The sequence below is a fragment of the Thermobia domestica genome, chromosome 10 (genome assembly GCF_964235325.1).
Source record: "Thermobia domestica chromosome 10, izTheDome1.hap1.1, whole genome shotgun sequence".
NCBI classification, from domain to species: Eukaryota; Metazoa; Arthropoda; class Insecta; order Zygentoma; family Lepismatidae; genus Thermobia; species Thermobia domestica.
In genome coordinates this window covers 16,740,502-16,884,680 of record NC_137463.1, presented here as the reverse complement: position 1 = coordinate 16,884,680, position 144,179 = coordinate 16,740,502, and the positions used below count along the sequence as shown (strand labels likewise).

The following is a 144,179-nucleotide window of genomic DNA, read 5'->3' as shown; positions in this document are numbered from 1 at the left end:
CAGTATTGTACCGCACAAACCAGCGACAAAAAGCGTTTTAAAGTCTTTGATATCTGAATAAGGAGAAGAATCAAGAAAATATATTGGTTAAAAATATAATGAGAAACCATTGATAAAGCGAGGAAGAAAATCCACTGGACCTATGGAAAATGATATACACAGTACTAGTTGTTCCAACATACAGACAAAAGTGAAAGACGTCTTGAAATTAAAAAAAAAAAAAAAATCGGCAAGAGGTACTATAAAGGGGAGAATTATTTCGATTATGTTTTCAAAATCTCGCACCGTTTGCAAGATTTGAGCCTACTTTCAGTTGGAGTTTTCAATTCATGTATGATCAGTGTTTTCTTTCTTCTTCCATGCAGTATGTAATAAGCAAATACATTACCTACACAATTAATTATAATGTCAGCGATATATGATGTTCATTGAGCAAAACACTCCAAACAATAAAGATTAGTCTTAGGCTGTAGAAATTGTTATCCTTCATTTCTCATTATCATTTGGCCCTGAAACAAGCGCCTGAGAGATATACTACCCCATATACAACTGCATGGTGTTGGAATGTATAACTCGTAGGATACGTTGTTTTTAAAAGTTCAACACTTCCGGCATACCCCTAACGGCCATGCTTTTTAAAAAATATATTCAATTAGAACTGGACAATCTACACAAAATTTCGAATCGATCAGTGAAAACGGCATCTACCTAGAGCCTATGGTTCCCGGTATACTCACTGTCGAAAGGATTGACCAAAAACATATAGACATAGCATTTTAATATACAGGGTGGTCCATAAGTCTTAGTACAGTGGATTATTTTGGAAACAAACATGATTAAAGTAAATCTGACTAGTGGAGGACGGACTTGGGTAAAGGAGCTACCGATTGATGCATGCGTGGTGAATGGTGCCTATCCTGATGGCCGCCATCTTGGATCCAGGTTATTTTTTTCAAATAGGAAGGTAGGCATGTACCACATCAATTAACAGTTTTTTTTTTTCAGGCGAATGCAGTCTTGTAAGCAGAAATGCGTTATCATATCCCGTTCCAAAGTTATGATGCCCAAAAGTTGACGGTTTTCTGTTTCCTTGCAGGGAGAGCGACATGGCCCTAACGCTACAAGAAAGACGTGACGCTCCAAATTTGACAGGTTTTCTTTTCGTTGCAGGTAGAGCGAGATGGCACTAACGAAGCAGGAAAGAATTGTGGTCATCCTAATGTCTGGGAAAGAAGCAGTCGTGTGATTGCCCAGGAATTCAAAGCGCGCCACCCCGAAAGACCTGCAATAAGCCACAACACCATTAGCTACCTCATTAGGAAATTCAGTGTAACTGGTAATGTTGCCGACAGACCACAATCAGGTCCCCCACGAACCGCGACAGATGAGCAGACATCCACAATGGTGCTTGCTGCGAGTGTGAAAAGTCCGAAGCGCAGCACAAGACAACTATTAGCGATAACAGGCGTACCACGTGCTTCCGTGATGAGGATTCTTCATACGAACAAGTGGCATCACTTCAAGCTGCAGCTTGTCCACAACCTTTCAGAGGATGATCCAGACCTGCACATGGAATTCGCCATGATCGAGATCTGCATTTCCCAGCCAGCGTTCTCTTCAAAGACGAGGTAAACTTATTTGGATGGGGAAGTGAACCGCCAAAACATGCGATGTTGGTCGGATGCAAACCCACATCCCTAACAGCACAATTACATAGCAGACATATGCCTATCATGTTCCCTCAGGTACATGGGAATATCTCAAGTATGTGCCTTATGTACCTCTGAGAGAGAAATCAAATGGATGGCAAGTGATAGTCACAATCTATCTTCGCCCCTAGGCACATGCCTGACATGTACCTGGGTAACGTGCCTAGTATGTTCCCCATGCTGTAAGCGTCAATGAACCACAAAATTACTCCCCCAAAATATGTTAAATCGCCTATATACGTAATGTGTTTACATTAAGGTGAGTCCAAAAAACACTTTAAACAAGTAAAAAAAATGTATCCCATGTGGGCGCGAACCACCAATCTTTGGATTACTAGCCGCGTGCTCTTCTGACTTGGCCACGGAGGTGATGAAGAGAATGTCGCTTGTAGAGGGATAAGTTATTGAGGTCTTTTGCATTCGGCTAATCAGAGTGTTCCTTTAACCGCATATATTCGACAATAACTGTTTGGGATCTGATAAAATCTGCTCGCCATATAATTTTATAACAAAATGACGAGTGTATATTTACTTTCTTCCATATTCACTTTCAAATGATCGGCGACAGTTGCTATCTAATAAAGTTGATGCGTTTGTTCCTTCTAATACACAATTGCTTAGAAAAAGAAACAACAAATGAATCAAATGTGGGAGATGAATTTAGAACACCTAAATGGCGCATGCCTAGCACATCTTGTGCTGTTAGGGTATCTGAAACAGTATGTACCTAAAGTACGTACCTAGAACATGACAGATATATGTCCCAAGTGACGATACAAAAACAAATGACTGTTAGAGTGCGAAACTGAACCAGGTATATAAATGCTATATTTGTGGCACATAGTTGCAAATATCAATTAGGTGTAACAAGTACCTAAAACTGTGGGTAGCTGAAGTACATACTTAGTACATGAATATCATATGTGCCAAGTGTCGGGTACCTAAAAGGTAGCTAGGACACCTAAATGGCACATACCTAGCACATCTTGTGCTGTTAGAGATGCGATGAATCCCTGCAAGCGGGTTACACCTGCTCAAATCATGGTGTGGTTTGGCATATGGAACACATCGATCATAGGACCCTTATTCATTCCTGGTACTCTAAATGGTGTCCGATATCTGCACATGTTACAGGAGTTGGTGTTTCCGTTGCTTCTCTGCCCTGATGCCACCTTGCCGCGATATTTTCAGCAAGATGGTGCCCCACCGCACTATGCACTGCCTGTGTGCGAATGCTTCGATCTGCATTTTCCTGGACGTTGAATCGGTCGCTGAGACCCTGTGGAGTGGCCAACCCGGTCGCCGGACCTCACTTCCTTGGATTTTTTTTATGGGACACTTAAAACACCTAGTGTATTAGGAGAAGGTTCGGGATGTTGCACACCTACAGGGACATATTCAGAACGCCTGTGATAGCATCACCCCCGCTGTGTTGTTATGGGTTTAGGAGAACTGGATTAAGAGACTCCGATTGTGTGTTGCAATGGACGGGCAACATGTGGAACACATTATGTAGGTGGGACTTTGGGCCGTCATAACTTTGGAACGGGACATGATAACGCATTTCTGCTTACAAGACTGCATTCCCCTGCAAAAAAAAAAAAAAAAAAAAAGTGTTAATTGATGTGTGACATGCTTACCTTCCCATTTGAAAAAAAAAAAAAAAACCTGGATCCAAGACGGCGGCCATCTTGATGGCCGCCTTTCACCAAAGCATACATCAATCGATAGCTCCTTTATCCAAGTCCGCCCTCCGCTGGCCAGATTTGCTTTAATCATGTTTGTTTCCAAAATAATCCACTGTACTAAGACTAATGGACCACCCTGTATAGTTATTATTATTATTATTATTATTATTATTATTATTATTATTATTATTATTATTATTATTATTTATCATGCATCCATGAACACAATGAAAGTGGTTGTAGTATCCATAAAACCATATCTGTACCAAGTATTAAAGGTCTGCATGGATCCGGAATTTTTAGCCCAGGCCCGGCCCGTGAATTTATAATGTGAGGCCCCACCCGAGTCCGAAATATGTTTTAGCATTTAGGCCCGAGCCCCATCCGAGCTCTTGTGATAGTCAAATGAGCCCGAAATAAATCCGAATTATATAAACTTAATAATTAATACAAAATTGTATTTTCATTTACAGCAATTAGAGGCTAAATTTTGCAGTTGTGCTTTAGAAGTTCTCCTGAAAGAATGGTCTAATAAATATCGTTATACAGTATATATACAAAGTTAGTCCCGAAGAGGCCTGTTGAAATATGGTTGTATATTTAAAAATTTACGGCCCGAGCCCAAAATGATATATGCTTTGTATTCCCAAGCCCAGCCCGGCAAGTATATGCAATTAAGTTATTAGATGGTTAAATATGTGGTTATACTCAAATTTAAATGTAGTTACAGCCTTGTCCTATTTTGAAATAATTAAATTCAAACAACACAGTCTCTAATTTGATTTGAGTTTAATTTTAGTTCAGCGTCATTTTCAACAGCAAGTTTATATGAGACGTGGACCTACTGTTTAACGTAAGATCCAAACCACATGAGCTCCCGCCGGGAATTGAACCCGAGTCCCCCACAGCAAAGGCGCTTACACTAATAGCTTAGCCATAAGGGAGTTCTGTACAGTCTTTAAGTTTGCAATTAATTTGTGACATTACTAAATTAAAACAATAAAGGATTTTAGTTGCAAATAAATCATCACATTTTAAAATAATTAAATTAGAACATTAAAGGAGTTTAGTTGCAATTAAATCATGACATTTTAAAATAATTAAATTAGAACAATAAAGGAGTTTAGTTGCAATTAAATCATCACATTTTAAAATAATTAAATTGAAACAATAAAAGTTTTTAGTTGCAATTAAATCATCACATTTTAAAATAATTAAATTGAAACAATAAAAGTTTTTAGTTGCAATTAAATCATCACATTTTAAAATAATTAAATTGAAACAATAAAAGTTTTTATTGCAATCAAATCGACACATTTTAAGATAATTAAATTGAAACAATAAAAGTTTTTAGTTACAATTAAATCATCACATTTTAAAATAATTAAATTGAAACAATAAAGGTTTTTTAGTTGCAATTAAATCGTTACATATAATTCTAAAATGATCCGCTAGCGCAGATAGTGGCATCTATTAGCATAACTATTTATTAATTAGGATTAGCGTGACACACAAACTGAGACGTTTGCCGTTTATTATTAGGAATTACATATATAAAGAAATTTCCTTATAAGGAATATAAGGAAGGAAAACAAGGAAAGAGGAGAGGATTCCAATTCATAAATATAGTCTTTCCACGATGTTCTTCACCCTTTATTTCCTTAGCTTTCAGAAGCAACTCAATAACGAACAATAGAGATTTTGTATACAGCGGCTCAGTGGTAGAGCTCTTACCTCTGGCCAAGTAAGTTTGCGGTGGACAACATCGTGTCCATGGGTTTTCTTGAGGTACTCCCGTTTCCTCCCATATTCTCATTCCACCAATTCTTGCTACGTCATTCACTTGCCCTAATCGTCGTCTCCTTTAGCATAACGGGCACATTCGTTGAAGGTTAAACTGAAAAACATTCATTTTATTTTTCAATAGCAAGTTTTCAAGGCTCTGTGGCAATTGTTTTTCATGAATTTCGCGTCTTTTCTCCCGAAAGAACTGGTCTTCCTAAGTTGACACAAATCAATAGTGTGAATAAAGTAAAGGCATATTTTCTAGTACAAAATACGCACTAATTGTTACAGCATTTAAATCTTGTACTACTATTTAGGATTAGAGTTCAGGTGAGAAGTTAAACTACTGCAACAACACGTAAATAAGTAAATTGTGGATATAAACCACTATCTACGTGCGTAAAATTTTTATTAAACATTTCCAGTTGCGACGTCTCAAATTGCTAACACCGTTGCCAGATCTGAAAAGTAAAAAGGCGAGGAAGTAGCGGATTTGAATTATTTGTAGCCCAATCATAAGAATGACTTACTTTTTGCAACTATACATTTTTACTAATATTCTTATTGATTAAATGGAAACACTTAAAGTTGGAAATACGTCACATGCCAGGGTTGGCAAATGTCTGGCGGCGACTGCAGCTCCGGGCTATTGGTGGTTCTGCGTTAGGGCAAACTCTGTCAGTATACGATAGTGAAAAGGGTAAACCTTTCTGATTTACAAAGGAAATACAAACCTTACTTAAGTCTGTTTTGTAGACTCTGAGATTACCCTTTACAAAGTTTACAGTGCACTTTTTCACTGTTATTCCTAAGTTCTTTAGTTTATTTGATAAATTCTTTACTTGCGAGTCATGAATTTTGGTAGCTTTAGTTGTACTTTCCTCATTATGTTAATATGAATAATGCAGAGTCATAATTAAATTTGCAATGTTCTCGTTCACTCAGCTCCGTTCAACAATTAGGCCTAAGCATAGGCGTCGACTTGAAGAAAATATTGGGGGGGGGGGCAAACAATGAAATTCATCATATTCAGCAGTTTTCTATCAATTGTTTGATGAAGGCCCCCTTCCCCCTCCCAGATCTTGGTCCGCTGCTCCACTTCATCCGCTCTGCTGCGAAATTTACGACCTAAGTCAAATTTGCCTAAAACAAATTCAAGTTCAAAATTTGGGAACTTCAGTGCAACTTTGCGCACCACATTGATCTTCACTTGTCCTATCAGTGCTGCCAAAGTGTTGGTTGAAGCTTCAGTGCTCTATTAAACACCATTTTGAAAACGCCGTCTTCTATTGAATAAGAAAATTGTTCCTAATATTGAATTAAAGGCACGACGAAGTTTATGACAGAAATTCTTGCTCCACTTTGTTAATTGTTCCTTGACTGGATTATATTGAAGGGGCGAGGACCCCATCTTTAAATATGGGGGGCCAAAAGTGTCCTGTCCCCCAAAATCGGCGTCTATGAGTCTATGCATTAACTGAAACAGTAACATATTCAGTGACGCTACAACAGCGCGAACTCAACAAAAGTCTAGTGTTTCAGATCTGAAGATTAAAATGTCCTAAAATAAGAATTGAATTAGTATTGAACATATTAGTTTTAGTAAAACTGTTTTTCATTGCGAATAAAATATTCAACAAACAAAACTTGTATTGTACTATATAATACCAACACTGTTTTGGGATTTAAAGTATGAAAAGAAAAAGTAGCGAATACTTAAGAGTTATAACCCTCAGTTAATAAAAAGTAGCCCAAAACGTAGAATGTCGCCCAATTTGAAATTTTGATAGCGAGAAGACTTATCGCCTAATCCACTACTTGTAGCAAAATCTGGCAACACTGATTGTTAGTGTACATACTAGTTTATCTCGCAGGGCTGCACACTAGAGTACAGTATACAAAAAAAAAAAAAAAAGTGTCATTGGAAATTTTGATCTGATAAATTTAGAAACAAAACACTCAATAATTGTGTCTAAAAGAAATGCTATTGAACGAAATGAAGTATTTCTATTGATATAATGTGTAAGATATCAAGTAATGCTAACTGATGCATTTCTTTGTAGTATATAAAAAATTGTGCACTACGAAAAAGTACAAATCATATACCGTCACTTGACGTATTTGTTATTGTCACGATTAAATGGATTACCACATACATTTAAAATATTGTCAGTTCACTTTTAAATGATTTTAGAGCGAGCGACAACTGGAATTTAAGTTTGCTTTGTGTTATGCATTTACCATATCAAGTTTTGAACAGAGAAGTTCGTGATACCACATTAAAGTAATGTTACCGTCTTGGAGTTGTTGAAGTTGCATTTTGAACTTAATTTTTGTGCTTTCAAATGGAATGGAGTACTCCGTTATTTGTTCGGCGAATGATCCACTTCCTTCCTTGGAAGCCTCATCTCATACAGCGCTAAGGTTCCGCATCAACAAAAAGCGGGGGGAGAACACAGGAGAAACGTTATATAGACTCTCAACCAAAGTCATGCCTCAAATCCTTCCCGAGACTGATTCAATCCTCCTCCTCCTCCTGTTCCAACCCCCTACTCCATCCTTTGCAGTCTTGTTTTACCTGCTTTTCATAATATCACAACAAACTATAAACAAGGTGGGAGGAATCGGTAGCTGACAGATTATATGAGTCGATAAACTTGTGATTTGTACGACAGTCTGACGCAAGATTCCACACTCTCAAGTTGGTGACATTCGACATCTGTGTACGATTTATGCACAGTAAGTAACATATATAGGCTAGTATTACCAGACATTAATATGTAGGATAATGGAGTATCTTTGATATTGGTTTCCTGTCTAGTTTAAATTTTTCATCCTTCGTTTGATTTTTCTTAAAGAAATAAATACTATCACACATTAATATGTAAGGTATAGATAATGAAGTATCTTTGGCATTATTTTCCTCACTAGTTTTGAATTTCTATCCTCCAATTGATTTTCCTTTTTTTAAAATAATCAATCGCAAATACAGTATATAACGTACTCTATCAATAAAACATATCCGATATTGGCCCAACTTGGCACGATGGTAGAACTTAAACGAGTTTAATAGGCTATGGACTGCAGGCCTTTGGTTCTTGAATTATGATTTTTTTTTTTTAATTTTCGAAAAAAAAATCTCTAGTTTGTATTTAAAACAAAAATACATGGGCGAAATCTGTTGTCGAAAATTAGTTTGAGACAAGGGTATACGCAAGGGATGGGTCCTGGAAGTCCAGACCCCTTCTCAAATCCCGACTTTTCTGTAAATTTAGCCTAATTTTAGAGAAACAATGAGTAAATTTAATAGTATATTGCACTAATTGTCCCGTTTTCCAAAATGGAGTATTACTTCCTATTACACATTTTAATATAATTTATCCTCATATTGAATTTGAAGCCCCCGTCGAGATGCGTTGGATTCCCCCGAAATACATTTCTGCGTACGTAACTGGTTTCAGACATAGAAAGTATCTGATGAGACATGCTGTAAATACAATGTAAACTTACGAAGATTCACTTAAAAAAAAAAAAAAAATGAAGAACAAATTCCTTCCGTAACAGGGAGACTTACTGATTTTAATTATTGAAAAGAAAATTATTTTTTAAAAGGAACTTGGTTTACCAAAACTCATTTATATATTTACTCTGACCGTTCGTTGTCTCGGAAACAAACAAACGAACAAACAAAACTCAAGAACTATTTGATAGATTACCATCAATTTTTGGCATGATGTTGTACAGGATCAAAAGTTACGAGAAGAATTTATTGATGAAGGTACAAATAAACCATTTTCGATTTTAACGTTGATCACTATAGACTATTATGTCATTCTAAACCAGAAACGGTAATAGATAGCGAGAAACGATTTCCTGCAGTCGATTAAGCGTTCCAAGAACACATTTTATCTCCATCCTTAACTCTCTATCAAAACCAAGAGTTATGGAAATCCACTACAACTTTGATCTACATAGAGCAAAGACAATAAGAGATGGTGAGAACCGCTTTCTCAAAAATCGCTTTGATGTTCTTAAAAATAGGTACATCTTCGCTCTTAGCCCTTTGTTGAAACAGAAAGTAGCAGAAATCAAGTACTTCCTGTTTTAACCTATAAAATAAAAACGGTAATAGATAACGAGAAACAGTTTTCTTTAATCAGTTACGCGTCCCGATGATATATTCTATCTCTCTTTAATCTCTCGACTTTAAAAAAATCTACTACCACTTCCGGTTTCAATGTAAATTTGAAAAAAAATATCACGCTATACAATCCAACGCTTGACACTCCTACTTTCAAAATAAACAAATTTCTCTACTGACAAACTAGTAGTATCTACCCTCTCCCTCCTCTAGTAATACGCACTTCAAGTATCTTCCCTGCTCTTCCCACCACATGCGTTTGTTTACTTATTTATTGTAAATTATTCAATAATAACAAATAACAGATGATTTTGGAAAATGCGCCAGTCAATGCAAAATACACGCATTGTTTCTTTTAAGACCCTTCATCTTACACAAAAAAAGTGAATGTCCGAGAATTACACACTTAGATTTCTGACTTATGAGAAAAGATATGAAAACAATTACAGCGGACACTTTTTAATTCGAAAGGGGCTGCGGTGGCTCAGTGGAGAGCGTTCACCTCTAGTGCATGGGGTCCTTATTTCGATCCCAGCCCGCGCCAAGTGAACTCTGTGCTGGACAAACACCGAGTTCGCATCTCCCGTATCCTTCCACTTTCTTCACTCCACCATTTCATTCATTTGTCATCATCATCGTCTCTTTTAGCCCATCCGGCATAACCATGGGACGTACAACTGAAAGATTTCATTTCATTTATTTCACTATCTTTTTAATTCGAAGTCCAAGGGGACACAACAAGTATTCGAATTCTAACTTTGACATATCTTAAACTAGAAATACAAATCACTAAATAAATATTAAATAGACATTGCTTTCTTCACTGATTTGTGTTTCTAGTTTAAGGTATTTGTGATAGCAAAGATAGTATGAATGAACCAATTAGTTATTTGACAGATGCAAAAGCATTCCTTTTAAATACCTAAAATGAAGAAATAATAATAATAATAATAATAATAATAATAATAATAATAATAATAATAATAATAATAATAATAATAATAATAATAATAATAATAATAATAATAATATACACAGTAGAGTTTACGTGATCCAATTTCGCAAACACAAAGCAACATTTACTCGCACACACCATGAAAAACTAATTTAACTTACAGTCAGTTAACAGAAAAATCTACATACACGAATAACAACCTGTCATCCGTTCTTACCCAAATAATTTCGTTATCTTCGTTTACGTTGACGGCCACCAAACTCTTCAATTTCAATTATTGCGTGAAATAGGCAATTAATATTTGATTGATATTCAGTATTGCTTCTTAAATTTATAACACACATGTATAATAAAATATTGTGGTCCCAGTTCGATTAAAATTACTTTAGTAATCACCAAAACTTATCACGATAATTATTTTAATAAATTAAACTATTTTTGTTACTTTTAAACTTTGTTTTTCCTTAATACTTATTCATTTTACAGAAATTAAAAATACACTTCAATCACTTATATGGCTTCCTCACTAGTTATGCCCCTTATATGGCATAACTAGTGATGCCAACCTGAAACATTATGAAATCCCATGTCGAGAGGCAAAAAGTCCCATTTTACGTATGAATTTCCCACGTTATACTAATTAAAAGTATTCTATAATATTAAAAATTAAATTTCTCTGTTAGTCACTTTTTATAATATCTAAATGAACTTCTCGAAAAATCCCATATACTGCTTTTTATCCCTTTCCAAGAAAATAAGGTCAAAAACACAACGATCTAGGATTTTCCCCACAAGTTGGCATCACTGATTATAACCAGTGTTCGTAGGTTGGTTTAAGAAAATTTCCCTTGACTGGCACAAATTTTTCCCTATTCGAATCAAATTTTCCCTTGTTTGTTGAGTGTCCAATTTCTATGACAGGAGTTATGTGATACAATTAATGTATTAAATAGTTATATTAAAGGAAGTCCCAACCACCTTTGTTTTGCTTCTATTTTTTCGTTACTTTTCATTCACCTTTTTGCTTCTATTTTTTCGTTACTTTTCATTCACTTTTTTTTTTTTAACAAACGTATACACACAAATACACCCAGCCAACAAAATAAAATGAAATGAAATCTTTCAGTTTAAAGTCCTACGATTATGCTTTTAGGCTAAGGGAGATGATGATTAAGGCTAAGGGAGACGATGATTTAGGCTAAGGGAGATGATGATGGAAGAATAAGAAAGTGAGAGGAAACGGGAGTACCTACAGAAAATCAACGGACATGATGTTGTTTACCACAAGCTTGCTTGGCTGGGGATCGAACTAGAGATCCCCATGCACCAGAAGTAAGCGCTCTACTACTGAGCCACCATGCCCCTCCCCAAATCCAGCCAATGATGGGTGGAAAGTATGCTACTTTCAGCACACACAAATTGTTATTGTGTTTGTATTGGTTCATTTCTGAAGAACAAGAAATGATATAAGCATTGCTATTGGTCAATCAGTCAGCCAGAGAATTTCCGTGGATTTTTCATGTTTTATCGAAAAATTTCCTTTTTCCCTTTTTGCTAAATTTACCTATGAAATTTCTCTAGATTAGGTAAATTTCCCTGAAACTATGAACAGTGATTATATCTTTAACAGCATAAATAAAACAAATTTAAACAAATCTGGCCACAAGATTTGTTATCATAAGGTACCGGACTATTGTCCTTGTCCTATAACTAAATATACCTAAGTACATAAACGTTACCGTTGCAAATTTTCAAACCTTTCGGAAACTTCAGATGAGTTTAGTACTCGCTCTTTCTTTCCTTCACCATTTCTCTCTTTTTCATCTTTATCATCATCACATGGATTAAGTATTGTGTTACTCTTCTCTACGGCTGCTTTTGATGCTTAATTTTAAACTTAAGATTTTTATGAAGTTCTCTAGTTTTATGCTTTGATTTTCGAGTAATTTACTAAATGGCAAAAATAAAATAAAATAAATGTGATTTTCTCGAAACGTTTATTACAATTTTGTTTATATTTCATTGGTCAATATTTCATTATCAACATTATATTATGACATAAATTCAGAAGGGGTAGTTCACTTTTGAGGATGAGTGTTTTCGGACGAGTTTCTCTAAAATGATTCAAACTATTTGTTCACATTCCATAAACAAATATTTCATTAATAATCTCACAATATGGCATAACTCGATTGTCCTAAGAAAACCTACAAATGGTAATTTACGTTCGGGAGTGAATTCTCTTTACACGACGATTTCCGAAAGCATCTTTCGATGTTATTTGTATTTCACAAACAAATTTTTCAATAATAACTACAGTATAACATGATTTGATTTAAGAAATTGGAGCAAGAAAATTTAGTGCGCTGGCTTCTACCTCTTATTTGTTTATTATATTGCTAACTTATGTTTGGTGTATTGTTTTGTGATCTTATCCTATTAAGTAAAAAGTTAGGGTGCAGTTACATACAAAGGGACAAAAACAACTTCTCTTACATTTAACGCAGATGTTTCAAAGTAAGTTCTTTACTATTTAGTTTTTTCTTCTAAATTTTAATTTGAGAGCAAAGATTACGCTATAAGTGTACATACAATGACGAAGTTCGTTTTTCTCATTTTCCCTTACCCTAAAATAAATAAATAAAAATTGTCCGTTAAATGGGAGAGACATTATTGTGTTTAATAGTTGTAACTCTAATCAATCCGTATAAGTATTGTAATCAATTATTTTGAAACGATTATGCGTTGTATATAAATCTATAAAACATTTGCACTACTGAAAAGTTCGAATCTGGAGCATAAGCGTCCTCAGCAGGAAACAAGAGAACAGTGGCGGATCTAGAAGATAAAAATGGAGGCTCATCCAGAACCCAGACTATGATAGATATGAGTTTTTCAAAAATATACAAATCATAATTAAAATTATTTTTGTCACTCAAAAAAATGGGAGGCTATCCCCCCGGGCCCGGGCTAGATCCGCCACTGCAAGAGAGGACAATTACCCTTTCCTTGATTTTCAAAAGAGGTTTTGTTCTTCAAAATACATGTCAGAACATATTAGATTTGCATACTCAACCACTACAGTATTTAATATGTAAGTTGTGGAAATTGCGTCAACAAATTGTTTTACACGAAGGTACTACGTGTATCAAGGTGTGTATATATTCTGGACTTCTCTTGTGTATCCGGTATATTGTCCTGCCTCGGAAAGAGATCCTACGACCATTTCTGGTCTTTAGTTTTCAGTTTTTATTGTTCTACTGTAGGCAATCTGCTTTCACATATCCACGTGATTTAGCAGAAACAGCTTTCTAACTTACTACATATAGACCATACAGTATTCAGATTGTGTGATATAGGCCACACAGTATTCACATATTGTGTGTTATGTCTATAACTTTAGCTTAAATATATGTATTTAATTAGAATCGAATCTCAGATATATCCATATACTGTGTATTTTGTAAATCTATTTTAATTTCTTCATTTGACACTAGTACGGGAGACGAGAGTAATGAACATCAAGGAATATCTTATGAAGGTAATCAAGAAAGTTCTGTCGCTTTTTCACCCACCACTTTCGAACATCGATATGTCACCTAAGACGTACCTAGAAGATCAAAAATAGTCCCAATCAGCATCGACGACCTTCTGTCAATGTTCTGGAAGGCCACGGATTCCATACCGGTAGAACTTAGTGAGTCGTGAAGCAAAGAAAGTATCAAATGCATTTTTCACCTTTACTGGGGATTTGAACTGGCGTCCTCTAAGGTGATTGTCCAAGGAATGGAAGAGGTGATAATCGGACGGTGTAATGTCCTGGATGTATGGCGCATGCAATAGTGTTTCCCATCCAAGGAGTAGAATGGTGTTCCGGGTCATCCTAGCCAGCGTTGTCCTGTAACAGGAGGACCCCTTTGCGATTCAGAAGTAATGGCTCCAGAGTTTTGAGTTTTTCTTGAACACGGCTCAACTGCTGACAGTACCCAGTTGCATTAATGCTCTGACCATCTGGTAATAGTTCCCGATGCACGATGCCGCGAGCAGTCCACCAAACACACAGGAGGACCTTCAAGTGCAGTGCTGGTTTCGGCTGTTTTGGAACCGCTTCATGGGATGCTAACCAATAATGACGGCGCCGTGGAGCTTCGTACAGGACTCACTTCTCAACACATGTCAACACCCTGTCCAGAAATGGCTCCTTTCTCAGACGAGACATGAAAGAAACACAGGTGTCTGCTCGCGTTGCCTTCTGGCCCGGAGTCAAATCATGTGGAAACCATCGACCCATTTTGTGGTCTTTTCGCAGTTGATGGAGGTGCTGCCGAATGGTTTCTCAACTCTCACTGAATTGTAGTCCCAGTTCCACACATGTCTGGCCACTGTTCGCCTCAATTGCTGCCTAAAGATCTTCATTTTGTACATGTGTTGGTCTTCCGGCACGTGGTGCCTCGTCGAGTGTTTCGTCACCTTCCTTAAACTTGTTAAACCACCACTGCACTGTCCGCGTTAGTCACTACAATCTCACCAAAGGTCTGGCATATCTTCCGCCCCACTGCAACGGCGTTTGATCCCAGTTTGAACTCGTACAGCACACACGCCCTTATGACGTTCTGTGGAGGTCCCATGTTCATCTGTCCTTACGTAAGTTCACGGTGTAACTGAACTGCCACAACCAGGTAGTATGTTGGATATACCCACACCGACAACTGACCTTTGCCTTATCTCCATTCGCATTCAATTCATTGTGTGAGGGCCCATTGAACACAGACCTCCACAAAAAGCGACAGGACTTACTTGGTTGGTTACCTTTATATATCAAGCGAAAGTAGCTTTTTAAGGAATGTAATATCGAGTATCGCATACTGTACTAGGAGCCTTCTTTTCTCTCGTATTATACACGTAACATACGATTGAGACTTACCGAAAGGTAGCTTAAAAAAAAATCCTGAATCTTGGGAAAATTGGAATCACTAATAATCAAGTAACAATAACATGATGAATAAAGATAAAACAAATAGGTCCTATTTAACTACAGCGAGCATCAGTCACCATTCATTAATAAAACGAGGTTGTTTAATTGTAAGAATGTCCTAGAAATTCTATAGTTTGCGTTATATAAAATGGAATTTTATAACTTTTCCAGTTCTTTCTAACAAGTGTTTATTATTATTATTATTATTATTATTATTATTATTATTATTATTATTATTATTATTATTATTATTATTATTATTATTATTATTATTATTATTATTAATGTTTTTCGATATTTCGATGTTTCGATGTATCGATCGTTTCGATATTGATTTTCGATATCCAAATCTGGATATCGCATAGCCATAAGCGTTGGGCGATCTATGTTTCACATTTCTTTTTGTACGGCTTAACTTTGATCTGTATCTTTTTCCCCTCAAACATAAACAAATATTACAATTCTCTCTTTTATAATAATGCTTATACATCAATACCAAACATAAGCATTATAAGTCTGATATATAACACTTTTTTTTTTTTTTTTTTTTTTTTTTTTTTTTTAGGAATTCAACCGAAACAAATAATACTCCATACTTGTCCCATCCGCTGTTTTATCATACATGGCTAGTCTAATATCCACAGACATGAAATGGCTATTTAGTGATACTTGTATATACGATGTTTGAGACTGATTTAATCTGTATAAATAGTAATAACAGGGAAGTTTTCTTTTTAAAGAATCCTTAATTTTAAGTCTGGGTTAGTATTTCTTTGTAAATACTATGACAAATAACTAATGAAACAATTATTCTCCACACCCACCTTTGAAAACTTTCGATTGTTTTTCATCGCTCTTCGGTAATGTTATCTTTCCTTCCTCGTAGAATACAATACTTTAGATCAGCAGGTTTCAAAGTGGGGTCCACGGACCCCTGGGGGTCCGCAACGCCTAAAAATTGAAATGTCTTGTAATAAAATGAAACTCACAGCTGATATGCAAGAAGTATTTTTTCAGGTACTAAAATGAATGCAATTAGAAGTAATACCTACGTTTGTAAATTTAAATGTTTTCGAACTTTACTAAATTTCTACCCTGAAGCCGGTCAACTGTTATATAGGACTACTTCAAGTGAGAGAAATTCCTTCTTTCTAAGGCAGTTTTTGAGGAGCAGTTTTAAAAATCTTAAAGTAAAATCGTCTTAATGTGGAATCGGACCTAAGATTGATTGTGACAAAACTTATTCCAGATTTCAATGTAATTATGGAAAAATACAGAGTTACATTCCTCACATTAGTGACCCTACGTTTGAGAACATGGTTTATCAAGTGGATTACCTTTTTAAAAAATGATTTTTAGTCTTGAAAGTTTCTGTATTTTCAATTAAAATTTCGTTCACTATTAAATAATCATATATCTTTAGAATAAATTACTTATTGCATTATTTTTCTTATATTTTTCTCGTCAGTGGTAATTCTAATTAGTATATTTTTTAATACCATGTGAAATTTTAGATAATGCAAGGGGGTCCACAGATCACTTTCCGAATGAACAGGGGGTCCGCGTTATCGGAAAGTTTGAGAAGCACTGCTTTAGATGAAGGACTTTATGAATATTCTCCATAACAATTTAATGGTCCCTAACTCCGTCTAGGCTATATGGTTATCGCATGCGACTTTGGTGCAGAAGTATGATGGGAGCTCATGTGATTTGGGTCCTACGTTGAGCTGTAGGTGAATGTCTTACATAGCCTCGGTGATGAAAGGAACGCTAAACTCCAAATCGAATAACCAAACAACTATTTAATAAACAAAAAAAAAAAAAAAATCCTTTTTCCTAAATGCTAGTTTCGTCATTCCAATACTTACCTTTATTTTCCGATTACATTTTAAATCTTTTAAGAACTGTGCCACCTCTAACTTACAACTAGTAAAATTAGACACTCATTCCTCCCGAATCTCTTTGTTCCGTTCACAATTTATTTAATTCTTTTCAAATTTATTTTCATCCCACATTTTTCACAGTGTTTCCTCTAATTTCCTAACATGCTGTTAATTTTAGTTTTTGGATTCCGCTATAAGTTAAGACCAATATCACCCACAAAGCGAATATGCTTAATTAGTTTATCACCTACAAAGGTAGACTTTACTCTGTGTACCCTTAGTGAGTGAAGAACGTGGTAAACCTGTCTTATAAAAAGCGCTCACCTGTGGTGCATTGGTTCCTTGGTTCGATCCCAGCTCGCGCAAAGTGTCAAGCTTTGTGGTGGACAAACACTACAATGTGTGGGTTTTCTCGGACTTCTCTCGTTTCCTTCCACTTTGTTCATTCCACCATTTCATTCATTTCTTATCATCACAGTCTCCTTTAGCCTAGCCGGCATAACCGTGGGACGTAAAACTTAAAAGATTCCATTTCATTTTTTTTCTGCCTCATGAAAAAAAAATCTTAATGATGAAGATATTAGTCCTACCGATTGAAATGTCCGAACCGTGCTGTTTTTAAAGAACAAAAAGAAAAACAAGAAGCTACAATACCTGGTTAGTCAAAGTAGCCTTCTGCTATAGCCACACTTTTTCCGCCGCTCATCCAAAAATTGGACTTCATGATCTAAGTAATTGAGTCTGCAATGTGAAGAAGACCTCAACAACAGGTTGCTCCGTCTGATTATCAGGACACTTTCACACTAGTAAAAACTAACCACAACACCGGAAGAAGTGGTAGTTAATGAGAGAGATGTCAGTAGAATACGGTGAGTGAGAAAGATTTTCATACCACAACTCACGGAAAGTCCTTTGAGCGAAATTTGGACTGCATTGTCACGCAATATGAATACATAGTGTCTGTTGATCAAGACGCTTGTGGACAAGTTTGAAGTGCATTACATGGAGTTCAGTACTAACAATTGTAGTGGTTTCTCCTAGACGAAGAAAACTATGATGGATAATCCTATCATAGCCCGTTTACAATCTCCTAGCAAATCCATTCTTTGGAGCGGGATGGCTCAATGGTGAAGCGTTCATTTCTGGTGCATGGGTTCCCTGGTTCGATCCCAGCTCGCGCCAAGCGGAATTTGGGTGGATAATCTCCGTGTACGTGTTTTTTCTGAGTTCTTCCGTTTCCTCCCACTTTCTTCATTCCACCATTTCATTCATTTCTCATCATCACAGTCTCCTTTAGCCTAACTGGCATAAGCGTGGGACGTAAAACTCAAAGATTATGTTTCATTTTTCTTCATAATCTTTCACTTTCATTACTCATTGGTCTTCACTAGCCTACAGGGCTTAAGCGTATGACGTTAAATGAATAATTCCATTTCATTCTTTCTTGAGAGTCTTATCAAAATATTTTTTTATTTCCAAACTGAATTGAGTAATTTGTTTTAAAAGGTCTATTTCGTTCATATCACCATTCATATAAAGTTTGTTGGAGATACGAAAGAAACAGTTCTTACTATAAAATGAAATGATTTTTTTTTTTTTTTTTTTTAGTTTTACGTCCCACGTACATGTCATGTAAGCTAAAGGAGACAGTGATGATCAGATATGAATAAAATGAAGAAAGTAGGAGAAAAAGGAGAGAACCCCGAGAAAACCCACACAAACGGCATTTGTCGACCACGAAGCTTACTTGACGCGAGCTGGGATCGAACATACTATAGAACGAAAAGCAAATTGCCTTAAAAGTTCAGTACAAGAAGACATAATATTAATAAACAGTTTTAAGTTCCGAGTGCTTTCTGTTTTAGAGGAATCAATTTTCCATGTATAAGCTACTGCAAAATTTGTATGAATGATCAAATTATCTTGTGAAATCTGAAAGAAACGTATTGATTGAAAACTTTTCTCACTGGCAACATTGACGTTGAGTTTACGTGTTTCATCCTATAATTGATTAGGAGCTCCCAATTATTTGCCGTTACATTGTAAGTGCAGAAAATTTAAGTTTTGCACTTTATAGTAGAAACAGCGTTGACACACTGAAATTCTTTCTTTTTTCTTTTTCTTTCTTTCTCCATACAAAATACTTCAATGATAGCTGCACCGAGGTCGTAGTTCTCCAGGCGTATCAAATTTTCTAAGCATGGAGCCCGTTATATGTCTATAGTAACTCTCTGGTTATACACAATTGTAGTAGTATTTATCTCATTTTGCCATAAATTGTATTGTACTTAAGAGTTTCAGAAAAAGGTATTATAGTATTTTTCTACGAGGAGTGATCAGAAAGAAGGTTACAAAGTCTACAGTGAAACATGTATTTTTTATTATATTATGTCATACAACCAACAGATAATACATACCGGTACATTGGATCAGGGACGTAGCCAAGTTCTGAGATTGGAGGGGCCATACTTACAAATGGAAAAACCAACATACATACGGTAACCATATTTCTGTTAGTGAAAATCGGGACATTTTTTAAAAGTCAGTCCCCTCAGCCACTGGCGTCGTTAGCTTTTTAATTCTGCGGGATGGGGTCGGATGAATCAAAATCAAAATTATCTTTCCGCCAAAAGTTATATATATATTGTTATATATATATATATATATATATATATATATATATATATATATATATATAAAAGTTATATATATATATGCCACATGTAATACATTTGACTAAAATCTGAGGACGGGTCCCCCGATCCTCCCCGCTAACGACGCTCGTGACTCAGCCACCGTTCTTATCACTTAAACTCTCAACCCTCTTTTGCCATGAAATATTATTATTATTATTATTAAGCTAAAATCCAAACCTGTTCGCATGATAGTAGTAGTTTGTAATATATTTTCTATGTTTACTTACATTAGTCTATTAAACAATGGCATTATTCCTAGTGCTAATTATTCTAAAGAACGAACGTTGCAATAACTGATGGACAGAGCAAAAGAAAAAGAAATGGATATTAGATTAGTTCATATGTTCACTGTACTACTCTTTTTCAGCGTTCATAAAGGAAGACGGTTTGGGATTTTCCGAGTCATATTTCTCTGATGAGGGCAGAGCTTTTAAAAGATTCTTGTTTCTCTTGATGTTCTCGTACATTTCTGTACACGTTTGTGAACAGTTCATCTGTATTACTAAAGTTTATTTTACACAATCAATGGACATCACGGACTTTTCAGCAACCTAAAAGTTGTTTATCATTGAATATGCCCGCTCGACCGAAGCATTTGTTCCCGGCAAGCAAAGAACAAACTCAACACACATCTTAAGATTAGGAACATTTATATCGTCTTTCTTCAAGTCCTGGAAATGATTAACCACCTTTGTTATGATAAAAGCTTCTGGTTTCTCCACTCTGACAAAACAGTTTCTGTAAGATATGAGTTCAGCACACTTAGTTCGTTAAACAAATCGTCAAGTGAAATAGGCGGCATACTATCTTGAAAAAGAGTTCAACTTTCTTCTACTTCTTCCCATTTTAGCTGCCTCTTTAAATCTATCCAAGACAGTTGACTCAAGCTGTCTACATTTGATTTCCAAAGATCTAAATAGGTTATGCAATGGCCATAAAAAGAAGACACAATCTCCTTCACCTGTTGTAAGTCACAGCCTTGTCCTGCAGCAAAATTTTCTTTGAAGGTCTTTAATTTTCGTAGGTAGAAATGAGGACTTTTTTCTGTCAATCAAGTTCTTATATAAAATCGAATATTCACGTGCTGCATCTGTTGCTGATACTTTATCCCTTTCCATCTTTTTTTACAACATCGTTGAAAAGAGATGCACAATTGTGTAAAAACCAAAGCCACAATTCTCCATTTGAATCTTCAAAAAACGATTTTAGAATCACAGGAGGATTTGCTTGGGCAGAAAAAAAGTTTCTGAGTGGCTCCATCATTCGTAGAACACGTTCTAAAGCAGGTAAAAGTCTGAGCAATCGTGTGTTCGAATGAGACAATAGTTTCTGGTACTCAACATCAATGAATGCGGAGAACTCCTTCAGTTCAGCCACTCGAACTGTGTAGATATTGAAAAACTTAAACAAACTTCACAATTATTACCTCAGCATGAACAGGAAGTGTATCAGCAGCATTGTTAATGCAGTTATTGACAACATGAGCCATGCATCCTACGCCAACTAAGGATTTTTTAGTGCTTGCTGATAACTTTCGAAAGAGATGCATGCGACCCTTCTTTTTTTCACCCCCAAAATTTGTATTAGTACTGTCTGCAGGCATTCCAACTAATTTCTCAACCAGATCGTTGCGGCTTAAAACTGAAAATACAAACTCATTAAGCTGATCACTCGTTTCACCAGGCAATATTCCAAGCTCTAATACTTTAACATTAATTCCACTAGGCACATGAAAATATCTCACAACGATTGGTACTAATTTTTCAGCACCATGGTTTGAGTTGTCAACCATCACAGTAAAACAAGACGTTTCACTCAATTCCTGTAGCAACTGCTTTTGACACTCTGGGACTAAAACATTTTTTCCTATGGCTTCACATTTCGTTCTTGCAGAAGAGTATTTTGGCTGAAATAGTGTTGAAATAAGTTTAGATGTACAATCTAAGGATCTAAAGCTATGATTATGCTTTACAGTGTGGTACGCAATAACTGCCTCTTTTGCTATCATCTCATTTTTGGCGGAATAATTCTTAGTGATAAATTTACTCATTGAAGTTGTCATCGCTACTTCATTAACTCCAGCCATGTGTTTTTCAGTCTTTATGTGAAGTTTGATGTCGGAGACGCCACCATGAGCAATATTAATCTCACTTGAACACTGAGTACAAAATGCTATATGTGGGTTATTGTCACGTGTTTTTAAGAAGGGATGTTCCTTTCTTAACTCCTTATTAAACGAACACTTACGTTTCTTGCCCTTATTATCACCACTCATGTTTACGAAACGAGAAACAGAACAACAACAAAACGTTGAACGAAAATTCACTAAACGAATAAACAAGCTCGACGAAGCACAGCGCACTGCTCAGATGATAAAAAATGTCAAACTGAATTGAACTGAAGCTGACAATCTGGAGGGGAGAGGCAGTGCAGTTGCAAGTGCAGCCAACCCATTCATTGTTTAAACTAAGACAGTCGCGAGAGCTGCACAGCGACGAAAGAATAAATTTAATATTCTTACCGCGTTTAGTTCACAAATACATTTTAAAAATTTTTCGATGATAAACTGTAAACCAATTTTGTGATCCCACGTAAACAAAATATGTTCCCTCCTTGGTAAGTTATTCAGATTCTCTATCAGAGCCCGATTTTCATGAAACTGTGTACATAGAGGGAGTACCTTGGGAAACTCGCACAGCCAAAATTGTAGCTGCAGTCTCCAAGACGTTGGGACACTAAAGGTCAAGAAAGATCAAATGTGGGACGTCAGTACATTAAGGACATGCTGAGAAAATGCAAGTTTATCTTTAAAAGTGGTCATTGTAACGACACGAAATGAGCATTCATGGATACGAGCTGGTATATATGATCTGTTATACTTATAAGTTATAAAAAGAATATCCGCCATTTTGAAAGAGGCCATGTTGAAGCTGGTGCGATTGGTGTAAATGAGAAGAGGGTCATGCGATTCATCAATTTGAACATAAATAGACGCAAAAACCTGTTGGCGAAGTCTGTTGTGGGATTACATTATTCCTGTGCTTCTGGTAGAGTGGTTTAGGTACAAAATGATGATGCAGGTTATGGAGCGCTGTGAGTGGGATCAGAGTAAATAGAAAAACAGAGCGAAATATAATTTTAGCACTACATGATTTGTGTCAGAGTCAACATGTAATTGGTGTGGATGTGCTGATATGACGGATTCAATCTTTATAATAATGCCATGATTAGCATTAACTTGTAACTATTTATTACATTTCCATTAATTCTAACAGAAATCAGAACGTCATATCAGCCCACTCATAGCGCCCCATAACCTGCATCTGCTCAAGTGTCATGAGATACCTTTGTTCATTTTGTATCTAAACCACTCTACCAGAAGCACAGGAATAATGTAATCCCACAAAAGACTTCGCCAACAGGTTTTTGTGTCTATTTATGTTAAAATTGATGAATCGCATGACCCTCTTCTCATTTACACCAATCGCACCAGCTTCAACATGGCATCTTTCAAGATGGCGGATATTATTTTTATAATTTATAAGTATAACAGATCATATATACCATCTCGTATCCATGAATGCTCATTTCGTGTCGTTACAATGACCACTTTTAAAGACAAACTTGCATTTTCTGTACTGACGTCCCACATTTGATCTTTCTGGAGCTCTAGTGTCCCAACGTCTTGGAGACTGCAGCTACAATTTTGGCTGCGCGAGTTTCCCGAGGTACTCACTCTATATACAAAGTTTCATGAAAATCGGGCTCAGATAGATATCTAAAAACTCAATGTAAAAAAAAATATTTTTCCCCATCAATTATTCGGGACATTGGGGTCTTTATTCGGGACGCCGGGATAAAGGCCCTAAAATCGGGACTGTCCCGAGTCCCGATTTTCTCGGGACGTATGGTCACCGTACATATACAGTACTAGCAAAATCTTAAAAAAGCTTAGTGGGTGGTAATCGGAACTGTCCGAACAGTCATATCCTCTTACTAGTGACATTGTAACTTAACTTACGTTCAACGACGTTGCCATGGCTTTGGTCCCCATTACATTGTGATTAATGACTTACACATGTGGGTTCTTTCTTTTTATATAGAGAAGGGGGAAATGAAGAAAAACTTACCAACTTGCCTGTATATATAGATTATTCCGTCTCCATGGAAGAAGAAATATTTTGTTGAAAGCAGGTTGAAAGTATCAAATAACAAAGCAACATCAAGCACTCGGAGTTTCCAGTCTACTTTTTTCTTCGCCAAAACATTTGAGACATTCCATTCCAGTTCGAATTTTGTTGGCAACTCCGAATTTCGGAGAAAATATGTTTCACTACCATGTAGTGGGAGGAGAAGGCTAATAGGTCAATTTTCTATACCACCCATTAAGGCTTTTGAGATCCTTCCTAAAGAGTATATATGGGCGGATCCAGGATATCAAGGGAGAGGCTAAAGCATATTTTGGCGTTTTATCCAGTGTAAAGCAGGATTGAAGCCCATTTTATCCAGTGTATACCTGAGTGTCAAGGGGGGGGGTATAGCCCCTATATATAGATAGTTATATACAGTATTAGATTGGTGCGAATGCAGTGTCCACTTCGACGTCTGGTGGGAAACTCATACACAGTGTAGGGATGGACTAGGTTACGTGTTTAACGTCGCGAATTCTATACACGTTTATAAAACTGCCCAGGGTATCTAAAGTCAGGAGGCAGTGAACAGGGTGGTATGAAAGTACATAATTGAGATTATCATTACGAGCGATTTTTTTTTTCGAATTTAAACGAGGACATTTTGCACAACTAACCTAAAAAATACATTCACAGTATATTTGTACCAGGAATGGCGAATGAACATACTATTCGCCGTTGGTGTCACATTTTGCTGTAGTGACACATTGTTGCAAAATGAGCCCTATGGACACCGACCAACATCATATCCGGATGAGCTTCTGAGGGACACCGTGGGAGAGAAACCTCGGAAAAGTGTTCGTGCCATTGCAGACGAGTTGGACGTAAGTCATACCACTGTTGTTTGGACGGACGTTCTGTGCAATCAGTAAAGTGAAAAGATTGGACTCATGGTTGCCAACGGTTAAGAAGAATCGGCTTCTGGAGATGTGCAATCCTTAGAGTGTATAGAGTAACAGGATTTTTTTCCTGCATTGGATTGTCGATTTTCATGTTTAAAAAAATCTGCTACGACAATCATAAAAACTCAAAACAGTGGTTAGATTTTGATCAAAGGCCAGGAGGGTTTCCAAAACTCCTAGAAGATAGTGCTGGTATGGTAATCTATGGTGGGTTTGATTCATCATACCTTTCTCCGTTGAGGCGAAACAACTACTGCAGATCGTTACCAGTGCTCAACTCAATGAAGAGCACCGGGACTTTGGCCACATGAATTCAGAAATGTTCAAAAGACATGGTTTCATCGTGTTGCACGACAAAGTACGCGCCAATGTCGCTCAAAGGACGCTGCGGACTCTCCATGAGTTGCAGTAAGAGACCTTTCTGGTTTATCCAGGGGTGCCCACAAGGGGGGGCTATGACCCAAACTGCGTCATTGAAATATTTGGGGGGTAAAAATCTATATAAATATGTTTGAGGAGGTGTAAAAATTAATCGAAAAGATTTTTTTTTCATGGAAGAACACCTACGGATAGACAATTGAGGGGGGTGGGCACCACTGGTTTATCAAATTTTCCTGACGTTTCTCCCAACGACTACCATCTCTCCCGACATTTCAATTATTTCTTAGAACACTTTTCCTGATGATGAAATGGCGCAACGTGCGATTGAGAACTTTTTTTACAGATTCCCGAAGACTTCTTTTGCCACAGAATCCAATAGTTGTCTGAGCGATTTCAAAAATGTGTGATTACTTCTAGCGACTATTTTGATTAACCATTAACTATAGTTTTCATTTATTTGAATCTTTCCAAATGACACACTTGGGGAAGACATTTTACTCGCACTACCCTAAAAACAATAATCCAGTAGGATGAGTAATTTTCTTGTAAGTATTCCTATTGCCATCAACAACACTACTCCAAAAAATATAAAGTCTTGGCAACATTGTTTCAGATGTGTACAGGAAAGGGCATGAGTCCATCAAAGCAAATCCGAGTTCCCATCCATTGTTTGCAACCGAATTTAATTCGTGTGAGAATAATTTCCTTTTCTTAGTTTGTTTTTATTTACCTACTCTTCTGTAAATGGAAAGACATAAAAAACAAAAGTTAAAGAATTGGCAGATTCTTTGCACAGGTCAACAAGCGTGTAACTAACAAACAATCACCCAATCGAGTGTAACAAGGACGGATGAGTGATTACAAGCTGTCTCAATAGACAAAACAATCGTGTCTTGTGCTATACCGCTATAGAACTTTCGTTATTAAGTGTACAGAACAACTTTTCCTTTAGATAAATACTCTATTTAATTCCACACTCACAATATTATCAGCGCCAAACAAACAAACAAAAAAGAAGGAAGATAAGAGAGAAAAGTTGCATATTTGTCGAGAAAACAGAACCAATTTTTCTAAACCTAAAAAAATGATATCGCACGGTAATCACACCACGTATCAAGACGATACTAACACTGAAGTAAACTCTCATCTAGTGATTCTTTCAGCAAACATGTTCCGGGGGTACTCTAAAACTACGTATCGTATTAACAGCTACTAGTCTTACATTTTTCTGAAGTACACGCAACAAGACGCTCAATTATTACTTATCTGTTCAAGGTTGGCAATTACAGACACACAAGGTACCACCTAATCTCAACATAAATAAGGATTTTAGGAATAATCGAAAAAACTGATCAAAAGATTGTGATCTTGGCTAAGAATTTCGATAAAAAGAAAAATGCATCGAAAGATTGCGATCTTGGTCAACAATTAGTTTTCGGATCAGGGACCACAAAATTTTTGAATGGCTCCTAAATCGAGTTTTCGTATTTTTTACAGAATAAGCACATCATACTGAGTTGATAGTTTGGGTTTGGCTACACTATATGTAGTTCTCTAGATATAAGACCAAGAAAATTTTTGATTGAAATATATTGAATCTTTTGATTAAAAAAAAAAAAAAAAAAAAAAAGTATGAACTTCAGAACACTTGTAAAGTAGCAGTATTAAAATGTTCATTTATTTATTGTATTCTGAAAATTTATCTCCCTCTACTGGTACTATTCTAGTACGCATTAACCTTATTTCCTCCAGGGAACCCCGGCAGCAGCTCATGCACTTCGAATTCCACGTTAATCAGTAGGTCCGTGCTGGGGAGCATTATCAGAGCTCCGAGGGGCACTAGCCCCCCAAAACATGTCTGAAAAAAACACTGCTCTCATCAAGTTTCTCATTATGACAGCAAGATGACAGCACATAACATGGTTAACAATATGGTTAACAAAATACGTACATTCTAAAGTCGTGATTAACTCGTAAACTTTATTTTTTTTGGAAAACCATAGGTAAGTAATACTTGTTGAGTTTCTATGTGGCCACATGGTTAGTGTACGCGTCTTCGGCACGATAGACCCGAGTTCATTTCCCCGGCGGGAGTTCATGCGGTTCAGATTCCACATTAAGCTGTAGGCCCACATTTTATATTTATAGCCTCGGTGCTGAAAGCGACACCATACCGTAATCTAAAAAGCAGCCAATACGTCGTACTTGGCATTTCAAACGATAGCTCATACCGAACTGAACAAAATCACATGCTTCAGGGTGAATTTTGATGCTCAGTTTTTGAAAGAAACGATTTGTTAGTGGCGCTTAAAACATGTCGTTCCTTCCCAGCTTCATGCAGTTCTTGGTTTTTACTATGCAGAAGGGCATTATGTATTTATTTAGGCTATCTATTACATATAAAAATACGTTTGCTGTTGTGTCGAATGATGTTTATACCAAGTTTTATCTCTATGCATGAAATGGTCAGGCAACCTTTCCAGAAAATGTCTTTTAGAATGGCTAAGGACAGAAGTCAGTGAAGAGCTTTTGTGAACGTGGCATTGGACCTCCGGGTTCCGTAGGCCATAGAGTTAGTTAGTTTAGTTTTTAGTCTTTTAGAATGGTTGAAAACACTGACAACATGAGTGCTTGTGGGTTGACGTTGACACTAAAATACTACAAACCCACTATGGGTCATAGTTTAATTATGTCCACCAATGCTGTAGACTTCATGCAAACATCTCGAATATTCGCATTGGTTGGCAACAGTCAAACTGGGGTGCGTGGGAGACGGGGATACTCACCTTATGTTTTCGATTGTTCAATGCTGCTTCTGTCACATTTCTTATACCTATATTCGTTCAATGGCATGCAAGCCATTTGCAACATTGTGATGTTTACACTTGGTTGGCAACACTGACAATCTAGAGTGGTTGGGAAACGGTTACACTCAACTTTTTTTTTTTTTTTTTTTTTTTTTACTATAATGTTGTGTGATGTTTCTGCCAAGTTTAGTGTATAAATGTCTCATCGTACGGAACCTGTTTTACAAAGTCTCATTTTTACAATCGGTTGGCAACACTGACAGACTCGGGTCTTTGGGAGAGGAATACATCCACAGTATGTTTTCTCTAGTCACGAATGATGTTTATACCACGTTTCATGAATGTACATCCAGTGGTATACAGAAACATGAGTATACAGAAAGCATCTGCTACATTGTATTTACAATTCGTTGGCAACACTGACAAAATGCATACGTTTGGGTGCAATGTGATATTATCAAACCCAGTGGCGCATCTAGGCCGGGGCCGGAGGGCCCAGGCCCTCCAATTTTTTCAGTGGCAAAATGATTTTAGCTATTATTTATATTTTTTTGAAAGTTTATAAATACCTATCATAGTCTGGGTACTGGCTGGCCCCCTCAGTTTTTACCTTCTTATCCGCCACTGATCAAATCTTTGCGCGATTCACGTTCTAGCAATAAGCCAAAACCGAATATGATAGGATCAGGTGCTTACGAGTGATGCATCGTAATATTCATTTTTATTCTGTCGAATATGCCATACATAGGGTCACAAACATCAACAAACAGGCCCCTTATAGGGTCAGATTGTGGGTTTGCCCATGATTTGAAAACGGTTTCGTACTTCTCATGGCAAGGACTTGGTCCCGGTATTGAATCATCCCGGGTAGGGTTACGCAATTTTGATCCAGTGTTGGTAGGTTTCCTAATGAAAATTTCTTTCAACTGACGCGAAATTTCCCTTTTCTTATCAAATTTTCCCTACTTTGTTGAGATCTCACTTCCGATTCCTGTACCAACCACATTTGTTTTGTTCATTAAATTTTTGCTTCCATTTTTCTACTTTTCCTCTTTTTTCACCTCCGGTGCTTAGGGTCCCTGGTTCGATCCCAGCTCGCGCCGTGTGGACTTTGTGGTGGACAAACACCGTGCTCGTGGATTTCTTCGGGGTTCACCCGTTTCCTTCCACTTTCTTCATTCCACCATTTCATTCATCTCTCATCATCACCGTCTCCTTTAGCCTAACCGGCATAACCGCGGAACGTAAAACAAAGATTTCACTTCTTTTCTTTTCTTTTCTTTTTCTTTTTTAACAAAAAACACTCAGCTAACAATGGCTACAAATTATTGTACTTTGAGGTTACGCACAATACAAACCATTGCTATTATATTGCTTTATTTTTGAACAAAGAAAAATTTAAGCATTTATATTGGTCAGCGAGAATTTCCCTGGATTTTCACTTTTTATCGAAAAATTCCCTTTTTCCCTTTTTGCTAAATTTACTTACGAAATTTCCCTAGATTTGGGAAATCTCCCTCAAAATACAAACACTGTTTTGATCAGATAATGAACTGCGGAGTTGGAAACTTTTTGGTGCAGAGATATTAAACATACCAGATAAGGAACTGTATAGTTGGAAACTCTTCGGTGCAAAAATATCAAACTTGTGAGTCAACCTTTATTCCTTGTTCGAAAGTGTTCAAAACAGAACTTCCGAAAATTTATGAGGAGCGACAAAACCGAATTGTTTCGAAGATTTACACCAGTAAAATACTTAGTAATAGATTTCATAATACACTGTATAAATAAAGGCAAAATAAGAAAGTTCCATAATCGTATCGTATTTATCTGTTTAATTTTAAAGGTATTATGTTAAATTGTAAGAAATTATATATTTATTTTCCACAGAAAATGAATAATTCCTGGACACTATTGCTGCTACTTCTGGTAAGCTTCCTTCGGATTTCAGCAGCTGACCCACCGGCTTCACGAAGTCCATTTCGACGCCACAATTCCAAGTCTCCCCCAGTGAACCACTTGCAAAGCAGCGACACTGTTATTGACCTTACTGGCAACCCTTTCACTAGGCTACTCTACGGAGGGTTAAATATAATTATGCGAATTGGAAAGACGCTGGGAGACGCTCTAGGGATGCGTGCTTTCTTGCAGAGAGGATTGGAAGGATTCCTAGAAAGAAGCTTTGGACCACTTTGGCTTAGTTCGCTGAAGAAACTTGTTAAGGTTGGCGAAAGGTTGGCAGATATGTCTGAGAATAGGGCAAGAAGTGCAAGACAATCCTTGGATTTAATTCGCTATGGAGTGAAGCAATTAAAAGCATTCAGAAACGGGCAAATTGACGCTCCAGAACTTGAAAATTGTACTGTAACAGAAACAGTACTGAGAGGGGCTCGAACCTTGGTACGACTTTTTAGTGTGTCCAGTGGAAGTGACGTTACAGGAAGAGGATATCATGGTGGCTACGGAGGGGGAGGAGGAGGATACCACACAGCATACAGGTAAATTAAAATTCCATCTGCTTATGCATAGAAGAGTAGTGCAGTGGTTTCCAAGCGATGTGATGCAAAATTTTAGAATTTAAATATCATGAAGTATTTAATAATTAGTTAAAATCAGTTTTGAGCCGGACTGTACCTGTCAACGCCTCAGCGGCAACAACAATGCTCCGTAGTACACGAAGTCCCTATTTTATAGAAACTTATAAACTTACATTACTATAATTTATATTATTAATTAAAAAAATAAATAAGTTTGTCATGGGCGTTCAGTAAGTGTGTTCACAAGTCCTAAAAGGTTGGAAACCATTGAGCTAACACGCTGATTCTGGGTTCAGTTGACAGTGCGACCATAGTTTTTGGTATTAATGTAGGCCCATAAGGCAGTTGGAGAGATTCTTTAATTTAGAGGGATTAAACTCCGGTCTTGGAAGTCGAAATGACGGTCATAAGACCCAATGTACTGATCACCCAAAACTACATTAAAAGTTGAAAATGAAATCTTTAAGTTTCACGTCCCACGGTTATGCCGGTCAGGCTAAAAGAGACGGTGATGATGAGAGATGAGTGAAATGGTGGAATGAAGAAAGTGGGAGGAAACGGGAGAACCCCGAGAAAACCCACGAGCACGGTGTTTGTCCACCACAAAGTTCACTTGGCGGGGGTTGGGATCGAACCCGGGACCCCAAGCACCAGAGGTGAACGCTCTACCACTGAGCCACCGCGCCCCCTTCTACATTAAAAGTTGTCTGGCCAGCTATAGCTAGGGCTGATCTCCATCTTTGAATTCTAATTTTGTAATTTTAGCTTGTGAAGAATCCGTTTTTTTCCAAACTGAGGTATTTCGATTATCGATCGAGGTTTCAAACACAAAAATATCGATATCAAAACATTATCGATATTTTTGACACCCGATATTTCTATAATATTCGATATTTTGAAATTAAGTATTCGGATTTGTTTCGATATCTTGATATCAAAATTTTTTTACGTTTTAATATTCAATACCTGAACATCTTAAAATTTTTTTGTCATTTTTTCAATATTAATAGAAATTTTCGATATTTTAGCATTTCTCGATATTTCCGTATTCAGTACTTGTGATACTTAAATGTTTAACGATATTTTTAACATTTCGATATGTCGATTAATTTTCGATACTTTATTTGATTTATATCCACATCCGAATATCTCAGAACTCCAGAAAATATCAGTTTTAGTTTAGCCATGTTTTCTTGCAACACGTTGGTTAGAAACCACTGCTTCAGTCTTTCAATTCTTGAATTTGTTTAAGCACCCCATTCATTGTAAAATCTTTTCGTACTGATGTTCTACAACAAGATGTTCTTGAATTATTTTCTGAATTATGATCTATTATAATGTCTCAGACTACGCTAAACACATTTATTAAACCTTTGTCCTTGATTATACTCTCCAACCTGTCTTGCAAAGAATGGTGAAAGGAAACTTTGGATATTTCAAAACTCATTTATGATTAACTTAAGAATTCTTAATGTGAAAAAACTGCTTTGTAATTCTGTCTTTCAATTTGTTTCTACATATTAAATTCAACTATATTACATAAGTCAACGTGTAAGTTCATGCATTGACAAACATGATGATAGAATTATATTCCTATAAATATATGTGCTTACTATTTTCACCACGAGGTACAGTAAGTGCATGACCTTAGCATTAGTCGAAGACCAAACGACTTGAATTCTCTAATCGTGACATTGCTACGCTAGACCATAGTAAGAGGAGGACTCCTTATCCAACTTTGGATCCGACCTGAATATTAAAGTTATAGTTACGAATACTGTAGGCAGGGCTGGATTAACCCATCTGGAGGCCCGGAGCTAGGAAAAAAATGTGGCCCCTTCTGACTTAACCTAATACTTTTCTGTGAGAGTATGGTAGGAAAGTTAACGGAATATGTTTCATATTTTTGGTCACACTTTATTTTATGATGATGATCGTATGTCCATGATTCTTTTTAGATCGCTAGTTGAGATTTTGGTCACATTGGAGGCTCCTGTCCACCTGTAGACTCGGGGCTATAGCCCCCCTAAGCCCCTCCCTTAATCCGGCCCTGGCTGTAGGATATCATTCCGGACGGGAGCTCATGTGGTTCAGATTCCACGTTAATCAGTAGGTCCCACCTCATATAGCCTCGCTGCTGAAAAGAACGTTAAAATCAACTCAAGTCATAAAGTATATCATCTGCAGGATTTCTATTATACTATCATCAATATTTCTACAACATAAAAATAAGCTATGTACTCAATTCATGTTTGTCAATGCGTAGCCATGGTACGGTACTTGAAACATTTCTACAGACACGAATAAACATTACTTACACGCATTTAAATTATGTTCCGAAAGCCTTTCGATTTCACTCTAAACAGAATTTTCATGAATATCAGTGTAGGAACTATCGATGTCTAGATTTCTAAGAATAAGTTGGTTATTGCTAAGACAACGATACCTCTCGTGCACATTCCTAAATCATGTTAATCATTCTTAACTCATAACATAACCACAATGAGATAATTTACTGTGATTTTTGTTTGTCTCCTCAATTTTAGCATTTACTCCAATAGGCACATTCTGTAGGCTGTACGTCAGTGGTCGGAAACTGGGAAAAAGCGGTCAAAAATCGATTTTGTCAGCTTCGCCTCCTATGAAATCGATATCGATATTTGATTATAAGTATCTCTCCTGCTTCCAAACCCGGAGTGTCAGGACTTAGGGATATTTTCGCTGTCCATAAAATGCATGTAAACATGAACAAATAAAAATGCCGAAAAATCAGTAAAAAATGAACCAAACAATATGATATATTTTAACCATTTATATCGTTTTTGAGGTCGATGAAAGCGGTCGAATAGTACATTGGACTCAAATACTGTGTGTTTAGTGAAAAGTTTTATTTGTTATCCATTGTCATATCATTTATATGATGACTTTGTTAGTGTTACCGAAAAGTTACATATACGCTGATGTTAGTAGTTCTGCAGTCTAAGCTTATCCTTGCTTATCTGCAAAATAAGGCTTATTGAGTTGACCATGAGTAGTACAAAGATTGAGCATTGGAAGTAGCTGCACCCAAGTGCACCTGAAGGACTCAGTTTCATCTAACTGGAAAAGCGTGATGAATAATGTTATTGTGATCACAATTGAGAGCCGATATCTGAGTCTTACAAAGGGAAAAGGCATGTTGTCTTGTACGTAATTTGGATCGCCCTTCTGAATCAAAGTTGTAGTGAACTCTTACATATTGCAGTGATAAATTGTTAGTCATGTGGAGCTGCTGTAAATTACACGTCAGTGCAGTAGTATATAAGAAGATTCAATATTGAATCTTTTAATTTTACCGAAACAATATAATCCTGAACTAAATTACATTTCAGTAAGTATCAGTGTTGCTTCGAAGATGGTACAGGTGAAAAACAATGAACTTTAATTTTGTATCCTAAGGTCAAACACTCATTTGTTTTACACGTCTTTTTATTAGCTGCACATACAGCTAGAGGGAGAGCACATTGAACCTGTAACGGCTTCATGGATGTATTTAACTTCTGTCATACAGCTAGAGGGAGAGCACATTGAACCTGTAACGGCTTCTTGGATGTATTTAACTTCTGTCATGACTTCGTACTGAGTAGCGATGTCCAATTCACATAAGGTGTCAACTTGTTTTCAATTTATATACTGTATGTATGATATGATTCACGATGGTGGATTTCAAGATGGCGACTTTCATTGTTCTATGTCCTCCCCAATTTTTCTTCATCTCTATTACTCCCATACATTGTTCCTTTGGTTATATTTTACAGTATTTGACATTTATGCAAGGGATTTCCATACTTTTGAACCACACTGTATATATATAATTGCACGTATTGTAGCAGGGGTTCTTCGAATCACTTTCGCAGTAGTTGCAATCGATTTAGAATAGACAATTACGTATGGAATGATAGATAGACGCCCGTCAACTGCCATTATAAATTTCAGAATAAACTACTTTTGTCCGCTTTTTCCACGTTTCCGACCATTGTGCGTCGGCTAATGGTTGGCAATTGAGAGTTTTACATAAGAATAAAGTTGGAAAACGTGTTGGCCCAACAAACTCGAATGTAAAATTGCAATTTTACTTCTTTCCTAGAGGATTACGTTGGAAATTCAGTTGGTTGACAAATGCTCTGCGCAGCAGCCAATCGCAATTAGTTCAGTGGTTCCCAATCTTTTTTGACTCATGGCACGCTTTACTGAACGTCAACGACATCTCGACACATTCGTTTGACTGTTTTATTAATAATATTATCAATTATAGTAGTGTAAGACCGAGAATTCCTATAAAATAGTGGAAACTCAGTGTATGTAGTATTGAGCATTGTTGTCGCTGGAGACGTTGAATGGTACAGTCCGTCTCAATATTGATTTTAACGAATTATTAAATTTTTCATGATTTTTAAATCCTAAAATTTCACGGAACACTCAATGGGACTGTGCGACACACTGGTTGGCAACCACTCGATTAGTCTACTATTTCTCACTGTTGGTCACACTGTCTGTGTTCCTAAGGAAGTTAAAAAATACATCTTGGCTGCACCTCTGCTTTTAAAATCTAGTAAATGTAAAAGTAAAAGAGCCCCTGAAGATGATCATTTATTTTTATTTATTACTAGGTACGCTTACTACAATACATACGAGGAAGTATCAAAAAGTTCGTGCAATCACCTAGAAGGAATCAACTCTGAAGAATTCTGACATCATGATGGTATTAGTACTTCTCTAATTAGTCCCTATGTCTAGTGACACATTTTTGTCAGCGATTCTTCACTTTCCCGAAGCTCGTTTTGTAAAAGTTTGCAGTTTGGACTTTGAAACCATAGTTCAACCTAAGAACTGACGTCATTTCTACTGTCAAAATAGCGTCCTCTGAGTGGAAAATTCATTTCTAGGAAGAGAAAGAAGTCCTTTGATGCTAGGTTCAGTTAGTATGGGGGTGGGGAAATATTTCATATTCTAATTTCACTGCCTTCATCACGCATGCAATGAACTGGTGCACTGTCTGCCAACACCCCTTTTGTGACCAATCCACACCACGTTTCTTCTTCAATTCCTTTCGTAATTTAGGAGATGGGAATAATAGGTGTTAGTAACTGTTTGTCCCTGTGGTAGGTAATCAATCATGATGAACCCTTCCTAGTCCCAGGAAACGGAAAACATCACCTTGGCGGTAGACTTCTGCAGTCTTGCCTTTTTACGGGGCAGGAGGAGTGTTTTCATTGTTTGCTCATTTCCTTTGTTTCTGGGTTATAAAGATAAACCCAACTTTTACCCTTTGTTACTAGTCTGCCGAAAAACTCCTCTTCATTCACTTCACAGCCACCCAACATTTCTCTTGCAGCGTTCTCACGTTTTCTCTTCTGGAAAGGTGTGAGCAGTCGTGACACCTACCGTGCTGATACTTTCTGAAGATGCAGCTAGTTGTGAATACCAGACCCTAACTCATACCTAATGACACATAACACTTTCAGTAGGTATCCTCCTGTCTTCCATTATGATCTCAACTTTCTCCGTCAAGACAGCATCAACAGTGAAAGATGATCTGAAAGGTCAAGGCAGCCTTCCAAATATACAGGCGTCCGCAGTGGTCATGTGTCCAGTTTGGAATTGCCACTTCAACTTGGATACCATCTCACAGGATGATATTTCAACCCCATAGACTTCGTGGATCTGTTTTGCAAATTTCCCCTGAAGATGGAGGAACTTAATGACACTCCGTACTTCAAGCTTATTAATCATCGCACCTTCGGTGACTTACTTGCAAAAACAAGAAAGAGAGAGTTGTTCCTCCGAGTCCAGAATTTCCATGATTAACATGCAAGGATCTAACTATAAAATGCATGTTCGACGGGGTTCGTAGTTCACTACCTTCCAGGTGATAGCATGAACTTTCTGATACCTCCTCGTACAATTTATATTAAAAAGGTTAATTTAATTTACTATTCTGAAGTCCTGGACAGTGCTTTTAAGTACTTTATCCACTTATTACCTTGCTACTTAAGAACTTTTTTTCCAGCTCGTTTGCAGGATTTGACCCATTGGCTCTGCTGTCAGGATTGGCATTTCTTGCCTTTCTTCTACAAGCTCTTCTCGCCCTCCTTATGAGGAACAACATGAATAATAATAACGCAATGGCTAATAATAACATGAGAGCGTTGGACATTCTCGGTGTCAGCCTTCCCTCAAGCAAGTCTGAGTCAGTGTCAACACAAATAATGGGAAATGTACTTGGCAGTATTGAAAAATACGTAAGTAGTAATTGTTCGTTTTGAAGTCTTATTTTTTTGAAATATTGCTTTCCTCTATTGGTAGGCTACATTATAACTACAATATTTATTTTAATCACAAATGTAACACTTACATATTTGTTTATGACTTCTCAGACATTTTTAGTGACATTTCAATGTACATGATAAATTAATTTCAGGCGTAATTCAGAATTATGCATCATTCCCTGAATGCTTGAAAAAAGGATAAATAAAAGTATAGTGAACACATCAAGCACTAATAAATTCCGATATTGTAACGCTCATTAATGAAGTATTTTAATTTTTCTTTCATAATAATTTGTATAACATACTCAAAATAATCCTTTACGCTCGCTTCTCCCCGGTAACGTCCCACAAGCTCCTGCTTTTTGTCAACTCTGAAATCGATGTGCGGTCAGTCTACCTTAAGCCCTGTATTCGATTATTCGATTTGGTCGCAGCTTCCAAATCTACTAAATCGATCTAACTAATCTCTGCAGCTACTAAATCGAAGCGACTACGTTGAATCCGTTCTTTGGATTCTGTTTAATTATTTCAACCAAAATTGAAGGCTATTTGTTGAATTACTTCTCGGGTAGATTCAAAATCGACCAGCAACTTCAATTCAGATACCGAAACGGAAAGCTACTGTAACAATATGTTAAGTTATATTGGCTAATTGGCTAATTGGCTAAATAATTACAAGATGAAATTAAACTAGCAATAACAAGGGGAAAGAAAAGAAAAGTATGTTGGGTTAGAGAATGGATTTTTGAGGGGGTATTTAGAAGGATCATATACAGTATTTGAATGAAGGAGATTCAATAGAGTACTCAAAACAACCATAAAACACGCCAACTTATTATTAACGAAACTCTATTCCACACCATCAATTGCACCCGTCCATGTACTTTTGTCCCCCTGTATCATTCACCTGCTATGCTTTCAATACCACTTTCCAACGATTATATTCCCCAATATTTATGAAACATTTCGTGCAAATGTTATATCATAGGATTCAAATTGAGAACAGTCCACCATTAAAATAAAATAAAAATTACGAATAAAATTTAGTACTTCTTAAGGAAAAGGTAGTGAGGTGGCAGATCGAAGCCCCATTTACATAGTCGACTGAGTCGAAAGCGAAGCTAATTGAACTGAATCGACTCGACTATGTGTAAACTCCCCTTTAGCGCTCAATGCAGCCGGACAAGTTGTTACCTGCCACTAACATACAAAATAGGATACCTGACCATATGTTACAGCCCTTTCTTTTGTAGGAATGTACGGAACAGAAGAAATAACATCGCATGTAATTTACATATGTGTGATTGTAATTTACATACGTTCAGACGCTTAAGCGAGCACATACCGACGAGCGAACGAAGCAAGCACGAAAACTTGAACCGTCAAATCTCTGATAAGACGAGAGTTTACATCTTACTCGTATCGTGAAATCCGACACATCAAAGATGCGTACGTTAAAGATATAGCAAAGATGTAGCTCACTTTCATTGAGGACACAAGGTTTTGAAAAGTGTATAAGTGTGCTAACATAATGTTGTTCCGAGAATAACACTCTGTGGCTTATTCTGACTCGGAATTTAAAAAAAAATAATCCTTTTGTTTAAAAAAAAAATGTTTAGGCGGATCCAGGCCGGTAGCCAGCCCAAAAATGTAGGGGGACCCGGCTGAAGTTAGGGGGCCGATCCAAAAATATTATAGTTCATCACCATATTATAGTTCATTTGCAAGCCTATCGTGAAAATTTTAGGGGGCCCGCAAAAATTTTGGGGACCTGGCCCCCCTAGATACGGGCCTGGGCGGATCTCGTATTTTGAGCAAAAGAAGTCTTCCATGCAGCAAACTGAAAGCATTTGCACATGTATTGATAAGCGAATCACTCCTGTTCGAATGAATTCATTCAGGCATTAATTCATCATAGGCATACTACTTTGATAGAAAATAAGCCATCACGTAACCTAGTGCTACGTGCTAATTGGCCACACTTTATTTCGTTAGATGTTACTTGATGCTCAGCAGGTTCTCAAGAAACCTCACAAACTGTACGTACCCTTTGGTTTTTCTTTCTTTTTTCAAATCGAGTTTGTTAGGGCAGAAACATCCTAAACGGCTCACGCGATCGAGATCAAGGTTTAAGTCGTGGTCGCTACCTCGATACTGGCACAAACACATGGATTTAAATGGGTAAGTGCAAGCCGAAGATGTACGCTACATCGCGACCTAGAGATCGACCGCGAGGATAAATTAGTGGTTCCGATGATAAACAAACGAGTTTGTTTTTACATTGATGTTCAGCGGAAGCATCGCTGTAGCTCGAGTTCTCATTGGTTCTCGCTGGAGCGCTGCACGAAATAAAGTCTTCATTTGTTTAGAATTTCGTCTGCAGAGGATTGTGTGTGTCTATACTCAAGAGGTTTTAGTGCACTATTAAATTTAATTATGAAAGATATATTAATAGAACTAGTGAGGAATGTTCCAGCAATATGTTATAAGAAACACAAGCAGTATCATAATAGGCACGTTTTAAATGGAAAATGGAAGAAAGTAGCAATTGAAATGTGAATGTCAGATAAGTTATTCATATTTATTTGAGAATTATACTGTAACTTATTATTATGTAAGGCAGTGGGGGTTACAGGGAGGGGGCTTTCGGGCTGAAGTCCGTAAATTGTGGAATTTCTAAAGAAAAAAAGAAGCTACTATTTATTATATCTATGTTTAAAAACTCCACGCTCCCGCTCCAATTCCGAGATTAATAAAAAGGGTTTCTTCTAAATTCGTTACTGATATAAGGTAAAGAAATACCTGTAAAGACAGGCACGTATCTATAAGGAGGAAACGTCGAATAATGGAACTGCAGTGACGAAACTTCATTTGCTGAAGTTAATACTCCCTCCATATGGAAACCTGAAAACACACACACACAAAAAAAAAAAAACTGAAATTATTTCTAGTCTGAGTGCTGAAAGAGGGCATTTCTTCACTGAAAATTGAAAAAGATGTTAAAGTCTTTGATTTATTGATAGAGATGGACAAGAGATGAGACTCAAATATTTTTGTGAAATAAGAGACGAGACTTCAGCATTTCTCATGTCTTATCTCACGTCCATCCCTATTTATAAACTGTTTGGTACTTTCAATTTCAAAATGTGGTTTCGCAATGATTTTTATGCAATAATTTCACACGCGTTTCAGTAATGTTTCTCCTGAAACTGAGAATTTACAGCGAGGGTGCGACCTCCTCGCTATGTGCGCCCTTCATCCATCTAGACGTAGACATCGAGATAGCGACCGCGACTTAAACCTCGACGTCTATAGCGAGGTATCTTCGGTATGTCTTTACCCTTAGAAATACTGATTTATTGACTTCAGTGACATCTATAGTTAAAACATAATACATAATTTGCTTGACGAGGAAAATAGCTGTCTGCAAGATACAGAGCGAAAAGGTATTGATGTAGAAAAGCTATACAGGGTGTTTCAAAACAACACCGACAACGTTTGGGAAGTGATTCCTGATACCAAGATAAGACAAAAAGTATAGTCCAACTTGGTGCACAAATGCTTCCTTTCGTAGTGATAGATTATCGGAAACATGAAAAAATGAACTTTAAAGGTCCAGAGCTCCAATACTATGGGACCTACCGTAGTCGAGTCAAGACTTCACTTAGGAACTAACATGTGCCCTATCCGAAAATACATGTTTCAGAATCCTAAAGTACTCACACAACAATTTTTATAGAGGGAGTTTGGTTACGGGCCTTTAATTTGAAGTACTCACCCAACCACCTCTATAAAAATTGTTGGAGAAGTACCACAAGATTCTGAAACTTGGATATTTGGATAAGGCACATACTAGTTTCTAAGTAGTCTTGACCGGAATACGGTAAGTCCCATTGTTTTGGAAATATAGACCTTTAAAGTTCATTATTTCATGTTTTCGGCAGCCTATAACTTTGCCTATAAAGGAAACATTTGTGTACCTAAGTTGGTCTATATCTTTTGCCTTATCTTGGTGTCAGGAATCACCTCCCAAACGTTGTATATATATAAGGGTTATTCCTTTTGCTGTAGATATAAAAATTACACAAATATAGGGTGCTTAAACAATGATTATTTTTTATTCTAAAAGTTTACATTATTATTCTTATGTCTATTTATAGGAATCCTTAAATGAGAGGCGGACTCGGCAAGCAAAATTAAGAAATATACATTGAAGGTTAGTACATATACATTTTTAATATTTGAGTATATAAAATTAGCCTTATTTACTACATTGGCTACCATGGAACTTACTGGTGAATCCCACGGCCTAGAAAAAAGGACTTGGTGGCAAATGTGTTGAATAACTGATAACAGGTTTGCAAATACTTTATTCAGATGAAATTACATCTTTATTTGTAAGAAAAATCATACATTATGTATGGAATTTTATTGATTGAAATATTAAAAGAATCAAAATTATATTTTGCCATAATTTATGGAGTTTTTAGAAATAGAGAAATTTTTGGATAATATAGACAGATCTAAGATTTTCATAATATTATTCATAACGGAATTAAAATATGTGTTAGCTGATAACATTGTGTGGAACAGTTAAAAGTTGGATGTAAATGAGCACAACGGTCGTGCTGTTATTTTTGGAGACAAAAATAAGTAACTTATTTGCATTGTACATTTTGTTGTTTGCAAATTGCAATATCATGGATATAAAGAATTCACGAACTAAACTTTTGAATACAAAAATCAGCTCATTTATGATAAACATTGTGTTATCACTACATAACAAAGGATGGAACTGCCCGATTACATTCTAACTGCAGTGTTGCAAAGTATTAAATATAGTCATTGCTTACAAGATGGGCAGATGTAATGAATATTATCAGCTAAACATATTCATATTATACAGACCTTTCACATAATTAAAGATGCCTTTTTTAAAAATATTGTGAATATAAAAATTATATTGGTTCAAATGACGTCTCTGACTTTAAATAATTGGGTACAATTCTGGGTCCAATAATTGGGTACAACTGATAAATCTCTCTTAGGACCATTAAATAAATACTACTACTAATTTGAGCCAAGTATTTAAATATGTGACCACAATTATAGGTCTTTTACAAAACTTGAATTTTGCGTTATATGTATTATCATAAGCATGGTAGAAATCGGCAAATATGACAAAAGCAGTCAACGGGTTCCGCACAATAGGAATTCGGCATTTCTAACCCAAATGCAACAGCAGATAAAACGTTGGGAAAGTACTGGAACACAAAGGCAGATCTACACTGAGGCCGGGGGGCCTAGGCACTCCAGTTTTTTTGAGTGACAAAAGTAATTGAAGCTATTTTTGCAAGTTTATAGTAAACTCATGATATACTTATCATAGTCTGCGTTCTGGTTGATACTAATGCTCGTATAAGGAGACGTTCCTTATGTGAGTCACAATGACTTACTCAAGATTTCCTCCTTTGACTCAAAAACAAGTTATATAGATCTTCGTCAATGAGGAAAATAACACAAAATGTTCTTCAAGTTGAGGCTATCCTTACATTATGTTTTCTTTTTCTACATTTCACAAAAGCAAAACTTCCATAAAATAACGTAATAAACAGAAAATATTTATCAAAAGTACATTTGAGTGCGCGAGCCACACATTGTCTTCGTGGGCCAACGGTTAGAGATTTTGATTTTGATTTCGAGTAGACTGGATAAAATGTTGAACTCGACAATCTGCAATGCTCATTAATGGCTCGTGAAAGAATAAAATTATAGAGAAATACCCAAAGAGATATATTTAGACTAGTTTCACGTAACATTTAGCCTCGATGCTCAAGGAGGGCGTTAAACTTCCTCATATCTAAATGCTGCAACAATATCCACTAATACTACTTCTATCACTCATTTTCAACAATTTACTTTGACAGTTTAGATTTGAATGCTCTTGACGATTGTTTTTAATAATACTTTCTATTTTATTATGAGTGAAACAAGTTTTACGGTATTGGAATCGTAAAAGTGTTCAATTTGCTGAAGATATTTTACACCAAGTTTTCCCCCGTTTATTAAACAGCGATGTCTTAGAGTAGTGGGATAAGTGTTGGTTTCACATCCCGGTGGTCGTGAGTTTGATTCCCGTTCAATAATTAAAGGGAATTTTTATAGTTTGTAATATTGATACTTCCAATGTAAGATAACATGGAATATATTCAATTTCTCTCAGTCTTGCAAGGAGAAGGCACACTTTGGTAAATGAACTTCGGGGCCATTTTTTTGTGAGGTGGTAGTGCACATTTAAAGAGTTAATATTACAAACTAGGAGAGCGTAATGGGCAAAAATGACGGAGAAAAACCGACTTAAAGATTTCTACTCGACGCATATATCGTACGACGCGCAAACTTATCAAGTGACGGCGTGGCAAAGTGAGAAGAATCAGCGACTTAAGTGCAAAGGATCCCGGGTTCGATTCTCGTTCGACTCAAACTTTTTTCTTGTTTTTTGCTTCAACCAATAAAGTAGGCATTTGTAGCTATAAGTAAAATATTAATTCACCGTATGTTTATAATGAATAAAACAACAGAAATTTTAAAATCACTTGTAAATTCTTTTGATATTCCATGTTAACTAGAAACAGAATTTAATCTCTTCCGTAAATATTTCTGTTGTGTAAAAAAATGTTCTTGAAGCTTCGTGTCTACATCTGTTGACAGTGTGAGAATTACAAGGGAAATCTGCTTTGGTTATAGTAACACCCAGTATTAGCAAAGGGGATTTCCCCCTCAACTCCTTTGTAAATCGCACTCTGTCAACAGATGGAGACACGAAGTGTCAAGAACATTTATTACACAACGACTGTCGTCAAGGGCGCCGATCATGTGGGCCCCACGTATTTTTATGAATATGTATTTTCATATGTATTTTTTATTGTTACATGTATTGTGTATATTTTTTTATGAATGGCCCCCCAAATTTACAGAGAAATCGGCGCCGTTAACTGTCGTAACCATAACTCGCCATACGTGGTGTTCATTGGACAACTCGATCCGAACCATAGAGATTCATCTTAGAATGGAGAGCTGTTTCGTTGGCCAGCTACTTTACTATTTTACCTGCATAAACACGTTGCTCAGGGCTACCAACTGCTGTCAGTGCCGAAAGAAGTTACATGAAAGTTGGGTTGCATCTGTCCAGGCGTTCTCACAATAGCAAATTATCTGGATGCGAAGTAATGGAATTAAAGCACTTAGGGGGAGATACTTTTGCTGTTGGTTGTACAATTCAAGGTTAACAAATAGAGCTTCTGTTCATTAAAAGTAGTGTATACATTATTCGTATCTAAATATATAGTATAATATTTATTTTTTTTTTTTTTCAGATCAACTCTCGATGTGTTTCAAAGCAGATAACATTTTCACTAACAGGTGCTTCCAGCCTATAAGATATGAAGAATCATTCATCCGTAGTTTACTGAATATTGACAGCGAATTTACCAACTAGGTTTCAGCGATGGTTACTGCTTATCTTTGTTCACGAACGTAAAAGTTTGATTCTGTTAGTCGAATTTGGATTGATAGGTATTTTGGGAAAATATTTCGGGATATTAGGTAACATGGATATGGATTGTCCTTAGATGTACGTTCCTTATTTAGATTTTTGTATGTTTTTAGATATTTCAAAGATTATATCCAATACTGCATGACTCTTGAATTAAGCCACGTACAGTGCATACTTTTACTTTGTAGATGCTCACAAAATATCCGTAAATCAACATCAGAGATTGAGTAAAGTGTAAAAGGAAAACAGACTTCATGGTAGTGGTACTGCTTTCTTATTTTACATTTAAATGATTGGATTCCGTATTAGTTTTGCACTTGGTTCAGGTCAACTTTAATTTCTGATACGGGTAAATTATTAATAGTGTTTTTCAACCATCAGTCCGAAAAGTTATTTTGCGGTCTAGCTGGTTGAAATTTATATCGACATTATATATGCTAGTTTAAATTGAAGGCAATTTAAATTATGTATAAGATAGAAAAACAGATGGATATATATTTCTGCATTCCTAGTTCACAATTTTTTACCTTATCTTTTATAGCTCCGCTATCAAAGACTTGAAACTGTATCTAAAGGTGGCTAAAGTATCTTCAGAAACGTGATTATACATATTTTTATTAATTGTATGCTGGTTAAATATATAATCGTTAACATTTATGTAAGTTCCTTACATCTTATTACGACTGTACAATTGATTAAAAGCTATTCTATGCAAAACTGAAAACATGTAACATGAAACTTCATAACAAAATTGTGTTAATTTTTTATTTAATGTTAATCATATTTCTAAGACGAAATTTAGAGTGAACCCTTGTTTAAAGTTCAAAGCAATAAATACAAAATTAAAATAACTAAACAAGTAATGGGGTTAGCGGCCAGTAGGTATTAGAATTTTTGGTATGGGCACCTCATAAAGGCCACCTGGCTGTTCTTGGACAATAGACCCCATTGATTTTTCCATAATTGAAGACCTGAATTGCATAACATTCCAAGTCCACCGGATACTTTTGTGGTTTTAGAAGACAAGAAGATTATACTTGGCATGCTATTCTGTTTAACTGAAATTATTTTGTATTTTGTTTAAAAAAGGTTTCGATTTGAATTTACGTATTATTGCAAGTGCATAGCCCTTAAAACAAACAAACAAAACGCAAAATACGAAGAAACAGTGGACTTGGGATGTTATGCAATTCAGGTCTTCAATTTTCACTGGGTTTTCGATTGGGCATCTCGTCTTTGATGCTGGAGACCCTGGTTTGATTCTCGTTAAGAGCTCGTGTGGTTCAGATTCCACTTCAAACTGTAAGTCCACGTCTCATATAGTCTCATTACTGACAGGGACGCTAAACTCGAATGTGCCAACTTGAACCTCATCTCGAAAGTGAAATATTTCAGTTTAACGTCCCAGAATTGTTTTTTAGGCTAAGAAACACGGATGATTAAGGCAAGTGAATGATGATGGAAGAATGGTGGTGGAATGAGAATGTGGAAATACCCTAAGAAAATTCAGGAACACGATGTTGTTCACCACAAACTTACTTAGCCATGGATCGAACCAGGGCCCAGAGGTAAGAGCTCTGCCACTGATCCATCGGGTTTCTTATTTGACTTCCCAAAACCTGATCAGCAAAATGTTATATATCATCCACAATCAATCAATTCTAATATCAACTGGTATTTATCTAATGCGCTTTACTCAATAGAACTATAGAAAAATTGGTGAATGAAGCTTCATTTTGCAATACGAAATGTCTCAAGAGACACAGTTGATGTTAAAATGTGAAAAATTAAAAGCAAAAGAGTAACAGCTGTTTAGTTTTTTGTGCGATCCCGTAGTCATGTTTGTTTTTGTTAATGTAGCAGAGTTAATTTTAATTAAAAGGCACAGTGAAACATTTCGCTGCACTCCAAATCAAAGTTTCTTCTTTCTGTTCTCTCTGTAGCTACCACGTAATTACTAAATTAACAAACCTTTTTTTAAGTGATTAAAAAACGTATGTATGTGGTTTTTGAAAAGTGTTGTAAGTTTCATTTATGTTAGTTTTCTACAATATTAGCAGTTTGAGTAACTCAAATTTCAATTATTAAATCTGTTGAAATTTTTACTTTTCATTTTTAAAAAAATGCAACTCTAATAGAGAACAGAAACCACAATTGGTAACTATTTGCAAATTAGTTTGCGATGTTACCACTATTGCAGTGTTGCAACTATCTGAGTTTGAAACATTTGATTCTGTTATACAGTGGGCTGAAATCCCAAAAAGCTGGTCAAAAGTTAAAAAAAAAAAAAAAAAAAAAAAAAAAAGTTTCGATTTGGGAATTTTAAGTCTTGCGTCGTATAGTAGAATGTTTGAAGTATTAAACTGCGTTAAAACATCCATCTCTTTGTTATACCTGTGGAGTAGGCAGTCATTTGAAAAGTGCCGTTTGACCGGTTCGATTTAGTGAACGTGAATGTGAAAAAATAATAATAATAATAATAATAAATAAAGCATAACTTCGCTTTCAACATTTTTTTTAAAGTTTTTAAAATGGATAAAATAGGTGAAGATATGTAGAATTGAAATTTAAGTACCTTAAGCTGAGAAAAAAGTTGAAGTTACCAGAAATTATCATTAAAGTGAACGAAAAATAATGAAAAAGTAAGGAAACAAAAGTAGATAAATGCAGAAGTTAACTAATTCCGCATAATTCTATCGACATATTGATATTACGACACACGCAATACTATAAGCTAACGGAATTCTCTCTCACTCACACACACACACACACACACACACACACACACACACACACACACACACACACACACACACACACACACACACACACACACACACACACACACACACACACACACACACACACACACACACACACACACACACACACACACACACACACACAAAAAAAACCAGGTGTTCTTAACAAAATTTATGCATGTATTTCTCAATATATATCCAGAATAGCAATTTCTAACAATTATTAGTGATTTGAAACTATAGCAATAATAAATATATAAGTTATTTTGTTATATTGCCATTTACTTCATATTCATTTTGAATGTTAACAGTGTGTCTTTACAATCGTTATCAGAGACCTCAAAAATATGATGAAAGTATTTTTCAGCCTGTTTGGAAAAGTTTTAAAACATTTTGCCCACTATTTTGGATTTTTCGACCTCGAATATATGGGGTTATCAGCGACCTCGAGTACCCATATATTCGTAATATTATCATGCAAATTGAAGGTTTTCATATTTAACCAGCTCTTTGGGATTTCAGCACACTGTGCGTAATGTACAGAGTAAATCAAGTCATTTCATTGTACCGCACTTTCCTCTATGATATTTATTAAATAAGTGTTATATAGTTATTACAGGGAAATTTGTAACCTGTGTCACTTTCAGCTATTTCTGTATAACTTTTAGTTTTTATGAAACACGAAAAGGACGATTGTCTCACAGGTTTTGAGGGAAATACGGAGAGAAGACTGAAGACTCTTAGCAGGTGCACGAAAACTAATTCTTGCGGAAAGTTATGAAAGGAAAATGCTGTCACTCGTTATTAAGAAAAAAATAGTTTATCAAATAACAGGTACTCGTATCAATTTATTCCTCTGAAGCAAAAGATTCAATTGTAGACAGGAAAAACATAGCAATTCCTTTCGTAGGTATATGTCATTTTATAAGCGTGTGACCAGCTATCATTTTATCTCTGGTTGTGTGTATAAACTGTCAAAATAAAATAGAATAAATTGTTTGATGAGCTGGTCATTGTTCCTTTCTCGACTTTTTATGAGTTCCTATTTGTTTTAAACCTTTAATGTAAACGCCATTTATTTATTTATTTATAGTATTTATTTTAATATTTATTCTGGTGTAAATAGTCAAAAAATAAACGTTTTGATTTGGACTTGACAAGTTTCATTTTTCTAAAATTGTATCTACTTTTTATACTTTTTTTTTTTTACTCTGCAGTGTATTTTCACGTTTTTCATTACACCGTAACATGAAACTATTTAGAAAATATAATGCAAAATTGCAAGCGTTTTCGAAATTAACCTTCTTGTTAAGTGCAAGATGACCGAGAAGTCCTTTTACACTCACATAGATTTGAGTACCACAGACAGTAATCACTTTAAGGAGCTTTGTTTACGAATACTTCTTTATATAGCGATAGGACGTATGGGAGAGACATCGTACTTATAGCAATAACCAACTTTTTCTTAGAAATCTAATCATCGATAATTTTTACACTAATATTTATGAACATTCTGTTTATGGTGAAATGAAAGAATAAGAGTTTTGGGGAATGACTTTAATAGTATTATTTTATGTTTATTCGTGTCTGTTGAAACTTCCCAAGTACCGAATCTTGACAAATAGAAACGAGTACATACCTTAGACTTATAGATGTTGGTCTAGAAGTAGTCCAATAAATGATACACTTTTGTGTTTCTGTAATGTTGAGATCGGTTCCAGAGTTTGATACGGAGTCCTCTTTTTTGTTAATTTAGCGTCGCAACGACTCCCGTCTCTCTCTAGTGCTGAGGTCACTTACTGTACTCGTGGTGAAATAGTAACTATATGTACACCCCATGTCCAAAATGATTGTCGCATATCTATAACTGTCTTCTTGAAAGAATATAATTTGATAATGAGAAAGAATATAATTTGATGAGTAAAACGAAATGTTGTTAAATGGGCAAGAAAGTTTTATTTTCGTTTTATTGTTCTTATTTACTAGTCTTTTGACATGAAATTTTGCTACATACATATCTTTGCCGGTTGTACACATACTAACATTATAAGAAATACCGGAAGAATTCGTTATCAAATTATATTCCTACAACAACATATTTATAGACATGCGACAATAATTTTGGACATCAGTGTACCTACGAATATACTTCTCTCATCATATTTGTCAATGCATGAACTTACACGATGACTTTAATGCTTGGAAACCAATTAAAAGACAGAATTAAAATACAAGCAGTTTTTACAGGTAAAGAATTCATAAGTTAATCACAATTTAGTTTTGAAATATACAAAGTTTCCTTTCACTGTCTTTTGTACAAATAATGAACTAAAAATACAATCACGGACAGAAGTTTAACAGTATTGAGTTCAATAGAGTCCGTGACAATATATTTGTTCTGATCCTTCATCCACCCGGCAGACAAAACATCGCCCTCGTCATGATAAGAGCAAGGCTGCCACATGCGTCAAATAAAAGACTCACAATATAAAAACAATCGAAAATAAGATTTTTTTAAAAAAGTAATAAATTGAATATAAGCTGCAGAACATAATAATATAAAACAGAGGCCATGAAACACTAAGAGAATAAATAAAAAAAATTGCAAAACATATAACAATATATGAGAAGTCGAAAAGTAAAGGGACTTGAGAAAAGGTATATTTATTCAAATGATAGAAAACTGAAACAGAATATTTTTCTACATAACCTCTCTCTGCATTTTCCCAACGTTTCACCATTTTTTTTTTTTTGATTCCGTAGGAAAAAAAAAGAAGTTTCTCGGTTGCACATGTAACCAATTTTGCACCCATCAAATGAATTATGCATCGGTTGCAAAATCATCTTCACCTGAGCGCTTACTTCAATGGTCTAAATATATGAAAATCACTTGGAGCCAGGTCTGGTCTACATAACGGGTGTTCCAGCAATTCGAATCCAAACTAATTTATTGTTTCCGCCGTCTGTTTGGCAGAATGTGGCCTAGCGTGCCTTATATTGCGTTGATAGTTCTTTCGGGACCCACCTTGCACACACTTTCCGAAAATTTAGCCTGTCATGTATATGCTGAACCATGATTAATATGTAAAGTATTGGCGATTTCGTCCACTGTGATTCTTCTGTTTTCCTCGTCACATAAAGTTCTTCCCTGTTTGAAACGCTCTATCAATTCGCAGAGCTTGCTTCACGAAACACAGCTGTCACCATACTGAGCCTGCATTCGATGAATAATTTCCGTAGGGTTAACACCTTCTGCAAACGAAAAGCGAATCACTGCCCTCACTTCCTCTTTGGTGCAGATCGACAATGGAGCTGCCATGTTTAATGGCCTGCTACACTCCAACGATTAACGCGGGAATATGAGTGACACGTTACATAGAAGTGTTGCTGATGACACTAATTCAGCGCTGAATACTAGCAGTGTTACCAAACCCTAGTGCGAGTCCTTTTACTTTTTGGCTTCTCCTCGTATAATAATAATAATAATAATAATAATAATAATAATAATAATAATAATAATAATAATAATAATAATGATAAAAACAAGAACAAAGTAATAGAAAACACGGTCATCTCACAAAATTTGCTAATATTATCCATCGGTCCTAAATATTCTCTCAGTATCTTACTATCCTGGACATTCCACAAGAATGTGCCGAATACTCAGTAGAACGATACACACTAGACAATATGAACGATCATCAATCATCACGAACTAAATAACAAAGTGTGAAAAAATTCGCCTAAGATGTGAGATCGATCTTGATCTGAAAATACTAAGAAGTCCAGTATGTGAATACTAAATAAATAAAAACATTCATACATAACAAAAATTGTTTATTTTGTACTTTAAAATTGTAATACATTTGACAAAGACACTACAAAACACTCTACAAATAATTATTTAGTACAAGAAATGGAAGGCATATACATTAAGGTAATATCCATTAGAAGCAACTAAAGATATCCACATTAAAATATAAAGACATATACTAACTTTAAAATATATGTATATATAAAATGAACTGCATACACAATAAAAAGTTTTAAAGTATATATATAAATTTTTAAGGTACAAACTAATCTAGACGATAATTTACATGGACATATTACCTTGGCAGGGGTCTTTTTTGTAGATATCTTAATTCATTTTAGTTAAAGAGAATGTAAAAATATTGGTATTCAAATTCTGGGATGGAAAAAATATATATAATGCTTAAAAAATGGACAAATTACAAAACAATTCAGTTATTCCTTTATGAAAAGCTTGAAGGACGTAGTTTCGTACTTAATACACTATTTACATTTTTTAAAAAATAACCATAATTTCCTTGTAGCTTGAAACACATAATGGAAATTTGGTTTTAGCAGCATTATTATGTATATTCATACGCCAAATAGAGGATACATTTCGCATCTTACTGCAGCCTGTATAAGAATAGAAATATGTACTAAAAGTTATTTTAATTTGAATAAGGCTAACAACGTTCATTTTTTCCCCTTCTACACTTTGGTTTTTCAGCCATAGCCCCAGAATAAATGGAAGTAATCATTAACAGATTCAAGTTTACGAAATATTGACACTGACAGAAAAGCCAGCTAATTTCGGCCTTGAATCTCCGCTGCTTCATGTAATTTCACGAACTTGCTACAACATTGTAGTTTCCATGTCTCTCTTCAATCAAAGTTTCCACTGCCTTTCATTTGGAAGCTGCAATCTATTGCCGTACGTATTCCCTTGGAGTGCTTTCCTAATAAATAAATAGAAAAAAAAATTCCTGCAGAATGTTACAAGTAGTACGGTGCATCACTATGTAAAGAAGAACAAGAATTTTAAGAACGATCCAAAAATTTGCATCAAAAGATTGCAATCTTGGTCAATAATTAGTTTTTGAATCAGGGGCCACAACATTTTTGAACGGCCCCTAAATCGAGTTTTCATATTTTTTACAGGATAAGCACATCATACTGAGTTAATAGTTTGGGTTTGGTACCATTATACAGGGCGTTTCAAAACAACAACGTTCGGGAGGCGATTCCTGACATCAAGGTAAGACAAAAAGTATATCAACCTGGGTGCACCAATGCTTTCTTTCAGTTATAGGCTGCCGAAAACATGAAAAAATGAATTTTATATGTCCATAGCTCCAAAACTATGGAAACTATCGTAGTCGGGTCAAGACTTTATTTAGGAACTAGTTTGTGCCCTATCCAAATATCCATGTTTCAGAATCCTGCGGCACTTCCACAACAATTTTTATAGAGGTAATTGTTAAGTACTTCAAATTATATGCCCATAACCGAACTGCCTCTATAAAAATTGTTGCGTGAATACCTTAGGATTCTGAAACATGGTTCCTACGTGAAGCCTTGACCCGACTATGGTTGGCCTCATAGTTTTGGAGCTATGGACGTTTAAAGTACATTTTTTATGTTTTCGGCAGCCTATAATTCCGAAAGGAAGCATTTGTGCACCCAGGTTGGTCTATAATTTTTGTTTTATCTTGGTGTCAGGAATCATCTTCCAAACGTTATCGCTGTTGTTTTGAAACACCCTGTATGTAGTTCTCCAGATATACAAGAAAATTTTTGATTGAAATATATTGGATCTTTTGATCTAAAAATATCAATTATTAGCAAGAAAGAAGGGTGCCTTCCATCTCAATTCAGGCAGAGCATGTACCATCACCATCTCAGATATTGTTGAAACTTTTTTTATAGCAACTAGACATGTTTTTAGGAGACCCATATTCTTTTGTTTTGTCGAAAAAAATTTTCCCGCCAAGTAATGGGCTATCAAAGACGGGGAGTATAATTTATGGATTGTAAAAGACATGGAAAATGGTCAACTTCGGAGCCCCACCATTCAGCTATGGAGACAGGTAGAGTTATAATTCTTGTTGTGGTATGTACATAGGGATATAAATAAACTATATTTTATTATAATTTGGTTTGCGCATGCGTATCTTTTTGTACATACATTAACAAATGAACGTTAATTTATCTGAAAAGTTGAAGTTTGCGAAGTTTTTTCGAGCACTTCCGGTTCGAATTTTAAAATTCTGTTTTCACTGTTGGTAAGACCTAGTTACTCGCTTTCCGAAAAAAAAATTGTATCGCTTTTGTGTGCAACCGTTTTGTCGCAAAAAATTCGAGAAATTGTAAAATTCTCAAAAATCGCCATTTTTGGGCGCCATTTTCTCGAAAACACCATCTTTAAAATTCTGAAATTTTGTCAGATGGTTTAACTTTACATGAATAATAAACACACCAAATACCATTCTCGACCAATGCTTCATGAATTAACTACAGCCTTTTGAAGTTAGCGAAGTTTCGTTAACTTTGATATCACAGTTAGCAACACTGGAAACAATAAAAATCAGGGTGGAAAAAAATCACGATTTTTTTGAAAAAAATCATTTTTGTTGATTTTTTTGATTTAAATCGATTTTTTTGATTTAAATCAAATCTTTTTCTTCGTATGATACAAGTCGCGAACTGAAGAAAAAACATTAGGAATTAGTATTAAATGTTAATTATGTCATTTAAGTGAAAGTATTGGGTTTTAATTTTGATTTAAATCCCAATCGTTAACCTATTTCAACCCCAAACAATGTTTCTTAAGCATTAAGGAAAAAGTACAGCAATGTATATCAACATGACACTTTTTTTTCACGAAAGTTACTGATATTTGGCAGGGGCATATTTTTAAACAATTGGAAATACATATAAAGTACATAAATTTCGCCTAAAATTACTAACTCACTCTATGACCTATGGAACCCGGAGGTTCAATGCCATGCTCACAAAAGCTCTCCTGACTTCTATCCTTAGTCAACTGAATCCAGTTTCTATTTTGTATTCTTATTTCTGCGAGATCCATCTTAATATTGCCCTCCCATGTGCGACTAGGTCTTCCTAATGGTCGTTTTCCGATTGGACTTCCAGTTAAAACTTTGAAAGCGTTCCTACTTTCTTCCATTCTCGCTAGTCCTGCCCACCTGAACCTCCAAGATTTGATGACCCTAACAATGTTTGGTGAATGGTATAAATTATGCAGTTTCTCATCATGAAGTTTTCGCCATTTCTCATTTCCGTTCCTTTTGGTTCCGAATATTCGTTTCATGATTTTATTCTCAAATACTTTCAAGTCTGCGTTCTTCCCTCAGCGTAAGCGACCATGTTTCATAACCATACAGCACAACAGGCATAATTATCGTTTTATATATTTTAAAGCTTCAAATTCCTCGATACAATTCGCGATGATAAGAGATTTTGAACTGAATAGTAACACGAATTCCCTGCAGGAATTTCAAAATAAAAAAATCAAGATGATCATTTCCAGAAGAAGAAACACTTGTGATTGTTAAAAATATGTTTTATGTGACGTGAAAAACAGTTCAAATGCGAGTTGTCCGTGCATTTAAGACATCTATACATAGCAGGCACGTTTTTATACTTTTCTATTGGCTATTTTATTTCCTCTTACAATTTTTCCTGCACAGGCGCGGCAAATTTTCTGCGATCACATCGCAGATCGCGGCATGTTCTGCAATGGGGTCAAGTATCCACTTTATCAAAAGTATTATTCGATATTTTAACGCATCCAAAATTTGCCGTATTACGATCCCGAGGAACTTCTATGTATTTAGTACATAAATTTCGCCCAAAATTTTAAAATCTAATTTTTTTTTTTTTTGTTTGTTTCGGAGAGGGGATCGAACCCTCTAAATACGCCCCTATTATCTGGAAACAAACAAATAGACATGAACACAAAAGAGCTTTCATCTTAAATGTCCATGGTGATTTCCCCGTTGGAACAGAAATTTTAAAACCCTGTGTTACAAAGAGAAGAAAGCAGGGTTCACCCGTAACCCGTTCAAACGGGATTTTCCCTGATAGTTCCCACATGATACTCGTTTCATGCTGTGTTTACATACATTTGAGTCTCACTGTATTATGATTATTATCTTCCATAATCGGAATAACAGAAGAGAAACGGGATTTTACTTACTTTCACTTTAAATTAATTCATTTCGGAATTTGATTTAAATCAAAGATTTTTATTAAAAAAATCAAGTGATTTAAATCTTGATTAAAATCGTGATTTAAATCAGACTGATTTAAATCAATCCACCCTGATAAAAATGCAATGATTTGATGAAGTTTGTGGTTCACATTAATTAAATGAAGAATAAAAGGTTTTCCTGACTGGTTTTTTATTGTTTTGATCAAAAAAGCTCTCTGGAATAGTAAAATGAGCTTCCCCCTTACCCGCCCGTTTTCTTAAACCGAAGTAATCTGAAATGAAAATTACGATTACGAAACACACAAATTTTAAGTGTACTTAAAATGGCCATCCAATAAATTCTGATGATCTATAAAAAGCCTGCCTGAACTATTATCTCAGTGATGACTTGGAATGATCCAGACAAAGTCTCAATTAAGTGCGATGTCATTACAGTGATCGAGAAAGGACAAAAAGTTTTAAAAAGAAGTCGAAACAATTTCTTACGCGTTCCATCAAAGAAATTTACGGAATTTTTTTAAACAGAACAATCTCAGCATAAGAATGGGTCACTCGGAATTTTATAGTATTCGACTAAAGTGGGTCAGTCCGCAATCTACTAGGGAAGTGTGTGTGTGTGTTATTATCTGAGTTAATTTTGAGTTATCTGCTACTGCGTTGCAACAAATCAAAGGTGCAACCTGTATTGAAGCTGTCATGAGTGACCTACTTCCTTTAGTATTATGATCCGCTGAAAATGACAGCTGTCTTCTTCAAGAATGTAGTGAATGTCCTGGAATAAAATGAATAAGTGTAGAGTGTACGCCATATGGGAAAACAATGATCTCGTTAAAAAAAAAAAAAAAAAAAAAAAAAAAAAAAAAAAAAAAAAAAAAAAGCGCCACTTTCCGTTTTCGTATCGTACATTGCTGGTTTAACTGTAAGAATTGTAATTCATGACTACATCAAGAAAATCCAAAGAGAATTAATTGCTACCGAAAAGCATCGTATAAAATTTCAAGATCGTTGAAAACGACTGTTATTCTGCAAAGTGAAATTCAGTTATATCACCGACAAACACCGTGTGCGTAGGTTTCCTCGGGTTTCTGCCGTTTCCTTCCACTTTTTTCATTCCACCATTTCATTCATTGCTCATCATCACCGTCTCCTTTAGCCTAACAGGCATAACCGTGGGACGTAAAACTCAAAGGTTTTCAGTTATATCACCGGCATATGGAACAACTGACAGTTTTGTTGTAATAAGCGACGACAAAACACACGATTCGGCTCATGTACTCATAGCCATAGACAAGATTCTAAAAATACTCGAAGAAAAGCGAAAATATAGGTTATAGAAACAGGTTCGAATACGTGGAAATAAGTGTCTACAATTTCGCAAACCGTGTCAGTGATTTATGATGGTGCCGCATCCCACTGTAAAAATCGCTTTCAGATGTTCGAGATGCAGGCAGGTCCGATAAAGCAGTGGTTTTGCAGTGAAACCGGCCATGCTATGGTCTCTGCGACAGTATTGGAAGGGGGGGGGGAGGGGTTGTAAAGAATGTGGCAACGCGGCATAACCTTAGGCAAAAACAGATACACAGTATTAAAACCGCAGAATTCGTGAGTATAGTGCAAGTACAAACTCCGGGTATTACTTTCGTTTTGTTGCCTGGAACTGAATTCGACAACTTCCGGAAGAAAGAAAGAATGGGAAAGTATGCGACTGGTAACTGGTATTCAACGAAGTCACTTTTGGCTTTCGGAAAATGGCGAAGATTTTATGGCAGTAACGGGTCACCATAAACTAACTTCATGCTTCCCCCAAATCGAGCTTCTGCAATTCAAAGTGTAGATTTAAGAAGTCTACAAAAAGGAACTTTTGTTACATACATATGCGCAAAGGCGCCGATTTCTCTGTAGATTGGGGGGGGGGGGGGAGGATTCAGATGCAGAAGGTATATATATGAGGATTTTAAGACAAATTGCATTCAAATTATGCCAAATATTGTATATTCATAAATGCAATAGGGGGCCCACATCAGCTTTGGGGGGTCCGGTCCCCTCAGGATCGGCGCCCTTGCATATACTTATGATAACCAGTGGTGCGTAGCAGAATTATGAATAAATCATGAATTACGTACAGTTGAAGTGCTGTTTATGCTTCCACATGGACTTTCAGCAGGGTACAGGTTTCCAGAAGAGGATTAGAGAAGTGAAAATAAGTGTTTTGTGATTATCTACAATGTGCTACGCAGGGGCGGATCCAGGACGAACTTCTGGGGGGGGGGGGTGTAATACTGCTACTTAGAGCTACTTTTAAGAGCTCCAAACTCTGGAATGGGTGTTATTTATATATAAAATAAGAAAGTTTCTTCTGGGAGGGCGATCGACTCCTAGGATCCACCTCTGGACGAGTTGTGAGTGTACTACTCCTATTAGCGAAGAAGACACCAAGCAAGCAAAGTATTGGTCCATGTGAAAAAAAAAAAAAAATCAGTGAAATTTTGCTTCCGAAGACCATTTTAAGTAAGTGAACTTAAAATTTGTGTGTTTCGTAATCGTAATTCCCATCTCAGATTACTTCGTTTTTAAAAAAACGAAGAAGGGGGGAGGCTCATTTTACTATTTCAGAGAGCTTTTTTGATCAAAATAATAAAAACCCAGCCAGGAAAACCTTTTATTCTTCATTTAATTAATGTGAACCACAATCATCATCAAATCATTGCATTTTTATTGTTTCCAGTGTTGCTAACTGTGATATCAAAGTTAAAGAAACTTCGCTAACTTCAAAAGGCTGTAGTTAATTCATGAAGCATTGGTCGAGAATGGTATTTGGGGTGTTTATTATTCATGTAAAGTTAAACCATCTGACAAAATTTCAGAATTTTAAAAGATGGTGTTTTCGAGAAAATGGCGCCCAAAAATGGCGATTTTTGAAAATTTTACAATTTCTCGAATTTTTTGCGACAAAACGGTTGCACACAGAAGCGATACAAAATTTTTTTCGGAAAGCGGGTAACTAGGTCTTACCAACAGTGAAAACAGAATTTTAAAATTCGAACCGGAAGTGCTCGAAAAAAAATTCGCAAACTTCGACTTTTCAGGTAAATTAACGTTCATTTGTTAATTTATGTACAAAAAGGTACGCATGCGCAAACCGAACTACAATAAAATATAGTTTATTTATATCCCTATGTACATACCACAACAAGAATTATAACTCTACCTGTCTCCATAGCTGAATGGTGGGGCTCCGAAGTTGACCATTTTCCATGTTTTTTACAATTCATAAATTATACTCCCTGTCTTTGATGGCCCATTACTTGGCGAGAAAATTTTTTTCGACAAAACAAAAAAATATGGGTCTCTTAAAAACATGTCTAGTTGCTATAAAAAAAGTTTCAAGAATATCTGAGATGGTGATGGTACAATTTTATTTTATTTTATTTTTTTTATTTATTTATTTATTTATTTATTTTTGCCTGAGTTGAAATGGAAGGCACCGAAGATGCTTTATAGCGCCATAAAATCCATTTTTCTTGAAAACTACCCAAGTACTTGTTCAGTTCGATGTGATCTACCAATACATAAACAGGGCAATTCAAAAGGATAGACCTGATTTCAGAAATTTATTCTGTGAAATCTAATAAACGAATGTTATTGTGAGACATGTGCTACGAAAAGTAAACTGTCAAAGTTTTCTTTAAACATATCACAAGTGTTCTATGCAGGCATCTCGCGTTAACACAGCACACATCAAGCCGATTATCTGTATCCTGCCAAACCTTTTCTAGCATATTGCAGTCATTATTCTGTATAGATATTTCGTGAAATTGTTTTGAAATTAAAGTAAAATGGTGTAAGTGTATAAACCATAAAAGATGGTTTATACAAGTATGGAAAATGGAAACAAATAACAAAGTGGCAGCGTACCAAAAGAAAACAGATTAAAAAACAAAGATGCTCATTATTTACAAGAAAATATAGGGTGAGCGCTGGACTCACTCGCGATCAACCGTGTGACAAAATGGACCGCAACCAACGACGGGTTAATTGCTCGCTGCTGACACTTAGCGGTTGAAAGTGAAAACTTTGCGTGGAAACTAAACTGTGAAGTCAACCTTTCGACAAGCATGTCTCACTATAACATATGTTATTAGATTTCACAGAATAAATTTCCGAAATCGGATCTATCATTTCGACTTACCCTGTATCTCTTGTCTATGGATAATATTCTAGGTAAACAAAAATTAAAATTTTAAGAATTAATTATAATTTTGGATTATATCTCATTACTCATATAATGTCTTAACGACGTCACCAAAGATACGAAATGAAAAGCTCTATGAGGTATACTTCAGTGTGAGGTTCCCTCTTCCAATGCGGAGCACATCTATTGTACAAAATTAATTGTTACGTTTACAAAGAAAGCATTTTCTCGAAAACTACGCATGAGTATTTACACTGATACAGAAGTTTGTTAAGTTGGATGAAGTCTATCAATTGGTATACGTATAATCTTTGGATTTATATATATATATATATATATATATATATATATATATATATATATATATATATATATATATATATATATATATATATATATATATATATATATTAAACGCTGTAGAATTTCAACCCACGTCATAAAGCAATGACAAGCATAAACATGGCCAAAGACTTTTGGATCTCGGAGCTTCAGATAAAGAAGTGATCTAGAGATCCGTATTATGAACCCGGTTCTTAACCTCAGATATGTAAACATTACACACACATATATACAGTGAAACCTGTCTATGTTGGCCACCATCGGTTCCATCGATAAGTGGCCAACTTAAGACAGGTAGCCAACTTACAGAAAACAAGTGTGATTGGTGTATTTTTAGAATAAGATTTCTAGTATTACTTGGTTGTAAAATTTTAATAAGCAGTGGCACGACAGCTACTTATAAATAATGCATATAGAGTAATCATAAAAATATACAGTTCCAGAAAATATTACTATAGTATGTTTAATATATGTGCATACCTTTCTCTTCCTGAAAACTAGTCTGGTACATTGGATTATTCGAATTGAAAACATAATAACACAAACAATCATGAAATAGAAGCGTATGTAAGCAGTTTACTGAAATTGATATTATAGCACACTGAGTTATTCAGATTGAAAACAAGAAAAGCTAAGTTATAAGTTGAGAAATTCATACGCAATTTATATGACTTCTTTTCAGTTGTTATTGAATGGTGGTTCATTCTAGACGTATTTGTTTTATTCTTTTTGGCAGATATGCACATTCTAATATTGTAGTCAACTACCTCTTGTTAATGAGCTAGAAGCGTTTTCCTTGGAGCAAAAGATGTTTTGAGAAAATATTGAGGGAATTCATATCTCAAAAACTCCGCTATCTTTTGACAAGCCGACAGGTGCCAATAGTTGACAACTGAGATGGTTAGTTTTAACCTTGAGAATTTTCCGGCATTACTAAAGCTCCCCACTGATGAGAGGAGCTGATATAGCTAATGGTTTTACCAAAACAGACAGGGTAAACAAATACGTGTAATCATTTCCTGAATTCCTGTACGTGCTTTTTCTTATTCACATCTTCCTTCACCAGCCCTTTATCAGGGTAGTCTTCTGGCCATTGACCTCCAAGAGCAAATCGCGCGAATCCTAGCTTCTTTTCTCCAATCACAAATACAGAACATCTGCCTCTCATATGGGAATACGAAAGAGTTAAGAAAAATAACAAAACGGTATTTTGCGTGGCCAAGATACGCAAGTAAATTTATCATTATCATAGGATAAACAATGCTTCAGTGTGGCCAACTTCCAAGATAGACAGGTGGCCAACTTATAGAGTAGTAAGTAACGAATGTCTTATGGGAAAATGCAAGTTCAAGACGAACTAGGCCAAGATAAGCAGGTGGCCAACTTAGAGAGGTGGCCAAGTTGACAGGTTTCACTGTATGTACATGTACCACACCAAGCCACTTGGCGTAACAGCCCATTTGTGAGCCTAAGCCTGCTCTAGCCTAACAGGTGCATCAGGAGCTTTCTATGACCTAGTGACAGTCACGTCTTTCTTTCACGTGACTGCCCAGTTTGCCTCACGATGCTGGGTGGACGCTGAAAATTGGGAAGCATCGGCCAGGAATCGTACCCGGGCCCCCGCGGACGTGAGTCCAACGCTCTAACCCCTAGACTATGGTGTTCCCTTATACACACATGCATTGTACTACTGTATATTTCAGGGTTCACACTTATTTGTCAAGCATGAATTCCCTAACTTTTCCAAGTCCTGATTTACAAACTCTCGGGTCCATACAAAATATAAAAAGCACCTATATTTTTCCCGACCAAATAATTCCTCGTTTGCTATGTATGTAGTTTGTGTACGTAGGGAAGTTCTGCAAAACAAACTATTTTGTAGAATATCCTCTACTAAATAACCGGGTAAAGAAGAAGAAAAAAGTTCTGAGAAGTAAAAGTCTCCGTATTTAAAATTCAAGAACTTTTCTACGAGTAAGCTCAATTCTATGGCATTTCCAGATCAGTGGGAACCTTGATATTTGCAAATTATCCTCGCATCTAGATTTGAATTTCGGATATCTGATTCCTCGATAAGTCCGGATTTCCATTCCTAATAGTATGGAAATTGTATGTGTCATACAATTAGTTCAAATTATGCCACGATAAGCAACATATCCAATACCCCGATGGGAGCATCTTTCTTTGTCTTTCTGCGATGAGCTTTTGTAAGTCAAAAATTGTCTGCAGGAATTACAAAATAAAAATCAAGATGAGACTGTCGTGTTTTTATTACAGTGTTACATGAAGCATAATAAACAGTTTTCAGCGGTATCCCTAATTAGAGTTACAACCTGTAAAGTCACATTTTTTGAAAGTTTTTCTTTTTTTAATTTTTTTTTTAATTCAAAATATTTATGATACGATGCACCGTATTTTGTAAATTCTTTTTCCTCTGGCAATTTTTCTGCACATGCGCGGCAAATTTTCTGCGATCACATCACAGATCGCGGCATGTTCTGCTATAGGGTCCAATACACTGACCAGACTGTTTTACAATTACTTTATTTGCACTAGGAAGAAAGAATTTTGATATTGGGCTTTATTTGTACATTACCTTAGAAAATTGGAAAATGATAGCGAATCTACAAACACTGAGGCAAGTCTCGGGTATTTTCAGATCGCATGCAAAAATTTGTGCTTGGTTTAGTGTTTCAACACTTGTTTGTCATGTCGAGAAAGATATATATATATATATAAGCAAATAGTATAGGTAAGTGTATAAAACGAGTAATGTATGAATTGTTCCTCATAATGAAGTAAAACAAGCACATTCGAAATTATTGTGCTTTTGTCAAGTGCATTTGCATTAAAGACGATATAATAGTTTTTTTCCTCCTTCTTTCTTTTAACAAACTACTAACAAATCCGTAATATTTCTTTCAGAAATTCTGCGCAACATATGCCGTTGTTTATTTTCAAACCTGCAAAACGAAGAACAATATCAAACGTCTAATCTTTTCCTGTATTTTATCAATTGCACAGACAGCAGAATAAATTGTTATGCATGGAAAAAAAATTCTGCTCAAATCGGAATCTTTACTCACAGATAACCGAAACCGATTAGTGACTTGTTTTCGAATCTGGGATTGAGAGTTACATCAGAAAAAAGTCTACTGGATGACACGGCATCATGCCATAGGACACCTGCTAATGTGGACCAACAAAATAATTTGACGGACCAGCGGATGAAAATCATGGGCATAATCCACTTCTAGAAATAGTTTACTGATGACGTGAATTTTCTTCTGACAAAGTTTTTCTAAAGAATTTTGTTTAGACTCACACAATACAGATTTCAGTATTAACCGTACACACTGACATTATGCAATATCCATTTTGAAAACAGAAGCGGGAAAGTTTGCAGCAGTGGTCGTACAATTTGTGTAATTCAATTAAACTTAAAAAAAAAAAAAAAAAAAAAAAAAAAAAGTACTGAAATTTTTAAGTTTTACGTCCCACGTTATGCCGACTAGGCTAAAGAATACGGTGATTATGAGAAATAAATGAAACGGTGGAATGAAGAAAATGGGAGGAAACAGAAGAACCCCGAGAAAACTCACGCATACGGTGTTTGTCCACCACAAAGTTCAATTGGCGCGAGCTGTAAAGAAAAGAAACAAACTTTTCTAAATACTATACTTACAATGGTAGACGGTTCCTAGGTGATTCATATGGTCGTCGATAAGGATAGTCGAATCCTCTATCAGGTGTTTTGGAGTATGGACTGGGTCGAGAATGAAATGCAGTACTCGCACGAGCCAAGGGCTTCTGTCCTCCAGTCGAATAGCTTCTCTGGAGTAAATTTCCTGCTAAAAATAATACGAACAAACATTTTAAAAAAAAATGTAACTTTTATTCATAAGACGAAAATATAAAAGGGATTCTTTTAACACTATACTACAAAACCGAGAATCCACCCATACAGTACCAAAGAACAAAAATGAAAGTAGAGCGATGTCAGTCGTTTGATATTGTTCTGTCACGCGAACTGTTAAACTGCGGGTACGTAAGTTGAGTTTTCTTGTCTTTTGGTATTAGTATATATGGTACATGGCGTCATGGATTGAACCATCTCAAGAAGGTAGTTGCTATCAATACACTCCTCTCCGGCCAACTGGTATACAGCTCTTCCAGTATTAAACCACCACCCTTTTCATGGAACCACTGTGCATGTGCTCTGTCGCTACCATAAAACTTGCACTACCCCTGTATAAGACAACCACTATTCTACTGTTTTCATTGTTACACTAACGCCGTGTTGTTTACAATTTGTTTATCTTATATGTTACTTTTTTAACTTTCTTACCATATTAGAGCTTAAAAAGTAATTTTTATTTATTTTCAATTTTCAGTTAGAAATTTATTTACTTCAGATGATTCTAGCGAAGCGAAAAAAATTAAATATTTAGTTTAACGTGCCATGATTATGCACCGAGGCTAAGGGAGACGGTGATGATGAAAAAAAATGAAATGAAATCTTTGAGTTTTACGTCCCACGGTTATGCCGGTTAGGCTAAAGGAGACGGTGATGATGAGTGATGAATGAAGAAAGTGGGAGGAAACGGGAGAACCCCGAGAAAACCCACGCACCCGGTGTTTGTCCACCACAAAGTTCACTTGGCGGGGGCTGGGATCGAACCCGGGACCCCAAGCACCAGAGGTGAACGCTCTACCTTTGAGTCACCGCGGCCCCTCCCAGCGAAGCGAGTTCAAGAAGCTAGTACGTAATAAAATTCAAGAAATAGCAGAAAAGATTCATCAACATGAAACGCATACTTCAAAGTTATGCTGGCTATGGGTTAGATAACACCGCGAACACTTCCCTTCCCTTCGTTTTTCTACAGTACAAGAGGTCAAGCACTCCTAGCTGTGATACAATCATACAAATATACCATACACACAACTCACACTACTAATTTTAACATTTAGACTTACCTGAGGCTCTATATCCCATCCTATTAGCTGAGTAATTTTCTTTACTGTAAGAATGAAAATTAAAGCGTGGGACATTTGGCTTAAACGTGCTTTGAACAAACATGCCGTTGGATGATCGGCCTTCATTCACCCTGTTACAAGGTTGGGGATCAGGAACCTTATTCGGCAATTTAAATAAAGCTTTCGGTTCTGTTTTAATCTGTGTATCTTCCTTACTTTCAGAAGGCAGATTAAACGTAGTGTTTCCTGAGTCACTTTTCTCATACTCTGAAACAGTTACTTTTATCTGAGTCTGTCTCTCATTTTCAGACGGTAAACTAAACGTAGTGTTCCCTTCGTCACTTTTCCCGTTCTCCAAAACCGTGAAAGTATCTTCAAGAATCTTGTTTCTGAACACATCGTCGTCGCTATCACTTTTCTTATCATCATCATTCTCATTATCACTTAACTCACTACGCGCTGCGTCGCCATTCATCACTGGAACTTGTCGGTCACAATCGGAGTCTGTTCTTGGTATTTCTGGTTTTGTCTCTTTCGACTCTGCCTCTGAATAACAATTAACAGCTTCACTGCTACACATATTTTCCTCAGACTTCACATTACTACACACATTTTCCTCAGACTTCACAACACACAAAGTCTCTTTTGTTTTATTAAGGTTTTCCTCATCCTTTTTCGCAAGGTACTCGCGCAACAGTTTGGATTCTGTTTTTATTTCTGCAACAGAAATACGCGATTCAGTGTCTTTAGTTTCTTGGGGTACCACTGTCTTCTCCTTCCAATGCAACTTTTCACTGAGAATGTCCAGTTCTTCCAATTCATTGACTTTTGCGTACGTATTGTTGAGGAGTGACAGGGGCAAACTACACATTTTCGTGATGCTCATTTCACCACTACTTCTTCTACCACTCTCTTCGTCTGCCCAATTCACATCTTTTACTCCTTCCAGCATTCGGACAAGTTTCTGAAATATACAAAGTAAATTATGAAGCATGGAAGAATTACTTCAATGACATTTCTATGTTGACACAAGCTTTAGAAACATTTTTTCGTTAATCTTCCTGTCAATATTTTTTCAGACTAATAAATCATATTTACTTAAAAAAAAAAAAAAAACTTAAAATAAAACTTTTATCTGTCAACTTAAAATGGGTCACGTTAAGTGATAAGTTATTCTAAAAGTAGGACGTTCCCCTATTTAGGAAGTCTAATATCCTTGGACGAAAGAAGTATGAAAGACGTAAGTACAAGAATATCGCACGTTAAACAAGCATTCAATAGAAAAAGAGAACTACTAAAATCAAGAAATATGTCGTTGGACGTTGGAAACCATTTATTAAGATTCTGGTACGGAGCGTGGCGCTTTACGGATCAGACATATTGAGAAAAGCTGAAATATCCAAGCTGGAAGCATTTGAAATGTGGTGTTGGCGCAGAATGCTGCGCATATCATGGACCGAATAAAGGGAAGGAAGCTAATGAAAGACGACAGATCATGCAGATAATAGGAGAAAGAAGAAAACCGCATACTTGACCATCTTATTCGGCACTCTGATTGGACCACAGTGTTGATAGAAGGAAAACTAGGAACAGGAAGACTAAGGATAGAATATCTAGATGCATTCACGAAGAAGAAACCTTATATTATAAAACAGCTCTCCTAAGGGAGAGAAAAGTTTTAAAATTTCTATGTTGCCCACCAACTTATGATTGAGGTGAAAAAGACGACCCTAAAAGTAAATCCAGTGACAATTTAAGAAGTTGTCTAACAGCAACACCCACTAGTCAGTGGCCGTATTATAGAAGGTGTTGAGCTAAGAAAAAAAGAGGAAGAGGCACTGCATTCTTAACAGCTATATTCGATCTGATTTTCACTAAACAGTCATTCCACTTCGCGAAATATTGCACAATTACATAAAAGCAGAACCGGGCAGTATCATGAATAACGCAATGTCCCAGTTCGAAATTTTTTGGACCATGTCGTATATAATCATGACCTATGAGCACAGGCATTATTATGCAAGAAGAGAAATAATCCTATGAACTTGATGCCATATCATAATTATATAACATTTCTACGTACAGTACGACTACGAAAATCTCAGTTTCATCTTCCGCTGTTAACAAACAAACACCACAACACTTTTCGTTTACTCGCATGTATTCTGGTCGGAAAGACTCCAGCTTCCCTCTCTCCCCTTCCAGGCACTCACTGTGCGAAAAATAACCTTGAAATGCAATAAGTAAGCGTGCCATGTGCATGATACGCAGTACTAACATCGTGTATGCGAATATTATGGTTTATATTGGAATGTTAATTCTCGTCAAAACGTGACAGTTTTAATTGACGTGTGACGCAAGTATAAATTATATAATTAAAAGATCATCGATGACTGACTGCGAGAAAAATGAAATCTTTGAGCTTTACGTCCCACAATTATGCCGGACAGGGCTAAAGGAGACAGTGATAATGAGAAATGAATGAAATGATGGAATGCAGAAAGTGGGAGGAAACAGAAGAAGCCCGAAAAAACACGCACACACGGTGTTTATCCACCACAAAACTCACTTGGCGCGATCTGGGATCGAACCAAGAACCCCATGCACCAGAGGTGAACGCTCTACCACTGAGCCAACGAGGATGACTGATTGCGAGAGTTATAAATGAAGACGTTAACAAAGAAGTTATTTGTGCCCTTCCCAACATGCTATGAGCAAGTACTTACAACTCAATAAAGATCGCCTCAGTAAAACGAAAGAACGTTAGGTTACTGTACTAATTAAACAACAAAAAATAAAAACTCGAAAGATAAAGCAAGCAATTCAAAAGCAAATAAAAACGAAATAAATTCAAGGGTGGATAACTTAACGAAATGTGCAATATTTACAATTTGTTATCTGTTACGGTTACTATTTTGTAACCCATTTCTGCACCTACTTAATAACGTTATTGGTCAGTGTAACTTTTAAAATGGTACGCTCTGAATTATGTTACGCTGAGTAACGTTACTCAATGGAACATTCTGCATTTTGGTATTGTAGTTACGGTCACCAAGGGATTAGCGTTACTCGAAATACCCACGTATGTCGTACCTGCTTGAGATTGTTAAGATAAAACTGGTTCCACTGAATACCAGTTCTCTCTCGAACCCAAAGGGTTTTGTTCCTTGATTTTAGCGATATGAAACGTATTGAAATTCTGCAGAACATTTTTGTGTAAGTAGACATATTTTTGTTATGATGAGTACCATTTCTATGTTTCTCTTTTCTTTATCGGTTACCTTTTGTACCTGTATTTCATCTTCTTCAATTCTGATGGTCTTGGAGTTACGCTTGAGTAACGTTTAAACATCCTTGGCGACAGGGAGTCTAAGGTTGGCTTTAAAAGAATCTCCATTATACTAGTAAATAAATTCCACGTTTTTCAGTCTGTTTTCTTTTTCCTCATACTTAAGATTCAGTAAACACCTTAGGCCAGCGTTTCCCAACCGGTGTGCCGCGAATGGGCCGCTGGTGTGCCGCGAGAAAATCGAAACAAATTATTAATTCTATACGAACCAAATTGCAAGACAGGGGAAAATGTATATTTATATTTCACATTACTATGAACCTCTACTATAAATCTACAATTTTAAATTTCATACTGTGTTACTTTTCTGTACATTTTTAATGTTGAAAAACGTATTTATCATCGTCATGACCATTATTACTTCTGTATTGTTGCAGACTATTTCGTAACTTGAAATTTTAACATATCATTCAATAAATTCAACAAAGCAAGCATGCATACAAATTACCTACATTTGTGTTTTAAAAGTATAGGAGATTTGTTTATTTGTTCGTTATTTAGTTATCTTCCCTTTTAGTTAGTTAGATACAGTTTTCGAAAGAGAAAGTGGATTTTTAAAAAACCCGAGTCCTATATTTCATTGCTATTGTTTTCTATTTTAAAATTATAATGAAAAATAAGTATAATGATTTAGCACGGGGGAAAATCAGTGATCGAGCTTTCTTCTCTGTAAGAAGGAAATTAGTAATCACATTAAAATACCACGGTAATTTTATATACGCTGCCTTAAGCCCTCAGGTACATGTCCTTTGAGAATAGCATTACTTTGATTGCTCTTTATTTAAAAAGAGGAAAAAGAGAAATGATCAAAGAGTGAAGTTTTTAATGTAAGCTTATTGATAAGATTTTTACTTCTTGCGATGACACTGCCGATAGTTGAGTTGATTTGGAGTTTAACGTCCTTTTCGGCAGCGAGGCTTTATGAGACGGGACCTACTGATTAACATGGAATCGAAACCACATGTGCTCACGCCGGGAATCGAACCCGGGTCTTCCAGGCGAAAGGCGCGTACGCTAAGCGTTTAGGCATGAAGGAGTTCACTGCCGGTAGTCACCATATATGTTTATTTTACAACAGTCTTGCACTGACCAATGTGGTTGAAGCTCGAGCTCACTTCCCAACAAGGATCGAACCCGGAGCTACATTCACCAAAGTTACACATATACTGGCCCCCAGGGAAGCAGGAAGGACATTTCATTTGCTTGCAAGCAATTTAGTTTATAAATCAAATACATATCAGACATCAGTGGCGTAGCGAGAAACTCATCAAGGGGGACCAACACACAAGATTTGGTAGAAAGGATCTTCTGAGGGGTGCACCAATAACTACCAGTAGGCCTACATTTGAATTGAATTGGATTTTTTTAAATGCCTTTAGGCACCTGTGGTGTGAATGAGGAAATGCCCTGGATATCCTAAGTATCTGTTCTCGGTGAATCCTTTTGTTGAACTTTTAGAAAATTGACTTAAACTATCGATTTTGCAAAACTTCCCTTTGATTTAAGCCCAAATCGAAACATGACAGAGGAAAATTTCGGAAAGTGTTGCTATTTTCACTCCTAGCTTCTCACTTTATGTAGTGTATATTTACAAGGAAGGGGGTGCACGTGCACCTTTGCACCTTTAAACATATTTCTATTTTATCTTATTTTTGTAAAAAAAAAAAAAAAAACTGCCAGAGAAAGAAAATTGTCAAAAAGTGCTACCCATTCAGAAGACTATTTTCTTCTCATGTGAATGTTTTGACTTCTCGTGGCAATATGGTAATCTACAGTTTATTTTGTCTCTTTTTCTCCCTTTGATTTTTAATGTTCATTGTATTGTTTAAATGCTTATAAGTTAACTTGCGAGAAAGTGTCATAGTCGAAGGTTGTACCCCTTGTAGAACTGATATTAAAAAGTAAATAAAAGAATTATCATGGAAACAATTTTTTCATGTTGTATTCAGAAAACAAACATAGGGTTCTTGCGGTTCTAAACTGCGGTTCTGAAATTAATATATCGCAGGCATTCGTTGATATAGTAGCCTACATGTTGGTTTTCACCAGGTACATTCGTGAAGTGTCCCCTCGAGATTCGTGTAAAATTGATTTAAATACAAAGTTCTCTGCTGTCTAATGTGTATTGTACTAAATTTAGCTGCCCATGCCGGTAATTGGCATATTTATGGGCCTTCATATATCCGGAATTCTATCATACACTACCATAACGCTCGGACACAAAATTCATTTTAGTTTCTTTAGATGTTACTCACTGGACATGAATATGGGCATATGAAAAGCAAATTGGATCAAGTACTGCTCCTGACACATGTTACCCATCCCGGCCGCCATCTTAGATCTGCCATATTAGATTTTACTTTTGGTTTTTCAAATGGAAATAGGTGCAAGTGTTACATCGGACATTTACCTTTACATTCACTGGTGTAATGTATTTTACCGTAGCTTGTACCATTTGGAAGGTATTACATGTTCATTCCCTCCAGCCACTTTGCGAATAGACATTGCAGGTTAATATCAGTTACGCTTACGTTTTTGGTGTTGACAAATCAAAACAATTTCTAACTGGTAAACTCCTTACAACATAGGTGTCATAATCTTATTACATTTCCATGAGTGATTGTTATTACTTCCATGTTATACTATAATAAGGAAGTATTGTATTACTGTCAAAATGCCTAATGTAGATCCAGATACGGCCAGATTTGGGTGAAGACCTACCATTTCCGTATTGACATCTGTGTGTCTGCATGTATATAAGTTCAGAGAATATTTCATCAACGATAACATATAAAAGATTGCATATACACACGGGGCCCTGCACAACTTTCTATTTGGTTCAATATGAAGTGCTTGACATTTAATGGTATATACAAGCTACGATAGAACTCAGTACACCAATGAAATTCCGAGAAAAGTTTACATTAATTTGATGTATCATTTGAACCTATTGCCATTTGAAAAACCGAAAGTTAAATCCAAAATGGCGGCCAAGGTGGGTAACATATGTCAGAGAAGGAGTACTTGATTCAATTTGTTCTGCATATGCCCATATTCATGTCCAGTGAAATCTAAAGAAACTAAAAGTAACTTTGTGTCCGAGTGTTATAGTAGTGTATGATTGAATTCCGGATATATGAAGGCCCATAAATATAGAAATTACCGGTATGGGCCGCTTAAATTAGTACAATACACATTGGGCCACGGAGAACTTTGCATTTGAATCAATGTTACACGAATTCCGAGGGGACACTTCGCGAATGTACCTTGTCAGTCTCCGTACAACTTGGAATCGCTTAACATTAGTTTTACGGGAAGAAAAAAACGACATCATTTGGAACAACTTTCCAGTTTCGATCATCTGTATTTCCTCCTTATTTATTCGGTGTAAGGACCTCAAACTTATTTTGTTGGATCTTGCTTATCGAAAGGTTTTTAAAACTGCCTTACTGCCCCCAAAGTCTGAAATTCAGGGTGGGGTGGGGGCGGATGCCCTCCTGCCCCATTAACGCCCCTATCTAGCGGCTGTCATATGAAACTATCCCACGGCCTTTAACGTGGTTTTAGTTATACTTATTGCGGACTCTTGACTGCGAAAATATTACGTTTGGAAATAGAATTCATTTGCTGAGCAAACCTGAACCTTATTGAAAATGGACTTGGATCCATAGTGCTCTGAACGCCTCATATATTACTTTTCTTCAATGAATTATTGACTTAAAAAACAACCAATTACATAGGCTTGCAGAAAATATTCTAAAGTTAGCACAACATGAAGTGTGCTTCAAACTATCATTACTTTTCGAAAATTTATTATTTTAAGATAATTTCATTAGTATGAGTGTTCTGAAATAGTAATCAAATTTTTGCAATTAAAAATCACACCCGCCTCCATGAAACGCGATCTTAGCCCCTAAGAGCATAATTAGGAAATTTTCAGAAGCAGTAACTCCGAAATGACTTGTTTTAAGGCTAAAGTAACCGCACAAGCGTATTTCTGGTAAAGTTCTAGCCTTAAAACACGTAACATGACTCCATTTGTATTTGAAATTTTGAATTCCAATAAAAAATGGCAGCCATGATGCTTGATAGCACTATCTGATGTGTCAGACCACTTAAAAGTTTCATCATTCTCCCTCAACCCGTTCTTAACGCACAAGGGTGGTGAGGACTTTTGTTTCACCATGCATATTGATAGATTGTGTAAAATCTCCACAGTAGGAAGATTTTAAAATCTACCTAAAAAGCTAATTACAACCAAGAAAGTACTTATGAGAATCACTGGCAAGAGGGTGTAATAAAAAGGGGTTGGAATATGAAATAAGTTGAGAATTACTAATCTATACTGAAATATTCTGTACCCAGCACAGTGTTATTAATCAGGATAAAATAAATGAAAAGGTCGGTTGCTAGTAAAGAGCAAAAAGTCCTAAGAAATAAGTTATTACATGATTTTGAAACATGTTAAAAATCATGTTTTAAACTGTTCAAAATGTTTGACATGTTTTTTTTTCGTCTGTGTTTTAAAACATGTTTAAAACGTTTTGAACATTTTTTTTTTATGTTTTAAACACATGTTTTGTTCTTTTTTTTAAAAAAATAAAACTATTTTTTCCAACCCTTGTCTGGTGCCTAAGTAATATAAAACAAAACCATGTACCAAATTGGTCGCCAGGTTGGAATTTTCGATCGCCAGATCGCCAATGATGACTGAATATTTCAGTTTGGCGATAGACATTTGCATAAATTATATCTTGCAAAAAAAAAAAAAAAAAAAAAAAAAAAAAAAAAAATCTTGTTGCTGGATTCAGACTTGAGGTTTCGTGACGTGCCTGTAATATATAGCAAATCAATATATAGAAGTCATTACATATGCCGGCATGAAAAGGTAAGAAATATGGCGTTTGAAGCGAATAACTGACAATGTACAGGGCCAAATGAACACATTGTCACACCCAAGATTATACTTCAGCCCCTTCACCTTCTATCAAACGAAATATATTCGTAGTTCTTTTGTTGTTGCGAACCTGTCCTTTGCCCTGTCGCTTTGTAAAGTATAGCGATCTTTATTCTTTGGACAATGGACTATCTGCGCACCATATTTCGATTATATTCAGCCAGTAGTTACGGAGAAATAAAATAGAACATACAAGGCAAGCCGAGCCGAGCCTATCGCCGGCCGAGCTCGGCCATCACATGTAGTGATCTTTATTCCTTAGATGATTGGGTATTTTCGCATCAAGTTTGGTTTAAATTTAGCTGATAGTTACCGAGGAACAAAATACTACATATGCACACACATAATTACAGCACATCTGGAGTAAAAGTACAACTTCCGGTCAGCTTACGCCGGGAACTAAAAAGAAAAGTCCTAACATCAGGATCACAAATAGAACATACTATATGTAAGCGGAATCCACTTTCAACATCGCAATATTAATGGGGAGGGGGGCTTGAGCCGGGTGTTTCTCCCTGACTACGCCACTGTCAGACATGACCTACAGCTTAAGGGGATGACTTCCCATCATCAGAGGCTTCAGAATCTTTATAAGATAACATGTAAAATTTAATTCATAAATATCTTAGAAAATACTGCATTTAGGAACTGGTAATTTTGTTGCCAAAGAGTAATACAATTCAGATGACTGTCACAATTTTGCACCTAATTACTTGGATTAATTGTAATGCATTCTTCCGTATTGAGTTACTGCAGGTAAAGAGTTAAAAGACCACTTGCAAATCTCATGAATTACTATGGATGACATTCTTTGAAGAACAAATGCTGAGGAGGGATGAATTACGACAATTTGAAAAGTGAAACCCGTGTCTACCCCTCCAGTTTCATAATCATTTATGCCTTGAGCAGTCTCCCTTTCCACTCCCACCTCCCACTTCCCACTGATTTCCCACAACTTTACGACACAACTATCTGAATATGCTTTTTCGGCGTAAGTTGGTATGATTCACGTGTCAACAAAATACTTCGTAGAACAAAGATAATGATCTTTGAAACCTCAGTATGGAATGTCTTTCCAATTGCTTTTCTACATCTTTTGTTGGTTGAAACGGATGGATTCTCCTTCGAAGCAGTAGCTTTAATCTCTTCCACTCACAAATGTAAACCAAAAAAAGTCTAAATGTTTCTTATATATTTGGCTATTTCTTTTGTTTTCTGGAAGGATAGATTTCTTTTCAATTTATAATATTTATCACAAAAACGCACACAGTGCGATGTTTCTGTGGTTAGAACGGATTAATTGTGTGCAAGGATGACAAAAATCAAGTTTTCGTTTTTTTTTTTTTTTTTTTTAATAACTAGAGTTTGGTTTATCAAAACTCCATTATATATTTACCTTATTCGCGTGTGTTAGTGTGTGACAAAAATAAATAAATAAATAAAGTATTTCATGGATCATCACCAAATTTGGTAAAAATACAGAGTCAAGAATTAGGAAGTGAGTTTGTTATTAAAATAGTCTTCTCAAACCGAAAGTGGTTTAAAGAAACCATTTCCGGTTTGATCCTGATCATCATAGATCGAAAAACGTAATACGTATTAAGATCCGGGTTTCAGTTTCGTAAGAACATATTTAATCTCTATTATTAACTCTCTAATAAAACCGGAAGTGTTTCATTCAACTATAATTTCTCGTTTCAATAAATATTGGTCTACATAGAGCAAGAGCGGTAGATGAAAGCAGTTTTCTCCATTCGGATAGCTCTCAAGTGTCTCAAAAGTGCAGTGGCGTAGTCAGGGGGGCTCACCCGCCTCAAACTCTACCCATTAGTGTTGTAATGTTGAAAGTGGATTCTGCTTACATGAAGTATGTTCCATTTGTAATGTTAGAACTTTTCTTTTTAGTTTCCTTAGTAAGCATAAGGGAGCTTGTAGTTTTACTCCAGATGTAATTAAGTATGTGTGTATGTAGTACTTTATTCCTCGGTAACTACCAGCTAAATTTAAACCAAATTAGATGTACAAGTACCCAATCATCTAAGGAATAAAAATCACTACATGTGATGGCCGAGCTTGGTCGGCGATAGGCTCGGCTCGGCTTGCCTTGTATGTTCTATTTTATTTCTCCGTAACTACTGGCCAAATATCATCGAAATTTGGTGTGCAGATAGCCCATTATCCAAAGAATAAACATCTCTATACTTGGTGGCCGACTCGGCAAAGGACAGGCTCGGTTCGGCTCTGTTTGTATGTTGTACTTTATTTCTCGGTAACTATTGGTCAGATTTAAATCAAATTTGGTTTCCAAGTATCGCTTAAGGAATAAAGATCTTATATATTATGTCTGGGCTCGGTCGCCGACAGTCTCGATTCGACTTGTCTTGTACGTTGTATCTTCTTTTTCAGTAACTACTGGCCGAAATATTTTAAACTGGGACGCAAGTGGAATGCAGGACAAAAATGTCCTTCTGTCCTCTTGCCTTATGTTTTCTTACTTGCTTGACAAAAGTTATATTATTTTGCTTGGTGAATTCTTTTCCTTCAACCTTCAGAAAATCATGCTTTTGCAAAGCTCTGCTTTCTTTTAAGCCCCAAACAGATACATGATGGCAAAAAGTTTCGGAATGTGTTGCTATTTTCACTGCTCGCTTCTCATTTTAGATAGTGTATATTTACAACAAAGGGGGGAAGTGCACCTTTTTTGCAGTCCCTAAATCCGGCCCTATATATATATATATATATATATATATATATATATATATATATAGATAGATAGATAGATCGATAGATAGATACAGTGGCGGTTCCAGGATATGAACAAGGGAGGGGCTAAACCATAGCTTGCAGCTTTATCCAGTGTAAAGCAGAATTGAAGCCCATTTTAACCAGCGTATACCTGATCGTTAAGGGGGGACTATAGCTCCTATAGCCTTCCCTCGGATCCGCACCTGTATACAAGGGCGCCGATTTCTCTGTAAAATGGGGGGCCTCATTTAGATGGAGAAGGCATATATGAGGATTTTAAAACAAATTGCATTCAAATTATTCCAAATATTATATATTCTTAAATACAATAAGGGGGCCCACATGTGCTTTGGGGGGTCCCGGGTCCCCTTGGTCCCCCAGGATCGGCGCCCATGCCTTGAAACGGATGGATTCTTCTTCCAAGCAGTAGCTTTCACCTCTCTGCCACTCAAAACTATACAACGAAGAAAAGTCTAAATGTTTCTTATTTACCTATCTTTTGTTTTCTGGAAGGATAGGTTTCATTTCATTTTATATTATTTATCATACAAAACAGACAGTGCAACGTTTCTGTGGTTAGAATGGATTAATTGTATGCAGGGGTGGCAAAAACCAAGTTTTCCTTGTTTGGTTTTTGAATAACTAGAATTTGGTTTACCTACTCCTTTATATATTTACCATACCTGTGTGTGCATGTGTGTGAAAAAAAAGAAAGAAAAAGTAAAAGAAAAAACTAAAGAACTGCTTGATGGATCATCACCAAATTTGCTCAAAATATAGTCAAAAGTAAGGAATTTTATTTGTCATTAAAACTACCTACCCAAACCGGAAGTGATTTAAATAAACCATTTCTGGTTTGATCTTTGATCACCATAGATCAAAAACGGCAATATGTAGTGAGATCAGGTTTTCTGCTTCGTAAGAATATATTATTAACTCTATTATTAACTCTACTACAACCTACAATGGTTCAAATCAACTATAATTTCTGCTTTCAATAAATATTGATCTACACCTGTATATATAGCAAAAACGGTCAAAAAAATAGATGAAAACGGTTTCTTCCAATCGAGCAGCTCTCAAGCGTCTCAGGTGTACCTTTCATCTCTTCTTGTGATCTTCAATTGAAAGCTCGGTTTCAATAGTGATCTCCATAGAACAGGAATGAAGCGGGTTTTTGCTTTCTATTCAGCTTTCTAAAAATAACTACTATATTCTGTCTTCCAAAAGATGTGGAAATCAACTACTACCGATTTTAACTTTGATGGCTATAGAATAAAAACTGTAATAGATAAGAAGCGGTTTTCTACAATTTATTAGGCGTTCCAGGAATATATTTCGTCTCTAGTCTAATCTCTCTACTAAAACCGGAAGTGGTAGAAATCTACTACAATTTACAGTTTCAATATTAATTGTGAAAATATCGTACCACAGACACCAAACTCTTCTGCGTGATGTACACGTGGCACTGCTACTTGTTTTTGAACCATTTTCTTTATCTTGTGGATAATCGTGGCCTCTATTTTTTAAATAATAAAATAAGTCAAACTCGAGGTCATATGTAAACTAGTTTTACAAATGATTTACCAGTAGAGTACAAATTATTTACTAGTCTGCCCATTCATTACTGTTCAAGATTAAATAAGCCAAACCGAGTAGCGTGTCTGAACAAAGGAGTGAGTTAGGGAAGCTAATACATAAGATTATTTGCATGAATAAAACATACTTTAGATTTGTAATAAGGGATAAAAAATCTTAAACATCTGAGAGGTTATTTGGTTCATACAGTTACAGTTAAGAAATTGATAAGAGAATAAGATAGATTGGGCTAGAGCCTAAGTTGGGATAAAGCGGGAAGTATAAAACATTTTTGTAATGAAAGTCTTGATTCTGAGCGAAAACAGCTAGTTGACCTTTGACCTCGAGTTGGACCGGTTTGCGGTCACTTCTTAAGATTGAGACCGAGATCAGTCGAATTAGCACCCTCAAGTTGCAGTTATTCATTTTTTTTAAAGAAGGGGCCATGGCTACAAAACTTTTAATTTATTTAGATTACATATGGATAGAAATAAGTATTTTCTAGCCCGTTCTTATGTAACAGGGGGGTTATGAAGGACGGGACCTACAGTTTAAAGTGGGTTACAAACCATTACTCGGTTTGAATCGGAGAGAAATTGTCCTCTAGCTGGGCTCAAACCTGGGACCCCTGCCTGATTACAAAAGTGACAATTCTACAGACTCATCCACGGAGAACACCTGATAAAGATATATTGTACTGATATTGCATGTACTGTACTTGTGACCATTTTAAGAATCGCTTTACGAGAAGAGAGAGAAAAAAAAAAAAAAAACGCACAAGTTAAATCAGTACAAAGTACAGAAGATATACTTTATTCCTCCAAGTTAGTTCACAGAGTCAAAAATTTAGCGACCTAATTTAATTTGCATATAAATGTAAGAAGTGAATAAAGATATGAATCAATTGAGTTCACTCTGATTCTGAACCATTTATATTATTTTATTGGTTTAAATCAATTGTTTGTTTAACATACACATACAAATTCTATGAACTTCAATAGGAAAATAATTTTGGATCTTTGGATAATTTTAGCACCAGTCGAGCTAACACTCGACTCGACTCGAAACTCGAGTAAAGTTTAGAGTCGAGTCAAAGGTAATTTTATCGAGTGGAGTTCCGAGCCGAGTCACTGTTTTTGACGTCGAGTTTCGAGTGAGTGGAGTTTGTTAAATGGCTCGCTCGTTCAGCTCGTTTTAACTCGTTTTGAAATAATGGTCTGATTAGACTGGAAAGCGAAAGCCATGAGAAATGTAAGCAGCAGTGTGAAATACTTTTAGTGTTGCTCACGACAAGGAACACTACTCGCATCTCGTCTCGTCTCGATAACGAGACGACAATAATTTTTTATTTTTTATAACGAGACAGCCTCAAGTGTCATGAGCATCAATATAAGTATATACTGTAGCTCTTACTTTCAAAGCTGAGATCTGCACGTTCGAATTTTTGAACTCAAGCAGAAGCCCAACCCGAGTGGTGATGTCAATCGGCTCGGCACTCGGTTCAACTGAATGAACAACTCGATCCGGCTTGGATCAGATGAGCCATCGCCTCGGCCCAATTGAGCCAATGGCTTGAGCCATCTCGGTTGAGACGAGCCGTCGGCTGGCACAATTGAGCTTTTGGGCCGAGCTTGCTCGGTTGGGATGAGCTACCGACTCGGCTCAGATGATTCACCAACTCAGCTGAGATGAGCCATCGGCTCGAGCCAGCTCCGTTGAAACGAGTTCATCGCCTCGGTTCGACTCGGCTCAACTGAGCCGATTGCTCGAGTTGGCTCGGTTGGGTGAGCTGTTGGCTTGGCTCACTTCTCGGTTCGGCTCGATAGTGAATGAGCTATGAACCAAGCCGCTCGAGCCACTGACAACCCTAGACCCGAGCCGAGCAGTTTTGAACATGTTTGACCGGCGCCCTATAACTTTTAACAATTTTTGGCTCGAGCCTGAATACTTTCTTCTCCGGAACTCAAACCCAGATCCTCGTGAACAATGTCCTTGCCTCCTGAAGACTTCTCGGTGACCGAGATCGGAAGTCAACTAGTTTTTAGTATACAGGTACACCCCGCCTACTTTCTTGGTTATACATGATGTTATAATAATAATAATAATAATAATAATAATAATAATAATAATAATAATAATAATAATAATATAAGTAATAGTAGTATCATTGACCTATTATCTATGTTGGATACTTAAAAATAGTAATTGAAACTACACACGACTCGACTCGAGTCGAAACTCGACCTGAATTCGAGTCGAGTTGGAGGAAATTTTTTCGAGCCGAGCTCAAAAATGTCTGCTTCGAGTCGAGTCGAGTTTCAAAGAAAACTCACTCGTATCCATCCCTACAGTGGAATAGATATAAAGTTCGTGACCCGAGGTCTCGCTATGTATGTTCACAGGGTGTTCGAAAACGACATCAAATTACTTAAGGAATTTAATCCTTACACGAGAACATAAAGTGAAAGTTACGGGTCACCGTACTAAAAACATTCTCGCTTAAATTTCTTAGGTTAAATCATATTATGTTGCTGTCAAATACAACAAAACTTTAAGGCGTTTTTGGAAAACTCCAAAATATTGCTCGAGTTGTTGCTTTCTTGTACCGTTACGACCAATTTTCTGTGGACAATATATCTGAAATAACGCAACTGTGCACCAAGGTTGGTCTATAGGCTTTTTCATGTTTTCGTCCGAGGATTCACATCCCGAAGTTATTTCCTGACACCATGTGTATATATTATATTTACTTATTTTCGAGTAACAAGATCTAGAAATGTTCGAGGCCCTAGTTCCACTTATATTTATTACCATAATGAAAACTTTAAAAAATCGTTCACGTAGTCTAAATTATAGTGACATTACTATGTCCGTTCTTCATTAGCTTGGTTGGTTTGGTGGGTTTAGAGTTTATTGTCCCTTTCTGTACCGATGTTATAAGAGACGTGAGCCTTCAGTGGAATCCGAGTCCTTAGTGATCTGTTGATATTTCAAGGCTCTTCCGCCGGGTATTGAACCCGAGATCTGTGACCCAAAGTTGCGCGAGCTAGCCACTAGACAGACGAACGGGAAGGGTTATTGTATTTTTTTAGAATGTTACCTATGTATGTTTATTCACGGGAAAGTTGGTTCATCGGGTTCAATCCATCGTTTCAATCTGTTGAATTTAGCTTGAAGTAAAGTTGATTTTTTTTATTACATCCAGAAAAATATGTGTTGAATAGCTAATGTTGCCAGAAAGTAAAAGTAACTACCTGTCACGAATTTCAAATCCCAGTTACTAGAGGGAATTCTGTAGTTTGTATCCATGCAAACGTCTCATACAAACTTAGTGCTGCAAAGGAAAGCTAAATTTCAACCATGATCTGTATCAAATTGCTGATCCTCCTCTTCAAAGTATATACTCTCTCCTATTTTCTACTGTTGAGGCAGTGTTATTACAAAGATTTGGAACGTACTAATATGAGATTAGTGGTTAGCAATAATTATCTAACTAGAGTTACTAGTAATGAAGAAATTGGCGTTCTCTACCTGATCTTTGCTTTTGCAGTATACATCATACAGCATGAAATCGCAAGAAGCAAATATTTCAAATTGTCTTGGAAGCAAATATTCTTTCTTTGTAACATTTACAGAAAATCTATCCGCTCTGCAGAAACGGAGGAAAGAAATGGGATGAGGGTGGCACCCCGCGGCGTTCTACCACACCCATTGGAAAAGGACTTCAGAGAGGGAGGGAAATACCTGCCTGTCAACAGGACATCTGTTCGCGAAGATCACATTGGAAAACACAACCTTCAATATATAGTCCATTACAATGTTACTTTAAAAAGTTCACTACTCTTGATCTACGTCATTAAGTAAAAGTAACTTAATGAAAGTAAGTAAGTAAGCGTGAAATTGAAACAATCATTTCATTTCTATTGCTTTTCTGTATACGTATGAAAAATTTTAAGTTGTTACGTACCATATTTCGTTAGATATTCATGAAATAAAGTTTACATGTTATCTTATGGGGACTGAGAAACCAGTGGCAAAAGATATAACATCCCCTTAAAGATAACCTCCCGACATTCACTTTGTGGAACAACGAAAAAAGCTGGTAAAACCGGTCAGGGTAGCAGGCCACATGCTTTGAACCCAGGATCTCCCTTTTGCGAAAGAAGAACGCTAGCCACTAGGCTATGCTCGCTAGACATAATAATAATAATAATAATAATAATAATAATAATAATAATAATAATAATAATAATAATAATAATAATAATAATAATAATAATAATAATAATAATAATATAGTTTGATTCAATATAGTGAACAAATTGGGGATGTGCCTGGATTAAGAATCAGCAAACAACGGTGAAATATTCCAAAAATAATGCAGATTGATAGCCAGTGACGTGGCCATGCATCACACAATTTCCTACCTATTTTGTGGGCTTTGTTTTAATAATAATAATAATATGATTTTCACAGGCTTGCGCCCACCATTCATGAAACAGTTCTAACATAAATTAATCCTACTCTTGTTGTGGACAGCTAAGAGCGCTATGAAAACAAAAGCAAGATGAAGAATGAAAGAGATTGTCTATTTTCCCTCCCCTTTGCTACTTTTGTCTCACTCTGTGCTTCCCCCTGACCCTGCTATCCCCTTCCACCTGCCTTTTTCCTTGTATGTGACTGACTTTCTCCTATGATATTCACAGAAATCGATCTCTTTCTTTCTCCCTGTCTACTTCATATTTGCAATAACAACATATGAAAGTGAAATATTCATTCTGCTTCACCACCTGAAAAACGAAATTCAATGTGACCCTCTGAAGAACAATACAATAGATACCATGTCCGAGGAACTCTCCAAAGATCTGATAAGATCTGCAACTGATGAACACAATACCTTTACCAAACCTGTCTGGTCAACTGTGTTACTCATGTGGCAAATAGTATTTGTAACGAAATAGCTTCTGTTCCACACATTTTCGTTCCATTAGATACCCGCAGAGGAAAGAATCTCATTCAGCTGGTACCAGTTGTTGATTTTCTCCCACCAAGCGTGAAAGGAATACCCGAAACAGATTTGTTCCTTCAATTAGTTACGGTACAATAACGTTACATGCTCGAATAACGTTACGGTGTCGTAACAAAAATTGGTGGTATACCTTGTACCTACCTACATTAAATAACCAATAATTTTGTTACAGAGAACTATTTTCGTTACGTTACAGTTACGTTAAGTTATCCACCCCTGAATAAAATCTCGTTGAAACGAAACAAACGAAGCTACAACAGCAAAATTCAAAAACAAATAAAAGTAGAAATAAAATGTGTTCTTCATTGTTGTGATCAGTGCACAAGCCTAAGGATATTCTCTGCAAGGTTTTCGGTCAAAAGAGAGGAAATACTTTTGATGGACATGTTTGAGTTACATGTGTGTGTGCACGACGTCTCCTAGACAAAAATGGTGAAATCCGTTCAAAAATAGGATTAGTGGTTATCTTCTTATAAAGAAATGAAAGAACTATCGAACGTTATAGTATTCTAACAATGAAATAAACAGCAACAGAAATTCGTTAAAAACGTATATTTAGAATTTTTCAAATATTAATATCATCGATTTTTTAACATATTACAGAATGAACTAATGGAATTATCAAGTGACGGTTCAAGTGTTCCATCGATTGAATCAGCCAAATCAGGTGAATGTAATATACCTAAGATTGATTCAGTTGCCAACATTAGCAGGCCTAGTAATGGCCGCTTATCTACTAACTCTAAGAATGTGTTACCATGTCCTCACTGTGGAAAACATTATGTGAATTCCAGAGGATTAGCTATACACATAGGTAAAAAGCATCAGGTTATAAATGGGGACGAAGATTGTTGTCATATCTATAGTAATAGCTATCCTGATTATAAAACTAAAAGAACTAACATCTCTAACCGCAATAAAGGCACACAGGATTTGACGTTGTCTAACTTGGACAAAATATTAATATCGTTAAGATCCTCAACACATATTTTAAGACGTGTCCCTCGAGGTGCTCGAGCTGCAGTTGCTGATGCACTTGCCGATGTGTTACTTCAAGTAACCATTTCAAATGACGAAAGAGATTGGATCAACATGTTACTATTTCCATTAGTTGCACTAACTGCTCCCAAAAAATCTGAAAATGTAAAAAATCTCACCTCGTGGGTAAAACAAAGAGTTCGTCTTTGGTGTGATGTAGGTATTGACGCCTTAACCTGGCATCCAACAAAGATCAGGAAATCTCTTCCAAAACAGAATGTTTCCAATCTTAAGATTGTAGAAAACAAACTTGCAGATGGTGACATCCGTGGAGCAGTCCGTCTACTAATGTCAGATGATACTGTTGCAGCCCCCGACATTTCTGTATTTGAGACGCTATTGGAGAAGCATCCAGCCCATCCTGGTGAATTTACTTTACCGAATTTTCCAGATGACTCAAACAACTGTGAAGGAGTTTCAATTAATGAAATTAAGGTAGCTATTAATTCTTTTCCATCTGGTAGCGCGGGAGGTCTCGATGGTCTTCGCCCTTCGGTTCTCAAAGATCTCCTATCCTGTCAAGTACTTGAATCGAAGGAAAAGCTCTTAAAATCATTATGCGATCTGTTTAATTTAATTATTTCAGGAAAAGTTCCCTTGGAAGTTCGGCCATTGTTTTTCGGAGCCAAACTTACTGCTCTAAGAAAGAAATCTGGTGGAATTAGACCTATTGCCGTTGGTAATGTCTGGCGCAGAATATCAGCAAAAATTATATGCTTCAGAACACGGGAGCATTTTAAGAACTTTTTGTCTCCCCATCAACTTGGTGTTTGTACTCCCAACGGAGCCGAAGCAGCTGTACATGCAACCAGGGTTTATTTTTCCTCTATTCACAATACTCCTAAGGCTATCTTAAAACTGGATTTTCGCAACGCATTTAACGAGCTTCGCCGGGACTCCATGCTCACTACAGTGTTGAATGAATTTCCTTCAATCTATCCATATGTTTACCAATGTTACGCTCAACCCAGAGATCCATTCTTAGGTGAAGACACTATTTCATCCCAGAGAGGAGTACAACAAGGCGATCCCCTGGGCCCAGCACTTTTTGCTATAACCATTCTGTGACCGTCTGCCCGGCCACAAAACTATGTTTTTGGACGACCAGTGTATTTCTTTTTAACTTTTATTCATGCAACGAAATTATTATTTTACTCAACTAAAAGCTATTTCTCTTTTGGTGAGAATTTCAACTCGTTCTGTGTATGCAGGTGTTCTTCAGTCGTTCTTATCGCTTCTCACGATAGAACAAAGAAGTTGTTGTTTTCCAATGCAACGCTCATCGTCTCAACGGAGTATTTCGTCGTAGCAAACTTATTTTTTTCTTTCTGTAAAATAGTTTCCAACTTATAGTCTTCGTCACCATGACTGTTTTGCATATACGTTTTTCTTAATTACATTTATTAACATTGGGAATATTTTTGGATACGAAGTTGATATTGTGTGTGAATGATATTGTGTTTATCGTGTTCTCATGCTTTCGCATTACGTCATCCGTCCTGCCGTGAGAACAAACGTTCCTATCTTGCAGGAGTCGTAGGTGGGATGACTCATACACACCGTTACCATTGTTCGCTTCTTTCCACTGAACAATTTTACCTATAACAGCAGTGCATAAAGATCTATAACCATGGGAAGAATTTATTAGTTAAGACTGCTACACTTTTTCAACTATTATTTCAAAGCTTCTTTCCCACGGGATCAAATCAAATGTTGCCAGTATTCTTTATTATAAATCGACACATTGGCAATGTCTATGAATGCGGCAAACATTAGCATTCCCTTTATTATTCTACATAGTGCATTGTCAACCCTGATTTATCGAAACGGGTTATTCCCAAGTGTGTGAGCAGAAGAGGGAAGTTAGCAAGGAGAATCCGTTGTAGCAAGAGTGTGGAAAAGTTTGCTGGAGAAAAGGGCAGTGCGAGACATCACATAGAAGGATAGTATAAAGAATTTTCAGGGCTACATTAATATACATATAGGATGTGAAACAAGATAAATACCTTCTGGAGATGTAACGTCTTTTAGGAATCAAGATACCTCAATCAGCAGTATTCCCCCTTTTTCCCTCGTCATTATCACATAGTGAAAATCTTAGCATAATACGAAGAGTGAATATATAGTGCTAGTGATATTCAAACAAGGGCTATGTTTCTAGTGTTCATATAGAGTGTGTGCATATTTACATTTACCATGCAGTGTTAAAAGTTTATTCTTCATTTTGCTCATTTGGTTGCCGTAGAGCAATTTCTTCTGTTTGAGCATTTAGCTCTGCCAAGTGAGAATTTTGTGTGTTGTGAATATATATATATTTTTTGTTCCGTACCCACATATATCCATACTCAATAAATAGGAATTTACCTAAGTAAATATCACCGTCTTCATTCATGTGTATGTAGATTCCTGCGAGCAGACGGCTTGCCAGTTACGTGTATGTATGCGTGTGCATACGCAAAAGTAAGTATAACACAACCTGAGTCTCAAAAGCATCAACGTGGCTCATGTCAAATCACTGTTTACATTTCAACATTATCAATCTGCGCCCAACAGAGTATGAGCCTGGACCAGGATTGTTATCAGCTGTTTTCTTAGGGAGTTCTTCGTGAGCCAGCACCCAAGGGAAACGGTAGGTAGCAATTTTAATGACGCCCGAACTAGCGACACGAGCCAAGACCGTCAGTGATTTGTGCATGGAGACAGTAGTTACATATGAATAAGTATTAATAATATTGAAACAGGAAATTTTGCTAATCATATTTTCTTTTTACAGGTTGTCCCAATACAAATAATAATAGTAAAATTTAGTATTTTCGTACTCATATAGTGTTCCGTAATATATGTATTTTATTTGAATTCTATTTACATTTATTATTTGCGATTAGTAATTGTATTTTCATCATGGCTTACCAACAAGTTGACATACTTAAGATGCTTGAACAAATGCAAGTTGAAAATAGAGAACATTTTCAGAAAACCGAAGAAAAATTAGATAGACAGGAAGAAAAATTAGATAGACAGGAAGAAAAATTAGATAGACAGGAAGAAAAATTAGATAGACAGGAAGAAAAATTAGATAGACAGGAAGAAAATCTTGCTAAATTACAGGTACAAATAGAAGCAGTTGAAATTAAATGCGATGAGGGAACTACCAAAATAGCTGATAGAATACAAGCGTTAGAGAACAAAGTAGACCAAAATATTGAAAGAGTTCAGAGGGGAATCGAACATAATACAACAGCTATTCAGCAAAACAGAGATAGCATAGAACTCATAGTCCGCGACGTACATTCAATGGGAATGAAAGTAACCAAAAACACAAATCATTTAATGGGTATATCCGAAAGGTTAGAATTGACACAAGGACAGATAGAGGCTAATCACACCATTTGTAACGCTAATAAAGAACGTTGTCTCGTAGCGCACAGAGAAACGGAAAGTCACTTAGACGAAATACACGACGAAGTCGTAGATTTGAAAGAACAGGTTCGAAAGAACGAAGGGTCACTTCAGATGTGTTACCAAGAGATCAGACAGTTAGATTATCACGTTAAAGTTAAAAATGAACAGACTTTCGAGAACAACGCTGAAATTAAAACAGCACATCGTGAAATAGGAGAAATTAGGCACGATTTGGCGTTAGTATACCAAAAAGTAGAAAGAATCGAAAACAAATCACGGGAATCGGAACCTAATATCGATAGTGACATTCATGTTAGAACTGGATACCAACCTAACAGTGATTCAGCTTACACCGAACATAGTGAAGTTAGCAGTAGTGACGAAACTCATGTTAAGCTCATTACTAATAGAAATTTTAGACGTAATAATCGTGAAACTAGACATAGGGAAGTAGAAACTAGTAAATTAAAAGACCATCTTACACCGAAAATTATTGCGTATTTACCTAAGTTTAAAGGTGATCCGGCTACTGAGTCAGTGCACACATATTTGCGTAAGTTAGCATTAGCCGCGGAAGTTGCAAAATTGTCAGAAAAAGCCTTAGTACAAGCCATACCTCATGTATTGGAGGGTGTAGCCTTAAGCTGGTACTACACACGTAATGAGGAATTTAAAACTTTAGAAGAAGTTAAAAAGGCGCTAGTCGAATCTTTCGCTGGAGACGCGACGATACAGCACAGGCTGTCAGCTTGTAAAGCAACTCGATTCAATCCCAAGACCCATGATTCGGTACATGCTTTTGCTTTAGATCAGTTTAATAAACTTAGAGAACTGACACCGCAATTACCAGAGAATTTGATATTAACAGACATTATACATATGTTACCTCAGAGATTTCGTACGGAACTTTATTTACATTCTTGCACTAATATTAGGGAATTTTTAGCGTCTATTCAGAAATTAGAAACATTGTATTTCCAACAAACTAGAGAGGAAAAACATTCACAGGGTAACAATTCTAACAATAGACAGAAGCAAACTTCTCAGAATTATCAGAGATCTTTCGGTTATGGTAACAATAATCAGAATAGGCATTACAATCAGAAAGTTAATAATACCAAGGCACAAAGAAACGGTAATTGGAACAGGGGACATGCAAATGATCGTGACAACAACGATCGACGACCACGTTCTCGTAATCAGAACACTAAACACGAGCAAAATCGGAATCGTAACCCCCACAATTACAATAAACGACCACAACCACGTAATGGTAATTCCAAAGATCGAAGAAATGACAACCGAAATAAGAAAGGTAGAGGTAATAAACCATTTTACGCTCGTAATAATGATAAGCAGGATAGGAATAATGAACATGATTATAAAAGGTCAAATCATCGTAACGAACGAGACTCTGATTCTCAGGGAAACCGCTAAAAGGCTGTACTAGGGGTCGAGTATCAGCCAATGTTAATCATTTTACGGAAGGCCCAAATAAATATTTTTATGTAACTCATACGCACATATGTAACTGTAAAGACCCAAATTTAGCCAGAAGTGATTGTGAATCGGACACCGATAGTATAGACCACTATGTTAATTCTAAGTCAACTCAGATTTCCTCAAAAATTAAAGTAAAAGTTTGTAATACAGATGTAGAATGCTTATGCGATACAGGTTCGGATCTCTCTCTTTTATCTTTGGCTCTTTGGAAGCGTATAAGTGCTGACGTCACGGCACCAAAGCTAACTCCAGCCGATGACATTTTCCTAGTCGATTTTAGTGGGTCTGTGAAAAGAAAAGTAAGAGGCTATACGTTAATTACAGTACAAATTGATAACATTTCCATTTATTTGAAAGTCTATGTTACCGAATCACTAAACCAAGACCTTATTCTAGGATTAGATGCTCTTACAGCTCTAAGTAGTAAAATAGATTTATCTCAGGGTACTATTTCTATGGAGTACAACAACTTAAAAACTTTTGTCGACCTTTTACCTGACCAGCACGAAGTAGAGGAAATTTCAGATGACGAAGAAGGTGGTATTGCCGACAAAAACTTTTCGATCTCAGCGTCCACATTCGTCAGGCAACAAGCTACAGATGAACAAATTCGAGATGCTGTGAATCGAACCCACAACCTTACATCACAACAAAAGAAACAATTACGTTTTCTTTTATCCGAATATAGGGATATTTTTACCAACTATCCTGGACTTTGCAAGGATTTTGTTTATGAAATGGAAGTCAAGACTGACAAACCGTTGGTTCGAAAACAGTACGCTATCCCACATAAGTATTTACCTGATGTTCGAGAAGAGATTAATAAATTATTAGAGCTAGGGTTAATTTGCCACTCCAATTCTATCCACAGCAACCCCATCTTAGTTGTACCTAAGAAAAATGGCAAACCGAGAGTATGTGTCGACCTGCGTTTGCCGAATAAATATATCGAATTACGACAAACTAAATCAGAAGGTATACAGGACCTGTTGCTGAAGGTGAGGTGTAAACCATTCTTAAGCTCTCTTGATTTAGTGAGCAGTTATAATCAAGCGTTACTCACTCCCAAATCACAGGAATACACCGCATTCAATTTTGAAGGCCAACATTATCAGTATCGTGTTACATGTTTTGGATATAAAAATGGTAGTAGCGTATTGAATAGTATGTTACAGAGAGTATTAGGACCCGAACTACACGCTAAAATATTAAGGTACATCGACGACCTTGCGTGTTTTACTGACACTTTCGAAGAACATCTTCAGTTGTTAAAACAAATTTTTCAGAAATTTAGAGAATTTAATCTTACTCTCAACATTGAGAAATGTTTATTTTGTACGGACACTATTCCTTTCTTAGGTTTTCTCATTACCTCTGAAGGCATTAAAAAGGATCCCAAAAGTGTGGAAGCTGTACGCAACCTACCCCGACCTACTAACATAAAATCTTTACAATCTGTTATAGGACTTTTCAATTGGTCTCGTTCTTTTGTTCCCCATTTTTCAGAGAAAATGAAACCACTCTTCGAACTTCTTAAAAAAGGTAAGAAATGGCGTTGGGAGGATGCCCACGAAAATGCTTTTCAGCAAATTAAATCCGATATATGTAAAGATGTTCTTTTATCACATCCAGATCTTGACCTACCCTACTATATTGAATCAGATGCCTCTCGGCTCGGAATTAGCGCAGTCCTTTATCAATATGTAGGAGATAAGAAAAAAGTAATCCAATTTATTAGTAGGACTCTGACGTCACCAGAATCCCGATACAGCGTGAGCGAGTTAGAATGTTTGGCGATCATCTTTGCTGTTCGAAAATGGCGTCAACTATTAATTGGTCATCATGTCATTTTCATTACAGACCACAAAAACCTCAGCTGGTTGGACAAAGCTAAACCTTGGAACACCCGTCTTTTAAGGTGGAGTATTGAATTACAGCAGTTGGATTATGAGATTCGTTACCAGAAAGGCTCCGACAATTTGTGTGCAGATGCACTTTCACGTTTATTTCCTTCTACAGATCTACCCACCAAACGTGTTCATTCTTTACAGGTCATTCAAGATGAAATCCTTAAGGTATCACCTGAAGAACTTCGCCGTTTACAACGCGAAGATTTTGAATATTTACCTATTATTTCTTTTCTAGAAGGTGAAGTAATGGAGGAGTTACCTCGAAATTCCAGAAACTGGTCAAAATTCTTTAAGTTAGATAATAACATTTTATTGTACAGAGATTTTCATTTCCCTGATTCATGGAAAATTTGTATCCCTAGATCTTTAGTGGAGAAAGTAATAGTTGCTTATCATGATCAATTTCATCACCCAGGTACTGATAAAACAGTGAGAATTATTTCGAAGTCATTTTACTGGAGAAAGATGAGGTCTGATGTGAAGAAACACGTCAGGGATTGCATCAAGTGCATGCAGTTTAAACCGGATCAACATCCACCTGCACGTTTATTGTCTACTAATGCTTACTTACATCCTAGGGCATTGTTAGCTTTAGATTTCCTAGGACCCTACCCCACAGGAAAAGGTGGCGCTCGTTTTGCATTGGTTACAGTAGACGTATTCACTAAATACTGTACAGCTTATCCTTTGAAATCTGCCACAGCTACTGCAGTTCTTAAATGCTTATTTGATATCTATATGCATCACTTAGGTCTAGTGGAAGCTGTCCTCACTGACAACGCTCCAGTATTTCACAGTAAGAAATTTTTATCGAAGATGCAGGAATACAATATCAAAGTACATCACACCACACCTTATCACGCCCAAGCTAATATTACAGAACGGTCTAATAAAGAAATTCTTTGTACTCTTAGGTTGTTGTGCAGTCAGTCACATCAGCAATGGGCTGAGAACTTAACCCAGGCAGTTTTGTTACATAATTACTCTATTACAGAGAGCCTCGGAGTTTCTCCTGCGAGCATACACCTTAATATTCATTTTTCGCGTCCTATTTTCAAACATTTCGGCCTACAGATTTCTGAAGATTTTGATGAAGAAGATGGCATTGATTGGTCAAACAAACTCCTCATGGCAGACCACCGCAGAAAATCGACTATCGAGAAGAGAAACAAGCGATGGAATCAAACCCAACAACGACGTCGCCTAGTGGTACAAGGTGACTTAGTCTTTTTAAGACAACGAAACATTAGTAATCTACTAAAAAGAGAAATCTCCAAGTTTTTCGACATTTACAGGGGACCTTTTCTTTGTGTAAAAGCCCTTGATAATCGTGTTGTCGAACTTATCGATCCCACGACAGGTGAATATATAGGTTTGCACTCAATGGACAGGACAAAACTTTGGAACCCGACGCCTGAAACCCGAAAAATTTGGTTAACTTTGGCACAAAGGCAACTCCCAGAACACATTTTACAAGATTTAAATTTAGTAACACCTGACACTTCCAATAATCTTACTTCGCTTACTCCTAGTGGGAAATTTCATTTATCTAAACTCAATGAGGAAACAGAAGAGGAAGGTGTGAATGGTAATCCGAAAGATGATTCCCAAGTAAAGCAAGTTCATACCAATAATTTAACATCTACCCGTTTGTTATCTTTATATTTAGGAGATCCTTTGTTGAAATATTATTTCAACACTTCTTACTGGCAACCTTCATTTGTCAAACTGATCGTTCCGAACTTGACTGAAGGACTTCTATTGAGAAGAGGGCTATTTTGAAAAAAAAAAAAAAAAAGCTAGATTCAGCAGACTTTTATTAAAGTTTTTGACTTTTAATATGATTAAGCGTGTTTGCGGAATATGGTACAAATGTGTCTAATATGGTACGTTGATATTTTATATCGAGATATGTCAAACAATGTAGACTATTTAGTTTTAAGATGTTTTACATTAAGATTTTACGTAGCTTTTTCTTTGTCATAGGAAACACAAGAAGATATGTATTCAAGACGTGTGGTCGTATCCTTCGGTTGCGGTATTCACCGTAACTAAACATTTCTTTTGGAATCTAACCAATCTATTTGGGTTTCTTATTAACATTTCTTTTTGCTTCTTTAGCATCTTGATACGACCGATTCTTCGGGAAGGAATTTTAGGGTACATTAATAAGGGATGATTAAATTTATTTTCCAAGCTACATTCTAGGTAGACATGGCGTGGTGAACCATGAAATACTTGGACACCCCAGTAATTAACCCATCACTCGGTAATTATTGGAAATTTTCTTCTTCCTTGATGCACACATTGAGATTTCGTTGTAATCTGTGTATTCGTATTCTGTATTTTAGACATATGTTTCTGTGTATATTGAATATTAAAATTTAATGATGTTTCATTGTATTATTATTATAATGTATTTTATGCTTGATGAATATTTCAATATTTGTGAATTTACCATACTTATTGATGCTATTTTCATATTTCAACAGATTTCCACGAAGAATCTGAAGTATTTTTGTGTAACTGATATTTTGATTTTGTGAAATATTCGTGTATGATATTTTGTCTTATGTATTTTAAGATTATGTTAGCATGTATTGTGATATATTTCAAATATTTCTTTTATTGCATTTCAGTAATCGTAACTTCTGTCTATTTAGTGGAACAAGAACGCATACAATTTGAAGAACTAATCACTCATACCATGCCAACTAGTTTCCATTAATTTTGTCGGTGCCAAAATTTAAAATCTATCTAGGTGAAATAATATTCACGTTAATATTCTTGTTGTTAACCATTTATTTGGATTTACAGCTGAAAAGTTAAAAAATTTATTCGAGAAACATTATTAAAGTCTTTATCTTATTTCAATGTTTCGACTTACAGCGTACTATTTTCATCGATAATGATTATTTCAGGAACGTTTACATCTTGTGTCTTTATCTTGATATCCTCAGGAATTACTTGTTATTGTACTTCTATACAATGAATTGCTAATAGGATTTTGTTTTAGGCATACGTTAGTTAAATCACAATTCGAGATGGCGAATGTGAATGTTACGATAAATATACATGTGTCATTGATGAACATGTTGAAGTATACTATTGCAGACTTTGTGGACATTATGGAAGTGCCGATGAGCATCCATTACGCCCAGGCTAGGCGTTTGTTTACGAGGGAATTTTGCATCATGAGAGATGATTGCATTTATAATATGCTTATATATTGTTGTCATGCATTGTTGATTTTGTGTTAACAAAATTTCATTATCCTATTATAAGCATTAGGGGTTGGACTTCAAGAATTTCCTTGGAAGTATTCAAGATCACTATTCCTTTACACTCTTATATTTTGTTTCGAACATGATTATGTTCTACTGACGTCTTGTGTAACGTCTCACTACCACATAAAGACTAATGAATATTCTTTTATATGTATTTTTCGATAATGGTTAACTAGTTTACCTTAATAAGACTAACGAACTGTTTAGATGGAACCTGGCATCTTCATCAGTTAATGGATGAGATTAGTTAAAACGATTCAACGAGATATATACGTACTGGCATGCGAACTCGTAGAGTGTTTTGGATACACTTGGATGAAGAAATAACTCGTAAATGTTTTTCAAAAGAATTCTTCTTTGTTGAAGGTATATATATGTGTGTCTTACCCATATTTTGGGAATTTAAATTTTTTGTTCATTAGTATGCAAGATTTTGTGCCCTCACAGTTCACACAAAATTATCTCACGAATATTTATTCGTCTGAACTTTTAGGATTGTTATGATTTAACATCCGTGTACAGGTGAATTAACCTATATTTTCATGATTATTCACAATCAGATTAATAAATCGATTTTTTTTATTCTCTTTGAAGTTAACATATTCACTCGATATATTCCAGTATTTTGAAAATATTTAGCGTTTTCTATCATTACATTTTATCTATGCTTGTCAGTTTTTATTTAAATATTTTAACTATTCAAGCATGAATACTTTTGAAAAAAAAAACTGACGAACTAAATATATATATAAAAATAAATAAATAGAAACAAAACTATATAGCCCTATAAACATTTTCACACATACAGGTGAAACCACGTGTTCGTTTTCACGTAATCAGTTTAGCCCAAAGTGTTATACGCATCACAAACAAATAGTGAATATACCAAAGCATATTTTAAAGCAAATGTTCACCGTGAAGCGAGAATATTTATTCTCAGTGTTGAAAAAAAAAAAAAAAAAAAAAAAAAAAAAAAAAGATTTTCACTTATGTGCTATAATTGTCTTCGCACCCCATAATCCCAATTGTCAAGAAGACTGGATTTCGCCGATTGGAACTCCCCTCGCAGAAGAAAGAAGAAAGAAGAAAGAAGACATCTGGATATGGAATTTTCAGGAACATCTCATGGAATCTGGAATCAACTGATAGTCATGCATCTGGATCAACAGTGTTCTAAACGAAATAAATAGCCCTAGTGATTCATAGTGAGAAATCAATATTATTTTCGTTATTCACTGCGAATAGTATTCATCGAAAACAGTGTTACCAGTGTTTTCCCCCATAACCCCCCATACCAAGTGAACCAAGAACAGTGTTGCCAACTCCGTATTTTGGAAAAGAAGCCACAACCTCCAAACTTGTTTTCCCATATGTGTTTACCCAGGATTCTCAACACATTACTTTGCTAACTCGTAATGTGTTGTTCCCTTGCGGATCGCCAAGTTGTGACCGTCTGCCCGGCCACAAAACTATGTTTTTGGACGACCAGTGTATTTCTTTTTAACTTTTATTCATGCAACGAAATTATTATTTTACTCAACTAAAAGCTATTTCTCTTTTGGTGAGAATTTCAACTCGTTCTGTGTATGCAGGTGTTCTTCAGTCGTTCTTATCGCTTCTCACGATAGAACAAAGAAGTTGTTGTTTTCCAATGCAACGCTCATCGTCTCAACGGAGTATTTCGTCGTAGCAAACTTATTTTTTTCTTTCTGTAAAATAGTTTCCAACTTATAGTCTTCGTCACCATGACTGTTTTGCATATACGTTTTTCTTAATTACATTTATTAACATTGGGAATATTTTTGGATACGAAGTTGATATTGTGTGTGAATGATATTGTGTTTATCGTGTTCTCATGCTTTCGCATTACGTCATCCGTCCTGCCGTGAGAACAAACGTTCCTATCTTGCAGGAGTCGTAGGTGGGATGACTCATACACACCGTTACCATTGTTCGCTTCTTTCCACTGAACAATTTTACCTATAACAGCAGTGCATAAAGATCTATAACCATGGGAAGAATTTATTAGTTAAGACTGCTACACTTTTTCAACTATTATTTCAAAGCTTCTTTCCCACGGGATCAAATCAAATGTTGCCAGTATTCTTTATTATAAATCGACACATTGGCAATGTCTATGAATGCGGCAAACATTAGCATTCCCTTTATTATTCTACATAGTGCATTGTCAACCCTGATTTATCGAAACGGGTTATTCCCAAGTGTGTGAGCAGAAGAGGGAAGTTAGCAAGGAGAATCCGTTGTAGCAAGAGTGTGGAAAAGTTTGCTGGAGAAAAGGGCAGTGCGAGACATCACATAGAAGGATAGTATAAAGAATTTTCAGGGCTACATTAATATACATATAGGATGTGAAACAAGATAAATACCTTCTGGAGATGTAACGTCTTTTAGGAATCAAGATACCTCAATCAGCAGTATTCCCCCTTTTTCCCTCGTCATTATCACATAGTGAAAATCTTAGCATAATACGAAGAGTGAATATATAGTGCTAGTGATATTCAAACAAGGGCTATGTTTCTAGTGTTCATATAGAGTGTGTGCATATTTACATTTACCATGCAGTGTTAAAAGTTTATTCTTCATTTTGCTCATTTGGTTGCCGTAGAGCAATTTCTTCTGTTTGAGCATTTAGCTCTGCCAAGTGAGAATTTTGTGTGTTGTGAATATATATATATTTTTTGTTCCGTACCCACATATATCCATACTCAATAAATAGGAATTTACCTAAGTAAATATCACCGTCTTCATTCATGTGTATGTAGATTCCTGCGAGCAGACGGCTTGCCAGTTACGTGTATGTATGCGTGTGCATACGCAAAAGTAAGTATAACACAACCTGAGTCTCAAAAGCATCAACGTGGCTCATGTCAAATCACTGTTTACATTTCAACATTATCAATCTGCGCCCAACAGAGTATGAGCCTGGACCAGGATTGTTATCAGCTGTTTTCTTAGGGAGTTCTTCGTGAGCCAGCACCCAAGGGAAACGGTAGGTAGCAATTCATTCCTTAGTGAAATCGATCAACACTGAATTAAACATTTGGTATTTGGATGATGGAACTATCGCTGATGAACCTGAAGTAGTTCTTTCAACTCTAGCACAAATAAATGAGAAGGCATCTGCACTTGGCCTATATTTAAATTTTTCAAAGTGTGAAGTTGGTTTCCTTGGGTCAGACGAAGCCAAGTTCGACCTATTATTTAAAAAATTTGACGAAACTGCCCCACGAATACGTCTCCTAACTAATCAGGATGCTTGTCTTCTAGGCGCCGCTCTCACAAAGGAAGCTTTTACAAATGTCCTGTTAAGCAAAATATCAAAGTTAGAATATTTTTTGTCTCGAATCGCCTCGATTTCTGTCCATGCAGCTTTCTTTCTTCTACGTGCCTCTTTGTCGATCCCTCGTTTAAACTACTTCTTACGATGTTTTCCTTCTTGGAATGAGACTCCATTACTGGAGAAATACGATCATATCCTTAAAATGGGTCTGGAGTCAATTTTAAACTGCTCCTTAAGCGACGAATCTTGGATTCAAGCATCCTTACCTGTGAGATTAGGGGGTCTTGGTATTCGACGATCCGTGGATATGGCGATTCCTTCCTTTTTAGCATCCTACCACGGATCTCTTCGTTTAGTCGAGGCTCTTCTTCCGCAAGGTTACCACCTAGACCCAGATGGCACAGTTCAAGAAGGCTCTACCAAATGGAAAAATTTAACAGATACAGATCTTCCAGAGATTAACAAAATAGGTTCTCAGGCATCTTGGTACACACCAATTGCAGCGCATTTTCATGAACTTCTCTTACAGTCAGTTATTGCTCCAGAGGATAAAGCCAGGATTCGTGCTGCCTCATCCCTACATGCTGGGGCATGGTTGAATGCATTACCCTCCCCACCATTGGGTCTTCATATGACTAATGAGGCATTTCGAATCTCTGTCGCCTTAAGATTAGGTGCAGATATTTGTGAGCCACATCGCTGTCCAGCTTGCGGGGATCAAGTTAACCAACGTGGCCTGCATGGCCTGTCATGCATGAAGAGCATGGGTAGACACGCTAGACACTCCTCTGTGAATGATATCATTTTACGAGCCCTTACCACAGCTGGAATTCCTTCAATACGTGAACCTTCAGGATGTTGTCGTTCAGATGGTAAACGACCTGATGGCATGACATTAGTTCCTTGGTTGAAAGGCAAATCACTAGTTTGGGACTTTACGTGTTCAGATACATTTGCCCATTCAAGTCTCCCTTTAGCTGTTATGAATGCTGGGGCTGTTGCTAGTCGTAGAGAAGTAGAAAAGCAAAGGAAATATAACAGCCTCCTTGATAAATTTATTTTTGCTCCAATTGCCATCGAGACTAGTGGTGCTTGGGGATCTGCAAGCCTTGATTTTATTAGAGAAGTAGGCAGACGCATTTCTATCGTTACTGGAGATATTCGTTCAACATCTTTCTTAATACAACGCATATCTATTGCTATCCAACGTGGCAACGTGTCGTCGATTCTTGGCACCTTACCACATGGAAAAGAACTAGATGAGATATTTCTTCTCTAACACAGAGGACAATACTGAACATTTGTACAACTGGACGACGTGCTATGCAAGTAGGGTGTGGTGTCATTGGATGGCGTGGAAAGGCAGGCAGTGGCACTGGATGTGATACCGTTGATAGGTGGTTTTCTACCCCTTCCTTTGGTTCGACTATCGAAATATGTTTCCTGTTGACTTAGTTATTTTTTCTTAATTGTTTCATAAATTTATTTAATAAATGTGCCATTTTTATTGTTTGTCGTTTGCGCAACATGTAGGCTACATTTCCTGATAATTTTGTTTTCATATACAGTTTGTTATAATTTCATTTGTATTTCTTTGTCATATAGGTCCATAAGCTTCTCATGTATTCTGGTTTGAAATTTACTCAGTTTGATTGTTATTTCTTTCGTATATTGTTAATAATTTATAATGGAAAAAATATTCTAATAAAGTTTCAAACACAAAAAAAAAAAAGAACAATATAGGGTTAAAATTTAAAAAAGGAAATAAAATAAATCAGGTTTGTTTATATTTTAAATATATAAACTTTAAAATGTATTCCACTATCTGAACAAAATTCGTTAAACCAGGTTAGGCTTTCTTATAATTAGTTTATACGACAGAACAGTAGCTTCTACTGTAAATGGAAACATTTAAAACAGTGAAACATGTAACATTGTTTTACTTGGTCTAAGTGTTCTACATATTAGTGCTAATATTCACAAGGCCAATATTTTGTCTTAGTTCTCTGCGGCCCAAGAAAATTTTAGAATTAGGCTTGACTGGTATTTATCAAAGCAGAAAATAGTAACAAACCACAATACACACTTTGAATTTCAGAGTGGAATATACGACTCTCCGAGGGATCTCTGTTATATCAGCTACGTTGTCTTAAGTTCAAGTGGACACTGAACATTCAGATATAGCACGGTTCACATTGAATCTAAACATTTATGACTAAAATAAATAAATTTTCCTTGACCGTGATCATTTATGGCTAGGTATTGAAAAAAAAAAATCTTGTTATTCGGTCTTCATCATTCCCATAGCCGTCCAAAGCTCTCTTTTTTATTTTTTAAATATAGTAGAAGCTTACCTTTTTTACTATAAATATTTCCTGTCCAGTTCATACTTTCTGTATTTGGAAACAATAAAAGATTAGACCAAATAATAATTAAGCATTAACGTAATATCTCGGCATTCTAAATACATTCAAACATAAACAAGTAATCATACACAGTGTAGTCCACAAGTTCCCGGACATTTTTTTTTAAACCGCTTTCCCACCAACACTATTTGTGGGATAGCGATCGAATCACTTAGTACTAGCTCTAGTTAACAAGAGTGCAAATTCGCGTTAGGGTAATTGCAGTAGTTTGGAAGACAAGACGTGTGATTTACACAGCTGTTGTTACTCTGTGCCAAAGTGTGAAATGGATGAGAAGGACGAACAAATTCTGCTGTAAAGCTGATATGTCTACAACGCACACGCTCAAAATGATTCAGAAAGCTTATGGTGATGCAGCATTAAGCCGAACAACCATTTTTGACTGGCACAAACGGTTTCGAGAGGGTGGGAGTCAGTGAAGGACGATAAGCGCAGTGGTCAATCCACAACAACCCGAGCCGATGACAGTATCGTGGCCATCGTCAAAATGGTCAAAGAAAATCGCAAAATAATGCCTGGGTTAATAGCAGATACACTTAATATACCGAAAATTGTACTTCTACGAATTTTAACTGAAAACGAAAAGTGTGTGCAAGATTTATTCCGCAGTTTCTGGCTCAAAAACAAATTGAAACTTTGTACCATCCTTTTTACTCTCAAGACCAGTCTCAGCCCGATTATTTTCCCTTCCCAAGGTGAAGTTGCTACTAAAGAGTGAAAAATTCGATACCACTACAGCGATTCAAAAAGTTATGACCGACTAGCCGAGCAGGATTCCAGCGAGTTTCTCAAGGCAATGAAGAAGTTCGAATTACATGTTCAGCAGTGCATCGCTTCAAATGGAGAATATTTTGAATAAATAAAGTAAAGTAAGGTAAAGTATTAAAAAAAGAAAAAATGATACTAGTCTTATTTTTCTTCCAATGGTCATAGTCCGGGGACTTATAGACCACACTGTATATACATCATAATTTGGCTTATTTCTTGCTACAACCAACCATCAATTTTTTCTTTTTATTTAATTTGATGTTCTTTCAAATCTTGATGAATTTTAATACCTTTTGATGTTCCTCAAGCCTCTTTATTTCAAACGATAATTTCTTTTTACAGTCTTTTATCATCACCTTTTAGAATCTTCACAGATTCTTTAAGGTGTTTTTTAAATCCTCTGTAAGCAGTTATCTTGCTAACATCGCTTGAGTAATAAAAACGTTCAGAATATTTTCCTGAAATCTGATTGCAATATTTCTCACTCTTCTGTGAAATATAGCAATCTTCCTGGCTTATTTGAATTTCCGTGAGTTCCCAGGTAAGTGTGAACTCTGTACAATACAAGAACTTCCATTCTTATGTAAAAACTGATACACAATTGTATCTTTTCAATTTAGAAATGGCTTTAACAGGTTCGATGTTTTTGAATGTTACAGTTCTCGTTCATTTTTTTTTAATGCATAATCTTCCTCTGGCACTTTCAATCTGAAATGCATTATATAATGAATGGCATATTATCGGCTTCAGTCCGGAAAGTATCTTATAATGAATGCTGTGCCATTGCCACGTGTGGACTTTAAATCGCACGGAGCATAAACAAACACAACAGCGAAGATTTTTAAATCACAGGTGCTGACAATTATTTCGACATGTAAAGATGATAGGGGTCATATATCACTCCTGACTGCTAAAGGAAATGATCATCGTCATATGTATTCTGCCTTTATTGGCAGGTCACTTGTCGCAGCTGAGAAGCTTCCATGTTCCACGGTTCTCCGCTAACTTCTTCGTCTTCGCGTATGATCTTTCTGTTTTTATATCGTCCATTAATTGTAGTCTCCTTCACCCACTCCCTCTCTTTCCCGCCACCATACCCTCTAGGACGTCCCTCATGATACAATCTCTTCTTAGGCAATGTCCCAACCAGTTTCTCTTCCTCTTACTAATAATACCTAAAAGTGTTCTTTTCTCACCCATCATTACTAACACTCTCTCATTCGTTTTCCGCTCGACCCACTAATTCTTTCCATTCTTCTCCACACCCATATTTCGAAGGCTTCCAGTAGATTTTATCACCTTTACGTAATACAAAGGAAATGAGAAATTTGATTATTTTTTTCTTTCTTTCTTTTAAATTGACGCAGACAGGAGGAACGTCAGACACAGCTAAGAAATTTATTCTCTTTGTTCTTGAAATGGTACAGGGATAAAGTGTTTCTCTCTCAACGTGTGAACGAAGCCGAAGAAGCTGACTTTACAAACATTTTTATGTATGCATCGACACCACAGAAAAATCACGATGTTCTAATACAGGCAGATTACATGGACGAACTCATTTCCCGTGCCATCGAAGGAACCGGGTGGAAATATTGTAGGACAAAAGATGTTCGTGTGTGTTCAGAAAGAAAGGGTTACTACAGGGTAGCACTGCTCTTTGTCCAGGCTAATGCTTCGAAGCATGGAACACAAACGCTAGTTATTGCGATTTTACGGTGGATGTTGCGTCATATTAAGAAAATATTACGTGCTAATTTTTATATTATTATTAAGAAAGAATGTAAATTATTTAATATAAATAATGTGTGGATGTTTGTTGTGTATATATATATGTATGTATGTATGTATGTGTGTGTGTATGTATGTGTGTGTGTATGTATGTGTGTGTGTGTGTGTGTGTGTGTGTATGATTGATTAGCTGAGTTTTCACATTTTCACATGCCCGAAAAATTACCATAAATTGACAACACTCTCAATAAAGTGTGTACTTGATATTCTTTTCTGGTCATAATCTGATCCTTTATTTTGCTATTCTGAAAAATTATTCCGTTATGCCTAATAAGAGAGAAGTTACTGAATTTTAAAAATACCTCTAACATCTGCCGGTACGGGTATTTTAATGGGTTTAATGCCCCCGGACTAGAAGTGCTAGATTAAAATGTGGGTTGAAGATTGGTACTTTATTTTCGGTGTAAATAGTAGTGAATGACAAGAAAATTCCAATACTCTCCTCTCCTTTATTTCTTCAAATTGAAAATGGGTATAAACTGTCCTATACAGATGTACTTATTTTCCTAATCTAATAAAATATACGTAAACTAAGGCAGTTTACATCTTCCAAGAGCTAGTGAACTACACATTGGGTAATTGTGTGTTCCGTTTCCGAGCTTAAAGAGAGGAATCGTAACCATTTTACTAATATGCTAGTTACAACCAAAAATAATCTTACCTCATATCGCTCATGTATTGTAGAAGTGGTAACTTTATGACCTTCCAAAAGGACATAATACTGGCTAAGAGTACGGCAGAGTTCTTCAATTAGTTTTTCTCTTCGTATAAGTTCTTGATGCTGTATTTCTGCAACACTCCGAAGATGAGACATTTGAAAATCTACATCCTTGTCCTTAACAGAAAAACAAACAAAAATGAGAATGGAAACTGTGATGAACATATAAACGTAATCAAAAACTATAGAAAAAGGCGATTAAACAAATTAAGTACTTCGAAAATCTTTCTTGAGAATTATTCGCCGTAGATATTTTATCCAAATTTTTGATATACCTGGAAATTAGGTTTAATGTTTTCGAGTTTCACACGGAAATTATTCCAATAATTCTCTTATCATCAAACATCATCGATTACCACATACTCACTTTTCAATTTTGCTAAAAAGGTAATCCGAGAACAAATCTAGCCTACCATTCTTTTATTTATCCTATTTTTCAAGAATTCACACGTTACTTCGTTATATTTTCTTGATCCTTAAATTCTAGCACACGTCTAACATATTATATACTAGCACAATGCACGTTCTTCACACGGGAAGAATACGTTTCATTTTGGACATAAAGGGCACCAAAACTGTCATCAATCAACTTCGGAACCCCAAAAACTATGAATTCGATAGTAAGATCGGTCATTTTTTAATTATTTTTACATGTCACCTCCCCTTCCCTTGGGAGTACTGGAAGCTGAATTTGGATTTAAACGGCATCGCAAGTGTCACTGTTCGTCTCAGTTACCTCGAAAACTATGGATTCGACACTAATATCGATGATTATATATATATACCTTCCCAAGTTGCGGTTCTAAATTTGCATTTATACGGCATTGGAAGTATTACTGTTCATCTCAGTGACCCGAAAAACTATGTATTCGATACTAATATCGATCATTCTCGATCGTTTATATACCTGGTTATATTATAAATACTGTCACAAGTTTGAATGTGAATAATACAGAGAGTATTAACACCAAGGCAATTCATTTTGGTCATGTTTTACATTGATATGTTGTACACTTGTCGCAGGAATAGTTTTTCGAAATATTTCCCCTTGGCCTTGACGCAGGCACGAAGTCTGTTCGGCCACTGGTCAACGGCATTACGCACCACGTCCATTTGAAAATTGTTTACTGCTCGGGTCAAGGATTGTTCCAGACTGTCGACAAATGGATGCCGTTTATGGCAGACCTTTGCCTGAAGGACTGCCCAAAGTTTGTAGTCCAACGGGTTAAGGTCTAGGCTGCTAGAAGGCCAATCAACGTTAGAAATGAAATCGGGGACGTTCCGTGCCAGACAGTCCTGGGTTGTTTTCGCTTTGTGGCCTGGAGTGGAATCTTGCTGGAAGGTCCTCTTTTCTCCAGGGAACATGGTAGCAGACAGTGGTTTCACTACAGGTATTAGCACTGTGTCCGGGTACACCTTAACAGATGTTTTAACACCTTGTTCGCAAAAATGCAGCTGGGTTGTGCCTGAGTAGCTCACTCCCCACCAAACCATCACTGAAGCAGGATGATGTGTCCTCTGAACCATTGGAGCTGCCTCAGCAGCTGCAGTACATGACGTGGCATACACACGGTCATTTTGGGCGTTGTAGGGCTGCTCAATTGTGAACACCTTTTCGTCAGTGAACATAATCTTTTTGTGCAGATTGTTGGCGTAACGCCGCAACAGTCTCTTTGATTTAAGGACCCTCTGCGACATTAATGTTTGGGCCAGAAAGTGACCAGTCTGTCTCTTATACGCCCGTAGATGTAGGTCACTCCTGAGCATACGAGACATGGAAATTTCTGCTGATGTTCATCTCATAGCAGCAATCACACTTTGTGTTCACACAGGATTTCTTCGAATTCTTGCTGCGACTGCTTTCTGGACTTGCGGGGTTCGTACCGTACGTGGTCTGCCATTCCTTGCGCGGTCAGCTGCCGTTCCAGTCTCAGTGATCGCTGTATGGCGCGATACACAAATCTCTTGCTGATTTGTAGGGGTTTCAGGAGGCTGAAAATCTCACCTGCTGTCTTCCCGACCTTGTGTAATGCAATTACTGCTACACGATTTTCGTAATCACCCCACTCCATCAGAACGCAGTACGATATCAACATATATTATGAACAGTCAAACACACACTACATGCATCTTCTGTTTTACACTGTGCTACTCCGGATGCCTACAGCGCCACTCTAAACTTTGTGACAGTATTTATGATATAACTAGGTATATATATCCCCCTCCACGAAGTTGCACCGTCAAAATGAAATGATAAAAACCATTCCAAGTCCAAACCTTATCTATGTTGAAAATTTGTTCGAGATTGATAGGGTACTTCAGGAGTTATTAATTTACAACGGTCACATTTTTATTTTTAAGATTTTAAAAACTACCTTGTACCGAAGTTTATATCTAACAAGAATACGTACATCATTCTCAAAACTTGATACTAACTTCAAGCTGTATCTTCTATTGTACTATAATAGTGTTGCCCTCACAAGCATATTTCCCCTCTATTTGTCAAGATAAGACATATCTTTACGATTCGGAAATGCCTCTTACATACAAAAATCTAACACTAAGATACATAGTATTTTGAATATCACGCATACAAAACTATGATAATATATAGTGCGACTACTTTCAAAGCATAAAGAATTATAAAATTGTTAAAAAAAAAATGCGAAAAAAATTTCAAAGAGTTTTTGTCACTCATTTTTGGCATTACGTGAATATGGGAAAAAGAATGTTACGTGTAACCACAAAAAAATAAATTGTAATGGAAAAGAGATTACAGTGATAAATAAAATAAAAAGCTACTTGGTTTAATAAGATACATATTTATTAAAGAAAAAAAACTTCAAAAGCACCCAAAATTATCTAAATGTGAACATTTCAGCAAACGATCTTAAAACTAAAGACGTGAAAGTTATTCACAAAAGTTCGTCATATATAGAAAGGAACATTTTAGAATCATACTAGATAAGGACAAAAAGTTCAACATTAAAGGCAAGTGGCTCATGTTGTGCCTTCGTCTTTATTACTTTAATTGAATATTTCCTTCCTTTCTGGGATCATCATCGCCGTTTTTATTGCTGTATCATAGGATCCTTACTTCTACATCTCTTATTGTAAGTTTTGTTTTCTTTAAAGAATTAGTGCAGAGTATTCAGTAACTTAATTTCGATTTTTGACTGCCTTTAATAACTGCCCTTATATTTTCTGCCAATTCACTCTTTTAGAAAAACACTATTCACATTAATAATTTATGAGGAATTCCACAAAATGTCTAATTTATTGCTCTATGTGGTTGTCCCTTAATTCATTTTTGGATGTTGTAATAGACACTAATTCCACTGGCAGATTTAACGCTTCACAAATTTTGTGAATTTTAGGACAGGTGATTAGGGGATTCGCAACATCAGAAATATGGGAAAATGAAACCCTATAGCATCTATCAGTATCTACTCTATAGGATAATATCACTATTATAACAATATTACCTTGACGTAATATAGGTTCCAGGTCACATGAATTTGTAATATGTATGCATATAGAACAAGAAAGATAGCCCAAAGGCTTCTCGATCCTTTTCTGGGAAACGCAAAAATGAAACTGATATCAATGATAATTGTCAAGACTACTTGGTAATATACTAAATCACTTACATATACATCTCTTGCCATGTCCTGGCTACACTTAAGGTTGAGTTTCATCATCTGCATGTCTCGCTCTTTTCCCAAGATATCAGCCTCATTTGCTTTATGTTTCTCCAATAACACACATCTCTTCTCGTTGATCTGTGCTATCTTCGCTTCAAGCCCACGGATGGTTCTTTCAATTTTTTCTACAGTCTGAAAGGAAGGTGCAGAAATTAGACAAACGACCGTTAAATAAATAAATATATGACATTTAACAGCAAAGCCCAAAAATAATAAATGTTAAGTATCAGTAAAGCTTCTAAATAAAGTTATAGTAAAGTATTGAAATAGTGATATTCACCGTAAACTCGTAATATTAAGATAAGTGCTAAAGAGCAACCGATCATCCACAGTGACAACGAGTTTCCTATATCCCTTTAATTTATAGAGCAACAATATCCACAATAATTCAGGCAATTTCAAAAGGTTGATGATACTTTGTTCAGAGACCAGCATTAGATTAAAACAAAGTACAGTGCATGTGATTGTGTGTCTTGAAATACAAACGAGATGTGATCACTTAATTTTCGGAGTGCGCATTTCGAACATGAGCTCAATTGTGTCGCAAACCAGTCTTTACGAAGTAGCACACAAGAAATAACATGCGTGTGTGGGTTGTGTTATTAGCGACAAATGAGTAACAGAAATCTTGAGCGGCCTTAACTATTCACGAGTTTCTGGTCCAGAAATCTATCCCGAACTAACTTCTTTACTAACGACCTTATTCCTTTTCACTTAAATTAAGAATATGTTTATTTTGGCTATTTCCAAAATGAAAGAAAAAGCGGCTTAATAAGGCACAGGTTTTATGGTATTTTGTACATCTAGCGCTCAGCAACAAATATCCAAGATGCATTCAATAAATAACCGGAAAAGTTGTATAAAGAATAGAGTGCTAGGAATCAGTGAAACAAGATGGTGGCACTCTTGCAGGTTTGCACCAAAGTGAAGTAGAAAAGTGTCGTCAGATTTCTGTTACCTGAAGGGTGAAGGGTTGAAACTAGGGTTGGCAAAAACCATGGTTTTTATTGAAAAAAGGTGTTTTTCTCTTTTTGGTTTAAACTTTTTTTTTTGTTTACACCAGTTTTTTTTTTTTTTTTTTGTTTTGTTTTGTTTTGTTTTGTTTACATGATTTGCTCTATGTATTTATATTACAAATGGACAGAAATAAGTTTGTTTTGCCTTGGTGTTATTATGCAACAACGGAGTTATGCAGGAAGGGATCACATAAGTTTAAAGCGGAACCCAAACTACTTTTCGGCTTACACTCGAGAGAAATTGTCCTTCTTTTGGACTTGGAACTGCAGAATGGAAGTTCCACCCACTTCACTCCAACACCAATAGTACATTCTCTTATTCGGAAATCAGCATTGTCCTGTTTCAGTATAAAGTTGGGTGGTCCAGTCAGTAAATTTCTTAAATCGGGAAAATCCTGTTTTTACTTTAAATGCAAAGCAATAACGGGAGAATCCCGTTATTGCTTAGCATGTGGAATTTCACGGTCAACGTATCATAATCAGTAAGATAAAACTGAAGTACTAAATTACAGATTTATTATGTACATATTATTCAATAAAATTAAAACTGAAAGTCCAATCCAAGCTATGTTGAAAGCTACGCAGGAAGTCGATACATTTTGCGAATTTCTATCAATATAAGCAACTTTGGCTTCCTTATAAAACAACAGACATTCAGCCAAGCAGAAATATACAATTTGGTTTCGTTTCGTATGTTTAGACTTACATCCTTATGTAATACCGAGATTACCACGGAGAAGACTTTCGCTTCAAGTGATATCCAAACCGCTACTTGGTTTATACTTGAAAGAAGGGTTGTGGTTTGACCAAGAATTGAACATGGGACGCCTTGATTAAAAGGTGAAAAGGAGATAAAACTAATGCAGATAGTTTATTATGTGGAAACGTCATCATGCAGTTCACACGATTTAAAGCATTTTTCGTTTTTGGTTTAAACCAGTTTTTTTAAACCAAATGGTTTAAACCAGACAACCCTGGTTGAAACCATCGAAATTCACTGTCGGCTGGCAGTGCAATATGGTGAAAGTTGTTTGAATCCAACACAAGTGTACGAGTGAGCACATAATTTCAAACGGAGTCTAACAAATGTTGAAGATTCGCCACGCCCAGGGCGCTCTGTCTGTGCAGTCACGGAGAACAACATTGCAAGAGATGATGAGTTGATATGGGAAAACAGGTATATTACGGTGAGTGATATTGCAGCATAAATGAACATTAGTGTCGGATCAGCTCACCATATTGTTCATGACGTACTGATGTTCAAGAAAGAGTGAGAGTGAGAGGCGGGTTACAAAACATTTGACACTCCCCTCCTCCACGTTAGTGCGATCTTAAAAGGGTGCAGCCATCTTGTATCATTGATTCCCAGTCCTGTTCGCAAGGCAGGTGTATCGGGTCCATGTGACAAAGTTCTAGGACATCACCAAAAAAATAACACAGAAGCACGAACTTTGTCGAAGCTTTAGATTTTTTATACAATTTTTCCGGTTATTTATTAAATGGACATCCCGAAAATGAGTTCACGAATGATTTTGTCAATACCACAGTCATCTAAACAAAGCGCGTCGCCTCACAAGGGACTACTTTAAAGGTAACGGCATCTGCTTGCGCAGGCTTTCTCAATTTATTTCATAGTACGACCCGTTTTATCTCATCTCCTTGCCAGCTACCCCTATAAATATCTTCTTGCTTGTAATAAGATTTCTGATTATTGCTGCCTATCGCTTATGAAGTCTACTGAAATTACACCAGGCTCCGGTTTACATTAGCTTTCACTTTGAACTGTATTTCAATATGAAGCTTTTCACCAGTTTCATACCTCATTCATTTCAATTGTTTTTAAATCGATTCTTTAATTGTTTAATATTCCTTGCTACAACAAGTATAGAAATAAATTTCTATCAAAATAAGAAATTTAAAATAATCTTTAAAAATGTATCCTTCCTACTAGATCCTAATTAAATTTATCTTTTTTACTTTTCCTTCGCGATCCAACATACTCCTCTCGCGACTCCCAGATTGAGAAAACACACGATAATGAATAAATAAGAAAGCATTTCTTTCTACAGTCAGACTCCGAGAATCATACATCGTCATTTTTCTTAATACGTTGCTGTTCTTTGCATTTTTGATGAAATTTAAATATTTTCTTAAATTTGTACTTACCTCCCAGCTATAATGTTTAATTTCGTCAGAAGGTGTCACCACTCATGGAATGTATAGTGATCTTTATTACGAATTAATTTTGAGGATATTCATTTTACTTTATGCATTGGACTTAAAGTGCATTTTTTTTTTTTTCATTTCTGAGTTTTCTTTTATTTTACATCATAATGTACTCTTTGTTCATGTTTAATCCTTACCCGTGGGAAAGGAGCTGATACCGTGCTCTTACAGACCCTGCTAATACATCATAAGGTTCCAGCCAATGGGTGACATGTGCAGATGAAATGAATAAAAATTCTTATGTTGTGAGGGGTTTGAGACTTCATTTTACGCCTGGGTTCTAGACCCATGGGCGGGGCTTCGTGAGGGAAGAGGAAAGAGAGGTAGTCTATTCAGAAAGATGGCTGTGTAACGTATGAACCTGCGTGTGATAATTCAATTGTGCAATTTTTATTTTTTTTTCTTTCTTATCCTTTGTGTAAGTATGTAGAAAGCTAAGAACATGCATAACATAAATATAGTAAGTTAGACCGTGTGTGTATTTAATTTGGGATTTCTCCTCTGTGCATGTTATGTGCGTAATAGTTCATCGTAGTATGTTTTAGCTATAACTCCATAGCTTAATCCATAACTTCTAATATAGTGGTTTATGGCGGTTGTTTGTGCTGAGGTTGGAACAAAGTTTCGGTTTGTTTGAATCACATAACGGACTGCAGGAAAACAGAATTTATATGTATAAATATAGCTTTATATGTATTCAGGTTGACATTAGCGAAGCTGTCAATGCACGGGTGCTGAACGCTTTCCAAGTCTGATTCCCGAACTTGGTTATCACGTTGGTTTCTTTTGTCATCCAAAGTGATCATCATAAAGGTTTCTCTCAATAGTGTGTGAAGGAGAGCGAAAATGGTTTCTTTTAGGAGGAGAACTTTCCAGGATAGGTATTTCAATACACTTACATAATGTGAATGCAGTTTCTCTTTTATCTTACATTGAAGAAACAATTTAAAAGATAAAAAAAAAGGACACATAACATATCATATTTTATTCGTTATTTTCTATTTTTTATCGTGCCTTTGTAACAGAAAATATATGACACAAACTTAACTAAGTAGTCGTAAGTGCAACTACATACAGTTTTTCAATAAATTGTTCGTGTATCCAAATATACAGGATGATTTAGGAGGAATGTGTCCGATTTTCGATCGTTACAGAACTAGGGCGAGTTGAAGACTAGAGATCCATGAATGAAGACAAGTGTGAATATTCCTTACCAAAATGCTGTGGTGGACAGAATAATGGTGGGGCATATTACTGATCTATCCTACAAGAGGTTTTCAAAAATTCCCCCTCCCATCTCAACGTACTTGTCAACAAGTTGCAGAGTGTGTTGTGTTGCACATCGAACATCTTCTTGGTGGGCTTTAATGCGGGCAACAATTTCTTCACGTGTATCCACCTTCGTAGAGTACACATCTCCCTTTAACCAGCCCACAAACAGAAGTCTAATGGGTTAGGTCGGGTTACCTGGGAGGCCAGTTAATAGGTTCGCCACGGCCAATCCACCATTAAGGAAATATGTTATTGATACTGGGATACTTGACTGGTACAGTGAATTGGTGCTCCGTCATGTTGCAGGTACATTTGCCGTTGTTGCTCTAATATCATGCCTTCCAAAAGTGCAAGTGTCTGTTGGAGAAACCCCACACCTCTTGTAGGTTGGGTCAGTCATCTGTCCCACCATGATTCTGTCCACCACAGCGCCTACACAGCATTTCGGTAAGGAATATTCACACTTGTCTTCATAATTATTCATGGATGTGTGTAACCTTCAACCCGCTCCAGTTCCGTAACGATCGAAAATCGGATACATGTTCATAAGACATTTTCGGCTTATTTTCACATGTAGAATCACCTCACAAATTATGTGACATTCCTTCTGAATCACCCTGAATATTAGATGTTATTTTATTTCCAGTTAACAAGCAAAGCTAAAAACTAAGTTAAGTTTTAAAATTTACCTTTTTCTTTTTGTTTGAATCGTGAGACAAAATGTTCAATTGGTCCAGTGTTTCTTGCTTCCATAGTATCTTGGTCTTATAGATTCTTTCATTGCTTTCCAATAAAAGAAGTTCTCGGTGGAGATTTCTCTTCACACGATACAAATTCATCAATTCATCCCGGCTCTCTTTGGATGCCAGACTGCAATATTCATCCGGATTCGGGATCAAAGGCGCACTCTTGGTTTTCTCTTCCAGATTATGAACTTTTTCCTTTTCAGACTTCAACTCAGACTTTAGTTTCTCATTTTCAGATCGCAAAACATCAACAAGCTTCATATACTCCATCACATGCATCTGCATTGACGTGACATTTTTGGTGACCTGAAATAGAAGAAAAAAATATGCTTACACAGATGTGAACAAAGCAAAAACTTCAGCCTAAATTTTGTTGAAAGATAGCAGTACTAATATCTGTATATTAAAATGCTAGGTTTATATGTTTGTCTCCAAAGAAAAGTTTATATGTTTGTCTCCAACCCTTTCGACAACGAGATCTTCAAAACCACAAATGCTAAAAACGTGCCGTTTTCCCTGATCGATTCCAAATTTTGTGTAGATTGTCCAGTTCTAATTGAATAATTAAAACGCGTGGCCGTTATTTCTTTATTACATTTTTAAGAATATACTGAAAGTATTGAAATTAAAAAAAAAAAGCAACATATCCTATGAGTTATACATTCCAACATCACATTGTTGTATATGGGGGTTGTCAGGTGTTTATTTCATGACCAAATGATAATGAAAAATGAAGGATAACTATTTCTCCAGGCTAGTGTTTTGTTCAATGAATACCATACATCACATTGACATTATAATTAATTGTGTATGTAATGTATTTGCTTATTACATATTACATGCAAGAAGAAAGAGAACACTGATCGGACACGAATAAGAAACTCCAACCGGAAGTAGGCTCAGAGATATTGAAGAAACAATAGGAAAAATCTCCTCTTTATAGTTCCCCTTGCCGATTTTTATCAAGACGTTTTCACTTGATTCTGTAAAGGGACATTTACAGATGTGAGAAATGACAAGGAGATTCATGCTCATATGTAAACGGTGCGCTGTGTAGAGAGCGCAAGTTCAGCTAGTATATACTTAAAATACAGAATCCTGATGATATACAGATACTGTTTTCACACGAAATGAAATGAAATCTTTAAGTTTTACATCCTATGGTTATGCCAGTTAGGCTAAAGGAGACGGTGATTATGAGAAATGAATGAAATGGTGGAATGAAAAAAGTGGGGAACCCCGATAAAACCCACGCACATAGTGTTTGTCCACCACAAAGTTCACTCGGCACGAGCTGGGATCGAACCAGGAACCCTATGCACCAGAAGTGAACGCTCTACCACTGAGTCACCGCGGCCCCCTGTTTTCACACGAGTACATTTACTTTCTATGCAATATTAGCTTGACTGTAACACGAAAACATCATAGAATTCAACAATTTTGACAAATGAAATAGGACTGTAGGTTTAATGAGAGTTTCGAGTGAATTCATCAGCATGGCTTATAACTTTGGCAATTGTGCTCCAAAATATTAGTTCTGTACCCGAAGAGGCACCAAGCTGCGCATATTCCTTTGCACCAAGTTTAAGCCTAATTAACAGACTTTACACAGTTATGAACCTTATACATTGTGTTTCAAAACAACACCGACAACGTTTGGGAGATGATGCCTAACCTCCAAGATAAGACAAAGTATAGACCAACCTGGGTGCAGAAATCCATCATTTCGGAGTTATAGGCTGCCGAAAACATGAGCAAATGAACTTCAAAAGTCCATAGCTCCAGTACTATGGGACCTAGCATAGTCGGGTCACGGGACCAATCATAGTCGGGTCAAGACTTCATTTAGGAACTAGTATGTGCCCTATCCAAATGTCAATGTTTCAGAATTCTGTGATACTTCCGCAACAATTTTTATAGAGGTAGTTGGTAAGTACTCAAATTATGTCCGAAGCCAAACTCTCTCTCTTTAAAAAAAAAAAAAGTTGCGTGAGTACCTGACGATTCTGAAACATGTATTTTGGATAGCGCACATATTAGTTCCTAAGTGAAGTCTTGACCCAAGTACGGTAGGTCCCATAGTATTGGAGCTATGGACCTTTAAAGTTCATTTTTTCATGTTTGCGGCAGCCTATAGCTCTGAAATGACTGATTTCTGCACCCAGGTTGATATATACTTTTGTCTTATCTTTGTGTCAGCACCTTCCAAACATTGTCGATGTTGTTTTGAAACACCCTATATATATTTATTCCAAGCTACACCACCATGAACATGATATATATATAACCTATGATGAAAAGTTACTCGTGTTACATAAATATTCAGTTACCAGTTACCATAGACAAGCAAACATTATAGCATCACGCAAACCTATCTGGGCCATTACACAAATATCCATCTGAAAACATAAAACCAACGAAAAACACAAACTTATAATCTTTATTCAAGCTTCGTGCATACCGCTTGGCACAATTTCTACCTACTTAATCAGAAGGCATCATTTCTACCTACTTAATCAGAATTGTCTCCGTCGATGTCTGATCCTCAACGTAGTCAAATTTTGTTAAGCTTGTATGAAGCTACTAGGAAATAGTCATTTAAATAATGGAATACTGTCACAATCTTTTAGTTTGGATCAGGGTTTTAACGAAAACTAAAATAGTATTTTGTGTAATATTTATTTCATTTTAAGAAAGAACTAGTAGAATACACGTTCTTCGCACGAGGAGAATACGTTTCATTTTAAACACAGAGGAGTGAATTTGGACTTAAACAACATCGGAAGTGTCATTGTTCATCTCAGCGATCCCAAAAACTATGGATTCGACATTAATAACGGTTATTTTCAATCATTTTTATGCATCTCCCCCTTTCCTTCCCCAAGTTGCAAGGCTGAATTTGGATATAAACGGCATCGGAAATGTCATTGTTCATCTCAGCGATCCCGAAAACTATGGAGTCGACACTAATATCGATCGTTTAAAATCATTTTTAAATATTTCTCCCTCCCTATTCTCTAAGCTGCACCGTCAAAGTGAAATGATACAATCAATCCCAGGCCCTAACCTCATCTATGCTGAAACTTTGATCGAGATCAGCCGGGTGGTTCAAGAGTATGAAGTCATAAACGTAGTTACTTTCATTTTTATGTATTCTTATATATATTTCTTCCCTTCCCCTAAGTTGCACCATCCAAGTGAAATGATGAAAACCATCAGAGGCTCGAACCTCATCTTGCGGTCTCGTGGTTTAAGGGTTATTAAGTTTTATTTATTTTTACATATCTCCCTCCTCCTCTATGTTGTACCGTCAAAGTGAAATGATAAACAGCATCCCAGGCCCGAACCATATCTATGTTGAAAATTTGAACGAGATCGGTCGGGTGGTTCAAGATGTATGAAGTGACAAACAGCCACTTTTATATATATATATATATATATATATATATATATATATATATATATATATATATATATATATATATATATATCTATATATCTATATATCTATATATCTATATATATATATATATATATATATATATATATATATATATATATATATATATATAGAGAGAGAGAGAGAGAGAGAGAGAGAGAAATATTCTTTAATTAGGTATTTTCTTGAAGTAGTTGTCTGTACACATTTATCTCGTTACGTGTAATGTATTTTCTCTCGTTAATATGTTGTTAGTATATCGCACGTAATATAGTAATGTGTATATGAATCGCCGCAAGTTCAGTAGCACAATGAGCGAGAACATTTTGGTTGGTGCTAATAAAATATTAGTTATTAAGAACAGAAATAAGCAGTGCTTTTCCTCTGGGGAAAAAGGTCCCGGGACTCACCATGAATTTATTGTTACAACAACTTCCATGTCATGAACGCACCCTCCGATATACCCTCGTCGTCTCTAGATCACTTTTTTCTTTTGGTATATCAACTGCCGAATGACGACGTCGAAGCAGCCGTTGAGTCCACATATTTACTAAGGTTTAACTGTGATAAATGGTCTTACAATCCGGATGAACAACAGTGCACAAATTGTCCGCACAAGCAGAGATGATCTAGAATAGTCATCGCCAAACCGTCGATCGCGAGCTACTAGTAGCTCGCAGGGACATTTTCGGTAGATCGCGTTAGCGCTCCGGTTGGCTAATCTTGATTCCTCCAACCTGATGCTAACAACAGGATGCATATCAATAAGAAAAGTGAATAATGATACGAATTATTTGAGTCCACTTTGGCTCTGACCCATTTATACATAAATACTACCAAAAATACTTCTGATTTCAATAAATGCCTCTCGTGGGGTTTGTATGACCTTCCCCCTCCCCCAAAGTACGGTATTTCGATGTATTTTATCAACAATAAACATTATTAATACGAAACAATATTTAGAATTTTTCTTTGATTGCAATTGCATAACAATAATAACAAACTATAAAAAAAAAATCACAGAAGAAACATTCATAAACTTATATTTAAAAAAGCACAAGCTGCTAATAAATGGGGAATTAGGTCTGAATATAATACGAATAATATATGCTGGAGTGACACGTGATAACCCACAAATGTGTGTTCATTAAGATTTTACGAACACTTACACCTTTACGAACATTTTTCGGTTTTTGATTTAAACTTTTTTTTTTTTTTTTTTTAAAAAGACAGCTAACCCTGCATATATATATATATATATATATATATATATATATATATATATATATATATATATATATATATATATATATATATATATATTTCCAATTCTGCAGAAAGTAAAAACGTTATGTCTTCCAAACTTCGTCCATAAGCGCTAAAGTTAACACAAGAAAAGAAAAAATAAACAACAGTTTATGATTAGGAAATCAGTGCGAACCCTTGACGGACCACACAAGTAACAATATTCGCTCTTCTCTCATATTTCTGACAAACGTAATTTTTAAAAGCAGGTGCCGATACTCCATTCCCTTGCGTACAAGAACAAAGCACTGGATATCAGTCTCTCTAGCTCTCTCTCTCTCTCTCTCTCTCTAGCTATAAGCATTTATTTCCTATTGTTCAGTTGGGAAGTTTTGGTTGTGTATATTATGACGTTCTTACCCGGGTAGTATTATTAGAAAAATCATTTCAGATCCCGAGGTAGACTTGGAATTCAGCACAGAACTAGTGACTGAAGACGAGGAAGAAGAGTAAGAACACTACGAACACCACATTCAGGCAATTGAATAGCAGTTTAACAATGAAACAGATCAGTATATTTGCTTGACAAGCGAAATAACATTATCTTCTTGAACATTTTAAAACTTAATGAAAAACTGGCCACTAAACTTCCTCATGTACAGTAAAATAATAATAATAAAACCGTCCACGTTATATAAAGAAGTGATTAACTGATCGACGCTCAGATCAAACCGCTTAAGCTAGAAATTTGAAATTTTAAGTGCGCCACGGCGATAACTAAATAAACTAATGATATATATATATATATATATATATATATATATATATATATATATATATATATATTTGAAATTCGATGAGCAATAGGGGGGAAACAGGGGACAATTATTATATTAAAATGTCAGTATTTCCGAAGGTTAGAAACACGAAATTTGATATATGGACTTCTGATTTAAAACAACAGCGTTTTTTTTAAATATTTAATATACAAAAAGAAAAGAGGGTGAAAAAAATGGCAAAGATTACAGTTATAATAGAGAGTTCGTAACTCGGAATCTTTTAATCCAATTCCGCGGATAACCGTGGCTTTACTACATAATAATTGCCACTCCTATTTTCCCCATTCCACGCCAAATTTCCAAAAATCCTTCCTTAGTGATACTTTACATGACAAATTGTATGCCCTATCCAAATTTGATTATTCTAACTTAAACACTTTGGCCTGGTCATTGATTAGTCAGACACTAAGGACTTCTTTTTATATATACAGACAAGACTTGCAAAAAGAGAAAGGATAATGACAAACAAACAAAAATAAAATAAAGCTTAATGCGCTTTGCTTTAATTATTACTGTTAACCCTTGTAAGACGTCTCCGGTTAATTCCATAGCACCTTCAATTGTGTCTACTTACTTTGGTTTTTATATTCTTTGCTCTGTCTGCGTACTTTAAAGTATTGAAAGTATCTTCGTAGGATCCTGGTGCAGGAGACACGTTAGCGATCATCACTGTCTTACAATTTCCTCCAAGTGAATCCTTTAGTAGGCGGGTGAGTTTGGAGTTACGATACGGTACATGCTTCAAACCATCAGCCAGGCTGTTAATGCAGTTGCCTAGACAACAAAAATTATTATTGCCATTTATTACAAAAAAAGCTCTTAAATCTGTTCTCTTTTAAATGTAATTTAAGGGGCTTCTTTGCTTTTATATACGAGAAGCAATCAAAAGGTTTCCGGAATTCTGTTGTAGCTCTTTATTACCACAATATAAATATTCATTTACTTAATCGCTTTCAAAGTAGGCACCTTCGGAACACACACACACATTTGTTCCACCGCTCCTGCCAATATTGGAAATACCGATGAAAGTTTTTTTTTTTTTTTTTTTTGTTATCTTCTGAAGTTCAGTCTTCGTGTGGGTTTCAATTAATAGTGGGCACAAAAACAGGTTTTTCGGTTTTTAGGAAAACCGAAACCGGTTTTTAAACATTAAAAACGGTTTTTCACCGAAACCGGCTTCAGTTTTCTCTAAAGACCGGCTCGGTTTTTCACCGAAACCGGTTATCAGTATTTCTTAAAAAAACGGTTCGGTTTTTCACCGGATCCGGTTTCCTTCAAAACCGGTTCCGGTTTTTCCAAAATCTGTTCTACAGAGGTTGTTCAGTCTACATTTGACCAATTTCGACTTACCTAAAAATTTAGAAGAATCCATGGCGCCAGGTTCGTAAGTGCCCGATGTGTTTCACTTGGTTCCTAACAATAGCCCGACAGCGTAATTTCCACTGTAATAGGCTTCTCTGAAGAACTGGGAGGGGAATCTTGTCCCATTCCCTTTGCACAGCTTTCCGAAGTCCTTCCACAGTTGTCACACGCCGTTTTCCCAAAGCCCGCTTCAGCAATCCAAATCCACAATAGTCCATAGGATTTGCATCTGGAGATTTAACAGGTACCTCATTGAAAGGTATCACCTGTATACCACTTGCCTCCTCCATCTCCCTGTAGAATACGAGGGACGATCGAGAGGTATGTTATGAGGCCTTGTCCATGTGAATGCGCACCAGATTGGCGTCATTTCCGTACATTGTTGGAATCTCATGCTCGTAGATCGGCCGCATGATCTGTTCCTGAAAATACTGCGAATTTATTTTGCAGTTCTTCGCCACCCTACGAATCTTCAGTTTTCCTCGGTAACAGTAGCCAGTAACGACCATGAACCCTTTTGGGAAGGATTCTTTACAGACACGGACAAACCTTCTGAAGTTCTTGGCGCCTTTCTCTCGGTACATGATGGCTCTCGGTTTGCCGCAGTCGGAAAGGTAAATCCATGATTCATCGAGCGTTACGACGAACATCCACCTTTGTTTTGCCAGATGCCGTTCGTAAAGCTTCCAGGCGTTACACTTTCGTTCCTTTTGGTGGGTATCCGTGAGAAGATGGCCGCCAGCTTTCATGACTTTTTCCAGCTTGAGTTGATGGTGTAATATCCGGCTCACAGTCCCCAAAGACACGTCAAAACGATTAGCCATACACCTTTGTGTTGGCGGATTTTCTTGCATTGCTATTTTGCGAAGTTTCCTCTGCATGGTGGAGGTGACCTTGGTGCATTCCCGCTTCCTAGGCAACTTCGTTGGTGATCCAAATGGTGGAGCTTCGTTGCCCTTGTACTTTTTAATAACATTTTTTATTCCACTTAAACTGATGTTGCAACCATTCTTCTTGCACTGTTTTCTAATGACAGAAACACTAAAGTGGGCGTCATAAAGAGCCGCAACATAGCCTTCCCAAAACCGGCTTAGTTTGGGAGGCATTTTGGTCACAGAGCGGAAACCCACACATTTGGAAACAAATTTAACACAACACTCACAACAATGGTCCTGTTTTGTGCGTTGTTGTGGTCCGCGCGGAAAAACAACTCCGTCCCCAGGAAGCCACTGTACAACACTGCAGGACGCCACGAGCCAGGTCGGGTGAGTTCATTCTGCCCGGGAGGGGAATGAATGAAATCGGCCAAACGTAGGCTGAACCTCTGTATTTCTGACCAGAATAGTGTTTCGTTGTTCTCCGGAAACCGATTCCATTTTCACAGAAATAGTTTTATGTGTTTTCCAAAACTTTTCACCTAAACCAGTTTCGTTGATAAACCGAACCGGTTTTGGAGAAATCGACATGTCGGTTTTTCGGATTTTCTAGAAATCCGTTTTGCCCATCCCTAGTTTCAATTTTTGCTACGATAGCGAAACGGGTACCTCTGAGGCTCACTTTTAGCTTTGGGAAAAGCCAAAAATTTTGACGGTCTTAAACTGTTTTTATGGTTATTAAAAGTCTCTGAAGAAGTTTTTCCCACTTTGCTCATCAACTCGATGTTTGCGTGTTGCTCGAACTACAAAATTGCGCCAAACTGATCATCATACACTCCTCCGTTCAGCTGTACTACTCATCCTCTGCCTGTTATGACCTATTCATACTTGTTAAATTCATGATTAGCCAACCTCAGGACTGTACAAGACTCATTGTGATTACATTACAAACACCAAAATTACAACGACATTCCGGGAATTTTTTGACTGCTCCTCGTATAAGTGGATTAAGTTTCAAATTTAAACTTTTTCAAAACTCATCAATGAAAGAAAAACTTGTAGATCTATAGCATCTGCAAAATATGGTTAAAATAACATTTCTATTTTGATTGTCCATTCCAGGAAAATATTGAGGCGTTTCCATGCCATAATTTTAATTTTAATAAGCTTTTTTTTTTTTTTTTTTTTTTTTTTTTTTTTTTTTTTTTAAAGAAATTAACCAAAAAGCGGAACGAATAATACGAAGGAGCAAGGTCTGGGAAATAGACTGAATGGAATAACAGCATTTCAAGGAGTTCTCCGATTATCTCTAATCACACAGTGTATCGAAGTATCACTGTATTAAAAGGAAGTTAGATTTTAATTGACTACATAATTTGATCAATAGCTGAATCGAGAGCTTAGACTTAACAGAAAAAAAAAAAAAACATCTGGTTTAAACTCCAAGTGTAACTGCCCACTGTTAATCCCACCAAATGTAATCTGATAGTTCTCTCTATACCACTGACTCTGCCATCTTTCTGGATTGAAACCATTGTTTCTTCGTTTCAGAAGTTCGCGTAGATACTTTTTACCTCTTGTTACAATCCAACGCCAAAACTAGTTAACCAACACTAGTTTTCAAAGGAGGTTAGTGTATCAGTTATCTTGTAAAATTGCATCACTGAAATGAGACTTCTTGATCAACTGATTGTTTATATAGAAAACCTTTATGCGGAGGTTTTTTTAAACTACTGGAAATTTAACAAGTCTTTTAAAGAAATGAACAATGTGTCTCTCTCTTGGTCACTACTTTATTTTTTGATGTAACATATACAAATAATATCTATGCATACATTAAATTGTGATATGTACTTCAAAGAAATTATTTAGTATGTAAAATTATAATACACTAAAACTCAAAAATGTTGACATTTAATGTTAGCCAAGTTCTGAATATCAACTTTGAACTTTTGAAAATTTCCTGTTCTAATTGTTTTTCTTATTTTGTTGCCAGGTCAAACTGTGGACTGAAGACGATTCAGAAAGTCATGAAATCTTGATAACAATTTGAAAACTTCCTATTTTTAGTCCTATACGAAGATGCAAAAATTGCTGTGGAAATTAAAAATTACATAAAAATCGTTGTATTGGCTTGATTTTTATAAAGATCACTTAATTTTGTGTGTAACTTTTTTTATTATGAAGCTGTACCATGATTTGTTTAAATATAGAGTTGGAATTTTGACGATACAAAATGATTCGATTTCAATGGAGGATGAATATTTACTCAAAACATCACGTTTAGACTTGTGGCTAGCAGTTATGTTTTGACCGACCTGACGAAATTATTTCTTCATTCTTGGCATCTTAGATGTATTTCTTGATCCTGGTCGCCATGTTCCGTTTTGTTGTACAAATGTATGATTCCGAGTTCCCTGCTCAATAGCTGATATCACTGGTTGACTCTCTGTTAGCTAGTTTTTTCTCAATTATAGTCAAACAACAAAAGTACAAAATAATATATCATCACGTTACACTATAGAGTACGTTCTAGTAAAAATAAGCAAAAGCCTGTAAAATAGAGAAAAGACTGAACACCGCAACATTACTACAGGAAAATTTTAATGTCTCGTCAATTTGCATTAAATGCCCCATCCAGTGCTACTTTGTCCACGGCTCACAGGTATGCAGTCCAACTAGGTCCGACAAGACGCGCAAAAACGAAGACAAGGTAAGGCAAGTAGACTTTAACATACGCAACGGTTAATGTTGCTGTCATTCAATCGCCGAAACTCTGGAACCGTTCCGGCAATAGGCGACATACAGCCCGATTTAAGTCGCCACCTAGAGAACCACTGTAGGGAAACACAGATCTCAAGTCGGAAATAAAAAAATTCTGGTTGGACAAACTATCCAGGAATTTGATAAAGTGGGCATGGAAGTGCGAAAGAATTATACAACAGTCTAAATTCAAATGTGTATTGTGACTTGCATTTAAATAGGTGAAAAAGAATAGTATGATATCAAATATATCGATGCATCAGACACATAATACTTAAGCTGAAAGAAAAGTTACTATAGTAAATACATTTATGTAATTTAACCACATTATTTGCACATAATAGTAATTTAGTATTCATATAATCTTTCCTTTCCTTCAGGTGAAATCCCTTGGATCCCGTAATTCGGCCAACTGATGTGGGGTTCGACTCCCTGGTAAGTATACACAACTCTATTTTATCTTCATCGTTTACAACTTTTATTTAGTTATTCAATTGTGAAGTTAAGATTCCAGGTAAATATATTAACTTCTTACTAAGTTAGGAATTTAATCAATAGCTAAGGTTGCTAGATTAGATTACAATTATAAGAGATGCATTTGTATGTATGCTGTTCAATGTTGGTAACGCTAATTATTATAGGTAAATTTTTATTTTCGTTATTTTTTAAAATTATTTATTGATTTATATTTCTTCTTTTCATTACTTATTTATTTATTTATTACTATTTATATTTTATCATTCGATGCTTCGTTGCTACAGGCAATGACTTAAAATTGTGATCTATTGTTTCATTAACATATTACCATTTCCTTTACAGATGAACTCCAGCTAACAAACTCTATGATCTTCAGAACCTGGGAGTTCAATGTCGCGTTTACATAAGCTCTCCACTGACTTCTATCCTTAGCGAACTGGATCCTGTTTCTACTTTAGGGTTCAAAAAGATCTCGTAGTTGGGGCACCCATACAATACCTTACTCTTATTCCTATTTCTGTGAGATCCATCTTAATATTGTCCTCCGATTTGTGCCTAGGTCTTCTCAATGGTCGCTTTCCAATTGGATTTCCAGTTAGCACTTTCAAAGCGTTTATACTTTCTTCCACTCTGGCCACATGACCTGCCCACCTGAGCCTTCTAGATTTAATGACCGTAACAATGTTTGATAAACGGTATAAATTGCGCACTTCTTCGTTATGAAGTTTTCGCCATTTCCAATTTCAGTTCCTCTTGGGTCCGAATATTCGTCTGAGGATTTTGTTCTCAAATACTTTCAGTCTACGTTCTTTCCTCAGAGTAAGCGATCATGTTTCGCAACCATACAGAACAACAAGCGTTATCATCGTTTTATATATTTTAAGCTTCAAATTCCTCGACAGAATTCGCGACAAGGCTTAATAATAACATGAATTCCCTGCTTTCAGTCGACATTTCATTTCTTCGTGAATGTGGTTTTCGTCTGTTAATATTGATCCTAGATTTTTAAAAGTATTTTCTTTATCAAAAGTATTATTTGATATTTTAACGCATCCATAATTTGCCGGATTACAATCCCGATGAACTTCCATGTATTTAATTTTTTCTGCATTTACTTCTAAACCCAAGTCCTGCAAGCATTTAATAAGACCTCTGCATTTCTTTCTATTGTTCTCCTATCATCCCTTATTAAATTCACCTCATCAGCATACGCCATAATATATCTAACACTATACCAGATGGCAGACTCTACATAGCAAAAACAGAAGTGTGTTGACTAATTAATCATCCCTACAATCATATATACAGAAATATACACCAAACTGGTTTAAAATTACTCGTGAGTTCTGAACTTCAGCTCCTAACTCTCAACTGTTGTAATGTAAAATATATGGGTAGCTGTTGTCAAGTACCATTTCAATAGTTGCTGACTCGTGTGAATCACATATGCAGATATTTATGGAAAACTAGAATGCTGAATTTCCTATTGCTGAAACTAGTAGATTAAACTACACATTAGATGCATTTTGCATATAACAAGAACTTGGAACAGGTCATGCGTATTAGCACGGCATGTTCATACTAACTATATATTCAAAACAAAAGCTGAAGACTGACGAATTTAGTTAAATAACTTCTTATTTGACTATGTTACTTTTAGAACTACTTTATCTGCTTATTTAATTGCAGACAATGTGGTACTTGATTCCTTGAAATAACTGTACTGGATTCACTCAAATTATTTTTGAATTATGAATTGGAAATCCAAATCTTCAGTTTAATCTCAAGCAATAACTCGATTTCCTATAATTTCGGTATCTTATTTTAATTGTCATGCTTTTTTTCTCTCTTAAATATGTAAAATCGAGGCGCTGAAAAGCATGTTTTATTTCAGATCGACTGCATTAAAATTATTCAGTACAAATTAGTGTCGACCAAATAAACATGAATAAAAATTAAATAAGCAAAAATAATAAATAAAAAAAATATTAATAACATGAATAAATAAATAAGAATACACACTCAAATAACTAATAAATGTCAAAATGAAATAACAAACGACTGTAATGCTCACTTGCAATGGGTCATTACAAATTATTTTAACTTTTGATTCCGTAACTTACCCAGTGAAAGAAGTGACTTGTTTATATTTGAGCCCTCCTTAAATCTGTTTCCTGTAAATCCAGTTGCAGAACCACGTTCACTTCCAGCTAAGTCGATCATCGACAATTTAGCAGTTTTCCTTTGTTTTGTCACCAAATTTGTCATTCTCACGAAAACCTGCACAAAATTCGTTAAGATTAGTTAGATTATTACCAAATTTATAAAAAAGCTTCTTTTCTCCAGATTCAAACAAGCTCCATCATTTTATCCTCACAAACTGCTAAACACTACATGTTAAATTCAACTCTAAACAGACCAGAATACATCTAATGAACTTTTAAATTGGTGATATGTTGTCATCTTAAGGGCTCTCTGTAGCAAATACTTACGAACAGACCTGAGTCGTTATACATAAATTGCTCCTTGTTTTATTTTATGATGGACCATCCATTTCCTATAAGAACCGAACCAACCTAAAATTAGTCACGAATACTTCCCATTCCCCCAAACCCACAATATGGAATATATGCAGATGATTATTGAAGTGATAGAAACACCTGTGAAAAAGTGCAACTTACCAGATTAACATAACATTGGACCATCTATCACCCTGAGACCAGCTCTGATGCAACATGGAAAGGAGTTATAGAGGTCGTGAATGGTAGCAAGTTGAATATTACACAATTCCACCCATCACTCAGTTCCATGGAAGAGAGACTATGGCATTGGACCACCTTTTGCCCTTAGAACAGCTCTGATGAAACATGGAATGGAGTCGTAGAGGTTGTGAATGGCATACACCATCCTGCGTGGAGTGCATCACTCAATCCTGTAAGAGAGGATGGAGGTGGAAATCCAAGCCGGATTCGTGTCTCTCAAACGGACCACAGTTATTCAATTAGTTCACTCCAGGAATTAGATAAACCAGGTGAGGGGTGTTCTACTTCATCCTGATATTCCTCAAACTACGCCGCAATAGCTATGAAGATGGATTCCAGATGATTATCATCCTGGAATATCGTGTAATTGCCCGTAGGATGCATATGATCCCCCAAAATGACGACATAATCACAGGCAGTGACGTGATCGGTAAGCGTCAGCACATTAATTTCTGAAAATCAGAATATTGTGGCGTACAGCATCATAAAGACTACACCGCCGTTAGATGTCAGTCAATGCGTCTTCTTAGTTTGCAGTCAGTCAGAAGTAAGATAGCGTTCGCTCAACAGAAGGCGTTTTGTATGCTACAGTTTGCAAAGATTGAGTCGGTGATTTCGGTCTAGTTTACTTTTCGTCGGCGTTTTGGCATTGATCCGCCTGCACCCAAAAACATTTGTCATTGGTATCGCCAATTTGAAGACAGGATGCTTGTGCAAAGGTAAGAGACCAGGTCGACCTCGTACTTCCGAAGTTTACGACGAATGTAGCTACCATCTAGTTGTTGTTCGTACTGAATACAAAGCATACTGAATACTGTTGCTGGTGAATACAAAGCATTTGTAATAGCATAACTAAAACTTGAAGATTTTGTGAGCACTTTGCAATTTATCCCATTTTTGTAGTGTTTTTACCAATACATATGGACTTTTAAAAATTAGTTATTCTTTTTGAAGCATCTTGTATTTCGGTTCGATCGAGAGGTTTTGCATTATCTTTCGGCAGATGGACTTGTTTCCTGTTCACCAATGCAGGGTATTTTGAGTACACAATGGTACAGTTCGCATTAATTATTTGGAGTAAAGGTTTCGACGATCTAAAATTAACTCGTAGTGATTATATCCCCTCAAAGTTCCATCACACTCAGATCATCACTTTGTTCGGAACGGCGAAAGGTTCTGACCCTTGTTCAACAAATGTTTACGCACGTTAGATTTTGGAAAAACATCAACTTTCGTCGCATATTATTTTCCTCAGAAAAGGCAGATCACGTGCGTTTTCCAGGAGTTTCGCATGCCCATTTATTCGCTTCTGTACTTGAGCAGTTATTGCTTAGTAAGGCACAATTCGGTAGCATCGAATGCTTATCCCGGGGTCTTGAGAATAACGAACCACACTAAACTTCGAGGTATTGAGTTCACGTGATAACCTCCGAGCGATAGTCGGTCGACGGATTTTCCTCTTTGGCCTGGTGCACAACCTGCAACCCACGATTGGCGCCCTAATTGACCATGATTGGTCGACGAGGTTCTTTCAACCCGAGAGAAATTTCTTGAATCATCTGGTTCTGTGCTATGATCAACTACCCCTACACCTGTCAATATTGCAGAATCTTAAGATTCAAGCTGTATAATTGAAGAAATAAGCGATGAACACACAACAATAATATAATGCAACATAATTCATGAAAAACTTAACCGTAAAGAACAAAATATAACTTTCCTTACTTTAAGTAATAAAAATCATACCTGCAAAACAGCATGCGATCGCGATGATTCTGCATTTGAATCTGTTGGGTGTTGGGTGCGACGTTTATTTCCGTACTCCAAAAGATTAAGCAATTCATCTGCTCCTGCTGGTTTGTGAATTGATAAGCCCTGCACCAAAATTCCTCCAGAACCATTCTCTCGAACTTGAAGACAACCTGAAGGTTCCACAAGATCTCGCACATTTTCATTATAAACCTGTTGAAAAATGTTATTTTTCTTCAATTACAAAAGAAGAAACTATGATTGACTGTCACCAATCATATACTTTATGAGTGGAAATAACAGGGACAAGAACAAATAGGGGAAGCGGTCGAGTGGAAGAGAGAGAGAAATTAAAAGTCATGATTACCAGTGCGAGCGTGTACGGAAATTTCTTTTTCCAATTTCCAATGAGATTATGTGTTTGAATCACGTGATAAAACCATAGTAATCCCGTTTAAGCCGCTAGATGGTAACACCAATAATTTTATACCAAGAATAGTACATGAAGTTTCCCTACTTTAATATTGCTTCAGTCAATTTCAAAGAAAATGAGACGGGCTCCTAAAACATGTAGTAAATAAAGAAAAATAATTACTTTAATGAGAATTTCAATTTTCTACCAAATTCCACAAAAATTGGATACTGAAAGATCGTTTTATTTTTGCATATGCAAGTATAAAGTATGGCATAATAAAGATTTAAGGCAGGAGATATTACGCTGTCCATGGCAATTTTTAAGCTCCATTTGTTCATTTTTTAAATTATTATTTATATTAAATGTACAAACATTATTTTGTACAAAAACTTAAAATATAAAAAGTAAGATAAATGATATCAAATACCGCTAAGAGTTAAGCAGCACTATATGAAAGGCACTACCACTAATAACTATATTTATCTATTTATCGTTAGAAATTTATTACAATAATTATCTTACAAATTTGTTAAATGTAAACAAAAAAAGTTATATTTTTAAATTTTTGTTTTACGTCCCACGATTATGCCGGCTAGGCTAAAGGAGACGGTGATGATGAGAAATCAAGGAAATGGGGAATGAAGAATGTGGGAGGAAACGGGAGAACCTCGAGATAACCTACGCACATGGTGTTTGTCCCCCATAAAGTATACATGGCGCGAGCTGGGATCGAACCATGGACTTCATGTACCAGAGCTGTTTATGGAAATGTTTTAAGCTCCATTTGTTCATTTTTTTATTTTGTACAAAATCTTAAAATATAAAAAAACTAAGATAAACGATATCAAATACCGCTAAGAGTTAAGCAGCACTACATGAAAGCTACTACCAATAATAACTATATTTACTGTTAGAAATTTATTACAATAATTATCTTACAAATTTATTAAATGTAGAAATGTTATATCGTACAAACGTCAAATCATATTACTAAGTAACACAATAATTTAGATTGAATGCTTCATACTTGCTTCATTTAGCTCCCGTATTTGAATTATCGGCTCATTTCAACAAATGAGCAAAACCGAAAATAGTAATAATAATAATAAAAATTTCCTATACAAAAATGCCCAATTTTCCCCGATTTCCAGGTTAAGTACAATTTTCCCTGACTTTTGCATATCATTTCGTTTTCCCTGACTTTTCCAGGATTTCCCCGATTTCAAGATTTGTAAGAACTCTATTCAGTTCTGTAATATCTTGAAAGATAGTGAAAATATTTTTAAAAATATTAAAAACATGGGAGCGACACTGATAACTACCTGTATGAATCATATTTCAAACTATCTTCATAATTAATAATTTACATGTGTGGATATTTCAATACTGATACCTCAATAAACACATGGGAAACGTTCCATTCTTCCAAATAATTTTTTTAAAAAAATGTTGTAAGGTATACCATTTTGAAGTAACAGCGTTTGGCCGTTTTCGATCAAAAAACAACGTTATATACCTCTCTTAATAACAATACTTCTGTTTTTATTGGTATTGTAAAAAAGATTCAGGGTAAATCTTTCTTTCTTGTGTTGCAATCGTTTATCAAAAAATGCAAAGAAATTGAAGAATTAAAATGTAAATACCTCCAAATAGGACATCGCTAGCTCACACGATTTTTCATCGCTTATTTCTTCAATTTTTCTGTATAATTCCTGCATTGTCAAGTATGTGATTCCTGGTGTATGGGAGTTCCCAAGCATAGTGTACGTTTTTCCAGCTCCGGTGGCTCCATACACAAATACTACAAGAAAGAAAAACAAGATACTTAAACGTTACATAAAACAGATATTTTGAAAGCAATGTCTCGAAAATTACATGAATGTGATTTACACAAATATTTATATATATATATATATATATATATATATATATATATATATATATATATATATATATATATATATATATCAGAAAATGGTGATACAATTACACAATAAAAATATCACATATACTGTATATAAAGTATCTTACAAGTCCTACAGACATCTAAAATCCTATAACTTTCAAAGTAAGAAACTTTTTTTCTTTCTTTTTTACATAGATTATCATAATAGATATTCTGCCCTTATTGGCAGGTCACTTTCCGCAGCTAAGAAGATTTTATGCTCCACGATCTTTCGCTAATCTCTTCGTCTTCACGTATGATCTTTCTGTTTTTATATCATCCATTAATTGTAGCCTCCTTCGCCCTCTCTCTTTTTCCTTCCACCATGCCCTCTAGCACGCCCCTCATGATACAGTTTCTTCTCAGGCAATGTCCCAACCAGTTTCTCTTCCTTTTCTCAATAATACCTAAAAGTGTTCTTTTCTCCCCCACAATTTCAAACACCCTCCCGTTCGACTCAACTAATTCTTTCCATTCTTCTCCACCTCCACATTTCGAAGGCTTCCAGTCGTTTTTCACCAGTTCTATGTTTCCGCCCCATACAATAAAACATTCCACACGAAGGATTTTATGTCTTTTTCTCAACTCTTTATTCAAGGTCCTACAAAACAAACTTTTCTTCCTCCTAAAGGCTTCTTTCGCCATTCCTATTCCTGCTTTTATTTCACGTTCGCCCTTCATGTCATTACTAAGAATACTACCCAGATATCGAAAACTATTCACTTGTTCTATTTTCTCCCCTCCCACTTTTATTTTTGACACAGACCGCTACGTTTCAATCACCATAGCTTTTGTCTTTCTCACATTTATTTTCATCTCATATCCTTCAAAGCCCTTCTTCAAGTTTTCTAACATCCTATTGATTTTCTTTTCAGATTCTGCAACCAGCGCCATATCGTCTGCAAATCTTATACATCTAATCATTTTACCTCCTACCAAAATGCATCTTCATCATGTAGGCTCTTTGTCACAATCTCTTCTAAATAGATATTAAATAAAGTTGGAATGAGACGGCATCCTTGACGAACTCCCCTCCCAGAAGAACTTTCACACAGAACTTTTAAAATTGTGTTGTGTCCTCACTGTTGAGTGAGGACATCACGTGTGTGTATATGATCACGTGATTCTAAAATGGCGTCATTTCGAAAGGAGTATGTTACAATTCTGTATAATTTAGAAGTACATGTTGCTGAATTTAAACCTTGTTTAGGTTCAAAGAAGGTTCAAAACTACAGAAAAGGTATAATAAGTTCGAAGCAATGAGAACTGTAGTAGATTTCGCATGTAGTGTTTCAGTGAAGAAGTGATGAATGCAGCAGTCGATTTAATTTTAGTTTTGAAATAAGCGTCCTGATCAGCAGCCCAATAAGTTTAAAGACAGAAGATTGAGGGGATGTGAAGTTCCTTTAACCATGTCCATTAGTCTGGTTGTACGTATTGTAATCTTGGAAGACTGTTACGGAAGAGCATTTGAACCATAAGATACACCTAGTCATCTAAAATGTCATCATCATCGCTGGCAGTAATTCGTCCTTTGAGAGTAATACAGCCTGACCCAACATAACCTTCCACATTTTAGATGCTAATAAAACAGTAAGTATTCCATCTGCAACTTACATATGGAAAGTTACTTATCGAAAAATATAAAATGGTACTGAAAACAGCTTATAATAAGGATCAAAGTGCAGGTCTTCTTGTAAAATTCTTCTGATAGTTTCCCTAGGAAGCTCAACAGCTGCAGCATGCTGCCTTGCAGAACATTTTGGGCACTACAAAACAGACTCACAGCCTCAATATTCTCATGTGTACGATCACTTTTAGATAGGCTTTTTTTTTTTTAATTTTTTTTTATTTTATTTTATAGCTGAACCGGATGTACGGAAATTCTCGATCCACTGCAACATAGTCTCTCGATCAGCAACATTTTCATTACGTGGAATAGTATACTTCAAACAAAAAGCTCTTAGCACTGTAATCACAGAAATGCTGTTTTTGAAGAAAGAAAAAAAAAAACATTTCGACTGCGTACGCGCGAAGAGCTTCTGACCATAATGACTGAAAACCGCAGGAGAGTGATGTGTCCAACCGACAACCCCACTCTTTTCGTCCCTCCATTGACAAAGTTCAAAATGTGGTAGGTTTTATTCGATTACCTTGAAGTACAGCGAACGGTATACCATGACCAAAGCCGCGTCGGTGTTTAATTGTAGGAAATAGGCAGTACGGAGCATTTGCTTCTTTGGGCGTACACCACACATAAACCTTGTCTGTTGGAAATAAAGATTAAGAGAACCCATCCGACCATATTACTCTCTTTCAATTATTGGTGGTTCCCTCATCTTTTGACGCGGTAACACTTCCATGGCAGTGATCAGAGGATTACAAATCGTAACCTGACTTCGTATGTTGAGATTATGCAGCTACTGTGATTGTAGAAGCATATTGTTGCAGATAATTGGTCGCAGCCACGACTTTTAGATTCCAACTAGTTCATCCAGTCATATTAAAAGTTATCATTCAATATGGCTGTCTGTGACAGACGGCCAGATATTTGTCTCCAGAATTTCTTTCCCTTCGCACACAACGTTGACAAGCAGAGGATAGAATGTAATCTTCTATAATTCTGGCACCGTGGTAAGGGGGGTGAATCGTCTTGAGAACTAAAGGGTTCACGGTTGAATAAATCTCTACTCGAAGGTACCATTTTAGTCTGAAGAATCATTGTGTATGTTTGAGCATTAAGAATACCATCTCAAATATGGATGCTACCGACCCCACTGGAAGAAAAACATCCCCAAATTATGACACTTATAGGGTATTTCGAAGTTTTAACAGTACACGCAGGACTAAGTGCTTCACCAGACACATAACACACCTTGGCGCGTGTGAGCCTTGACCTGCTGTACGTTGTTTTTGTGTATGGCTTCTTAACAGTCCTGAGTGAACGCCTATCCATGGATTTCAACTTGTTTCTCACTGTACGTGAACAAACACTGACAACAGATGTTTCCCGGCAACTCGATGCAAGATCTTGTGATGGACGAAATCTGTTTGCAAGACAACCGTCGCAATGCACTGTTCTGTACAGGAAAGAATTTCACTTTTCAATTTCAACCACATCTGCTAACTCTTCCACTTCTTATCTACCCTGGTTCCTGAATCTTAGCCTACTGCCCACGTAATGTGCTTTTATGCACTTTAAAATCTGTACAATTTCAGCATTGGTTTTGCCACACTCATTTAATGTTCGAATTTTACTGGCTTTTGTCGGTGTTATGTCCGACTGCTTTTCCCCAATCTGTGCCCGATGTAAATGAATTGCACGCTTTTCTTCTAAAATGCACTCACTAAAGCATGACTGAGGGATTGATTAAATAGTCGAGCACGGACCTCACAGTAAGCCAGACCGGGTCGGACATAAAATGAACATTCAGAAAGGCTGATTTGTTTCATTTACGTCGCATTTTGTAAAGTATCACTCATTAACTTCTCTAGCTTAATTTGAATTCTGCATAAGATTACTTTGAATTGTTGCATATTTCATTGTATGTTTATGTTTACTTATGTAGAAGCTTCTTATTAAACCTTGTAAATGCATATACATAAAATTACATTTTTTTCGATGAAAAGAAAACATTGGCCCATTATTATGTTTTTCATTTACTCTAAAAATTACTGTTCATGTATTTATTTGAACAAACAATTGTTATTCCGATTGTTTACAGTCAACGTGTACGAGTTAACTTGAAAGAGTATACTAAATAGTATCTCAAAATGTAAACAATGTGGCAACCGTAAGCCTCAATCTGGATGGATAGATATTCATACTAAGTAAGATCCCAAACTTTGCGAAGTGGCGCCCTACATATATATATATATATATATATATATATATATATATATATATATATATATATATGGAAAAACATATCTCTTTTTAAGTTTCAGTTCTATGGTATTTTTTATAGGTTGTTTAGAATATTTAGAACAATATTATAGGTATTAAAACTGTTAATAACCATATGGCAGTAGTTGTCAACTTTTGTCAAGTCAATATAATAGTTTGAAAGGTAGAAGAAATAAACATGAAATAATTACATAAATGACTGTTAAATTACTATTACATAAATGCTTCAACTTTGAGTTGAAGCGCTACAGCCTAGATGAAGCACATTTAACTAGATAATATGTGGATAGTGTATTTAATTCTAACGCCATATTCCTGACCTCCAATCATGCCTGTTGTTCTGTATGGTTGGGAAACATGGTCACTTACTCTAAGGGAAGAACGTAGACTGAAAGTATTTGAGAACAAGATCCTGAGACGAATATTCGGACCTAAGAGGAACGGGAATGGAGAAAGGCGGAAACTTCATAACGAGGAGCCAGAATGGAAGAAAGAGGAACACTTTCAAAGTCATAACTGAAAGACCAATCGGAAAACGACCATTAGTAAGACCTAGGCGCAGATGGGAGGACAAAATTAAGATGGATCTCGCAGAAATAGGAATATAAGGTAGAAACTGGATCCAGTTGGCTAAAGATAGAAGTCAATGGAGAGTTTTGTGAACGCGGCATTGAACTTTCGGGTTCCATAGGCCATATAATGAGTGAGTTATCTTCCTGACTTTCTTGACCTGAGGTGATAAGTCTAATTACATACTTTATTATTAATATGACAAAAATGAATCATTAATTAAATTTCAATGTTTAACATTTGAAAGTAGACTGTCAGAGACACCATCTGTGATATTGGACATAACCAACATTGCTCCCTAGCCCAATGTTGCACCTTTATGGGTAGTAAATTTATCTTAATACTAAAAACGATTCTTCTCTTTTTCAAAATCTGCCTTTACCCACTAATTCAAAGTTAACTTAAATAGTGTAGCGTAGTATCCAGCTGTTGCGCATCAAAACGTAGTGACCAGCTAAATGAATAACATCAAAGAGAAAGAGCTCCAAAAAAATGAGAAAACCCGTTAGAAAAATCTGAATTTTTATTATGTTCACCTCACTGTGTTAGTATGACTTTCTTTTTATTTTGGTCATGTAGGGTTAAATCCAAAATAGGACAACCATCTTTCTATGCTAAATGTATGCCTTCTATTTCCTTGAAGACAAAATACAGTGAAACCTCTATAAAGCGGACACCCCCGTAACGCACATATTCTGTAATATCCGAACACTGTAACAGGAAAAAAACATATTGGCAATCCTCTCTAAAGCGGACACTGTAGTACGGACACTTGCTCTAGAAACAAGTTGGAAAGTACAGTAAAAGTACGTTTTCAGTAATTCATACATGTGTCACCAAGGTAGCATTGCGACATTTTGCCTCCTCAACTGTCTGCTCAGCAACCCAGACGAAGTGTCTCTGTTTAACTCTCATGTCTTCTGCCTGCGTTCCACTTCCACCCAACCTGTGTTAGACACAAAAGTGACTGAGAGCTGACCGCTGTTTTGTATGACACGTTATTCTACTGTTCCACTGGAATCTCTAACCAAGCAGAAGACAAGTTTGGTATTTTTTGCCCGCGGGTAAGCATACTGTCTCAATAGACACTACTGGACTGCAATTAACCCACAAATTAAAGCGACATACTGAAAACGTATTAAGTAGTGATAAGCGTAAAGTGCAGAAAACTATAACATCTTATTTCCATGTTGTGCCTCGAACATCGAGTATTGGATGGAGGAAGATAATGCAGGTACAGTAACATTTTAGTAGTATTCGTAAATACATGATTCATGCATTTAAAGAAAAAAAATTTCATATTACCTTGTTTACTATTTACGTAAGAAAATATTGCAACCTCTCTAAGGCGGACACCTCTCTATAGCGGACATTTTTTGATTCCCTACGGCTGTCCGCTTCAGAGAGGTTTCACTGTATACTTTTTCTATCGAATATAAAATATTAGAAAAGAAATTAAGTTTTTTTAAAAAAAAAAATTCCTACTATAATATGAAATACCACTACACCTTAACATCTGATAACACATTATTATACTTCTAACGCCTTTAAAATTAAATATATACCTGAACAATTATATCCATCCATTAGGGATGCAATAATCTCTTTGGTGGTGCCTTCAAACACATCATCATTAGTATCATCCCATCCAAATACTCTATCAAAAATAAACTTCATGTTCTTCCTAGGCCTCTTTAGGTAATCTTTTTGTTTCACTCCTTGATAATAGAACTCATCTTCATCCTCGTCATTTGGATCGAAGATTAACATTTTATCATCTATTACATCTACAGTTGATCTGCAATTAAAACAAAAATATTATTGAGTCATACACACTAACTATAGAAGATGGCAAAAATTGCTGAATTCTTCCAAGCTTCATTTCTTGAAGTTGTTCTTTCTCCTCTGCTGCTAGCTTCAGTTCACCGTAAGCTTTTAAGACTCACCAATGTTTTCTTTTAAGCGACGTAAGTTGAAGGAGACAATATCTTTCAGAGTAGGTAATTGGATATACCTAATAGTCTGAACAGAATTTTCAAGAAGAAACCCTCGCTCTTGCATCTTATTTTAGTTTTTCCCGCTAAATGAGTCAATGTTGCCAGTATGTTTCAATTTGTGTTTGAGCATTACGTAGAACTTATACCTCTCCAGTGTCATGTTGGTACTTTAATATATTAAATTGTTTGCTTGATTTGGAGTTTACAGTCCCGTTCAGCACAGAGGCTATATAAGACGTGGACTACAGCTTTACGTAGGATCGGACCCCATGAGCTCCCACCGGAAATCAAACCCGGGTCTCCCGCGCCGAAGGCGTTTACTATAACTATATATCCACGAGGAAGTTTTATTCTAGTATATGTTCGTCCACTTCTCATGTTGATGTTTTAATTTCTGATTCCCTAATATTCAAATGAATTTTAATTCGTATATTCATCTTTGTAATTCCTAAAGAAAACAGTTATGAGTATTAAAGGCTTTCGGTGAACTGAACTTCGAAAAAACTAACAAATTAAACATGTTTTCTTCGCACCAATTATACTACATATGTCCAAGATTCTATATATAGGGTGTCTTAAAAGTTCCTTGACAGAGTAACACTTATCAGAGTTACAACAAAATGTAAGAAGGGAACAGTCTCCAAATGTGATGTTTTCAAAACAAAGTGAAGGATTTTTTTTTTAAATTGGACGAGCCGTTTGGGCTGTACAATCTGTATGCGCCAAATGTTAAATGAAAATACAACGTTGTCATTAATAGAGGGGCTGGGAGGGGGATCAATTTGTAAGAGTATGGTGAATGGGGTATGTTTGAATCCGGGGCTGTCATTTACACGTTAGTGTTAAAGACAGTAACTACATTCACTCATGTTGTGGGTCCAAGTAAATGACAACGTTACATTTTCACTTAACATTGGTCGCATAAAGAGTGTATATCCCAAACGGCTCGTCCGATTTAAAAAAATCCTTCACTTAAAAAATTGAAAACAACATATTTGGGGACGGCTTCCCCTCTTACATTTTGTTATAACTTTTATAACAGAGTTACACTATGTCAGGGGACTTTTGAGACACCCCGTATATTGAGGCTCCAATTATTCATCTACGTAAACCTATGCTGAAGAATATATAACAATTGAAATTAAAAATCCTACTATATATGAGTATATGTGTAAAAATATATATGAGAACTACATTCTTATCCACAAATAGGATTGTAAAGCCATAGATTTCAATTAAACAATCCTTTCTTGGAAGTTTATATACCAGAATATGCTACCTACTGTAATTTCTCCTTTATTATTATTATTATTATTATTATTATTATTATTAATTAATATTATTATTATTATTATTTATTATTATTAATAATAATAATAATAAACCTGTTGAGCATAAATTTTGACAGCTGAAATATGAATATTAGCTTATATAGATGCAATATTTGAACTAACATGAATTTCTAAATACCATACTGAAATTGTACTGCACGAGATTTAGTTTAATTCTTAAAAATACTGTGAACATACCTAAAATTCTGAGAGAGTTCATTTGAATTCGGTGGGCGAACACGAACCACAACTTTTATGTTTGCTGAGGCTGCTCCATCGGTACGTCCACTAGAAGATATTCTGCCTCTTGACCTTCGTTTGAGACGATAGGACCTCTCCAATGATCTTCTGTTAAGAACCATTTTTTTTTCCCTCTTCTGAAGATCAAGTGATTGCAAGCATTAGTTTGTCTAATAAAGAAAAAAATACTAAGTGATTAATAATATTAATGTTACTCAACATTGTTATAACGACATAGAAAAGACTCACCTTGTATGTGGTGCTATTGTATATCTGTTAAAACTTCATACTATTCTTCAATATTGTGCAGTCGGTCCACTTTCACCTGCAAGACAGCAACACCACTATCACTGTTTCTGTCCAATTTGCAATGTTTTAAAGATTGTAGGTGCCCCAGTTCCTATTAGTTCAACAGGAAGGCATCACCCCAATATCAAAGGAAGATACTGATACAGCTGAACACTTTCAGTTTATTGAATTGCTAATTTCTGTTCTAACGAGTCTGCACAAAAGTCGTATGATTTGGAGCCTGTAATACATTTTGGAACTTGCACAAATAGTTTGGAAGCTTTAATATTTGAAAACTGTGACTGTTACTTATCTTTGTGCAGAATTAAAACGCCATGTGAAATAAGACTAGATTTTAACTTTATGAGACCAATATGCGAAAATGTGGTAATGGAAATTGGTTTAGTTTATGGCAAAACTTTCAATAGTTTTTAAATTCTGTTCAACTCAAAGGTGAAAGTTCTCCTTTTCAGGGCATGCATGGTACTGATCAACTATTACAAAATCAAATTTTTCGGGATTGACACTTTGGAACTGTATATATTAAATATATATATAAAGTTGAATTTTAGAACAGACGACTTTCACCTCATGTTTGACAACTTCCAACATCCTCATCTATGTAATTCTGAACACCTGCAAAACGAGAATATACGGAAGAAGTGATGCATATATCATTGTATGTTTGTATTACTTACGTATGCAGAAACTTAATAAATCTTGTAAATGCATAAAATTACAGAGTTGCAATTAATTTTTCTGCGTGCAAATTAAGAATATTCCGGCATCATATTGTAGTTAAAATTGTACGTACGTATTGTTTTTTTCTTTTTACAAAACTGTCCTATAATCTTGAGTCTGTAAGCGCCTATGAACTTTTACTACACTCTATTGTACACAGAAACAGTAGGCTATATATGCTTCGTTCTTTTTTTTTTTTTTTTTTTAGTGTTTAGAAGGGGTCCAGAAGCACGTAAAAAAAATTACAGGGGAAATGGATGATACAAGTACTTAGACGTAACATAATATAACCAAATCTAACCTAATATTAGTAGAAATAAGCGAAATTCTATCATTTTTTGGAAAATTATGCTGAACCTACACTAACATAACATAAACTAGCCTAACCTAATGTGAATAGAAATTACCAAAATTGTAACAATTTTCAGGAAAAAAAAGAGATGGATCCCTTCTGCGAAACAGGCTTTTTTTAATAGTCTCCTCCTGCTTTAGAATAAAATCTTTTATTACCAAGTTATATTTTTAGTCGATACATTTGCCCAGAACTAAGGATATAGCAAAAGAAAAAGGCAACGAAAGCTCAAGAACAGGAGCTATTTTTAACTGCTGTGGTAGATTTAGCGTCTACATCGAGCGTTTCAGCTCTGACATGTGGATCTACAAGTCATCGTGGGATTTTAACCATATGAAGAACCACGGAAAACGAACACAATTTTCAACAATAGAACAAGTGAATTCGCGGCTTTTGTGCCGTATCGCCGGACCACTTTGAAAACTGTAAAAAAAAAAAAAAAAAAAAAAAAAGAAATCGCCAAAGTGTATTGCATTCGGTTATATTTTGTTGGATTACATTAAGTTGTTAGATTACGTTACATTAGGCGTGCAGTATTACTTTAATACGGATCCATAGTATAAATATTAGTACCGTAGAAGTAGGAGTAAGAGTAGTAATAGTAGGAGTAGGAACGGGTTTGAAGCCCGGCAGGGCTTGGTTGAGTTCTTTTCTCGACATGAAATGGGCAAATTAGACTTGCCAATGTTTTCTTTACATTTTACAATTTCTGGATCCGTATAGTAAAACAAGTGTACCTCTCCGCGAAATAGTTCATCCGCCTCCACATACAGTGCCGCTAACCTCAAAAACAATCAATAAATGCAACTACTTTCTTAACTTTTACTATTCCCCTTACCTCCCTTGTACTCATTCTTTCTCACAAATAAATTCTCCAATTGACCCGGTAAATTTCCTAAAATTGGTCCGGCGTTACGACACTTAACCCAAATTCGCTTAAAGATTATGGGATGGGGAGACCTTTACGATACCCGCTCTAGTTGGTACCTCCATAATTGGTATCCAGCTATTCTACTTCAATTTGCCCTTTTAAAGCAGTCCCGGGGCCGATTCCCGATTGGGGCTCTCAGTCGTAAAGTGAAAAACGCTTTTTCAGGTCAACATATTGAATGAGATTTTTCCTGAATTTTCCTCATTCACACCAGACAAATGCCGGGTGGTACCTAACATATACTATAGATCCTAGCCCGCCGCCTTCCTATCCCGAATGACGTGCTCGACAAGGAGCGTCATCGCTCAAACGCAACGGGCTAAATGGCCATATATGCCGACAGCCCAGAAATATAAAAAATCTTTTTAATGCAGTCCAACTTATCAATACACAAGTGGTGTGTATATTATAAAGTGCACCCATAGAATATACTGTACATAATAGTTCCATTATGACAGATTACATACAGCTTGCTCTACGTTTTGGATATTTTGCATTTATTTATGTTCGGAGGCAAATGGTGATGTAAATTCACTTCTTGTACTGAAGTTTATTGTGTAGTATTATATTGTATCTACATAAATTCCACTTTTTCGCCAGTATATTCTCAATTTACACTTACAACACTTTATTTGTTAATATTTGAATTCTTATAAGTATTAAAAAAAAAATTAAAAACAATACCGTACCTTACAGACACAAGTAACAAGCTGCTTTTCAATGATCGTTTTTACTCGTTCGTTCCTCTATTATCACTATCCCTCCGTCATTAGAGACAACGGAATAGTTATATGTATTAACATAACAACATACATATATATATAAAACACTGGTTAAACTAATTCAACATTTAGTAAAATATACAATTCACTCTTGCGTTTAAACTGCTTTTGAACTTTGCCGCATGCAGGATTGAGCAAGTGTTAACAGGTCATACAGATACAATCAACGGATATTCCGAATTGTCTTTGTTCAAATTACTTTCTCTTCAACTAGTGTGATCAAATGGACCAGAAGTAGTGTTCATTATAAAACACACACATACACACTGGAAAACAAGAAGAGGCGGTTTGTTTTATTATGACTTTTACTCAACAACATACCGGCTATTTAAATATTGTCTTGATCACTGAATAACCAGAGGCGGTATGACATACTACCGCATACCGTCTCACTTTGACCACTGTGTATATCATAATAAACTTATATTGTTTCATTACATTTAAGAAGCTACTAATGCATCCTCGTGTTCCGAATACTAAGTAAAGAGGCAAGCGCCTGTATATGAGCTATGAGACGTAAGAAATGTCATTTAGAAAAATGATTAGCATCATACTAAAGTTCTGACTACTCCAGGAAACATATGTTAGTAGAACTCTTTGGTATGGAACTAATTACGCTTCAGAACGACTCTGCACAAGGCCCATTAACTTGGGTTCTCATTCCTTACAGGTTTCAATCATGGAGGGCATAGTTTGTGTTTCAGTTAGCGATAATAGCCTTGATATTTTAATTACTTGTGATACATTACGATTAAAAAAGTTGTGCAGATCGTTATGGAATGAAGCCGCTGATGTAAAGGTCGCTGTACTTGTCATGTATAATACCTAAAAATAAGTACTAGAACCTAGAAGGGTTAAACGTAAACATTCCGCAGGAAAGGGTAATATGTGTTAAAATAGGCCGGTTGTTACCTACTAGATAGAATGTTAATGTTTTTCACAAACCAGAGTACGTATTAAACTCACATAAACAAGTTTTTTTTTTTTTTTTTTTTTTTTTTTGTAAATAAGTTCTGTTTGTTTTTATTTCTACGTTGCTTATTAGTTGTCTCGATGTCTTGAGTTTTGAGGAAAATTAATTATTGAGACGACTATTTAAACGAAGGCCAATGCATGCACGTACATTATTTGTATACAGTTTTGCATTGCTGAGCAAAGTTTTCAGCTGTAACTTCTGTAATGCTCAGTAATATGGCGATTTAATTAATGAAGACTAGCTGTGAATGCAGAAACAAACAAGAGCAGCGGCTCTAAATTGCATACTGTTTAGTATTACTTTAGGATATTGCAGGTCTAGTTAAAGCTTCGATAGTTCCGAACTATTTGTTTTCATTTTAGTTGCTAAAGTATTTGTTCTATTGTTCTACAGAGTAAGATAATGTTCTTATGATTCAACTATAACCCAGTTGACCATAAAACAATGCAGTCGTTCTTTAGCGAGTTTTATGGAAATATTCTAGAATCTCCACATTTGGTACTTTATGAATATCCGAAATATCACCAAAATTAAAAACACCAAACTTCAAATGTTGATTCACACACTTAAGCTCATCTCATCTCACTTAAGCTAAACTCATCAACAAATAAACTTCTAATATTAAGTTTCAAAGCAGCCAAGGGCACCCATGTTGTGGTTTCCAAGGGGGGCAGGTATAAGCGACGTTTCAAATATAGTTTCAAATTTTGCTTTAACTAATGTAAAAATTCTATTGGGGCTCCTTGCCTCCTCTGATGGGCGCCCTTGAAAGCAGATATTTATTAATGTTGGTAACCATGAATGCTGTAAAGACGTGTAATATTCAAAAATAATACTAAATAGTAGGCAACTTTAGTCACAATCCTTGTTAGTTTCTACATCCACAATTATCAACTTTTAAAATCACCATATTACAAAATAGTATATTACAGGTGAAATCCTCAATCAGCGATGCAAAACTCACAAATGATTTAGAGGCATTGTCCTCCATTTAAATGGCCCGGCTCAATAATTAACTTTCCAAATCTCAAATCATCGAGACAAATAATATGCAAGGAATAAATAGAAACAAACAACAATTATTTTGGATAAATGTAATAAATTGTTTCTTCATCAGATTTTTTAAATTATTTTTTAAATATTAAACAGGTTTATTTGCTTTGTTTAATTTCAAATACGTCCATTTCTTTTTCCTCTTTTTTGATCTTCTTTTGGTATAGAATGTTTTAACTAAAATGAAGGTAACAAATTCATTGTACAATTGGAATGTTTTTTTTGTTTTTTTTTTCATGGTTTTTATATGAAACTTAGCTCTGTATTATAATTTCTTCATCCAGATATAACAAGGAGATGGAAAAGAAGATTACTGTTACTCGACCAGTCTGATACGGAAGTACAATCAGTTCATGGGTGGTACAGACTGAATGGACCAAAGTATTTCGAAATATAGGATTCATATAAGAGGGGGAGAATGGTGGTGGCTTCTGGACAATTCTGATCAAAATGCCTGGATCCTTTCAAGGAAAGTTAGACAAAACATGTAGCAGCTGCAATTTAGAAGATACATCGTGGAACGTTATCTTATTACTAATCCGTCACTTTCCAAGAGCCCTGAGAGTCTCGGAAGCTCACTGGTAATCACCAGATTAAAGAGTGACAAAAGATACGATGGAAGTAATCACATACCGGCATGATCCCAGACAAGAAACGACACTTTTGTCTTGCAGAGAACTGTAAAAGTCCCCCCAGCTCTATGTATTTGAGATGTGAAGTAAGTTAATGAATGTTTTGAGCCATTCCACACCAACTGATGCTTTTTTTTTTTTTTTTTTTTTTTAGTGCTTCAACCATGTAAAACTATATTTCGTGCTTCAAATATTGATTTCTCTTGCTTAATGTGGCATTAACAATGTACCAGGATAAAATTGACTCATCTCCCTAGCGTGTCATATATGTTACGGGACATAAATAGCTCAAGATGCATTGTACATAACATTTTTCATTAAAAATATTAATTTGCAGTTCTAAAGAAGTGTTTTACATTTAATTCTCAAATTTTCTTTAAAAAAAATCAACCATAAAAGGGTTAATATAATTTTATTCCTATAACAGTAGTAGTTTTAGTAAAGAAGAAATAGTTGCAATCTAGCAGTAGTGTTATTTTGCATATCAATTAAACAATAGATTACCAAGCAGTATGTATGAGGAACTGTCAACTGAAAACTGAACAACCTCTAGAAAACACATTCCTCACAAGAGTTGACAACACAGTTCTCAATGATCGATACTGTCATCTCTCGAAGAGGACAAATATATAGTGACAACTCACAGGAACACAGTTTGTTTATTGCTCTGTAGATAAGCGCAGTGAAAAGTGTGTTCGCCCAGCATTAAAAATGGAGACAAGCAAAAAAGAACAAATAAGTGTGGTTCGTTTCTTGGTAGCTGAGGGTTCTAACATGCGAAACTGATCGTCGCATGGCTGTTGTGTATGACAAAAACTACATGTCACTGATAAGTGTGCAGGAAGGGAGTAGTAGTGGTCTCCGTATGGTGAACTGACTCAGCAAAAATTTTTGTGACGTCATAGGTCAAAGGTCAATGACCTTGGCCAGG

The 144,179-nt window shown here is 36.0% G+C and overlaps 2 protein-coding genes across 4 annotated transcripts; one reads left to right on the top strand and one right to left on the bottom strand.

The window, feature by feature from the left end:
* Window positions 1-24,681: 24,681 nt before the first annotated feature.
* On the top strand, window positions 24,682-45,322 carry LOC145661407 (uncharacterized). The gene is made up of 5 exons (XM_081726708.1): window positions 24,682-24,846; window positions 30,003-30,610; window positions 36,699-36,930; window positions 41,118-41,173; window positions 44,334-45,322. Exons 1-4 carry the CDS (start codon window positions 24,682-24,684, stop codon window positions 41,169-41,171), a joined length of 1,059 nt encoding a protein of 352 aa, XP_081582834.1. The 3' UTR covers window positions 41,172-41,173; window positions 44,334-45,322.
* Window positions 45,323-51,094: 5,772 nt separating this feature from the next.
* Klp67A (Kinesin-like protein at 67A) lies at window positions 51,095-140,744 on the bottom strand. 3 transcript variants are annotated; one of them, XM_081727782.1, is made up of 13 exons: window positions 140,495-140,744; window positions 137,452-137,663; window positions 135,491-135,723; window positions 129,147-129,304; window positions 127,086-127,301; window positions 124,701-124,857; window positions 117,675-117,874; window positions 111,521-111,883; window positions 106,264-106,449; window positions 102,557-102,730; window positions 64,815-65,778; window positions 63,523-63,685; window positions 51,095-52,025 (listed from the first exon to the last, which is right to left on the bottom strand). In XM_081727782.1, exons 2-13 carry the CDS (start codon window positions 137,613-137,615, stop codon window positions 51,956-51,958), a joined length of 3,048 nt encoding a protein of 1,015 aa, XP_081583908.1. In that variant the 5' UTR covers window positions 137,616-137,663; window positions 140,495-140,744; the 3' UTR covers window positions 51,095-51,955. The 3 variants fall into 3 exon arrangements, with proteins under 3 accessions (XP_081583908.1, XP_081583906.1, XP_081583907.1); XM_081727780.1 differs by having other exon boundaries at window positions 63,523-63,688; window positions 140,495-140,743; XM_081727781.1 differs by having other exon boundaries at window positions 63,523-63,688; window positions 137,452-137,630; window positions 140,495-140,743.
* Between the last annotated feature and the right edge of the window lie 3,435 nt (window positions 140,745-144,179).

What these genes read in the sequence shown, in the direction of transcription:
- LOC145661407 (XM_081726708.1), top strand. Translation starts at nt 24,682, where the DNA reads ATGAACATACTATTCGCCGTTGGTGTCACATTTTGCTGTAGTGACACA. An exon ending in CCATTGCAGACGAGTTGGAC is followed by an intron (nt 24,847 to 30,002) that starts GTAAGTCATACC and finishes TATTTTCCACAG; the next exon opens with AAAATGAATAATTCCTGGAC. An exon ending in GGATACCACACAGCATACAG is followed by an intron (nt 30,611 to 36,698) that starts GTAAATTAAAAT and finishes CTTTTTTTCCAG; the next exon opens with CTCGTTTGCAGGATTTGACC.
- Klp67A (XM_081727780.1), bottom strand. Translation starts at nt 137,615, where the DNA reads ATGGTTCTTAACAGAAGATCATTGGAGAGGTCCTATCGTCTCAAACGA. An exon ending in GAACTCTCTCAGAATTTTAG is followed by an intron (nt 135,724 to 137,451) that starts GTATGTTCACAG and finishes TTTTAATTGCAG; the next exon opens with ATCAACTGTAGATGTAATAG. An exon ending in GATCGCATGCTGTTTTGCAG is followed by an intron (nt 124,858 to 127,085) that starts GTATGATTTTTA and finishes AATTTTGTGCAG; the next exon opens with GTTTTCGTGAGAATGACAAA.